At 44.3% G+C, this 144,179-nt stretch overlaps 3 protein-coding genes across 5 annotated transcripts; 1 reads left to right on the top strand and 2 right to left on the bottom strand.

The window, feature by feature from the left end:
- Positions 1-24,269: 24,269 nt before the first annotated feature.
- LOC137413146 (inhibin alpha chain-like) lies at positions 24,270-25,438 on the bottom strand. The gene is made up of 2 exons (XM_068098538.2): positions 25,060-25,438; positions 24,270-24,958 (listed from the first exon to the last, which is right to left on the bottom strand). Exons 1-2 carry the CDS (start codon positions 25,436-25,438, stop codon positions 24,270-24,272), a joined length of 1,068 nt encoding a protein of 355 aa, XP_067954639.2.
- Positions 25,439-35,625: 10,187 nt separating this feature from the next.
- LOC144893028 (obscurin-like protein 1) lies at positions 35,626-117,856 on the top strand. The gene is made up of 8 exons (XM_078782525.1): positions 35,626-35,676; positions 76,060-77,174; positions 87,974-88,243; positions 102,535-102,795; positions 105,387-105,680; positions 110,438-110,707; positions 114,433-115,080; positions 116,804-117,856. The coding sequence occupies exons 2-7, from the start codon at positions 76,073-76,075 to the stop codon at positions 114,441-114,443; spliced, it is 2,208 nt and encodes a 735-aa protein (XP_078638651.1). The 5' UTR covers positions 35,626-35,676; positions 76,060-76,072; the 3' UTR covers positions 114,444-115,080; positions 116,804-117,856.
- Positions 117,857-124,319: 6,463 nt separating this feature from the next.
- LOC144893029 (uncharacterized) lies at positions 124,320-132,377 on the bottom strand. 3 transcript variants are annotated; one of them, XM_078782528.1, is made up of 4 exons: positions 131,835-132,377; positions 131,088-131,520; positions 126,279-126,419; positions 124,320-124,513 (listed from the first exon to the last, which is right to left on the bottom strand). In XM_078782528.1, exons 1-4 carry the CDS (start codon positions 131,847-131,849, stop codon positions 124,455-124,457), a joined length of 648 nt encoding a protein of 215 aa, XP_078638654.1. In that variant the 5' UTR covers positions 131,850-132,377; the 3' UTR covers positions 124,320-124,454. The 3 variants fall into 3 exon arrangements, with proteins under 3 accessions (XP_078638654.1, XP_078638653.1, XP_078638652.1); XM_078782527.1 differs by having other exon boundaries at positions 124,320-126,159; positions 132,316-132,361; XM_078782526.1 differs by having other exon boundaries at positions 124,320-126,159; positions 131,835-132,319.
- Between the last annotated feature and the right edge of the window lie 11,802 nt (positions 132,378-144,179).

Here is a 144,179-nt window from a genome sequence, read left to right as displayed (position 1 = left end):
AAAAAAAGGTTAAAGTCCCCAGCGAGAAGAACCGAGTTAGTGTAAACACACACACAGCACATGCTTAAAAGGCCTCATTTGACATTAATACGTCATTTCGAAAGTCTCTTATTAACGCTAACAACAACGACATGTGGACTCTGTTTGAACACATATGGCCTGTTTTGAACTGCCCCACATCAAAAACTAAAGGAATGTCTTTGCACTCTCTCAGCAGTATCTCTATACAACACCATCGAAGTTGAGTGCTGTTATTTAAACTTTGATCCCCTTTATGTTTTGTGTTTAAATGCTTTGTATTTATTCATCAATTCTGCTTGATATACAAAGAGCCGACTGGCTCTGAGGACACCATTAAAAACAAATGATAAAAAAGGAAATATATAAATAAATGACTTGTCGACAATCATGATTCGTACACATGACATCCCTCGAACCCTCTCCCTCTCTACTGCAAGCACATAACATACTCAGCAGTCACAAACGTCACTCACCCTCACCATTTGCTTCCTCCATGAGTATGTGTAATATGCTAATTGATTTGCCAAAAAGACAAAAAGACAAGAAATTACAAGAGCAATTCGTAGTACGAAGAACAGATGGGATCACTGGAACAGACTGTTGATGGAAAAGATGGGAACAGGTCACTAATGATTTGGTGGAGAAGAGTTGGTAAAGATTACTCTGTGGGACGACATTTGCACTTCATCATTCAGTGTTTTTCCTGGAATGTGCAGAGATCGGTACTGGTATGGATTCACTAATCAAACAAAAATGAAAAATCACTCATAGAACGACACTTGGCAAAACAGAACAAAGTAGAATGGCACTCAAGAGAGCATCCTTTTGACCCCAAAAATTAATTAGTGATTGAATTCAGTGACCTGATATGCAAATCGTCTTAAAAGGTTAAGTTAATCTGATGAAAATTGACAATTTTAGAAATCTGGCTTATGTTGGCCTTTTGGTCTAGGTTTAGCTCAAAAATAGTTGGTGGTTGAATTCAGTTCGCTGATATGAAAATCCCATTCAAATTCCAAGTCAATCAGATGAAAATTGAGGATTTTAGAAATTACCAAAAAGTTGACCTTTGGCCTATGTTGACCTTTTGGCCTACGCTGATCTCAAAAATAGTTGGTGGTTGAATTCAGTTCTGTGATTTGAAAATATCATTTAAATTTCAAGTCAATCGGATGAAAATTGAGGATTTTAGAAATTCAAAATTGTTGTTGACCTTTGGCCTATGTTGACCTTTTGGCCTATGGTGATCTCAAAAATAGTTGGTGATTGAATTCAGTTTGCTGATATGTAAATCCCATTCAAATTTCAAGTGAATCGGATGAAAATTGAAGATTCTAGAAATTCAAAAAAAAAGTGGTTGACCTTTGGCCTATGTTGACCTTTTGGCCTGCGCTGATCTAAAAAATAGTTGGTGGTTGAATTCATTTCGCTGATTTGAAAATATTTAAATTTCAAGACAATCGGATGAAAATTGAGGATTTTAGAAATTCGATAAAAATGGTTGACCTTCGGCCTATGTTGACCTTTTGCCCTATGCTGATCTCAAAAATAGTTGGTGGTTAAATTCAGTTAGCCGATATGTAAATCCTATTCAAATTTCAAGTCAGATGAAAATTGAGGATTTTAGAAATTTGGAAAAAAGTGGTTGGCCTTTGGCCTATGTTGACCTTTTGACCTCAAAAATATATAGGATTTGGTCAGACCACGAACTCTACCATTTAGTGAAGTTTCGTGAAGTTGGGTTTCAAATTGTGACCTGTAGGCAAGTATAAGTGAGCGGACAGACAAACACACACACACAACCAAACACCCACAAACCGGAGTGATCAACATACTTGCAAAAAAACAAAACAAATTCCCATGTAACAAACACACAAACACACAAACCGGAGTGATCAACATACTTGTCAAAAAAATTTTTTTGGGCCAAGTCATGAAAAAACAAACATGAACACACAAACCAAAGTGATCAACATACTTGCAAAAAATAGATATAAATTTTGCCAAATAATGATATTTTGTCTGGAGTTGAAGAGGTCACCATATAAATGATGGCAGTAGCACATGTTCCATGCGAGCGAGCTATCTATTGGAGTGATTAAAATGTTTTAAAATCTTTTTTTAATTTCATCTAGGCTCATGGTAGAAGCTAGGGGACAGAGAATAAAAACACACCAGTGAGTGCTTTCTTTCTCCACTGGCAGGCAAAACCAGGAAGGGAACACACGGGATGGACACCACTGTGACTCCAGAGGAGATGGAATTCGAGGGCCCACTAGATGGTGCAGTAGAGTTGCCTCCCCCACCCGGTAGCCCAGAACCCACTAGAAGCGACAGCAGGCTAGCATCTGCACACCAGACTTTAAACAACAATTCGCAGCCATGATGGCCATGCTCCAGAAATTGAAGGCCAATAAGACTGAGCTGGCAGGAAAAATTGAAGCTGGCCAGGTCGAGCAATAAAATATATGACGGTGTAGCGGCTACCGCTGGGTTTTCACAATCGCCTTGCACCTATCAAGGACGCGGAGCGATCACCATGCCGGGCTCGTCCAGGACGCCCGGGCAGGCCCGCGCTCAACTTGCCAGGCCTCGGTCGGGATGCCCGGGCATGCCCGGGCATGCCCGGGCAGGCTCGCCCTCAACTTGCCAGGCCGCAGCCAGGACGCTGGGCCACGCCCCCTCTCGCCTTTCCTGGGCAAACGCTCCGGGATAATATGTATATATATTGCTGCCCGATAAACGGGCTTTTCAGAGTGCCTGAGTGTTTGGTTTGAATAAAGCAACTCGGATGAATTCCAGCTTTTTGTCGCGTCCATTCTTCCGATCGACGTGGGAGCCCCAGCTCCTTCATTGGTGATCTACCGACATGGACACGGCAGTCGCCCTTAAACTGCCTACCTTCTGGGAGGCTCACGCGGCGGTTTGGTTCGCACAGGCGGATTCCCTGTTCGCCCTGCGAGGCATCACGGCCGACGACACCCACTTCCACCATGTGGTAGCAGCGCTCGGTTCGGCCACCGCGGCCCGCGCCCTGAGCCTCCTCGAGAGCCCGCCAGCCGCTGACAAATACGGCGCGATTAAGAAGCTTCTCCTCGACGCTTTCGCCCTCCCATCGGCGGAACGCGCACGGCGCCTGCTCGACCTGCCCAAGCTCGGCGACACGCGCCCTTCCGAGCGAATGGACTACATGCTTTCACTGCTCGGCGAGCACTCTCCGGCATTCCTGTTCCGGGAGCTGTTCCTCCGTCAGCTGCCTAACCCGGTACGCCTCGCCCTGGCAAGCACGACGATCACAGATCCCCGGGCTCTTGCCAGAGAAGCCGACAAGATCTCCGCCGCAGGTCAGCGCATCGCAGCGGCGACATGGGACCCACCGCCGTCCGACGCAACACCCATGGCGCCCGAGCACCCGGCACGGTCGACGACCGAACTGCCGACGCAATTGGCGGCCGCTACACCGAGCCGACCACCTCCAGCATGACGACCGGGGCCTCCACCTGACCAAGCGTGGTGTTACTATCATGCCAGGTTCGGACAGAAGGCCCGGACATGCCGACCCCCGTGCACCTTCGGCAGGCCGGGAAACGGCCGGGCCGGCGTTCATTACCAGCCATGAGCGCCGGCCACACGGGCAACTTACTGTTCATCACGGATAAAGCGTCCGGACGGCGCTTCCTGTGCGACACCGGCGCCTAACTGAGCGTCATACCCGCCTCTGACCAGGACAGGCAATCCGCGGTTTGCGGCCCCTCCTTGGTTGCGGCCAACGGATCGACCATCCGCACCTTCGGCCCGCGCAACGTCACCCTCTGCTTCGGCGGCCAACGCTTTGCTTGGACGTTTGTAACCGCAAACGTGCCCATGGCTCTGCTAGGCGCCGACTTCCTCTGCGCACACGGACTGCTGGTGGATGTCCAACGGCGTCGTTTAATCAACGCCGAAACCTTCAGCTCCCTGGTATGCACATTGAGCAGCTCCGCGCCGACCGAGCTGGCATGCGCCGTCCCGGCGGCGAACGAGTTTGCTCGCCTGCTCACGGAGTTCCCGGCCCTCACGCGGCCGACGTTTTCGGCCGTCGCAGTACGGCATGGGATCGAGCACCACATACCAACCACGGGCCCGCCGATCTACGCCAGGGCCCGCCGCCTCGACCCAGCCAAGCTCGCCGTGGCGAAGGCCGAATTCGACGCGTTGGAGCACCTCGGCATCGTGTGGCGCTCCGATAGCGCGTGGGCCTCGCCACTGCACATCGTGCCAAAGCCGGGGGGTGGATGGCGCCCGTGTGGCGACTACCGCCGTCTCAATGACGCTACCACCCCCGACAGGTACCCGATCCCGCATATCCAAGACTTCTCCGCCCGTCTGGCGGGACGGGTCATTTTTTCGAAAATTGATCTCATACCGGGATATCACCAGGTACCTGTCAGGGCGGCCGACGTCCCTAAAACGGCAGTCATCACGCCGTTCGGCTTATTCGAATTCTTGCGGATGCCGTTTGGTCTCAAGAACGCGGCTCAGGCGTTCCAGCGCTTGATGGACGGCGTGCTGCGTGACCTGCCGTTCCTTTTCCTTTACCTGGACGACATCCTCGTCGCCAGCACGTCCCGGGCCGAGCACCTCCTCCACCTCCGAACACTGTTCGGGCGCCTCAACGAGCACGGCCTCATCGTCAACCCGGCCAAATGCCACTTCGGCACGACGGCCGTTGATTTTTTGGGCCATCACATCACCAAGAACGGGGCCGTGCCACTGCCAACCAAGGTCGAGGCCATCACCACGTTCCCGCGTCCCCGCACCATAAAGGCCCTGCAGGAATTCCTGGGAATGGTGAATTTTTATCACCGCTTCGTGCCCCGCGCTGCTCAACTCATGCGGCCCCTCTACGAAGCCCTCCGGGGCAAGCCGGCCAAGCACGACATCGCCTGGTCTGCAGCAATGGATGCGGCCTTCCAAAGCTCAAAGCGGGCCCTCGCCGACGCAACACTGCTCGCTCACCCGGTGCTCAACGCTCCCATCGCCCTCACCACGGATGCCTCCGACTACGCGGTGGGCGCCGTACATGAGCAATGGGTGAACGGGGTTTGGCAGCCACTCGCTTTTTTCAGCCGGCAGCTCCGGCCGAACGAGCTCAAATACAGCACGTTTGACCGGGAGCTCCTCGGTCTACACCTGGCCGTCCGCCATTTCCACCACCTCCTGGAGGGCCGACCTTTCACGGCGTTCATCGACCACAAGCCCTTGGTTTACGCCATGGCCAAGGTCATGGAGCCGTGGTCGGCCCGCCAACAGCGCCACCTCTCCGCCGTGTCGGAGTTTACCACGGACATCCGGCACGTCGCCGGCAAAAACAACGCTGTGGCCGACTGTCTTTCCCGGGCCAGCGCGAACGCGGTCCACCTGGGCGTGGACTTTGCGCTTATGGCGGCGGACCAAACCACCGACACCATGGTGCAAGCCCTCCGGGCGGCGGACACGGGCCTCCGCCTGGCCGACATCCCCTTCGCGGACACTGTCCTGCTCTGCGACGCCTCCCAAGGCCAGCCTCGCCCCATCGTGCCCGTCACCTGGCAAGTGGCAACGCCGCATCTTCGCCTCCCTCCACGGCCTTTCCCACCCGGGCCGGAAAGCTTCCCAGAAGCTGGTGTCGGCGCGATTCGTCTGGCACGGCCTTCGTCGGGACGTCCGCGATTGGACCAGCACCTGCACGGCCTGCCAACGGGCCAAGGTCCACCGACACACCCAGGCCCCGAACGACGTTTCGACCACGTCAACGTGGATCTGGTGGGCCCCCTTCCCCCGTCACGGGGGTTCACACACCTGCTCACCATGGTGGACAGGACCACCAGGTGGCCGGAGGCCGTTCCCCTCGTCTCCACCACCACCGCCGACGTGGCGCAGGCTTTCATCGCCACCTGGGTCGCCCGCTTCGGCGCACCGGCGGACATCTCGTCAGACCGCGGACCACAGTTCACCTCCGAGCTGTGGGGCGCGGTCGCCCGCAACCTGGGGGTCAAGCTCAACCGTACTACGGCCTACCACCCCCAAGCAAACGGGTTGTGCGAGCGATTCCACCGCTCCATGAAGGCCGCGCTCATGGCCGGCCTTCAAGACGGCGGTTGGGACGACCGGCTGCCGTGGGTCCTTTTGGGCCTCCGCACGGCCCCCAAGGAGGACCTCCAGGCATCCACCGCCGAGCTTGTCTATGGCCAGGCGCTACGCGTCCCGGGCGAATTCGTGCCCGACGCTACCAGTCCCTGGTCCGCAGCTCACCAGCGCTCGGACCTCCAGGAGGCCGCCCGACGGTTTGCCCCCGTGCCAACATCCCACCACGGTGACCCCCAGTCCTACGTCCCCCCAGCACTTCGCACAGCGGAGTATGTTTTTGTGCGTCACGACGCACATCGGGGGCCACTCCGGCCGCCGTACGACGGGCCCTTCCGGTTGCTGCGACGGGACGACAAGTCGTTCGTCATCGACATCGGCGGCAGGTCGGACCGGATTGCGGTGGACCGCCTCAAGCCGGCGCACGTGGACGTCGACCACCCACCACGGGTGGCCCTTCCGCCGCGGCGAGGCCGCCCCCCGTCCACGGTGCCCCCCACTCGACCGCCCACCACCACACCGGACCCCCTCCCACGACCCGCCAGGGGTCGCTTCGGCCGGGTCATCAGGACCCCCCTCAAATTGACCCTGCCGGTGCAAGTCGATTCTGGGGGGACGTGTGTAGCGGCTACCACTGGGTTTTCACAATCGCCTTGCACCTATCAAGGACGCGGAGCGATCACCATGCCGGGCTCGTCCAGGACGCCCGGGCAGGCCCGCGCTCAACTTGCCAGGCCTCGGTCGGGACGCCCGGGCATGCCCGGGCATGCCCGGGCAGGCTCGCCCTCAACTTGCCAGGCCGCAGCCAGGACGCTGGGCCACGCCCCCTCTCGCCTTTCCTGGGCAAACGCTCCGGGATAATATGTATATATATTGCTGCCCGATAAACGGGCTTTTCAGAGTGCCTGAGTGTTTGGTTTGAATAAAGCAACTCGGATGAATTCCAGCTTTTTGTCGCGTCCATTCTTCCGATCGACGTGGGAGCCCCAGCTCCTTCAACGGCAAATTTAACGAAGGTGCTGAACATACAGAGGGAAATGGTGGCTGGTCAGGCCAGAATATGAGGGGATCTGGGCCACAGTGTTGTTGTTGTTGTTGTTGTTGTTGTTGTTGTTGTTGTTGTTGTTGTTGTATAGCTCCGGACAGTTCTCTCAAACAAGCCCGTGGCATGGACACAGCCGATCGATCTCCCAGGAGCGACCCAGATTTACTGAAACCTTGTTCCAGATTGAGACCAGATTTACTAACCTTGGAAATCTTGTTCAAAATTCCACCAGCAAAGATTTCCAATCCATGCTTGTTGTACCTCCGAAGTACTGCTCAGAGTAAGTATGACATTATGAAAGTTCGGCCGGGAAACGGGTTTAGACATGTTTTGGGCCTACTGCCTGACGGAAGATCACCAAAGTTCTTTCCATGCCAACTGACCACTTCCAGACACCTATCCCTCTTCACATCGCTTCATCAGCGCCTGACCATCCTCCTCTCTCTATACTCCCTGTAGCTTTGCTTTCGGCAATTTCCATTCAGTATTTCCCACAGCATTTCATTCTGGTTTCCCATTTGATGATCCATAGATCAGAAGTTTCAGTTTCACTTTTCAACATCAGTTTCGCTTTGACATATCAGTTTAGATTTGTCATTGCAACTTGTGATGCGACGCGTATAGTGCACGGAAAGGTCATCAAAACCGACTTTCTGTTTTCTTTTTCTTAGATTTTCTAAAGGATCTTAAACGTTAGGCTTAACATTAGGGTCTAAAAAGGGTAGAAGGATCTAAAGGGCATAAAGGTCTTACAGGTTGGTCTAAATTATCCTAAAGTGATCTAAGGGTGAAAGATCAAAAGGGGTTTAAAGTGTCTGAAGGGTCTTAAAAGGTCTGTATGTCTGAAAAGTGTCAAAAGAGTTGGTTAATTTTAAAACGTTAATTGTGTTGCACTCTGTTTCACTCAGAGCCGAAGCTGTGAGCCTCTTAAACTGCCCACCGCAAAATGGTGGTGCGATGTCGGGCAGCAGAGGTGTGATTTGTTCAAAAAGAGGGCAAAATGGGGTGTAAATGGTCTAACATAGAAAGGAGTATAAAGGGGTTAACACTGCAAGGAGTATAAAGGGTCTCACACTGTAAGGATTATAAAGGATCTAACACTGTAAGGAGTATAAAGGGTCTAACACTATGGGGTATAAAGGGTCTAACACTGTAAGGGGTATAAAGGGTCCAACACTGTAAGGAGTATAAAGGGTCTAACACTGTAAGGAATATAAAGGGTCTCACACTGTAAGGATTATAAAGGATCTAACACTGTAAGGAGTATAAAGGGTCTAACACTATGGGGTATAAAGGGTCTAACACTGTAAGGGGTATAAAGGGTCCAACACTGTAAGGAGTATAAAGGGTCTAACACTGTAAGGAATATAAAGGGTCTCACACTGTAAGGATTATAAAGGATCTAACACTGTAAGGGGTATAAAGGGTCCAACACTGTAAGGAGTATAAAGGGTATAACACTAAGGAGTATAAAGGGTATAACACTAAGGAGTTTAAAGGGTCTAACACTGTAAGGAGTATAAAGGGTCTAACACTGTAAGGAGTATAAAGGGTCTAACACTGTAAGGAGTATAAAGGGTCTAACACTGTAAGGTGTGTATAAAGGGTGTAACACTGTATGGAGTAAAAAGGGTCTAACACTGTAAGGAGTATAAAAGGTCTAACACTGTAAGGTGTGTATAAAGGGTGTAACACTGTAAGGAGTGTATAATCGGTCTAACACTGTAAAGAATATATAAAGGGTCTAACACAGTAAGGGGGTGTTTAGTGTGTAAGGGGTCTAAGGGTTTTAAGTGGTCCAAAGGAGTGTAAGGAGTCTAAACTCCACACGGTCTCTGGTGTCTAAATGTTTAGAAGTTAAGTTTCAATATTATTTAACGAAATTAATAGACGTCGGTCCCACACACGTTGGAACATGACGCGACTGGAACAGCACTCGGTAAAATACATACCTCCGCCAGGTTGAACAGTTTACGTTTTGTACCCCACTGATAGGTCGGATCCCACTGATAGGCCGGATCCCACTGATAGGCCGGATCCCACTGATCGGCCAAATCTGGATTCGGACCTGAACCAAAATCTAATCGGCTTGTTCTTGTCGCATACCCATCTCATCCACGTACCTTTGGCATAATTCGTCCACAACTTTTTGAGGTATTGAGCTTCATATCGTTTTGTCCCTGTCACTCAATGGTGAAAAATCACTTGGGAAATTAATTAAAAATTTCAGTCCAGATCTTCACCAAAATCTAATTGATTCGTCCTTGTCATATACCCAACTTGTCCATCAAGTTTCGTCCGAATCCGTCCATAACTTTTTAAGATATAGTGTTCACAGACAAACAAACAGACGAGTTATATTCAAAACTATGTGGTGTGTGTTGACTTTAAATAGACTTTAAATATGGTGTGTGTTGCTTCCTTGCTTGACGCCCAATGTTTAGAAAGGATTGAGCAAGGAAGTTTAGGGAGAGGGGGAGAGGAAGAAGGGTAGAGGAAGGGGAAGAGGGAGGGGAAGAGGGGGAGAGAGAGGGGAAAAGGAGAGGGGAATGGGGGAGAAGGAGGTGGAAGTGGGGAAGAGAGAGGAAGAGAGGGGGGGTCAGATGGAGTGAGAGAGAGGGGAAAAAAGAGAGAGGGAAGGGAGAAGGGAGTGTGGGAGAGAGGAAAGGAGAGGAGAGGGGAGGGAAAGAAGGGAGGGAAGGAGAGGAAAGGAGAGTGAGAAGAGGGGAGGGAAGGAGAGGAAAGGAGAGTGAGGAGATGGGGGGGGAGGAGAGGGGAGGGAAGGAGAGGGCAGGGATGGAGAGGGGAGGGAAGGAGAGGGGAGGACAGGAGAGGAGAGGGGAGGGAAGGAGAGGGGAGGGAAGGAGAGGAAAGGTTAGTGAGGAGAGGGGAGGGAAGGAGAGGGGATGGAAGGAGAGGAAAGGAGAGTGAGGAGAGGGGAGGAGAGGTGAGGGGAGGGAAGGAGAGGGGAGGGAAGGAGAGGAAAGGAGAGTGAGGAGAGGGGAGGAGAGGGGAGGGAAGGAAAGGAGAGTGAGGAGAGGGGAGGAAAGGAGAGGGGAGGGAAAGAGAGGAAAGGAGAGTGAGGAGATGGGAGGGAAGGAGAGGGGAGGAAAGGAGAGGGGATGGAAGGACAGGGAAGGAGAGTGAGGAGAGGGGAGGGAAGATGAGGGGAGGAAAGGAGAGGGGATGGAAGGAGAGGAACGAATGGGGGATGTGAGGGGGGACAGGGGGCAGAGGGGAGTGGGGAGGGAGATAGAGAGAGAGAGGAGGGGGAGGTAGAGAGGATGGGGATAGGGAGGAAGAGGGGGGGGGGGAGTTTCCTTCTGTATCCATCCTGTCAACCAAATTCCTCCCCACTCAATTGTTTGTCCAAGTATCCCTCCATTTTGTCCTTCAATCCGCTGTCAGTGCCCCCCTACTGTTCCTGATGTTGTGTTGCATCCTGATCCATTCAGTGTTCTCGCTCTTCCACGAGCCTTGACTGCAGACAAAAAACCGTCACAAGTTGGCAACCATTGTACTGGTTTGTTGGGCAGAGTGGTATCTTTCTGTGCTGAAATTCATTGGAAGGGAAGTCATCTATTACATATTGCGAACCGTGATGTCGGTACGTGCGTTTGTCTGTCTCCCGTTCATGGTGGCCGCTGCCAAAAAAAAAAAATCACTTTTGAAATGATGCGAGAACAGGTATGAATGACGTTGATACCAAATTTTATTTCTCAACCAGGATATTTTGCCCTATTTTTGTACAAATCCAACCTCTGCTACCCTATGTCGCACCACCATTTTGCGGTGGCTGGTGTAAGATGCTCACAACTTTGGCTCGGAGTGAAACAGAGTGCAACACACTCTATGCAAAACAGAGTGGAAAGTGCAAAACAGAGTGCAAAACAGAGTGCAAAACAGAGTGCAAAATGCAAAACAGAGTGCAAAACAGAGTGCAAAACAGAGTGCAAAACAGAGTGCAAAGTGCAAAACAGAGTGCAAAGTGCAAAACAGAGTGCAACACAATTAACCGTTTTGAATTCCATGAAATGATTTAAATTGAAAGATTAACTGAAACTTTTCCCATCACTGGGGACGGATTACTGTATATAAGTGCGCATGGTTTCGAAGTAATGTCCTTAAAATCAGTAGAACAAACTTTCCTGGTATCTGAGTACCAATTAACGTGTGAAGGAAACACTTTGAGTGGCCTTGACGGTATAAACGATTGTAGTTTTCCTGGTTCCATGTCCGTCGTACACGGACACTCGGACGAAACCTTGTTATGGCTAAACGGAGTGATATGTAAGCGCCCGGACAAGGACCAAGGGTCACCGCTTCTCATGGACGATCCAGTTCCAATCGGACAATTTCAAAGCAAGAGAATCTGTTGAGAAACATTGAATTTTTTCAGCCCTTGATTCAAATCCCTTTCTCTCATTTAATAGCACAGCCGGTTGAGACTACATAGATATAAAATATATGCAACATTTTGATGCCTTAAAAAGTACAAGTCTTGTAAAAAGTACACACAAGTAAAAAGTTAAAAAGTACACACACCCAACCTCTCCACAAAAACAAGTCTTCCTTTTGTGAAAACATCACATGAAAAACTCCGCCAGGCTGAACAGTTTGCGTTTTGTATCTCACTGATCGGCCGGATCTGGATTCGGACCTGAACCAAACTTTTACTCTGCTTGTTATTGTCGCCGAACCAACTCATCCACCAAGTTCCGTCCAAATCCGTCCATAACTTTTTGAGATATCGTGCTCTATATGGGTTTTAGCCCGATATCTCAATGGTGAAGAATCACGTAAACAATTAATTTCTGGATTCGGATCTTCACCAAAATCGAATCAAATCTTCCTTGTCACACACCCAACTTCTCTACCAAGTTTCGTCCAAATCCGTCCATAGCTTTTTGAGATATCGTGCTATATATGGGTTTTAGCCCTATATCTCAATGATGAAGAATCACGTAAACAATTTCTCTGATCCGGATCGGGATCTTCACCAAAATCGAATCAAATCTTCCTTGTCACACACCAAACTTCTCTACCAAGTTTCCTCCGAATCTGTCCATAGCTTTTTGAGATATCGTGCTATATATGGGTTTTAGCCCTATATCTCAATGGTGAAGAATCACTTAAAAAATTTCTCTGATCCGGATCTTCACCAAAATCTAATCAATTCTTCCTTGTCACACACCTAACCTCTCCACCAAGTTTCGTCCGAATCCGTCCATAACCTTTTGAAATATCATGCTGTATAGTATCATATTTGGCCCTATCACTCAATGGTGAAGAATCATAAATAAATAAAAATTAAATAATCATCGTATCCGGATCAGTATTCGGATCTTCACCAAAATAGAATCAATTTGTCCTTGTCACACACACATGTCCTTCAAGTTCCGTCCAGATCCGTCCATAACCTTTTGAAATATCGTGCTATATATGGGTTTTAGCCCTATATCTCAATGGTGAAGAATCGCTTAAAACATTTCTCTGATCCGGATCTGGATCTTCACCAAAATCCAATCATTTTGTCCTTGTCCCATAGCCAACTTCTCCATCACGTTTTGTCCACAACTTTTTGGATATCCTGATCACAAACAAACAAACAGGCATATGGCTGAAAATATGAACTCCATCCACCTTCGGTAGTGGAGGTAACAATGGAATGTGTCATTTGCCAATGTTGAAACATGACTGCATCAAGTACACCTTTAATGGCCCCGATTCTTGTATCTGGCAACAGCAGGTGGCACCCGGCCCCCCAACCCGATACAGGCTACACTTTCTTGTGGGGTCTGCTGTCGAAGGTTTTTGGTTCAAGTCTTTCACGAACTGGCTGGCCAGGCCTGACTTTACATTGAAGGTTACAGGAAGTTGTACTGTAATTTGTATTCTGAAAAGATGGCGTACTTTTACAATGCAAAGTCATGGCAGTGAATCATCAGGACAACAACTTATATTTAGATCCTCTTCTGTCATCAGTTGAACTCAAACTGGAATCTCAAAAAGGAAATTTTTACCTGTGAGCAATGTTGTCAGTTTAAAGAAACCCGTTGTGTTATTACACATTAGCAGTTGCCATGACGACATCAGCCAGTTACATGTCATGTTGGCATCATCGAGTCTCATCCTAACTTGAAAATATGGAATTGAATTCCTCCAGTATTCTATTTTGATACCTGTCAGAGTCAGCCTCTGAAAGCTACACACGTGGTTTACCTGTTTGTTGCTACACTCAACTCTGGAAACTTGTTTCACGAAATTATACGAAAACATCTCAATATGCGACTTTCAAATTGACATATTCTGCCCCAGAATGCTTGGCGTGAATGCGTAGAAACCATGGGAAACGTCGGCCCCCGTTCAGAAACCCACACTCAGGGAATCATAAAGTATATTGAATGTCGGAGATGAGGATTGCTACTTAAAATGGTTCAGAAAGTTTCTGAAATAACAAGAAAATACTTGGAAAATTCCCTTGGAGAAAGGGTTGTCCCTCTGTCCCAAAAAAGAGTTGGACAACTTTCGCAGTTTACCCAATGGGCAGCTGCTCGTACTGCAAACCCCCAACCATGTGGGCTGGTGCAAGGCCCGAGTGGACGGGCGTGCGCTCCACAAACCTCTGACGCTACGAGTGAAGGGACTGTGTATCTGGATTGGGTGCTTCTGAACACCGATTGGAAAGGCTTATTTTTGTTTGATTCCAGGGCCACAACACAAAGTAAACTAGATTTTGCATCTCTTGGTGAAAGGAGAAGTGTCCGTTGTGTGTGTGTGTGTGTGTGTGTGTGTGTGTACGTGTACCCACTGTGGCTGATAATTGTATTAACAGGAAATGTTAGGAAATCAACACTTCTCAGTCTCACCCACAGACATTAGTTATATTTCCTATATTTCCGTGAGGCCGATTTTCATTCAGGAACAGAATAATTATGGATAACCATTTTGGAATTGCTACTCTTTCGTGTCAATGCTGAAAATTATGTTTAAAAGGCTGAATTACAGATTTCAAGGTAACAACAAAGTGCCCGATGAGCCGAACCGAATCAGTGTTAACACACAATCAGCGCGTGCGCAAAAAGCCTCGTTTAGCATTTATACGCCATTTTGAAAGTCTTGTATTGCTGGTAATGGTTCTACATTATCATCAATAGCTGGGGATCGTGTGTTGTAGAGATCATTGAATATAATGTTGGTTTAGGCCATTGAATACAGGCAATCCCAGGGAAGAACCCATGTAAGTAATTTCACCCTTATTTACCAGGAAGGAGGCAAAACATCCTTCAATCTATTCATCTATTGCAGTGAATATTAAGGGCTGGCCGGATGACATGGAGGTATGCACACTGTCCTCCAAGTTGTCTAGCCTGGGTTTGAATCTCAGCGCAGCTCTAAACTGCCATCCAGGTGTGTCACGGGCAGGGTGAATCAACAATGTGTGTGCCGACTCTTCGATTGACATTAAATTGGTGTCCCGTCTGCTGGCATTATTTGGTGGACGTTAAAGATGTCTCTGATTCCTCAATTTCCTTCAAGATGTCTCTGATTCCTTAATATCTCTTCCTGGTTACTCCCTCCTCCGGTATGATAGACCTGAGCCTCGTCCTGGTGGTGGGGTTGCTTTCTTTATCAAAAACTCTCTTCCTCACTCTCCTTGCACTGTCCTCTCTCCACCCCACCCCCCGGAGTACCTCTGGCTACGGCTTCCTCTTCCCTCCCACCTTTTGTTCATATGTGTTCTGTACCGTCCTCCAAACAGTGATGACTCCATTTACATCTCACTGTCTGACAACATGGACCAACTTCTATAAACTCATCCAAACTCTCTCTTCCTCATATGTGGCGACTTCAACTGTCATCATGCCAGCTGGCTGGGTGTGGGTTCCTCTCTCACCAGCCATGAAACCTCAGCAAAGGACTTCGGCGACCAACTGGAACTGACACAATCCATCAATTTCCCAACCCGGATCTCAGTCAACGGAGCATCTTCTCTTCCAGACTTGGTTATGACAAACTTTCCTACAAATGTCTGCTGTTCTTCTTCTGCTCCAATCGGTTCATCTGATAATTTCCTCGTTAAAATGGACATCTCTCTGGCCATTCCCAGAGAGCTTCCTCAGTATCGACGAGTCTGTCATTTCACTTAGGCTGACTGGCATGGTCTGCAAGCAGCCATCAATCATCTGGACTGGTCTCCCATCTCTACCGCCTCTGGCATCAACTCTTCCTGGGAATTCTTCCAAAGCAAACTGCTCTCTCTCATACATAGATTTATCACATCTCGTCTTCAGTTGTCTTACCCTTTCTCCCATCAATGGTACACTGAAGCTTGTGGTGAGGCAGTTGCCCAGAAACAACTTGCCTTCGCCTCCTGGAAGGCTAATCCAACTGAAGGCAATCTCAGTTCCTTCCACCAAGCTCGGAACAAGTGTGAGTCTACCCTCAGGAGTGCCAGGAAACAATTTCTCTCTACTCTCAAGACTGAACTCTCAGACCTGTCTCCCTCCTCCAAATCCTGGTGGCATCTGGTCAAATATGTTTCTGGTGTTTGTTCCCCCTCCATCCCCTCCCTTACCTCAAATGGCTACACAGCTGACTCCACACATGACAAAGCCAAATGCCTGAACTCGGGTTTGGGACACACGATTTTAACGCAAACACAATCTCTCTGTACCCAGTCGAACCCAGCTGCTCCTGGACTGTGTGTCCTTCTCTCCTGACAAGGTGGAGAAATTTCTGTCAAACCTCGAATCTGATTCTGCAACTGGACCAGACCGCATCAGCCCAAGGGTCTGAAAATCCTGCTCTGCCACTCTTTCACACCCTCTCTCTGTTCTCTTCACCCTCTCTTTTGCTCAAGATCATCTGCCATCAGTTTGCAAATCAGCCAACATCACCGCTTTACATAAAAAAGGTGCAAAAACAGATCCTTGCAACTACCGACCAATCAACCTGCTCGCATTAATCAGCAAGGTCATGGAATCCATCATCGCTTCTGACATCAAATGCTTCCTCTACTCCAATGGCTTAATCTCTGATCATCAATTTTGATTTAGACGAGGTCATTCTACTCTGGACATGCTATGTCTGCTGTCTCAACTGCCTTCAATACGGTCGGGTACCCCACCCTGCTTACCAAACTCTCCATGGGAATCTCCACGCATGGCTTGCAGACTTCCTCTCTAGTCGTATTCAACGTGTGGCCCTGAATGGATTTCTCTCATCTCCCTTTCCTGTTCAGGCTTGAGTTGCTCAAGGCAGTGTTCTGGGCCCTGTGCTTTTTCTGGTCTTCATTAATGATCTCTCCGACTCTCTGGAAAATCTTCTCTATCTCCTTGCTGATGACTCCACTCTCTGCCGTTCTATATCTCAACCCTCAGATCGGTGGGCAGCAGCCTCTTCACTCTCTGCACACCTGGACAATATCTCAAACTGGTCAAACAAGTGGAACATGTCTTTCAATCCTGACAAATTTCACACTCTCACTATGTCTCTCCAAAAAGACAGACTGGACAACCCTCCCATCTACTTTCTGAACAATCCTCTTGAAGAAGTTCTGTCACTCAAGCTTTTGGGTCTCACTATCTGCCCTGATCTTTCCTGGGAAAACCACATTTCCAAGATGGCCTCCAAAGTCAGTCTCTGTCTTGGCATCCTCCGACGTGCGGAGTCCTTCCTTGGCACACCTGAGCTCCTCACCACATACAAGGCTTTCATCCGCAGCTCAATGGAATACTGCTCTCCCCTCTGGGCTGGTGCTCCTGCCTCACACCTAGCTCGTCTTCACGCGATTGAAACCAAAGATTTCAGAATCATTGGAATCTCCTATGATGAAGCTGATTCTGAGGACCTTTCACTCTCTCACCACAGGTAGGTAGGTGGTCTTTCTCTCTTCTACCGACTCCTCTCCGGCCTTGCTCCCCCTGCTCTGTATGTGCTTTGTCCCCCAAATATTCCTGCAGGATGCACAAGATCTGCCAGCAACCCTCTTCTGGTGAAACCAGAAGAGGGTTGCTGGCAGACTCTCTGCTCACCTTCACTCTTTCGTTCCTCTTTTCTACCGCCTCTGGAACAAACTCCCACACTCTCTTCAATCCCTCTCCTCCCTCCAGGTCTTTAAAACAGCTGTTCACCACCATCTCTTATCTTCCCCCATCCAAGTCCTTGATCTTTTCTACCCCCATTATAACACCCCAAATCCACCTCTTTGAATCCCCAACTTATTTCCTAAAATTCCTAGTTGTGTTCATTTGATTTATACCGTGTAGCCCTCCCACCTCCCCAGCCCTCCCTCCTCCCCCAGCCCTCCCTCCTCCCCCAGCCCTCCCCCTTCCACAGATCTACCGACGTCCCTGTTCTCTTCTGTTGTTGTGCTTGTGTGCTTCCCTCTCTCCCCCCTCTTGTCTCCCGCTCCCTTCATTGCATGTTTTATGTGTCTGTGCATATTTTCATGTTCAATGTGTTAGCTCTTACACCAGCCTCGATTTTGTATACAAAAAAAAAAAATAACAAAAAAAAAAAAAGGGCCCACAGTGTCCTTCGACAAGAGTAGGCGAGTTATCGCACCCTGAACAAATTACTAACTCCTGCTCTACCGTCCTGTATCTGAGTGGCACCCTGTCCAGGATTGTAACTCCAGCCAAGAAACTCCATTGGCAGAACCGACACTCTATGTGGAACATGCTTCATCAAATTGCATCATTAGTTATTTTTCCTTGATCTATCTCATCAAAAGTTATCATTGTTAAGTTTTTTTTGGACAATCATAAATTTGCTGTAATCCTTAGTATATACTGTATTCACCATCTTGACTCCCTCCGCCCCACGTTACCAATGACTATGTCATCTGCATTGCTGTTAGATTATCAATAATATAGAACATGTTCATCTACCGGTATACTTTTTCTCTCCAGGTATGTCTTCAAACAAGTCATTTTTTAAAGAAAAAAAATTTGAACCATGTCCTGATTTTGTTTCTATCAAGTATAGGGCTGATAATGTTCACAAGAGACCAAGGATGATGGAAGAGATGGATTGCTGAGCTGGTATAAGATCAACAATGTAAAAACAAGGTGAAAGGGAACAGGCAGAAAAACAACACAAGAGCGAGCCAATGAAAACATTTTCCAGATGCAATTGCGCACACCATTGTTTTCCATATTATGGGCAGCTTTTCCTTAAAGAAGGAAGCTACTACATCCACTTGTAACCACAAATGATCCTTCTGCATTAACTATAAAACCACAAAAAAGTGATTCTTACACCTCGGTGCAGGTAAATGAATTATTGGTATACTGTACACAATCAGAACCCGGCCCTGGATGCTCTAAGTGGTATGTGGGAAGTTGTTCTTGGTGGGATTAACAGGATAACATGGCTGCAGTGCTTTCTTCTTTGTGGACATGTCATCTATAGTATGTAAGATAATTGTCTGTATATTTAAGCTGCATAACCTATATATATATATATACATATTTTCAAGTAGCACTTAGAGGCCCCAAATTTTGGGTGTAGGTACTTCAGAATCTGGGCAAGGCTTTAGGCTACCATGTGTTGGCCTTGACATCCGTTCTGAGGCCACGATAAAGTGTATATTTGGATGCGGGGTCAGGCAGTGCTGTCACTGGCCCACGGACAAAAGGTACCACAAACCACCATGAGGCCAATAACTCCATAGCTTTTCAATGTCCAACATATCCTGAAACTCCGCTGGGAAATGCCCACCCAGCGGGGCAGTGCCAGGTAGCTCCGACTAGTATATAATAGGCCTATGTATAACTTGGCATATTGCAATGGCAGATATTTTTTATCTGTACGTACTTGGCACAGTATTCCGTATCATCAGAGTGATTAGCTAAGGCTGCAGACATAAAGATTCAACAAAGTTAGTGAGAATACAAATGTTCATGGGTAGATAGAGATAAGATGAGATTGCGATGGGCTGCCATTTTGAAGAGCAGGATAAGAAAGACTAATGAAGGCGAGATTTTTGTAAGTTGCAGCAGTTATTATCGCAGCCTGGTGTTCACTTAGCGGTTAGGGTGCCGGCTTGGGATACCTAGGATCCTGGGTTCGAATCCTGGTCGATCGCTGAATTAACGACCAAGGGGGTTGGCTCAGCCTGTCATCCTTCCGAGGTTGGCAAATTGAGTACCAGGTCACTGGTAATTCCCTGTGTGTTGCAAAATGCGACTAATAGGGTTGGTGGCTGGAAGGGCATCCGGCTGTAAAATCATTGCTTCAAAAAGGGACCACGGTGCCTGAAAAAGGTTTAAAAAATGGGACGATGGTGCCCGAAAAAGGCCAACCCCAGCTCTGTGGGGGGAAATGGTCTCTAAAGGTGGTTCTACAGCATTTATTATCAGCTATAGCTGGTCTTATGAAGACCATATCTCCAAGCTGACTTCTATAGCAAGACAATCTGTTTGGCATTCATCAATAACCCAAGTTGTTTTTTTTTTTCAGGCAGCTTCTCACAAAGCGATCGCCAAAGGGAAGCTGGAGGAGACTTACATGCATGGCAATCGCCCGCGAAGTACCCTTGGCCCATAGCCCAACGGTCATGAAAATTGGAGGAAAATTATTCAAGTTAAGATCAAAAAGGTTTTTGTTAATTAGGTCACAATCCGAAAAATGTAGGTCAAGGACACGGATCAAATATCAGGTGCACAACTTCAATGGATGTGCACTATTACGATGCAAGAACATCTTGGAAGGCCAAACGATATTTGAGAATTAGCAAAATTGAGCGATTTAAAAAAATGCGTTATTTTTTCAGACTGCTATTTAACCTTGACCTTTAACCCGGAAGGTATGATGTAACTTACGTGTAAAATGCACCTTCTTATTCGCTATCTACAGAGGGTAATTTTGTTCTGATTGGACAACAAGCTTGTTCTTGTCACCTACCCATCTCATGCACCAAGTTCCATCTGAATATGTCCGCAACATTTTAAAATATCGCGCTATATATCCTTTTGGACCTATCTCTCGATGGGGAAGAATCACATAGAAAATGTTTAAATAAATCTCGTTTTTGTATTCATTTAAAAAAATTATATTTAAATTTTTTTTTTTAATTCTCTCGGATCCGGATTCAGATCTTCACCAAAATCGAATGAATTCTTCCTTGTCACACCCCCCAAAAAATTCTTGTTTTTTTTAATTAAAAAAAGTATATATTTTAAAGAAATTGGAAAATTAAAAATAATTCTCTCGGATCCGTTTTCAGATCTTCACCAAAATCTAATTAATTCTTCCTTGTCACACACCCAAAAAATTCTTGTTTTTTAAATTAAAAAAGTGTATATATTTTAAAGAAATTGGAAGATTAAAAACAATTATCTTGGATCCGTATTCAGATCTTCACCAAAATCGAATGAATTCTTCCTTGCCACACACCCAAAAAATTCTTGTTTTTTTAAATTAAAAAAGTATATATTTTAAATAAATTGGAAAATTAAAAATAATTCTCTCGGATCCGGATTCAGATCTTCACCAAAATCTAATGAATTCTTCCTTGTCACACACCCAAAAAATTCTTGTTTTTTTAATTTAAAAAAGTATATATATTTTAAAGAAACTGGAAAATTAAAAACAATTATCTCGGATCCGTATTCAGATCTTCACCAAAATCTAATGAATTCTTCCTTGTCACACACCCAAAAAATTCTTGTTTTTTAAATAAAAAAACATATTTTAAATAAATTGGAAACTTAAAAATAATTCTCGCGGATCCAGATTCAGATCTTCACCAAAGTCTAATGAATTCTTCCTTGTCACACATCCAAAAAATTCTTGTTTTTTTAATTTAAAAAAGTATATATATTTTAAAGAAATTGGAAAATTAAAAATAATTCTCTCGGATCCGTATTCAGATCTTCACCAAAATCTAATGAATTCTTCCTTGTCACACATCCAACCTGCCCACCAAGTTTTGTCCAGATCTGTCGCATAACTTTTGAATTATCTTTCTCACAGACAGACAGACAGACAGGGGTGAAAACATAACCACCGTCCAACTTCGGTGGCGGAGGTAAAAGTTAAACTTCAATTTTGTATATTTTCTCTCCAATTCCAAAGATAATTTTTTGCATTTTTGTTCAACAAAAATTTTAACCTTTGAAATGGACAACCATCTTTGAATATTTTTATACTTCCATGTGAGACCACAGACTTTTATTTATCAAAACTTGTGGAAGAAGGCTTTCACAACATGCAGTGCAAGTCTTGCGGTGACATAGTGGGTAAAATGTACTATCACTATTTATTACTACGCGCACACAAAGCAAAAAAATTGGTTAACCAACACGTTGAAGTCTGTCTGATGTCAGTTTATCTAAAAACATCAGTTTATGATCGAGAAACAACGTAATTTCAATTGAAGGTAATATTTTGAACACAAATCGGATCGTGAATCGGTAAACAAACCTGCAGTTCAGCAGCACTTCATCTCTGAATTCATCCCGATCGCTCATACGCATAGAGGAGCGAGATAAAAAAAATTTACTCTGTCTGTCTTTGGAAGTCAAAAAATTGAAAACAATTCCAGACAGGAATTACTGTTTTTAATGACGTCATAAAGCACACAGACTTTAATTATATGGCTTTTGCAATCTATATTTTCGTTTCAATTTGATTATACTTGAACAATGTAGAACACAAATCGTGTTGTTCTGGCTTCCAACAACCTTCAGTTTTGCAGCACAGTACTTGGACATGTTAAATAAGGTGGAGGTAGGAATTATAAGGAAGGGTGAAGGTATAAGACTGTATCAATGGCAGTAAACTTTACCGGAATTATTTTATGCGACTTTTAACATCATTAATTTTTTTCAATTGAATTACACACCTTAACACTTCAGGGGTAAGGTGTTCTATGAACTCTCGAGTTATTTAATGGCTAGCATTTTCCAATGGGATTTTATATATATATATATATATATATATATATATATATATATATATATATATATATATATATATATATTGTTGCGGTTTTTAGAACCCTCCACTTTGTAAATATCTGTAATATTCCCTTATAAATAATCCCCTGTAAATATTCCCATTTTTGGTGTAAAAGGTCAAAGGTCGCACCCTAGTTAGGTCATATTGCAACACGTAGGACACCATAGGCTTCTTCTTTAGTTATCTCATTAGTATGTGTTCTAGTTAAGGATCTGTTTCCAATAGTTGAATCTGCGTTGCATTAATCAAATAACCTAGGCCCCTTCAATTACCCCCAATCTCTCTCTCTCTCTCTCCAAGTGCCAGTAGCACCTACAGCCGGGGCTTGTCCTTCCCAATGCTGTCACATAATCTTATTAGCAGCGTTCGCTGCATTGTGCCGTCGTCGCTGCCTTAGCGCTCGCTCCAAACGCCATTGAACACGAGGTCGGCTCGAGGAAATAAGGGGCGGAGCCACGGGAAGAGGTGTGGCCTCGCCCACAGGCCGTCGAGGGTGGAGCCAGTGAGCCCTCGCTGACAAACCAGGGCTGAGGTGAGCTCGTTAGTAGGCGTAGCCCTATGAAGGCGGCTTGATTTCCAACGCGCGGTCATATAAGCGCGAGCACCAAGCCCTTTGACGGAACTGCGCCGGGGGATGCTGATCGTAACGAACTGCGCCGGGGGATGCTGATCGTAAAGGACTGCGCTGGGGAGCGCTCGATTGATTGTCACGTTGTTGGAGCGACCTGCGCGAGGCTACCCTCTGAGACGAACGTTGGGCGAGAGAGAGTTGGCATGAAGATTACGTACGCAGCATCCCAGTCCCCCGCATAATTATAAGGTCCGGTCGTGCGCCAACGACACCAGCTGCCTGCCATTCTTCGTGGCGGACCCGGAGCCTGGAACCATCTGCTTGGACCCTTCTCTTCCTTCCCACCACCACCACCCCATTCATGTAAGTGAGTTTGTACTGTCCTGGGCATGTGATAATATAAGACTGTATAAGGTTGCCCTTTGTCCTTTTATTTCCTTCTTTTGTATATTCTTGCCTTTCGTTTCCTCTTTTAGTGTAGTCAATAAATCATATTTGTTCTTTCCTTACCTTTTGGTTTCCTCTCGTCCGATCGTCTTTGTCTTTTCCCCATTGAGTACCTGTGGCACGATTAGAACCGCTCAGAATCGGGTTAGTTTTATTGCTAACGGCTCGAGCTTCGGATTGCTAAACCGCTCGGCAATCTTCCATCTTGTCCGTGGCTCGAGCAGAAGTATCGTCCTGCTTTGCGGAGAGGTTGGCAAAGGTATCTGGGAACCCGTTGACCAGTCACCCTGGTCAATCTCAACCCCGCAAAGGAACGCGATATCTTCTAGGACTCGGACGGCCAGCTTAATCGACGAGGGGATTAAACCCCCCTCGGTAAGGGGAGCGCCGTAATTCGAGATCCGCAACAATATATATATATATATATATATATATATATATATATATAGAGCTTGCACTGGATCAGCACGTTGCTGCGTCCTTGGACGATTCCTCAGCACCATCCCGACACACACCACTGTGTGTGCTATAGAGTGAGGTGTTTTTATGGCAGCTGGAGTGCAAATCCTGCCACCAACCTCCTTGAGAGAGCACCCAGTACCCTGGTACTCATTTCGCCGACCTCGGAAGGATGACAGGCTGAGATGACAGGCTGAGTCAACCCCACCTGGTATTAATTCAACAGCAGAACAGGATTAGAACTCAGGAACTTAGGATCCCAAGCCCACCACCCTAACCATTAGGCCAACACCAGGTATAAAGGGTTAATACTGGAGAAGCAATTTCATAAAATAAATTGTCCTAAACCAACCTGCACCATAACCATATTAACCACGACTTCAGCCATTTTGTGATTAAAAAGGTAATTTCCATGAGACCAAACTGTATTAAATAGACGAATCTGATGCTTTATTGAATGATGTCACAGATACTTATAACATTCCTCTTGAATTGTTTTACTCGTTCAAAAAAGTACATCTTTTTGTTTTTCATCATCACAATTCACAGATCTGTGTTACAACAAACCATTGTTGCTTTGCTTCTGCAGAGCAAGAAATATATCGACAGACACGCAATGAAAGTTTCAGTGAATGTTGGCGTGTCTCGTACTCAATGTTCAAAGTTAAAAAAGCAGACACATTCTTGCGGAATGAGGCGTGGCACGTTCTCATAGCGGTACGTGTAGCCACCGTCCGAGGTGGTGCGGACGTGAAGCGGGGCCAAAGAGCCTGGCACGGGTGCACAGCACGACTGCTTATTTTGTGTGCTGGTGCAGACACCGCGGCAGAAGTAAAAAGTAAAGTTTTTGGGATGGATTATCCAGTGCGCCCACTCCAGTTCCTCGAAAGAGATGCTCACGGGTAGGCGCTTGCAGTCTTTCTGGGGCACGGGCTTCTGGATGTGACCGAGGATAATGGGTACATCTCTGGTGTGTCTGCGGACTGGAGGCAGGGCGCTGGTGATCAGAAGGAAGGGTAGATTTACAGATGTACATTTGGATAAATCTTCCCCTGTTAATTGCAGGCAGAACGTGTGTTCTTTCATGAAACGCAGGCTTGATAATGAGATTTCAAAGACTACCCAGTGATCCTCCATAGCAGTGCACCTGGTCGAAACGGTGCTGGTCGGTTTACCCAGAATAATGAGGTTCAAAGTGACGGCATCACAATCATCCCACGGGTCGTTGCCACTCGTATGATACCAAAACTTGGCCGACGTAATCCTCCTGCCGTGCTGACTTTTAGAGGCTTTGAAGCAGAAAGTGCAACCGTTTGGGTCAGTCGCGTTAGCTGGTGGATCTGTTGGGAATTAAAAAGCGGATTGATCCTGTTCATTTTGCACTCATCGATATCTTTCACAACCGGGCGATCTCTTTGCAATATGTATTGGGTGTTCTTACCCGAAAGAGGCAGCAACGCAATGTGGATAGCGTCTTCTTGGGGCTGATAATCCTCCGGCGGTTCCAAAAGCTTTAATGCCATCTCGTGATGGTCCAAAATGGAGCTGTCCAACGCTTGTCCATCCAACACCGGCCCGCTCCGACCTAGACTATCCAAAATTCGCATTTTCACGTACTCTAGCAACGTCGTACGGTTCATGACTTCGGCCTGCGGATCATCGACCGTGTCGTCGTCTCGCCCTAGTAATATTGCATGGTCGGTGGCTGCTCCAGACAGAAGCCAGAAGCAAAAGCAATCCCATGCCAAATTGCGCATTTTGCGTTCTGGGCGACCTGGTGGCTTCCTTTCTCTAGCCTTGGGCGATGTCTCTCCTAGCATTATATGCAGCTCACAAGGTGCTATCAGCCCACTTCATGTTGAAATTTTGTTGCAATGTTTATTCATATTGCCCTGACTTGGCATGGCTGATGCCAACCGATGCAGTTCGAGCATTCACATTTTCAGAATTCTTTGCATGTGATATTGGTAACTGAGGCAAAAAGCAGAGGCAACGACTAGTTTGTGTAAACACAACAAGGAAATAGAGTTATATGCGATTTGAACATTTGGTGGTGTTTTCGGTCGTTTTTATAAGTAAATTGAATTTTTTTTAACTAAAAGACTCTGCATTTAGACAGTTAGCCGCAATGCTGTGCTCACCACGACATGTACATGTCTTAGAACAAAGTTTCAGCCACAAAGTGACCTTCAGTGTCACTTGTGTCATATAAGAAGCAAAAGCTTTGTGAGACATGAAAGGAGAAATAGGGAGGGAGAAGTTAGGAAAGGGATTGATGTGTCTGTGGAAGAAAGAAAGGGCCAGAGAGAGAGAGAGAGAGAGAGAGAGAGGGAGAGAGATCGGACGAACATGATTTTGAAAAGTCATTTGTTATAATGAGTCTTGAACAACAAAGTCCATGGTATATAACATATATTAAGACTAGAATGGCACTCAGTAAAGAGCATACCTCCGCCAGGCTGAACCGTTTACGCTTTGTCTCCCAATGAAAGGCTGGATCTGGTTTCGGACCTGAACCAAAAGCTAATCAGCTTGTTCTTGTCACTTGCCCAACTCGTCCACCAAGTTTTGGCAGAAGCTGCCCACAACTTTTTGAGATATCCTGCTATGTATAGTTATGGCCCTATCTCCCAATGGTGAAGAATCACTTACAAAATTAAATAATTCTCATATCCGAATCCATATTCAGATCTTCACCAAAATCGAATCTGTTTGTCCTTGTCAGACACTCAACTGGAACACCAAGTTTCGTCCAAATCCGTCGATAACCTTTTGACATATCCTGCTAGGTATCGTTTTTGGCCCGATCTCCCAATGGTAAAGAATCACTTAGAAAATTAAATAATTCTCATATCCGAATCCATATTCAGATCTTCACCAAAATCGAGTCGGTTTGTCCTTGTCAGACACTCAACTGGTACATCAAGTTTCGTCCAAATCCGTCCATAACTTTTTGACATATCCTACTATGTATCGTTTTTGGCCTTATCTCCCAATGGTGAAGAATCACTTTAAAAATTAAATAATTCTCATTTACTGATCCGGATTCAGATCTTCACCAAAATCGAATTGATTCGTCCTCGTCACACACCCAACCTGTCCACCAAGTTAGAGCACTACTTCATCACCTGCTCGTTATTCACCAAACCTGACAAACGTTTCTCCCACCCAGGGTTATTTTTTTTCTTCTGCCACTTTAGATCACTTTTTGCTGGTGAAATATCCATTTTGTTTAACCACAGCTCTGGTCTTGCCAAATCATTGGTATTTTCATCTCCTTAAAAAGCAACATTTCATGACTGGTTTACCTGCCGAGACCTCCAACCAGCTTGTGGGGAGCATTGGCTGCATCTCGCTGAAATATCCACCTTTACTCCCGTTTGGTCGAGCGTAATTGTTTCGTGATTACCTGCAAGCATCTAACCACCGTATGACCACACGTGAGTTGAAATGCACACATATAATTTCTACAGGGCTGAGTCTATTGGCCTATCACTTTGCCATCGCCAACAGGTGGGTGGTTCCTCTGTCGTCTACCGCCTCCTTTCTGGTCTTGCACCCTCTGATATTTCCGTGGTTTGTCCCCTCCAGGTATCTGCAGGGCTCACACGGTGCACCATCAACCCTCTTCTGGTAAAACTACCAATATCCTGTATCACTGCTCACCTCCACTTATTTATTTCTCTCTTTTTCCACCTGCGGAATCTCCCACCATTTTTCCACCCTCCCACCATTTTGCTTCCATATCCATGTTGTCCACATATCCCCCTAATCGTTACCTGCATCCCTGGTTTATCCCTCTCCGTCTACCTTCTCGCACCGCTCTGCTATTAGCATTCCCCCTTTCTCCTGCTGTTCCCTTTGCTATGTTGTGTCCTGCTCTGTTCTTTGTCCTAGATTTCACCTCTAAAATTTCATACTCTATAAACAATCCATAAAAGGTAATAAACAATCCATGTAGGCTACAGCCACATATTAACTGATAGACAACAAATCGCACAGGTAATAATTAAGGTACATCATTCATGGTGACGACTCATTTAATCACCTTCATTATCTAAAGATCATTGTGACTTAGCTAGCGGCATAACTATAGAGGCCTAGCAAGTCGAGGTGGCTTGGGTCTGTCACTCTGTGGGGGACGCGGTAACCATAAAATGCCTCAAGACCGTTGGCGATCCTCCAAATTAATTTTAGTCACGTGTTAAAATCAGCACACCTATTGTTTAAAAAGAGAATTGTACATTGGACATAAATGATGAAATAGTTTGTAATAATAATTGATGAAATTACATAATTGAGGTGCAGCATGGTTCGGCGCATCGGGCGGGCTTTCATCATTGTGCCTGTGGGCACTGCTCTACACGTGGTGAGGTGCAGTGGTCCATCGGGGCGGGTTGTGTTTGGCCCTTGGGCCTGTGGGCACAGATCTACACGTGCTGAGGTGCAGTGGTCCATCGGGGCGGGTTGTGTTTGGCCCTTGGGCCTTTGGGCACAGATCTACACACGGTGAGGTGCAGTGGTCCATCGGGGCGGGTTGTGTTTGGCCCTTGGGCCTTTGGGCACAGATCTACACGTGGTGAGGTGCAGTGGTCCATCGGGGCGGGTTGTGCTTGGGCCTGTGGGCACAGATCTACACACGGTGAGGTGCAGTGGTCCATCGGGGTGGGGTGTGTTTTATCATTGTGCCTGTGGGCACGGCTCTACATGCGGTGAGGTGCAGTGGTCCATCGGGGCGGGTTGTATTTGGCCCTTGGGCCTTTGGGCACAGATCTACACGTGGTGAGGTGCAGTGGTCCATCGGGGCGGGTTGTGTTTGGTCCTTGGGCCTGTGGGCACAGATCTACACACGGTGAGGTGCAGTGGTCCATCGGGGCAGGTTGTGTTTGGGCCTGTGGGCACGGCTCTACATGCGGTGAGGTGCAGTGGTCCATCGGGACGGGTTGTGTTTCGCCCTTGGGCCTATGGACTCGGCTCGATTTTACTTTGTGGGTCGGCAGCACTGCTGATTGATGACCTGAGTGTCCCAAACTAATCAAGATGGTACTAGCTCTGCCAGGCGGGGAGAGGTTCAGAAGCAAGGTTCTGCTAGGTAGTTTGAATGTGGGATCAATTGGGGGTGGGGGAGGGGGGGAGGGTTGAGATGGTGGAGATGATACAGAGAAGGAGGTTGGAAGTGTTGTGTGTGCAGAACACCAGATGGAAAGGGGACAGGGCCAGGAGGTTGGTAGGAGGATACAAGATGTTGGACGCAGGTGGGGATGGAAGGGATAATGGCGTGAGAATAATAGTTATGGACAAGATCAGCAAGCAGGTGGTCAGAGTAAAAAGATAGGAGAGACACAGTTGTGGCATGGGTGGTGGTACAAAGGCAAATGGTGTGTGTTATGTCAGTATATGGGTCAGAAATGGGAAGGTCTAAGACGGAGAAGCAGTAATTCAAAGACGCACTGAAGAAGATCTTGGGAATGGTCGAGATGCAGGTGATGCCGTGTATTGCGGGGGACATTAACGCACATGTTGCATTAGCGGAGCCGGGTGAAGACGAATGTGTTGGTAAATTTGGTTGGGGGGAAAGGAATAGAGAGGGCCAAGACCTGTTGGAGCTAATGGCAAGAAATGGCATGGCCATAGCTGATTCATTCTTTCAAAAGTGGGAAACCCACAAGATTACCTTCGGTGTGGACAGCATAGAATATAATTTGATTTAGTGGTGGAAAGGAAGCTACAGCTGTGGAGGGTTAAGGATTGCAAGGCAGTGGCAGGAGAGCATGTTACTACCCAGCGCAGGCCTGTGGTGCTTGTGGTGAGGATGAAGAAAAGGCGGAAGCTTAAGAGCAGGGAAGGTTATTAGGTGGGGGAAATGTAGGGGAAACGTCACCAAAGAGTTCAAGGAAAGGGTGAGGGTCAGGTATGAGGAACTTTTGGGGGAGTCGAAGAAGTACGGAGAGGCATTTAGGGGAATTGCAGAAGTGTTGTGTGGAAGTGCGTTGGGAAAGGGTGTATCGTCAAGGGATTGAAACTTGAAACCAGGTATGGTGGACGGAGGAAGTAGCGAATGCAGTTGGTGAATAGAAGGAGGTTGGGAAGAAGATAACAGAGAGGTGCAGCATTGAAGGTGTGGGAAGGATATTTCAAACAGCTATTGAACCAGGAAGGATGCAACAGTGAGATGGAGCTACCGAGTTATGTGGAGGGAAAAGTGGAGTTGATGGAGATCACGGAAGAGTAAGTACGGACAGCATTGAAGAGGATGAAAAAGGGAATGAAGTATGTACAGATGCACATGTACAACAGGTGCCAGGCTTGAGGAATGTACAGAAAAGATCATTGCAGAGGGAGAAGTCTGAGTCAGGTGGACAGAGGCTGTTGAATGTCTGTATGAGAGATGGGTCAATTCCAAAGGGGGTGAAGGACAGGGTTAATTGTGCCGATATGGAAGGGGAAGGAAAATGTTGAAGATCCGGGGAGTACAGGGGAATCTGGACGGGAGGATAAGGAAGAGTGTAGAGAAGGAGATCGGTGAAGAGCAGCAGGGGTTTAGTAAGTTTAGGAGAATGGCAGATGGGATGTTCACGCTGAGACAGCTGGTGGAGTAGAAGTTGGAGGTGCAATGTGAAATAGCATTGGGATTTGTGGATCTCAAGAAGGCCTATGACTGTCCTGAGAGAGATGGTGATGGCAACACTGAGATGGATGGGAGTAATGGAAGCAAAAGTTAGGTTGGTGGAAGGAATGTACAAGGGAAAGAAGGGAAATGTTTCAGTTGGAGTTCAATGTGAGCGTTAGTTTGAGGCAGGGAAGCGCTCTCAACCCACTGCTGTTTAACATGGTGATGGCGCTGGTAAGTAGGAAGGTAAACATGAAATATATTCTTGAGAAGGATATTGTGTGCAGACGATCTGGCTGTTGTGGTTGAAAGTGGGCGGGAGATGCAGGAAGTACTGGGGGAGTGCAAGGAGGCATTTGAGAAACATGGGCTGAAAATGAGCATGGAGAAGATGGAGGTGATGTGCGTTGGGCAGCAGAGAAAATAAATGAATATCAGGTGAGGGGAAGGAGATAAGACATGGAAATAAGTTTGAGTATCTGGGGGGGGGGGGGGGGGGTGGGGTGGACAGTGACCGGGGATGGTAAGTCAGAGGCAGAGGTGTGGAGGAGGATCCAGGTGGGTGCGACTGCATGGAGGGGTGGAGGGTGTAATGGCAGACAGAAAGATTTCAAGGAGATTGAAAGGAAAGTTTCTGATGTCTTGTGTAATGCCGGCCTACCTGTATGGTCTGGAATCTGTGGCACTGATAGGGAGACAACAACAAAGGCTGCAGGTTTGCAAGAACAACTGGGTCAGGAGGATTGTGGGAGTGAAGAGGGTGGATAGGAGGAGAATGGATGAACTGAGAGAGGTGATTGATGTGCACATGGGCTTGACGAGGAGATTGGCGAAATGCTGGCTGAGATGGGCTGGACACTTGGTGCGGATGGGGGAAGAGAGAATGGCAAAGAGAGCGGCTAGGTTGAGGGAACAAGGTAGGAGGAAAAGAGGGAGACCACGGTTGAGATGGGAGGATTGTGTGAAGAGGGATATCAGTAAGGAGTGGTTGGTTGGAGAGTGGAGAAAGATGGCTGAGGACACAGGGGAGTGGAGGAGTATTGTGGGCAAGGCAGGGAAGAAGTTTGGTGCCATCAGACCTCATCCCTCATAAAGGGAAGAGAAGGAGAAGAACATTTGTGTTTATAATATTTTTTACTTTCGGTAGAGTGCCCCACCAAACATCATGATAAGCTATTTATACGCCTTCGTCTAAGGTGGAAACCCCCCCTGGAGGAGGGGGGAATTAAGTCGCTACAACCTCTGTCATTGTGTGACCCCCGAGTCTCCCTGGCAAGTTTGGTTAATAATGGACAAGTGACGATTGAATGTGTCGACGTCAGACATACAGACACAAAATTGGGTATTTTAGTCTGATATGATTGATACAATTGATGGTCAACAGCATTTTAGGGGAAACAGGACTTAGTTGTTTTTTGCTCCTATCCGCAGTTTATACCCAACTAGTAGGCGTAGCCATCATTACCCGGTGCTGTTCTTATCCTGCTGGCATTTTGAAGAAATCAATTTTTTTTTAATGAGGGCCGAAAACACACCTATTTTTTGTGAGGGGATCATTTGATATGACCTTTCACGTAGCTAAAAAGGCTTAGGCCCGATAGAGCGATTAAAATAAAATCCCCAAAAATAAAACTTTTTTTTATGCACTTTAATTTTTTTCTGTCTTAAACACTCCACGGGACTCACTGATGAACCTCTGAAAGTTTACCGAAGATCTGTTTGGCCATCTCTGAAAGAAAAATGGCGATACTTCAATCCTGACAAATCTCACACACTTACTATGTCTCTCCGAAAAGACCGACTGGACAACCCTCCCATCTACTTTCTCAACAATCCTCTCCAAGAAGTTCGGCCACTCAATCTCTTGGGTCTCACTATCTGCCATGATCTTTCCTGGGAAAACCACATTTCCAAGCTGGCCTCCAAAGCCAGTCGCCGACTGGGCATCCTCTGTCGTGCGAAGTCCTTCCTTGGCACACCTGAGCTCCTCACCACATACAAGGCTTTCATCCGCAGCTCAATGGAATACTGCTCTCCCTTCTGGGCCGGTGCTCCTGCCTCACACCTAGCTCGTCTTCACGCTGTTCAAACCAAAGCGTTCAGAATCATTGGAATCTCCCACGGTGAAGCTGACTCTGAGGGCCTTCACTCACTCACCGCAGGCAGGTTGGTGGTCTTTCTGTCTTATACCGACTCCTCTCTGGCCTAGCCCCCCCCCCCCACAGCCCTGTCTGTGCTCTGTCCCCCAAGTACTCCTTCAGGTCTCACAAGATCTGCCAGCAACCCTCTTATGGTAAAACTGCCAAAATCAAGACTCTCTGCTCACCTTCACTCCTTCATTCCTCTTTTCTCCCGCCTCTGGAACAAACTCCCTCACTCTCTTCAATCCCACTCATCCCTCCAGGTCTTTAAAACAGCTGTTCACCACCATCTCTTATTGGTTCACCCCCATCCAAAATCTTGATCTTTTCTACCCCTGTGGTTTTTACCTCTACCACCCCCCCCCCCCCCCCCACCTTCCCATGCCTCCTCCCTCCAAGCCCTCTCCCTCCCACAGATCTCCCAATGTCCCCGTTCTCTGCTGTTGTACTTGTGTGCTTCCACCTCTCTCCCCATCTTGTCTCCCACTCCCTTTATTTCGTCTTATGTGCCCGTTTGTTTTTTTGTTTTTGTTTTTCATTAATGTTAGTTTTTACACGAGCCTCGATCTTGTATACCAAAAAACCCACACAGACAAACCTCTCTCTTATGGTGTAGATACAATGGATACAGAAAACTCCAGGTAAGGATCCCAGTGTTCTAACGAGGAAGATTATTTTCATATTTTTTTTTACCAATAAGTTATTTTTCATGCGGAATGTGTTGCAATAACAGGAGACACTTTCGGAATGAAGAAAAAGATGTATTTGAAGGACACTCAAGCCTACGGACATAAAGAAACAGCAATCTACACCGTTTGCTCAGTATGCCCCACACGGACCAGCACCCAAAACAACATAAACCACCGGTGCCACCTGCTGGTTGTGGAAACAATACTGTAACTTGTTAACCTGTCTGATTCCCCACTTTTGTGTTTATTCTGAACTCAGCACCCTATAGTTTTTGATTCAATCAGTTTAGGTAAAGTTGCTAAATCTTTATATTCCTGTCTTCTGCTCTGGGACATTTCTCAGTTCGTCCATTCTCTCATATGACTTCACAGAGATAATTATTTTTTATGATAAAGAAGAACAACATATATTGTTTTTTTCACCACTGACAAAAAGTCAGAGTATGGTTCTAAAAAAAACAAACAACAGAAAAAAAAAGATATCTACATCTACAGTATATATGAGGCTTTTATAAGGTCACCATTTAATATTCCGATGTGCTAGTTGTGCTTTTTATGGTGAAGAATATTCATTTGTTATCTGTTAAAGGTGCTCTTCATCCCAGGGATCACCGAGAAAAGAAAACGAAACAAGTACAGATACATTCAAAGTTTGCCGTCTCGATGCCAAATAAATAAATATCACATCCTCCAGCACGCGACATTGTTGAGGCGCCTTTGGCACCCGGCAATGCCTCCGTGCAGCACATGGAGACGGAATTGGGAGGGAGAGGTGTACAATAATTGATTGATTAATTGCGTAAGTAAAATAAATAAATAATGATCTCAAAATAATTAATTACTTAATCAATTGGCTAATGGCATGCCGAAACCACCACTGTTTCATCCAAATCTGCAACTTTTTGAAAATGAATTGATTGAAAAATTAAATAATTAATCGATCAATTGATTAATCAATAAATTAAAAATCTTCTTTCTAGCCACATCACTTGGTCACTTTCCAAATGTCAGCTTACTAGTTCAATAAATAGCACCGCAAAGTGGGCGTAACGCCTCAGCCCGTGCATGGTGGAAACCAATTTCAACATGGCTGCCGTGGCGGCCATATTGAAAATCGCAGCGTGCCCATTTTCGAAAGGAACCTTCCTCTACTCAACCCCAACACACACTGCAAAAATGAATTTAATCGGACAAGCCGTTCTGCTCGAAATTGACGGAAACCAATTTCAAGATGGCTGCCGTGGCGGCCATATTGAAAATCGCAGCGCGCCCATTTTCGAAAGAAACCTACCTCTACTCAACCCCATCAGTCACTGCAAAAATGGATTTAATCGGACAAGCCGTTCTGCTTGAATTTGACGGAAACCAATTTCAAGATGGCTGCCATGGCGGCCATATTGAAAATCGCAGCGTGCCCAGGAACCTTCCTCTACTCAACCCCAACACACACTGCAAAAATGGATTTAATCGGACAAGCCGTTCTGCTCGAAATTGACGGAAACCAATTTCAAGATGGCTGCCGTGGCGGCCATATTGAAAATCGCAGCGTGCCCATACACCTTCCTCTACTCAACCCCAACACACACTGAAAAAATGGATTTAATCGGACAAGCCGTTCTCCTTGAAATTGACGGAAACCAAAAGTTGACGGACGCTCGGACGACAATACCCCTTAGCCCAATTTGGGCTGAGGGGTGAAAAGTGCCTGAGATATTGCCCAGATGAGAAAGAAAATAAATAACTAATAATTAAATAAATAAATAGTAACTATAAAATAGTTAATTTCTTATTCAATTGGCTAATAGCATACCTAAAGCACCAACATTTCATCCAAATCTGTAACTTTATGAAAATTAATCAATTACTTAATCGAAAAATTAAATAATTAATTGATTAATCAATAAATCAAAAATACCCATTATAGCCAAATCACGTGGTCATTGTCATCTCTAAATATTAGCTTCCTAACTCAAAAGGTGCCTGAAATATTGACCAGATGAGAAAGGAAATAAATAAGGACTTAATAAATCGATAATAATTAAGTGATTAATCAATTGATCGGTTAATTTAAAAATATAATATACCGTTTTTGCCAAAGCACGTACTCACTATTGGGCCCAAATTTGAGGTTCATATCTCAAAGGATGGCTGATATATCGCCCGGGTAAACAAGAAAACAAACAAACAAACGGAGTGAAAACTGAGTACTCCCTTTCGGCGTGCGTCATCACTGGGTCCTCCTGGGTGCCAGGCGATGACGTCATGCAGCGCCTGGAGATGGAATAGGAAAGGAATGGTGTACAATGAAGACTGGGAAAGTTCACAGCACAGAAAGCAGTCATACACACTACATATACATTGTGTACACGTTACTTAATCATCGATTAGCAAGTGTGATCAGGACATTTGGGCAGATGTGGAGGAGAAAGAAGTTCAAATTTCACTTGTAACACATGAAATACAGACGGAAGTCTAATAATAGATTGGAGCCTGAACATACATCATTGCCCAGGAACGTGTCCTCAATGGGCATAAAGAGGTTAGCCTATTTTAAACACCTTACACATATCACAGCTCTTTGGACAGAGAGCGCTTGGTGGACTTTCCATCACATTCGGGTGAGCGACAACACGTGTTTGACTAATGTGATTTTGACTAATAATACGCAGAGTAAAAACATTAACCCTTCATTCATGTTGTGCTTCACTCATGTTGAGCTTCATTTCGTTCTCTGTTAAATGTCTTCATAAAAATTACAGTAGCATGGGAGTTTTAGGTAAACAGTCCAACATATAGGCCCCATTGTTTTTACTCAGTGATGTTGATTTTTTTTTTAAGTTACCAAGATATTCCACAGGTATTTATATCAATTCTTTGGGAGGGAAGGAATGTCAGGTTCAAGTTGGTTTCTTACAACATAACGTAGCCTTACACTGAGGTTGTGTTGCAGGTTTCGCCTTCTAATCGAGTAGCCATTGCCATCTCGACTGCAGCTTTTAAAGTGATTTACTTTATATTTATTTTAATTTTTATTTATTTGGTCAAATAGACCAGTCTCAGAATTCGAAGAGTGACTGAGATTTGAGTTCGCACTGCCAGCTTGAAAAGAGAAGGTGATTCTAATGTACCATACTCAGTTACAGAGCATCGGTGGTGCTGAAGGAGATATTGGCTAAAGTTATGCTGGGTGGTTTGCCAGCGCCATCCCAGGTTTAGTTAGGGCAGGAATTTGTTCATGGTGCCGCCAATAGATCATCTAATCTTCACCAAGGACATCGTGGGGTATTTAACGTCCATCAACTAATGATGGCAGATAGGACCCCCCAGTTTAACATCCTCTAACTAATGAAGGACCCACAGTTTAACATCCTCTAACTAATGAAGGACCCCCAGTTTAACATCCTCTAACTAATGACAGCAGACAGGACCCCCCAGTTTAACAGCCTCTAATTAATGAAGGACCCCCAGTTTAACATCCTCCAACTAATGACAGCAGACAGGACCCCCCATTTTAACATCCTCTAACTAATGACAGCAGACAGGACCCCCCAGTTTAACAACCTCTAATTAATGAAGGACCCCCAGTTTAACATCCTCTAACTAATGAAGGACCCCGAGTTTAACATCCTCTAACTAATGACAGCAGACAAGACGCCCAGTTTAACATCCTCTAACTAATGACAGCAGACAGGACACCCAGTTTAGCCATACTCTAACTAATGACAGCAGACAGGACCCCCAGTTTAACATACTCTAACGAATGATAGCAGACAGGACCCCCAGTTTAACATCCTTTAACTAATGACAGGAGACAGGAAGCCCAGTTTAACATCCTCCAACTAATGACAGCAGACAGGACACCCAGTTTAACATCCTCTAACTAATGACAGCAGACAAGACGCCCAGTTTAACATCCTCAAACTAATGATAGCTAACAGGACGCCCAGTTTAACATCCTCTAACTAATGACGGCAGAAACGACGTCCGCTTTAACGTCCTCGAACTAATGACAGCAGACAAGACGCCCAGTTTAACATCCTCAAACTAATGATAGCTAACAGGACGCCCAGTTTAACAGCCTCTAACTAATGACGGCAGAAACGACGTCCGGTTTAACGTCCTCGAACTAATGACAGCAGACAAGACGCCCAGTTTAACATCCTCTAACTAATGATAGCTAGCAGGACGCCCAGTTTAACATCCTCAAACTAATGATAGCTAGCAGGACGCCCAGTTTAACATCCTCAAACTAATGATAGCTAGCAGGACGCCCAGTTTAACATCCTCAAACTAATGATAGCTAGCAGGGCGCCCAGTTTAACATCCTCAAACTAATGATAGCTAGCAGGACGCCCAGTTTAACATCCTCTAACTAATGACAGCAGACAGGACCTCCAGTTTAACATCCTCTAACTAAGGAAGGAAGGACAGTTTAACAGCCTCAAACTAATGACAGCAGACAGGACCTCCAGATTAACATCCTCTAACTAAGGAAGGAAGGACAGTTTAACAGCCTCAAACTAATGACAGCAGACAGGACACCCAGTTTAACATCCTCTAACTAATGACGGCAGAAACGACGTCCGGTTTAATGTCCTCGAACTAATGACAGCAGACAGGACCCCCGGTTTAACATCCTCAAACTAATGATAGCTAGCAGGACGCCCAGTTTAACATCCTCTAACTAATGACGGCAGAAACGACATCCGGTTTAACGTCCTCGAACTAATGACAGCAGACAGGACCTCCAGTTTAACATCCTCTAACTAAGGAAGGAAGGACAGTTTAACAGCCTCAAACTAATGACAGCAGACAGGACCCCCCAGTTTAACATGCTCTACCTAATGAAGGACCCCCAGTTTAACATCCTCTAACGAATGAAGGACCCCCAGTTTAACATCCTCTAACTAATGACAGCAGACAAGACGCCCAGTTTAACATCCTCGATCTAATGAAGGACACCCATTTTAACATCCTCAAACTAATGAAGGACCCCCAGTTTAACATCCTCGATCTAATGAAGGACCCCCATTTTAACATCCTCAAACTAATGAAGGACCCCCAGTTTAACATCCTCTCACTAATGACAGCAGACAAGATGCCCAGTTTAACATCCTCTAACTAATGACAGCAGACAAGACGCCCAGTTTAACATCCTCCAACTAATGACAGCAGACAAGACGCCCAGTTTAACATCCTCTAACTAATGACAGCAGACAAGATGCCCAGTTTAACATCCTCTAACTAATGACAGCAGACAAGACGCCCAGTTTAACATCCTCCAACTAATGACAGCAGACAAGACGCCCAGTTTAACATCCTCTAACTAATGACAGCACACAGGACGCCCAGTTTAACATCCTCTAACTAATGACAGCAGACACGACGCCCAGATTAACATCCTCTAACTAATGACAGCAGACAGGACACCCAGTTTAACACCCTCTAACTAATGACAGCAGATAAGACGCCCAGTTTAACATCCTCTCACTAATGATAGCAAACAGGACGCCCAGTTTAACATCCTCTAACTAATGACGGCAGAAACGACGTCCTGTTTAACATCCTTTAACTAATGACAGCAGAAAGGACCCCCAGTTTAACATCCTCTAACAAATAATAGCAGACAGGACCACCAGTTTAACATCCTCTAACTAATGAAGTACCCCCAGTTTAACCTCCTCTAACTAATGACAGCAGACAGGACCCCCAGTTTATCATCCTCTAACTAATGACAGCAGACAGGACCCCCGGTTTAACACCCTCTAACTAATGACAGCAGAAAGGACCCCCAGTTTAACATCCTCTAACTAATGATAGCAGACAGGACCCCCAGTTTAACATCCTCTAACTAATGACAGCAGACAGGACCCCCAGTTTAACATCCTCGATCTAATGAAGGACCCCCAGTTTAACATCCTCTAACTAATGACAGCAGACAGGACCCCCAGTTTAACATCCTCTAACTAATGACAGCAGACAGGACCCCCGGTTTAACACCTTCTAACTAATGACAGAAGAAAGGACCCCCAGTTTAACATGCTCTAACTAATGATAGCAGACAGGACCTCCAGTTTCACATCCTCTAACTAATGAAGGACCCCCAGTTTAACATCCTCTAACTAATGACAGCAGACAGGACCCCCAGTTTAACATCCTCGATCTAATGAAGGACCCCCAGTTTAACATCCTCTAACTAATGACAGCAGACAGGACCCCCAGTTTAACACCCTCTAACTAATGAAGGACCCCCAGTTTAACACCCTCTAACTAATGACAGCAGACAGGACCCCCAGTTTAACATCCTCTAACTAATGATAGCAGACAGGACCCCTAGTTTAACATCCTCCAACTAATGACAGCAGACAGGAAGCCCAGTTTAACATCCTCCAGCTAATGATAGCAGACAGGAAGCCCAGTTTAACATCCTTTAACTAATGATAGCAGACAGGAAGCCCAGTTTAACATCCTCTAACTAATGATAGCAGAGAGGAAGCCCAGTTTAACATCCTCCAACAAATGACAGCAGAAAGAACCCCCAGTTTAACATCCTCCAGCTAAAGACAGCAGACAGGACCCCCCAGTTTAACATCCTCCAACTAATGACGGCAGAAACGACGCACCGGTTTCACATCCTCTAACTAATGGCAGCAGACAGGACCCCCAGTTTAACATCCTCTAACTAATGAAGGACCCCCAGTTTAACATCCTCTAACTAATGATAGCAGACAGGACCTCCAGTTTAACATCCTCTAACTAATGACAGCAGACAGGACCTCCAGTTTAACATCCTCTAACTAAGGAAGGAAGGACAGTTTAACATCCTCAAACTAATGACAGCAGCCAGGAAGCCAAGTTTAACATCCTCTAACTAATGACAGCAGACAGGACCCCCCAGTTTAACATCCTCTAACTAATGAAGGACCCACAGTTTAACATCCTCTAACTAATGAAGGACCCCCAGTTTAACATCCTCTAACTAATGACAGCAGACAGGACCCCCCAGTTTAACATCCTCTAATTAATGAAGGACCCCCAGTTTAACATCCTCCAACTAATGACAGCAGACAGGACCCCCCATTTTAACATCCTCTAACTAATGACAGCAGACAGGACCCCCCAGTTTAACAACCTCTAATTAATGAAGGACCCCCAGTTTAACATCCTCTAACTAATGAAGGACCCCGAGTTTAACATCCTCTAACTAATGACAGCAGACAAGACGCCCAGTTTAACATCCTCTAACTAATGACAGCAGACAGGACCCCCAGTTTAACATACTCTAACGAATGATAGCAGACAGGACCCCCAGTTTAACATCCTCTAACTAATGACAGGAGACAGGAAGCCCAGTTTAACAGCCTCCAACTAATGACAGCAGACAGGACACCCAGTTTAACATCCTCTAACTAATGACAGCAGACAAGACGCCCAGTTTAACATCCTCAAACTAATGATAGCTAACAGGACGCCCAGTTTAACATCCTCTAACTAATGACGGCAGAAACGACGTCCGGTTTAACGTCCTCGAACTAATGACAGCAGACAAGACGCCCAGTTTAACATCCTCTAACTAATGATAGCTAGCAGGACGCCCAGTTTAACATCCTCAAACTAATGATAGCTAGCAGGACGCCCAGTTTAACATCCTCAAACTAATGATAGCTAGCAGGACGCCAAGTTTAACATCCTCAAACTAATGATAGCTAGCAGGGCGCCCAGTTTAACATCCTCAAACTAATGATAGCTAGCAGGACGCCCAGTTTAACATCCTCTAACTAATGACAGCAGACAGGACCTCCAGTTTAACATCCTCTAACTAAGGAAGGAAGGACAGTTTAACAGCCTCAAACTAATGACAGCAGACAGGACCTCCAGATTAACATCCTCTAACTAATGATAGCTAGCAGGACGCCCAGTTTAACATCCTCAAACTAATGATAGCTAGCAGGACGCCCAGTTTAACATCCTCAAACTAATGATAGCTAGCAGGACGCCCAGTTTAACATCCTCAAACTAATGACAGCAGACAAGACGCCCAGTTTAACATCCTCTAACTAATGATAGCTAGCAGGACGCCCAGTTTAACATCCTCAAACTAATGATAGCTAGCAGGACGCCCAGTTTAACATCCTCAAACTAATGATAGCTAGCAGGACGCCCAGTTTAACATCCTCTAACTAATGACAGCAGACAGGACCTCCAGTTTAACATCCTCTAACTAAGGAAGGAAGGACAGTTTAACAGCCTCAAACTAATGACAGCAGACAGGACCTCCAGATTAACATCCTCTAACTAAGGAAGGAAGGACAGTTTAACAGCCTCAAACTAATGACAGCAGACAGGACACCCAGTTTAACATCCTCTAACTAATGACGGCAGAAACGACGTCCGGTTTAATGTCCTCGAACTAATGACAGCAGACAGGACCCCCGGTTTAACATCCTCAAACTAATGATAGCTAGCAGGACGCCCAGTTTAACATCCTCTAACTAATGACGGCAGAAACGACATCCGGGATAACGTCCTCGAACTAATGACAGCAGACAGGACCTCCAGTTTAACATCCTCTAACTAAGGAAGGAAGGACAGTTTAACAGCCTCAAACTAATGACAGCAGACAGGACCCCCCAGTTTAACATCCTCTACCTAATGAAGGACCCCCAGTTTAACATCCTCTAACGAATGAAGGACCCCCAGTTTAACATCCTCTAACTAATGACAGCAGACAAGACGCCCAGTTTAACATCCTCGATCTAATGAAGGACACCCATTTTAACATCCTCAAACTAATGAAGGACCCCCAGTTTAACATCCTCGATCTAATGAAGGACCCCCATTTTAACATCCTCAAACTAATGAAGGACCCCCAGTTTAACATCCTCTCACTAATGACAGCAGACAAGATGCCCAGTTTAACATCCTCTAACTAATGACAGCAGACAAGACGCCCAGTTTAACATCCTCCAACTAATGACAGCAGACAAGACGCCCAGTTTAACATCCTCTAACTAATGACAGCACACAGGACGCCCAGTTTAACATCCTCTAACTAATGACAGCAGACACGACGCCCAGATTAACATCCTCTAACTAATGACAGCAGACAGGACACCCAGTTTAACACCCTCTAACTAATGACAGCAGATAAGACGCCCAGTTTAACATCCTCTCACTAATGATAGCAAACAGGACGCCCAGTTTAACATCCTCTAACTAATGACGGCAGAAACGACGTCCTGTTTAACATCCTTTAACTAATGACAGCAGAAAGGACCCCCAGTTTAACATCCTTTAACAAATAATAGCAGACAGGACCTCCAGTTTAACATCCTCTAACTAATGAAGTACCCCCAGTTTAACCTCCTCTAACTAATGACAGCAGACAGGACCCCCAGTTTATCATCCTCTAACTAATGACAGCAGACAGGACCCCCGGTTTAACACCCTCTAACTAATGAGAGCAGAAAGGACCCCCAGTTTAACATCCTCTAACTAATGATAGCAGACAGGACCCCCAGTTTAACATCCTCTAACTAATGACAGCAGACAGGACCCCCAGTTTAACATCCTCGATCTAATGAAGGACCCCCAGTTTAACATCCTCTAACTAATGACAGCAGACAGGACCCCCAGTTTAACATCCTCTAACTAATGACAGCAGACAGGACCCCCGGTTTAACACCCTCTAACTAATGACAGCAGAAAGGACCCCCAGTTTAACATGCTCTAACTAATGATAGCAGACAGGACCTCCAGTTTCACATCCTCTAACTAATGAAGGACCCCCAGTTTAATATCCTCTAACTAATGACAGCAGACAGGACCCCCAGTTTAACATCCTCGATCTAATGAAGGACCCCCAGTTTAACATCCTCTAACTAATGACAGCAGACAGGACCCCCAGTTTAACACCCTCTAACTAATGAAGGACCCCCAGTTTAACACCCTCTAACTAATGACAGCAGACAGGACCCCCAGTTTAACACCCTCTAACTAATGACAGCAGACAGGACCCCCCAGTTTAACATCCTCTAACTAATGACGGCAGAAACGACGTCCGGTTTAACGTCCTCGAACTAATGACAGCAGACAGGACCCCCGGTTTAACATCCTCTAACTAATGACAGCAGACAGGACCCCCCAGTTTAACATCCTCTAACTAATGACGGCAGAAATGACGTCCGGTTTAACGTCCTCGAACTAATGACGGCAGAAACGACGTCCGGTTTAACATCCTCTAACTAAGGAAGGAAGGACAGTTTAAGAGCCTCAAACTAATGACAGCAGACAGGACCCCCCAGTTTGACATCCTCTACCTAATGAAGGACCCCCAGTTTAACATCCTCTAACGAATGAAGGACCCCCAGTTTAACATCCTCTAACTAATGACAGCAGACAAGACGCCCAGTTTCACATCCTCGCTCTAATGAAGGACACCCATTTTAACATCCTCAAACTAATGAAGGACCCCCAGTTTAACATCCTCGATCTAATGAAGGACCCCCATTTTAACATCCTCAAACTAATGAAGGACCCCCAATTTAACATCCTCTCACTAATGACAGCAGACAGGACCCCCAGTTTAACATCCTCGATCTAATGAAGGACCCCATTTTAACATCCTCAAACTAATGAAGGACCCCCAGTTTAACATCCTCTCACTAATGACAGCAGACAGGACCCCCAGTTTAACATCCTCGATCTAATGAAGGACCCCCATTTTGACATCCTCAAACTAATGAAGGACCCCCAGTTTAACATCCTCTAACTAATAACAGCAGACAGGACCCCCAGTTTATCATCCTCTAACTAATGACAGCAGACAGGACCCCCGGTTTAACACCCTCTAACTAATGACAGCAGAAAGGACCCCCAGTTTAACATCCTCTAACTAATGATAGCAGACAGGACCTCCAGTTTAACATTCTCTAACTAATGAAGGACCCCCAGTTTAACATCCTCTAACTAATGACAGCAGACAGGACCCCCAGTTTAACATCCTCGATCTAATGAAGGACCCCCAGTTTAACATCCTCTAACTAATGACAGCAGACAGGACCCCCAGTTTAACATCCTCTAACTAATGACAGCAGACAGGACCCCCAGTTTAACATGCTCTAACTAATGATAGCAGACAGGGCCTCCAGTTTAACATCCTCTAACTAATGAAGGACCCCCAGTTTAACATCCTCTAACTAATGACAGCAGACAGGACCCCCAGTTTTACATCCTCGATCTAATGAAGGACCCCCAATTTAACATCCTCTCACTAATGACAGCAGACAGGACCCCCAGTTTAACATCCTCGATCTAATGAAGGACCCCATTTTAACATCCTCAAACTAATGAAGGACCCCCAGTTTAACATCCTCTCACTAATGACAGCAGACAGGACCCCCAGTTTAACATCCTCTAACTAATGACAGCAGACAGGACCCCCGGTTTAACACCCTCTAACTAATGACAGCAGAAAGGTCCCCCAGTTTAACATCCTCTAACTAATGATAGCAGACAGGACCTCCAGTTTAACATTCTCTAACTAATGAAGGACCCCCAGTTTAACAGCCTCAAACTAATGACAGCAGACAGGACCTCCAGATTAACATCCTCTAACTAAGGAAGGAAGGACAGTTTAACAGCCTCAAACTAATGACAGCAGACAGGACACCCAGTTTAACATCCTCTAACTAATGACGGCAGAAACGACGTCCGGTTTAATGTCCTCGAACTAATGACAGCAGACAGGACCCCCGGTTTAACATCCTCAAACTAATGATAGCTAGCAGGACGCCCAGTTTAACATCCTCTAACTAATGACGGCAGAAACGACATCCGGGATAACGTCCTCGAACTAATGACAGCAGACAGGACCTCCAGTTTAACATCCTCTAACTAAGGAAGGAAGGACAGTTTAACAGCCTCAAACTAATGACAGCAGACAGGACCCCCCAGTTTAACATCCTCTACCTAATGAAGGACCCCCAGTTTAACATCCTCTAACGAATGAAGGACCCCCAGTTTAACATCCTCTAACTAATGACAGCAGACAAGACGCCCAGTTTAACATCCTCGATCTAATGAAGGACACCCATTTTAACATCCTCAAACTAATGAAGGACCCCCAGTTTAACATCCTCGATCTAATGAAGGACCCCCATTTTAACATCCTCAAACTAATGAAGGACCCCCAGTTTAACATCCTCTCACTAATGACAGCAGACAAGATGCCCAGTTTAACATCCTCTAACTAATGACAGCAGACAAGACGCCCAGTTTAACATCCTCCAACTAATGACAGCAGACAAGACGCCCAGTTTAACATCCTCTAACTAATGACAGCACACAGGACGCCCAGTTTAACATCCTCTAACTAATGACAGCAGACACGACGCCCAGATTAACATCCTCTAACTAATGACAGCAGACAGGACACCCAGTTTAACACCCTCTAACTAATGACAGCAGATAAGACGCCCAGTTTAACATCCTCTCACTAATGATAGCAAACAGGACGCCCAGTTTAACATCCTCTAACTAATGACGGCAGAAACGACGTCCTGTTTAACATCCTTTAACTAATGACAGCAGAAAGGACCCCCAGTTTAACTTCCTCTAACAAATAATAGCAGACAGGACCTCCAGTTTAACATCCTCTAACTAATGAAGTACCCCCAGTTTAACCTCCTCTAACTAATGACAGCAGACAGGACCCCCAGTTTATCATCCTCTAACTAATGACAGCAGACAGGACCCCCGGTTTAACACCCTCTAACTAATGAGAGCAGAAAGGACCCCCAGTTTAACATCCTCTAACTAATGATAGCAGACAGGACCCCCAGTTTAACATCCTCTAACTAATGACAGCAGACAGGACCCCCAGTTTAACATCCTCGATCTAATGAAGGACCCCCAGTTTAACATCCTCTAACTAATGACAGCAGACAGGACCCCCAGTTTAACATCCTCTAACTAATGACAGCAGACAGGACCCCCGGTTTAACACCCTCTAACTAATGACAGCAGAAAGGACCCCCAGTTTAACATGCTCTAACTAATGATAGCAGACAGGACCTCCAGATTCACATCCTCTAACTAATGAAGGACCCCCAGTTTAATATCCTCTAACTAATGACAGCAGACAGGACCCCCAGTTTAACATCCTCGATCTAATGAAGGACCCCCAGTTTAACATGCTCTAACTAATGACAGCAGACAGGACCCCCAGTTTAACACCCTCTAACTAATGAAGGACCCCCAGTTTAACACCCTCTAACTAATGACAGCAGACAGGACCCCCAGTTTAACATCCTCTAACTAATGACGGCAGAAACGACGTCCGGTTTAACATCCTCGAACTAATGACAGCAGACAGGACCCCCGGTTTAACATCCTCTAACTCATGACAGCAGACAGGACCCCCCAGTTTAACATCCTCTAACTAATGACGGCAGAAACGACGTCCGGTTTAACATCCTCAAACTAATGACAGCAGACAGGACCCCCGGTTTAACATCCTCAAACTAATGATAGCTAGCAGGACGCCCAGTTTAACATCCTCTTACTAATGACGGCAGAAATGACGTCCGGTTTAACGTCCTCGAACTAATGACGGCAGAAACGACGTCCGGTTTAACATCCTCTAACTAAGGAAGGAAGGACAGTTTAACAGCCTCAAACTAATGACAGCAGACAGGACCCCCCAGTTTAACATCCTCTACCTAATGAAGGACCCCCAGTTTAACATCCTCTAACGAATGAAGGACCCCCAGTTTAACATCCTCTAACTAATGACAGCAGACAAGACGCCCAGTTTCACATCCTCGATCTAATGAAGGACACCCATTTTAACATCCTCAAACTAATGAAGGACCCCCAGTTTAACATCCTCGATCTAATGAAGGTCCCCCATTTTAACATCCTCAAACTAATGAAGGACCCCCAATTTAACATCCTCTCACTAATGACAGCAGACAGGACCCCCAGTTTAACATCCTCGATCTAATGAAGGACCTCATTTTAACATCCTCAAACTAATGAAGGACCCCCAGTTTAACATCCTCTCACTAATGACAGCAGACAGGACCCCCAGTTTAACATCCTCGATCTAATGAAGGACCCCCATTTTGACATCCTCAAACTAATGAAGGACCCCCAGTTTAACATCCTCTAACTAATAACAGCAGACAGGACCCCCAGTTTATCATCCTCTAACTAATGACAGCAGACAGGACCCCCGGTTTAACACCCTCTAACTAATGACAGCAGAAAGGACCCCCAGTTTAACATCCTCTAACTAATGATAGCAGACAGGACCTCCAGTTTAACATTCTCTAACTAATGAAGGACCCCCAGTTTAACATCCTCTAACTAATGACAGCAGACAGGACCCCCAGTTTAACATCCTCGATCTAATGAAGGACCCCCAGTTTAACATCCTCTAACTAATGACAGCAGACAGGACCCCCAGTTTAACATCCTCTAACTAATGACAGCAGACAGGACCCCCAGTTTAACATGCTCTAACTAATGATAGCAGACAGGACCTCCAGTTTAACATCCTCTAACTAATGAAGGACCCCCAGTTTAACATCCTCTAACTAATGACAGCAGACAGGACCCCCAGTTTTACATCCTCGATCTAATGAAGGACCCCCAGTTTAACATCCTCTAACTAATGACAGCAGACAGGACCCCCAGTTTAACACCCTCTAACTAATGAAGGACCTCCAGTTTAACATCCTCTAACTAATGACAGCAGACAGGACCCCCAGTTTAACATCCTCTAACTAATGATAGCAGACAGGACCCCTAGTTTAACATCCTCCAACTAATGACAGCAGACAGGAAGCCCAGTTTAACATCCTCTAGCTAATGATAGCAGACAGGAAGCCCAGTTTAACTTCCTCTAACTAATGATAGCAGACAGGAAGCCCAGTTTAACATCCTCTAACTAATGATAGCAGACAGGAAGCCCAGTTTAACATCCTCCAACAAATGACAGCAGAAAGAACCCCCAGTTTAACATCCTCTAGCTAAAGACAGCATACAGGACCCCCCAGTTTAACATCCTCTAACTAATGACGGCAGAAACGACGCAGCGGTTTCACACACTCCAACTAATGGCAGCAGACAGGACCCCCAGTTTAACATCCTCTAACTAATGAAGGACCCCCAGTTTAACATCCTCTAACTAATGATAGCAGACAGGACCTCCAGTTTAACATCCTCTAACTAATGACAGCAGACAGGACCTCCAGTTTAACATCCTCTAACTAAGGAAGGAAGGACAGTTTAACATCCTCAAACTAATGACAGCAGCCAGGAAGCCAAGTTTAACATCCTCTAACTAATGACAGCAGACAGGACCCCCAGTTTAACATCCTCCAACAAATGAGAGCAGAAAGAACCCCCAGTTTAACATCCTCTAGCTAAAGACAGCAGACAGGACCCCCCAGTTTAACATCCTCTAACTAATGACGGCAGAAACGACGCGCTGGTTTCACATCCTCTAACTAATGGCAGCAGACAGGACCCCCAGTTCAACATCCTCAAACTAATGAAGGACCCCCAGTTTAACATCCTCCAACTAATGATAGCAGACAGGAAGCCCAGTTTACCATCCTCTAACTAACGATAGCAGACAGGAAGCCTAGTTTAACATCCTCTAACTAATGGTAGCAGACAGGACCCCCAGTTTAACATCCTCTAACTAATGGCAGCAGACAGGACCCCCAGTTTAACATCCTCTAACTAATGAAGGACCCCCAGTTTAACATCCTCAAACTAATGACAGCAGACAAGAAGCCCAGTGTAACATCCTCTAACTAATGACAGCAGACAGGAAGCCCAGTTTAACATCCTCTAACTAATGATAGCAGACAGGACCTCCAGTTTAACATCCTCTAACTAATGACAGCAGACAAGAAGCCTAGTGTAACATCCTCTAACTAATGACAGCAGACAGGAAGCCCAGTTTAACATCCTCTAACTAATGATAGCAGACAGGACCCCCAGTTTAACATCCTCTAACTAATGATAGCAGACAGGACCTCCAGTTTAACATCCTCTAACTAATGATAGCAGACAGGACCCCCAGTTTAACATCCTCTAACTAATGATAGCAGACAGGAAGCCCAGTTTAACATCCTCTAACTAATAATAGCAGACAGGGAGCCCAGTTTAACATCCTCCAACTAATAATAGCAGACAGGAAGCCCAGTTTAACATCCTCCAACTAATGATAGCAGACAGGAAGCCCAGTTTAACATCCTCTAACTAATGATAGCAGACAGGAAGCCCAGTTTAACATCCTCTAACTAATAATAGCAGACAGGAAGCCCAGTTTAACATCCTCCAACTAATGATAGCAGACAGGAAGCCCAGTTTAACATCCTCCAACTAATGATAGCAGACACGAAGCCCAGTTTAACATCCTCTAACTAATAATAGCAGACAGGAAGCCCAGTTTAACATCCTCTAACTAATGATAGCAGACAGGACCCCCAGTTTAACATCCTCTAACTAATGATAGCAGACAGGAAGCCCAGTTTAACATCCTCCAACTAATAATAGCAGACAGGAAGCCCAGTTTAACATCCTCCAACTAATGATAGCAGACAGGAAGCTCAGTTTAACATCCTCTAACTAATGATAGCAGACAGGAAGCCCAGTTTAACATCCTCTAACTAATAATAGCAGACAGGGAGCCCAGTTTAACATCCTCCAACTAATAATAGCAGACAGGAAGCCCAGTTTAACATCCTCCAACTAATAATAGCAGACAGGGAGCCCAGTTTAACATCCTCCAACTAATGATAGCAGACAGGAAGCCCAGTTTAACATCCTCTAACTAATAATAGCAGACAGGGAGCCCAGTTTAACATCCTCCAACTAATGATAGCAGACAGGAAGCCCAGTTTAACATCCTCTAACTAATAATAGCAGACAGGAAGCCCAGTTTAACATCCTCCAACTAATGATAGCAGACAGGAAGCCCAGTTTAACATCCTCCAACTAATGATAGCAGACACGAAGCCCAGTTTAACATCCTCTAACTAATAATAGCAGACAGGAAGCCCAGTTTAACATCCTCCAACTAATGATAGCAGACAGGAAGGTCAGTTTAACATCCTCTAACTAATGATAGCAGACAGGAAGCCCAGTTTAACATCCTCTAACTAATGATAGCAGACAGGAAGCCCAGTTTAACATCCTCTAACTAATGATAGCAGACAGGACCCCCAGTTTAACATCCTCTAACTAATGATAGCAGACAGGAAGCCCAGTTTAACATCCTCTAACTAATAATAGCAGACAGGGAGCCCAGTTTAACATCCTCCAACTAATAATAGCAGACAGGAAGCCCAGTTTAACATCCTCCAACTAATGATAGCCGACAGGAAGCCCAGTTTAACATCCTCTAACTAATAATAGCAGACAGGGAGCCCAGTTTAACATCCTCCAACTAATAATAGCAGACAGGAAGCCCAGTTTAACATCCTCCAACTAATAATAGCAGACAGGAAGCCCAGTTTAACATCCTCCAACTAATGATAGCAGACAGGAAGCCCAGTTTAACATCCTCTAACTAATGATAGCAGACAGGAAGCCCAGTTTAACTTCCTCTAACTAATAATAGCAGACAGGAAGCCCAGTTTAACATCCTCCAACTAATGATAGCAGACAGGAAGCCCAGTTTAACATCCTCCAACTAATGATAGCAGACAGGAAGCCCAGTTTAACATCCTCTAACTAATAATAGCAGACAGGAAGCCCAGTTTAACATCCTCCAACTAATAATAGCAGACAGGAAGCCCAGTTTAACATCCTCCAACTAATGATAGCAGACAGGAAGCTCAGTTTAACATCCTCTAACTAATGATAGCAGACAGGAAGCCCAGTTTAACATCCTCTAACTAATGATAGCAGACAGGAAGCCCAGTTTAACATCCTCTAACTAATGATAGCAGACAGGAAGCCCAGTTTAACATCCTCTAACTAATGATAGCAGACAGGAAGCCCAGTTTAACATCCTCTAACTAATGATAGCAGACAGGAAGCCCAGTTTAACATCCTCTAACTAATAATAGCAGACAGGAAGCCCAGTTTAACATCCTCCAACTAATGGTAGCAGACAGGAAGCCTAGTTTAACATCCTCTAACTAATGATAGCAGACAGGAAGCGTAGTTTAACATCCTCTAACTAATGATAGCAGACAGGAAGCCCAGTTTAACATCCTCTAACTAATGATAGCAGACAGGGAGCCCAGTTTAACATCCTCTAACTAATGATAGCAGACAGGACCCCCAGTTTAACTTCCTCTAACTAATGACAGCAGACAGGACCCCCAGTTTAACATCCTCTAACTAATGATAGCAGACAGGACCTCCAGTTTAACATCCTCTAACTAATGATAGCAGACAGGACCCCCAGTTTAACATCCTCTAACTAATGACAGCAGACAGGACCCCCAGTTTAACATCCTCTAACTAATGATAGCAGACAGGAAGCCCAGTTTAACATCCTCCAACTAATGAAGGACCCCCAGTTTAACATCCTCAAACTAATGACAGCAGACAAGAAGCCCAGTGTAACATCCTCTAACTAATGGCAGCAGACAGGACCCCCAGTTTAACATCCTCTAACTAATGAAGGACCCCCAGTTTAACATCCTCAAACTAATGACAGCAGACAAGAAGCCCAGTGTAACATCCTCTAACTAATGGCAGCAGACAGGACCCCCAGTTTAACATCCTCTAACTAATGAAGGACCCCAGTTTAACATCCTCAAACTAATGACAGCAGACAAGAAGCCCAGTGTAACATCCTCTAACTAATGACAGCAGACAGGAAGCCCAGTTTAACATCCTCTAACTAATGATAGCAGACAGGACCTCCAGTTTAACATCCTCTAACTAATGACAGCAGACAAGAAGCATAGTGTAACATCCTCTAACAAATGATAGCAGACAGGAAGCCCAGTTTAACATCCTCTAACTAATGATAGCAGACAGGACCTCCAGTTTAACATCCTCTAACTAATGACAGCAGACAAGAAGCATAGTGTAACATCCTCTAACTAATGACAGCAGACAGGAAGCCCAGTTTAACATCCTCTAACTAATGATAGCAGACAGGACCTCCAGTTTAACATCCTCTAACAAATGACAGCAGACAGGAAGCCCAGTTTAACATCCTCTAACTAATGATAGCAGACAGGACCTCCAGTTTAACCTCCTCTAACTAATGATAGCAGACAGGAACCCCAGTTTAACATCCTCTAACTAATGACAGCAGACAGGACCCCCAGTTTAACATCCTCTAACTAATGATAGCAGACAGGAAGCCCAGTTTAACATCCTCTAACTAATAATAGCAGACAGGAAGCCCAGTTCAACATCCTCCAACTAATGATAGCAGACAGGAAGCCCAGTTTAACATCCTCCAACTAATGATAGCAGACAGGAAGCCCAGTTTAACATCCTCCAACTAATAATAGCAGACAGGAAGCCCAGTTTAACATCCTCCAACTAATAATAGCAGACAGGAAGCCCAGTTTAACATCCTCCAACTAATGATAGCAGACAGGAAGCCCAGTTTAACTTCCTCTAACTAATGATAGCAGACAGGAAGCCCAGTTTAACATCCTCTAAATAATGATAGCAGACAGGAAGCGCAGTTTAACATCCTCTAACTAATGATAGCAGACAGGAAGCCCAGTTTAACATCCTCTAACTAATGATAGCAGACAGGAAGCCCAGTTTAACATCCTCTAACTAATAATAGCAGACAGGAAGCCCAGTTTAACATCCTCCAACTAATGATAGCAGACAGGAAGCCCAGTTTAACATCCTCTAACTAATGATAGCAGACAGGAAGCCCAGTTTAACATCCTCTAACTAATGATAGCAGACAGGAAGCCCAGTTTAACATTCTCTAACTAATAATAGCAGACAGGAAGCCCAGTTTAACATCCTCCAACTAATGATAGCAGACAGGAAGCCTAGTTTAACATCCTCTAACTAATGATAGCAGACAGGAAGCGTAGTTTAACATCCTCTAACTAATGATAGCAGACAGGAAGCCCAGTTTAACATCCTCTAACTAATGATAGCAGACAGGAAGCCCAGTTTAACATCCTCTAACTAATGATAGCAGACAGGACCCCCAGTTTAACATCCTCTAACTAATGACAGCAGACAGGACCCCCAGTTTAACATCCTCTAACTAATGATAGCAGACAGGAAGCCCAGTTTAACATCCTCTAACTAATGATAGGAGACAGGAAGCCCAGTTTAACATCCTCTAACTCATGATAGCAGACAGGAAGCCCAGTTTAACATCCTCGAAGTAATAATAGCAGACAGGAAGCCCAGTTTAACATCCTCTAACTAATGATAGCAGTTTGGACCCCCAGTTTAACATCCTCTAACTAATGATAGCAGACAGGAAGCCCAGTTTAACATCCTCTAACTAATGATAGCAGACAAGACACCCAGTTTAACATCCTCTAACTAATGATAGCAGACAGGAAGCCCAGTTTAACATCCTCTAAGTAATAATAGCAGACAAGACACCCAGTTTAACATCCTCGAAGTAATGATAGCAGACAGGACACCCAGTTTAACATCCTCTAACTAATGATAGCAGACAAGACACCCAGTTTAACATCCTCTAACTAATGACGGCAGAAACGACGTCCGGTTTAACGTCCTCAAACTAATGACAGCAGACAGGACCCCCGGTTTAACATCCTCTAACTAATGACAGCAGACAGGACCCCCCAGTTTAACATCCTCTAACTAATGACGGCAGAAACGACGTCCGGTTTAACATCCTCTAACTAATGACAGCAGACAGGACCCCCCAGTTTAACATCCTCTAACTAATGACAGCAGAAAGGACCCCCAGTTTAACATCCTCTAACTAATGATAGCAGACAGGACCCCCAGTTTAACATCCTCTAACTAATGATAGCAGACAGGACCCCCAGTTTAACATCCTCTAACTAATGATAGCAGACAGGAAGCCCAGTTTAACATCCTCCAACTAATAATAGCAGACAGGAAGCCCAGTTTAACATCCTCCAACTAATGATAGCAGACAGGAAGCTCAGTTTAACATCCTCTAACTAATGATAGCAGACAGGAAGCACAGTTTAACATCCTCTAACTAATGATAGCAGACAGGAAGCCCAGTTTAACATCCTCTAACTAATGATAGCAGACAGGACCCCCAGTTTAACATCCTCTAACTAATGATAGCAGACAGGAAGCCCAGTTTAACATCCTCTAACTAATAATAGCAGACAGGGAGCCCAGTTTAACATCCTCCAACTAATAATAGCAGACAGGAAGCCCAGTTTAATATCCTCCAACTAATAATAGCAGACAGGGAGCCCAGTTTAACATCCTCCAACTAATGATAGCAGACAGGAAGCCCAGTTTAACATCCTCTAACTAATAATAGCAGACAGGGAGCCCAGTTTAACATCCTCCAACTAATGATAGCAGACAGGAAGCACAGTTTAACATCCTCTAACTAATGATAGCAGACAGGAAGCCCAGTTTAACATCCTCTAACTAATGATAGCAGACAGGACCCCCAGTTTAACATCCTCTAACTAATGATAGCAGACAGGAAGCCCAGTTTAACATCCTCTAACTAATAATAGCAGACAGGGAGCCCAGTTTAACATCCTCCAACTAATAATAGCAGACAGGAAGCCCAGTTTAACATCCTCCAACTAATAATAGCAGACAGGGAGCCCAGTTTAACATCCTCCAACTAATGATAGCAGACAGGAAGCCCAGTTTAACATCCTCTAACTAATAATAGCAGACAGGGAGCCCAGTTTAACATCCTCCAACTAATGATAGCAGACAGGAAGCCCAGTTTAACATCCTCTAACTAATAATAGCAGACAGGAAGCCCAGTTTAACATCCTCCAACTAATGATAGCAGACAGGAAGCCCAGTTTAACATCCTCCAACTAATGATAGCAGACAGGAAGCCCAGTTTAACATCCTCCAACTAATGATAGCAGACACGAAGCCCAGTTTAACATCCTCCAACTAATAATAGCAGACAGGAAGCCCAGTTTAACATCCTCCAACTAATAATAGCAGACAGGAAGCCCAGTTTAACATCCTCTAACTAATGATAGCAGACAGGAAGCCTAGTTTAACATCCTCTAACTAATGGTAGCAGACAGGACCCCCAGTTTAACATCCTCTAACTAATGGCAGCAGACAGGACCCCCAGTTTAACATCCTCTAACTAATGATAGCAGACAGGAAGCCCAGTTTAACATCCTCTAACTAATGATAGCAGACAGGAAGCCCAGTTTAACATCCTCTAACTAATGATAGCAGACAGGAAGCCCAGTTTAACATCCTCTAACTAATGATAGCAGACAGGAAGCCCAGTTTAACATCCTCTAACTAATGATAGCAGACAGGAAGCCCAGTTTAACATCCTCTAACTAATGATAGCAGACAGGACCCCCAGTTTAACATCCTCTAACTAATGATAGCAGACAGGAAGCCCAGTTTAACATCCTCTAACTAATAATAGCAGACAGGGAGCCCAGTTTAACATCCTCCAACTAATAATAGCAGACAGGAAGCCCAGTTTAACATCCTCCAACTAATGATAGCAGACAGGAAGCCCAGTTTAACATCCTCTAACTAATAATAGCAGACAGGGAGCCCAGTTTAACATCCTCCAACTAATAATAGCAGACAGGAAGCCCAGTTTAACATCCTCCAACTAATAATAGCAGACAGGAAGCCCAGTTTAACATCCTCCAACTAATGATAGCAGACAGGAAGCCCAGTTTAACATCCTCTAACTAATGATAGCAGACAGGAAGCCCAGTTTAACTTCCTCTAACTAATAATAGCAGACAGGAAGCCCAGTTTAACATCCTCCAACTAATGATAGCAGACAGGAAGCCCAGTTTAACATCCTCCAACTAATGATAGCAGACAGGAAGCCCAGTTTAACATCCTCCAACTAATGATAGCAGACAGGAAGCCCAGTTTAACATCCTCCAACTAATGATAGCAGACAGGACCCCCAGTTTAACATCCTCTAACTAATAATAGCAGACAGGAAGCCCAGTTTAACATCCTCCAACTAATAATAGCAGACAGGAAGCCCAGTTTAACATCCTCCAACTAATGATAGCAGACAGGAAGCTCAGTTTAACATCCTCTAACTAATGATAGCAGACAGGAAGCCCAGTTTAACATCCTCTAACTAATGATAGCAGACAGGAAGCCCAGTTTAACATCCTCTAACTAATGATAGCAGACAGGAAGCCCAGTTTAACATCCTCTAACTAATGATAGCAGACAGGAAGCCCAGTTTAACATCCTCTAACTAATGATAGCAGACAGGAAGCCCAGTTTAACATCCTCTAACTAATAATAGCAGACAGGAAGCCCAGTTTAACATCCTCCAACTAATGGTAGCAGACAGGAAGCCTAGTTTAACATCCTCTAACTAATGATAGCAGACAGGAAGCGTAGTTTAACATCCTCTAACTAATGATAGCAGACAGGAAGCCCAGTTTAACATCCTCTAACTAATGATAGCAGACAGGGAGCCCAGTTTAACATCCTCTAACTAATGATAGCAGACAGGACCCCCAGTTTAACTTCCTCTAACTAATGACAGCAGACAGGACCCCCAGTTTAACATCCTCTAACTAATGATAGCAGACAGGACCTCCAGTTTAACATCCTCTAACTAATGATAGCAGACAGGACCCCCAGTTTAACATCCTCTAACTAATGACAGCAGACAGGACCCCCAGTTTAACATCCTCTAACTAATGATAGCAGACAGGAAGCCCAGTTTAACATCCTCCAACTAATGAAGGACCCCCAGTTTAACATCCTCAAACTAATGACAGCAGACAAGAAGCCCAGTGTAACATCCTCTAACTAATGGCAGCAGACAGGACCCCCAGTTTAACATCCTCTAACTAATGAAGGACCCCCAGTTTAACATCCTCAAACTAATGACAGCAGACAAGAAGCCCAGTGTAACATCCTCTAACTAATGGCAGCAGACAGGACCCCCAGTTTAACATCCTCTAACTAATGAAGGACCCCAGTTTAACATCCTCAAACTAATGACAGCAGACAAGAAGCCCAGTGTAACATCCTCTAACTAATGACAGCAGACAGGAAGGCCAGTTTAACATCCTCTAACTAATGATAGCAGACAGGACCTCCAGTTTAACATCCTCTAACTAATGACAGCAGACAAGAAGCATAGTGTAACATCCTCTAACAAATGAGAGCAGACAGGAAGCCCAGTTTAACATCCTCTAACTAATGATAGCAGACAGGACCTCCAGTTTAACCTCCTCTAACTAATGATAGCAGACAGGAACCCCAGTTTAACATCCTCTAACTAATGACAGCAGACAGGACCCCCAGTTTAACATCCTCTAACTAATGATAGCAGACAGGAAGCCCAGTTTAACATCCTCTAACTAATAATAGCAGACAGGAAGCCCAGTTCAACATCCTCCAACTAATGATAGCAGACAGGAAGCCCAGTTTAACATCCTCCAACTAATGATAGCAGACAGGAAGCCCAGTTTAACATCCTCCAACTAATAATAGCAGACAGGAAGCCCAGTTTAACATCCTCCAACTAATAATAGCAGACAGGAAGCCCAGTTTAACATCCTCCAACTAATGATAGCAGACAGGAAGCCCAGTTTAACTTCCTCTAACTAATGATAGCAGACAGGAAGCCCAGTTTAACATCCTCTAAATAATGATAGCAGACAGGAAGCGCAGTTTAACATCCTCTAACTAATGATAGCAGACAGGAAGCCCAGTTTAACATTCTCTAACTAATAATAGCAGACAGGAAGCCCAGTTTAACATCCTCCAACTAATGATAGCAGACAGGAAGCCTAGTTTAACATCCTCTAACTAATGATAGCAGACAGGAAGCGTAGTTTAACATCCTCTAACTAATGATAGCAGACAGGAAGCCCAGTTTAACATCCTCTAACTAATGATAGCAGACAGGAAGCCCAGTTTAACATCCTCTAACTAATGATAGCAGACAGGACCCCCAGTTTAACATCCTCTAACTAATGACAGCAGACAGGACCCCCAGTTTAACATCCTCTAACTAATGATAGCAGACAGGAAGCCCAGTTTAACATCCTCTAACTAATGATAGGAGACAGGAAGCCCAGTTTAACATCCTCTAACTCATGATAGCAGACAGGAAGCCCAGTTTAACATCCTCGAAGTAATAATAGCAGACAGGAAGCCCAGTTTAACATCCTCTAACTAATGATAGCAGTTTGGACCCCCAGTTTAACATCCTCTAACTAATGATAGCAGACAGGAAGCCCAGTTTAACATCCTCTAACTAATGATAGCAGACAAGACACCCAGTTTAACATCCTCTAACTAATGATAGCAGACAGGAAGCCCAGTTTAACATCCTCTAAGTAATAATAGCAGACAAGACACCCAGTTTAACATCCTCGAAGTAATGATAGCAGACAGGACACCCAGTTTAACATCCTCTAACTAATGATAGCAGACAAGACACCCAGTTTAACATCCTCTAACTAATGACGGCAGAAACGACGTCCGGTTTAACGTCCTCAAACTAATGACAGCAGACAGGACCCCCGGTTTAACATCCTCTAACTAATGACAGCAGACAGGACCCCCCAGTTTAACATCCTCTAACTAATGACGGCAGAAACGACGTCCGGTTTAACATCCTCTAACTAATGACAGCAGACAGGACCCCCCAGTTTAACATCCTCTAACTAATGACAGCAGAAAGGACCCCCAGTTTAACATCCTCTAACTAATGATAGCAGACAGGACCCCCAGTTTAACATCCTCTAACTAATGATAGCAGACAGGACCCCCAGTTTAACATCCTCTAACTAATGATAGCAGACAGGAAGCCCAGTTTAACATCCTCCAACTAATAATAGCAGACAGGAAGCCCAGTTTAACATCCTCCAACTAATGATAGCAGACAGGAAGCTCAGTTTAACATCCTCTAACTAATGATAGCAGACAGGAAGCACAGTTTAACATCCTCTAACTAATGATAGCAGACAGGAAGCCCAGTTTAACATCCTCTAACTAATGATAGCAGACAGGACCCCCAGTTTAACATCCTCTAACTAATGATAGCAGACAGGAAGCCCAGTTTAACATCCTCTAACTAATAATAGCAGACAGGGAGCCCAGTTTAACATCCTCCAACTAATAATAGCAGACAGGAAGCCCAGTTTAATATCCTCCAACTAATAATAGCAGACAGGGAGCCCAGTTTAACATCCTCCAACTAATGATAGCAGACAGGAAGCCCAGTTTAACATCCTCTAACTAATAATAGCAGACAGGGAGCCCAGTTTAACATCCTCCAACTAATGATAGCAGACAGGAAGCACAGTTTAACATCCTCTAACTAATGATAGCAGACAGGAAGCCCAGTTTAACATCCTCTAACTAATGATAGCAGACAGGACCCCCAGTTTAACATCCTCTAACTAATGATAGCAGACAGGAAGCCCAGTTTAACATCCTCTAACTAATAATAGCAGACAGGGAGCCCAGTTTAACATCCTCCAACTAATAATAGCAGACAGGAAGCCCAGTTTAACATCCTCCAACTAATAATAGCAGACAGGGAGCCCAGTTTAACATCCTCCAACTAATGATAGCAGACAGGAAGCCCAGTTTAACATCCTCTAACTAATAATAGCAGACAGGGAGCCCAGTTTAACATCCTCCAACTAATGATAGCAGACAGGAAGCCCAGTTTAACATCCTCTAACTAATAATAGCAGACAGGAAGCCCAGTTTAACATCCTCCAACTAATGATAGCAGACAGGAAGCCCAGTTTAACATCCTCCAACTAATGATAGCAGACAGGAAGCCCAGTTTAACATCCTCCAACTAATGATAGCAGACACGAAGCCCAGTTTAACATCCTCCAACTAATAATAGCAGACAGGAAGCCCAGTTTAACATCCTCCAACTAATAATAGCAGACAGGAAGCCCAGTTTAACATCCTCTAACTAATGATAGCAGACAGGAAGCCTAGTTTAACATCCTCTAACTAATGGTAGCAGACAGGACCCCCAGTTTAACATCCTCTAACTAATGGCAGCAGACAGGACCCCCAGTTTAACATCCTCTAACTAATGATAGCAGACAGGAAGCCCAGTTTAACATCCTCTAACTAATGATAGCAGACAGGAAGCCCAGTTTAACATCCTCTAACTAATGATAGCAGACAGGAAGCCCAGTTTAACATCCTCTAACTAATGATAGCAGACAGGAAGCCCAGTTTAACATCCTCTAACTAATGATAGCAGACAGGAAGCCCAGTTTAACATCCTCTAACTAATGATAGCAGACAGGACCCCCAGTTTAACATCCTCTAACTAATGATAGCAGACAGGAAGCCCAGTTTAACATCCTCTAACTAATAATAGCAGACAGGGAGCCCAGTTTAACATCCTCCAACTAATAATAGCAGACAGGAAGCCCAGTTTAACATCCTCCAACTAATGATAGCAGACAGGAAGCCCAGTTTAACATCCTCTAACTAATAATAGCAGACAGGGAGCCCAGTTTAACATCCTCCAACTAATAATAGCAGACAGGAAGCCCAGTTTAACATCCTCCAACTAATAATAGCAGACAGGAAGCCCAGTTTAACATCCTCCAACTAATGATAGCAGACAGGAAGCCCAGTTTAACATCCTCTAACTAATGATAGCAGACAGGAAGCCCAGTTTAACTTCCTCTAACTAATAATAGCAGACAGGAAGCCCAGTTTAACATCCTCCAACTAATGATAGCAGACAGGAAGCCCAGTTTAACATCCTCCAACTAATGATAGCAGACAGGAAGCCCAGTTTAACATCCTCCAACTAATGATAGCAGACAGGAAGCCCAGTTTAACATCCTCCAACTAATGATAGCAGACAGGACCCCCAGTTTAACATCCTCTAACTAATAATAGCAGACAGGAAGCCCAGTTTAACATCCTCCAACTAATAATAGCAGACAGGAAGCCCAGTTTAACATCCTCCAACTAATGATAGCAGACAGGAAGCTCAGTTTAACATCCTCTAACTAATGATAGCAGACAGGAAGCCCAGTTTAACATCCTCTAACTAATGATAGCAGACAGGAAGCCCAGTTTAACATCCTCTAACTAATGATAGCAGACAGGAAGCCCAGTTTAACATCCTCTAACTAATGATAGCAGACAGGAAGCCCAGTTTAACATCCTCTAACTAATGATAGCAGACAGGAAGCCCAGTTTAACATCCTCTAACTAATAATAGCAGACAGGAAGCCCAGTTTAACATCCTCCAACTAATGGTAGCAGACAGGAAGCCTAGTTTAACATCCTCTAACTAATGATAGCAGACAGGAAGCGTAGTTTAACATCCTCTAACTAATGATAGCAGACAGGAAGCCCAGTTTAACATCCTCTAACTAATGATAGCAGACAGGGAGCCCAGTTTAACATCCTCTAACTAATGATAGCAGACAGGACCCCCAGTTTAACTTCCTCTAACTAATGACAGCAGACAGGACCCCCAGTTTAACATCCTCTAACTAATGATAGCAGACAGGACCTCCAGTTTAACATCCTCTAACTAATGATAGCAGACAGGACCCCCAGTTTAACATCCTCTAACTAATGACAGCAGACAGGACCCCCAGTTTAACATCCTCTAACTAATGATAGCAGACAGGAAGCCCAGTTTAACATCCTCCAACTAATGAAGGACCCCCAGTTTAACATCCTCAAACTAATGACAGCAGACAAGAAGCCCAGTGTAACATCCTCTAACTAATGGCAGCAGACAGGACCCCCAGTTTAACATCCTCTAACTAATGAAGGACCCCCAGTTTAACATCCTCAAACTAATGACAGCAGACAAGAAGCCCAGTGTAACATCCTCTAACTAATGGCAGCAGACAGGACCCCCAGTTTAACATCCTCTAACTAATGAAGGACCCCAGTTTAACATCCTCAAACTAATGACAGCAGACAAGAAGCCCAGTGTAACATCCTCTAACTAATGACAGCAGACAGGAAGGCCAGTTTAACATCCTCTAACTAATGATAGCAGACAGGACCTCCAGTTTAACATCCTCTAACTAATGACAGCAGACAAGAAGCATAGTGTAACATCCTCTAACAAATGAGAGCAGACAGGAAGCCCAGTTTAACATCCTCTAACTAATGATAGCAGACAGGACCTCCAGTTTAACCTCCTCTAACTAATGATAGCAGACAGGAACCCCAGTTTAACATCCTCTAACTAATGACAGCAGACAGGACCCCCAGTTTAACATCCTCTAACTAATGATAGCAGACAGGAAGCCCAGTTTAACATCCTCTAACTAATAATAGCAGACAGGAAGCCCAGTTCAACATCCTCCAACTAATGATAGCAGACAGGAAGCCCAGTTTAACATCCTCCAACTAATGATAGCAGACAGGAAGCCCAGTTTAACATCCTCCAACTAATAATAGCAGACAGGAAGCCCAGTTTAACATCCTCCAACTAATGATAGCAGACAGGAAGCCCAGTTTAACTTCCTCTAACTAATGATAGCAGACAGGAAGCCCAGTTTAACATCCTCTAAATAATGATAGCAGACAGGAAGCGCAGTTTAACATCCTCTAACTAATGATAGCAGACAGGAAGCCCAGTTTAACATCCTCTAACTAATGATAGCAGACAGGAAGCCCAGTTTAACATCCTCTAACTAATAATAGCAGACAGGAAGCCCAGTTTAACATCCTCCAACTAATGATAGCAGACAGGAAGCCCAGTTTAACATCCTCTAACTAATGATAGCAGACAGGAAGCCCAGTTTAACATCCTCTAACTAATGATAGCAGACAGGAAGCCCAGTTTAACATTCTCTAACTAATAATAGCAGACAGGAAGCCCAGTTTAACATCCTCCAACTAATGATAGCAGACAGGAAGCCTAGTTTAACATCCTCTAACTAATGATAGCAGACAGGAAGCATAGTTTAACATCCTCTAACTAATGATAGCAGACAGGAAGCCCAGTTTAACATCCTCTAACTAATGATAGCAGACAGGAAGCCCAGTTTAACATCCTCTAACTAATGATAGCAGACAGGACCCCCAGTTTAACATCCTCTAACTAATGACAGCAGACAGGACCCCCAGTTTAACATCCTCTAACTAATGATAGCAGACAGGAAGCCCAGTTTAACATCCTCTAACTAATGATAGGAGACAGGAAGCCCAGTTTAACATCCTCTAACTCATGATAGCAGACAGGAAGCCCAGTTTAACATCCTCGAAGTAATAATAGCAGACAGGAAGCCCAGTTTAACATCCTCTAACTAATGATAGCAGTTTGGACCCCCAGTTTAACATCCTCTAACTAATGATAGCAGACAGGAAGCCCAGTTTAACATCCTCTAACTAATGATAGCAGACAAGACACCCAGTTTAACATCCTCTAACTAATGATAGCAGACAGGAAGCCCAGTTTAACATCCTCTAAGTAATAATAGCAGACAAGACACCCAGTTTAACATCCTCTAAGTAATGATAGCAGACAGGACACCCAGTTTAACATCCTCTAACTAATGATAGCAGACAAGACACCCAGTTTAACATCCTCTAACTAATGACGGCAGAAACGACGTCCGGTTTAACGTCCTCGAACTAATGACAGCAGACAGGACCCCCGGTTTAACATCCTCTAACTAATGACAGCAGACAGGACCCCCCAGTTTAACATCCTCTAACTAATGACGGCAGAAACGACGTCCGGTTTAACATCCTCTAACTAATGACAGCAGACAGGACCCCCCAGTTTAACATCCTCTAACTAATGACAGCAGAAAGGACCCCCAGTTTAACATCCTCTAACTAATGATAGCAGACAGGACCCCCAGTTTAACATCCTCTAACTAATGACAGCAGACAGGACCCCCAGTTTAACATCCTCGATCTAATGAAGGACCCCCAGTTTAACATCCTCTAACTAATGACAGCAGACAGGACCCCCAGTTTAACACCCTCTAACTAATGACAGCAGACAGGACCCCCGGTTTAACACCCTCTAACTAATGACAGCAGAAAGGACCCCCAGTTTAACATGCTCTAACTAATGATAGCAGACAGGACCTCCAGTTTCACATCCTCTAACTAATGAAGGATCCCCAGTTTAACATCCTCTAACTAATGACAGCAGACAGGACCCCCAGTTTAACATCCTCGATCTAATGAAGGACCGCCAGTTTAACATCCTCTAACTAATGACAGCAGACAGGACCCCCAGTTTAACACCCTCTAACTAATGAAGGACCCCCAGTTTAACACCCTCTAACTAATGACAGCAGACAGGACCCCCAGTTTAACACCCTCTAACTAATGACAGCAGACAGGACCCCCCAGTTTAACATCCTCTAACTAATGACGGCAGAAACGACGTCCGGTTTAACGTCCTCGAACTAATGACAGCAGACAGGACCCCCGGTTTAACATCCTCAAACTAATGATAGCTAGCAGGACGCCCAGTTTAACATCCTCTTACTAATGACGGCAGAAACGACTTCCGGTTTAACGTCCTCGAACTAATGACGGCAGAAACGACGTCCGGTTTAACATCCTCTAACTAAGGAAGGAAGGACAGTTTAACAGCCTCAAACTAATGACAGCAGACAGGACCCCCCAGTTTAACATCCTCTACCTAATGAAGGACCCCCAGTTTAACATCCTCTAACGAATGAAGGACCCCCAGTTTAACATCCTCTAACTAATGACAGCAGACAAGACGCCCAGTTTCACATCCTCGATCTAATGAAGGACACCCATTTTAACATCCTCAAACTAATGAAGGACCCCCAGTTTAACATCCTCGATCTAATGAAGGACCCCCATTTTAACATCCTCAAACTAATGAAGGACCCCCAGTTTAACATCCTCTCACTAATGACAGCAGACAGGACCCCCAATTTAACATCCTCTCACTAATGACAGCAGACAGGACCCCTAGTTTAACATCCTCAAACTAATGATAGCTAGCAGGACGCCCAGTTTAACATCCTCTTACTAATGACGGCAGAAATGACGTCCGGTTTAACGTCCTCGAACTAATGACGGCAGAAACGACGTCCGGTTTAACATCCTCTAACTAAGGAAGGAAGGACAGTTTAACAGCCTCAAACTAATGACAGCAGACAGGACCCCCCAGTTTAACATCCTCTACCTAATGAAGGACCCCCAGTTTAACATCCTCTAACGAATGAAGGACCCCCAGTTTAACATCCTCTAACTAATGACAGCAGACAAGACGCCCAGTTTCACATCCTCGATCTAATGAAGGACACCCATTTTAACATCCTCAAACTAATGAAGGACCCCCAGTTTAACATCCTCGATCTAATGAAGGACCCCCATTTTAACATCCTCAAACTAATGAAGGACCCCCAATTTAACATCCTCTCACTAATGACAGCAGACAGGACCCCCAGTTTAACATCCTCGATCTAATGAAGGACCCCATTTTAACATCCTCAAACTAATGAAGGACCCCCAGTTTAACATCCTCTCACTAATGACAGCAGACAGGACCCCCAGTTTAACATCCTCGATCTAATGAAGGACCCCCATTTTGACATCCTCAAACTAATGAAGGACCCCCAGTTTAACATCCTCTAACTAATAACAGCAGACAGGACCCCCAGTTTATCATCCTCTAACTAATGACAGCAGACAGGACCCCCGGTTTAACACCCTCTAACTAATGACAGCAGAAAGGACCCCCAGTTTAACATCCTCTTACTAATGATAGCAGACAGGACCTCCAGTTTAACATTCTCTAACTAATGAAGGACCCCCAGTTTAACATCCTCTAACTAATGACAGCAGACAGGACCCCCAGTTTAACATCCTCGATCTAATGAAGGACCCCCAGTTTAACATCCTCTAACTAATGACAGCAGACAGGACCCCCAGTTTAACATCCTCTAACTAATGACAGCAGACAGGACCCCCAGTTTAACATGCTCTAACTAATGATAGCAGACAGGACCTCCAGTTTAACATCCTCTAACTAATGAAGGACCCCCAGTTTAACATCCTCTAACTAATGACAGCAGACAGGACCCCCAGTTTTACATCCTCGATCTAATGAAGGACCCCCAGTTTAACATCCTCTAACTAATGACATCAGACAGGACCCCCAGTTTAACACCCTCTAACTAATGAAGGACCTCCAGTTTAACATCCTCTAACTAATGACAGCAGACAGGACCCCCAGTTTAACATCCTCTAACTAATGATAGCAGACAGGACCCCTAGTTTAACATCCTCCAACTAATGACAGCAGACAGGAAGCCCAGTTTAACATCCTCTAGCTAATGATAGCAGACAGGAAGCCCAGTTTAACATCCTCTAACTAATGATAGCAGACAGGAAGCCCAGTTTAACATCCTCTAACTAATGATAGCAGACAGGAATCCCAGTTTAACATCCTCCAACAAATGACAGCAGAAAGAACCCCCAGTTTAACATCCTCTAGCTAAAGACAGCATACAGGACCCCCCAGTTTAACATCCTCTAACTAATGATGGCAGAAACGACGCAGCGGTTTCACATACTCCAACTAATGGCAGCAGACAGGACCCCCAGTTTAACATCCTCTAACTTATGAAGGACCCCCAGTTTAACATCCTCTAACTAATGATAGCAGACAGGACCTCCAGTTTAACATCCTCTAACTAATGACAGCAGACAGGACCTCCAGTTTAACATCCTCTAACTAAGGAAGGAAGGACAGTTTAACATCCTCAAACTAATGACAGCAGCCAGGAAGCCAAGTTTAACATCCTCTAACTAATGACAGCAGACAGGACCCCCAGTTTAACATCCTCCAACAAATGAGAGCAGAAAGAACCCCCAGTTTAACATCCTCTAGCTAAAGACAGCAGACAGGACCCCCCAGTTTAACATCCTCTAACTAATGACGGCAGAAACGACGCGCTGGTTTCACATCCTCTAACTAATGGCAGCAGACAGGACCCCCAGTTCAACATCCTCAAACTAATGAAGGACCCCCAGTTTAACATCCTCCAACTAATGATAGCAGACAGGAAGCCCAGTTTAACATCCTCTAACTAACGATAGCAGACAGGAAGCCTAGTTTAACATCCTCTAACTAATGGTAGCAGACAGGACCCCCAGTTTAACATCCTCTAACTAATGGCAGCAGACAGGACCCCCAGTTTAACATCCTCTAACTAATGAAGGACCCCCAGTTTAACATCCTCAAACTAATGACAGCAGACAAGAAGCCCAGTGTAACATCCTCTAACTAATGACAGCAGACAGGAAGCCCAGTTTAACATCCTCTAACTAATGATAGCAGACAGGACCTCCAGTTTAACATCCTCTAACTAATGACAGCAGACAAGAAGCCTAGTGTAACATCCTCTAACTAAAGACAGCAGACAGGAAGCCCAGTTTAACATCCTCTAACTAATGATAGCAGACAGGACCCCCAGTTTAACATCCTCTAACTAATGATAGCAGACAGGACCTCCAGTTTAACATCCTCTAACTAATGATAGCAGACAGGACCCCCAGTTTAACATCCTCTAACTAATGATAGCAGACAGGAAGCCCAGTTTAACATCCTCTAACTAATAATAGCAGACAGGGAGCCCAGTTTAACATCCTCCAACTAATAATAGCAGACAGGAAGCCCAGTTTAACATCCTCCAACTAATGATAGCAGACAGGAAGCCCAGTTTAACATCCTCTAACTAATGATAGCAGACAGGAAGCCCAGTTTAACATCCTCTAACTAATAATAGCAGACAGGAAGCCCAGTTTAACATCCTCCAACTAATGATAGCAGACAGGAAGCCCAGTTTAACATCCTCCAACTAATGATAGCAGACACGAAGCCCAGTTTAACATCCTCTAACTAATAATAGCAGACAGGAAGCCCAGTTTAACATCCTCTAACTAATGATAGCAGACAGGACCCCCAGTTTAACATCCTCTAACTAATGATAGCAGACAGGAAGCCCAGTTTAACATCCTCCAACTAATAATAGCAGACAGGAAGCCCAGTTTAACGTCCTCCAACTAATGATAGCAGACAGGAAGCTCAGTTTAACATCCTCTAACTAATGATAGCAGACAGGAAGCCCAGTTTAACATCCTCTAACTAATGATAGCAGACAGGAAGCCCAGTTTAACATCCTCTAACTAATGATAGCAGACAGGACCCCCAGTTTAACATCCTCTAACTAATGATAGCAGACAGGAAGCCCAGTTTAACATCCTCTAACTAATAATAGCAGACAGGGAGCCCAGTTTAACATCCTCCAACTAATAATAGCAGACAGGAAGCCCAGTTTAACATCCTCTAACTAATAATAGCAGACAGGGAGCCCAGTTTAACATCCTCCAACTAATAATAGCAGACAGGGAGCCCAGTTTAACATCCTCCAACTAATGATAGCAGACAGGAAGCCCAGTTTAACATCCTCTAACTAATAATAGCAGACAGGGAGCCCAGTTTAACATCCTCCAACTAATGATAGCAGACAGGAAGCCCAGTTTAACATCCTCTAACTAATAATAGCAGACAGGGAGCCCAGTTTAACATCCTCCAACTAATAATAGCAGACAGGAAGCCCAGTTTAACATCCTCCAACTAATGATAGCAGACAGGAAGCCCAGTTTAACATCCTCTAACTAATGATAGCAGACAGGAAGCCCAGTTTAACATCCTCTAACTAATAATAGCAGACAGGAAGCCCAGTTTAACATCCTCCAACTAATGATAGCAGACAGGAAGCCCAGTTTAACATCCTCCAACTAATGATAGCAGACACGAAGCCCAGTTTAACATCCTCTAACTAATAATAGCAGACAGGAAGCCCAGTTTAACATCCTCCAACTAATAATAGCAGACAGGAAGCCCAGTTTAACATCCTCCAACTAATGATAGCAGACAGGAAGGTCAGTTTAACATCCTCTAACTAATGATAGCAGACAGGAAGCCCAGTTTAACATCCTCTAACTAATGATAGCAGACAGGAAGCCCAGTTTAACATCCTCTAACTAATAATAGCAGACAGGGAGCCCAGTTTAACATCCTCCAACTAATAATAGCAGACAGGAAGCCCAGTTTAACATCCTCCAACTAATGATAGCAGACAGGAAGCCCAGTTTAACATCCTCCAACTAATAATAGCAGACAGGGAGCCCAGTTTAACATCCTCCAACTAATAATAGCAGACAGGAAGCCCAGTTTAACATCCTCCAACTAATAATAGCAGACAGGAAGCCCAGTTTAACATCCTCCAACTAATGATAGCAGACAGGAAGCCCAGTTTAACATCCTCTAACTAATGATAGCAGACAGGAAGCCCAGTTTAACTTCCTCTAACTAATAATAGCAGACAGGAAGCCCAGTTTAACATCCTCCAACTAATGATAGCAGACAGGAAGCCCAGTTTAACATCCTCCAACTAATGATAGCAGACAGGAAGCCCAGTTTAACATCCTCTAACTAATAATAGCAGACAGGAAGCCCAGTTTAACATCCTCCAACTAATAATAGCAGACAGGAAGCCCAGTTTAACATCCTCCAACTAATGATAGCAGACAGGAAGCTCAGTTTAACATCCTCTAACTAATGATAGCAGACAGGAAGCCCAGTTTAACATCCTCTAACTAATGATAGCAGACAGGAAGCCCAGTTTAACATCCTCTAACTAATGATAGCAGACAGGAAGCCCAGTTTAACATCCTCTAACTAATGATAGCAGACAGGAAGCCCAGTTTAACATCCTCTAACTAATGATAGCAGACAGGAAGCCCAGTTTAACATCCTCTAACTAATAATAGCAGACAGGAAGCCCAGTTTAACATCCTCCAACTAATGGTAGCAGACAGGAAGCCTAGTTTAACATCCTCTAACTAATGATAGCAGACAGGAAGCATAGTTTAACATCCTCTAACTAATGATAGCAGACAGGAAGCCCAGTTTAACATCCTCTAACTAATGATAGCAGACAGGGAGCCCAGTTTAACATCCTCTAACTAATGATAGCAGACAGGACCCCCAGTTTAACTTTCTCTAACTAATGACAGCAGACAGGACCCCCAGTTTAACATCCTCTAACTAATGATAGCAGACAGGACCTCCAGTTTAACATCCTCTAACTAATGATAGCAGACAGGACCCCCAGTTTAACATCCTCTAACTAATGACAGCAGACAGGACCCCCAGTTTAACATCCTCTAACTAATGATAGCAGACAGGAAGCCCAGTTTAACATCCTCCAACTAATGAAGGACCCCCAGTTTAACATCCTCAAACTAATGACAGCAGACAAGAAGCCCAGTGTAACTTCCTCTAACTAATGGCAGCAGACAGGACCCCCAGTTTAACATCCTCTAACTAATGAAGGACCCCCAGTTTAACATCCTCAAACTAATGACAGCAGACAAGAAGCCCAGTGTAACATCCTCTAACTAATGGCAGCAGACAGGACCCCCAGTTTAACATCCTCTAACTAATGAAGGACCCCCAGTTTAACATCCTCAAACTAATGACAGCAGACAAGAAGCCCAGTGTAACATCCTCTAACTAATGGCAGCAGACAGGAAGCCCAGTTTAACATCCTCTAACTAATGATAGCAGACAGGAAGCCCAGTTTAACATCCTCTAACTAATGACAGCAGACAAGAAGCATAGTGTAACATCCTCTAACAAATGACAGCAGACAGGAAGCCCAGTTTAACATCCTCTAACTAATGATAGCAGACAGGACCTCCAGTTTAACCTCCTCTAACTAATGATAGCAGACAGGAACCCCAGTTTAACATCCTCTAACTAATGACAGCAGACAGGACCCCCAGTTTAACATCCTCTAACTAATGATAGCAGACAGGAAGCCCAGTTTAACTTCCTCTAACTAATAATAGCAGACAGGAAGCCCAGTTTAACATCCTCCAACTAATGATAGCAGACAGGAAGCCCAGTTTAACATCCTCCAACTAATGATAGCAGACAGGAAGCCCAGTTTAACATCCTCCAACTAATAATAGCAGACAGGAAGCCCAGTTTAACATCCTCCAACTAATAATAGCAGACAGGAAGCCCAGTTTAACATCCTCCAACTAATGATAGCAGACAGGAAGCCCAGTTTAACATCCTCTAACTAATGATAGCAGACAGGAAGCCCAGTTTAACATCCTCTAAATAATGATAGCAGACAGGAAGCGCAGTTTAACATCCTCTAACTAATGATAGCAGACAGGAAGCCCAGTTTAACATCCTCTAACTAATGATAGCAGACAGGAAGCCCAGTTTAACATCCTCTAACTAATAATAGCAGACAGGAAGCCCAGTTTAACATCCTCCAACTAATGATAGCAGACAGGAAGCCCAGTTTAACATCCTCTAACTAATGATAGCAGACAGGAAGCCCAGTTTAACATCCTCTAACTAATGATAGCAGACAGGAAGCCCAGTTTAACATCCTCTAACTAATAATAGCAGACAGGAAGCCCAGTTTAACATCCTCCAACTAATGATAGCAGACAGGAAGCCTAGTTTAACATCCTCTAACTAATGATAGCAGACAGGAAGCGTAGTTTAACATCCTCTAACTAATGATAGCAGACAGGAAGCCCAGTTTAACGTCCTCTAACTAATGATAGCAGACAGGAAGCCCAGTTTAACATCCTCTAACTAATGATAGCAGACAGGACCCCCAGTTTAACATCCTCTAACTAATGACAGCAGACAGGACCCCCAGTTTAACATCCTCTAACTAATGATAGCAGACAGGAAGCCCAGTTTAACATCCTCTAACTAATGATAGGAGACAGGAAGCCCAGTTTAACATCCTCTAACTCATGATAGCAGACAGGAAGCCCAGTTTAACATCCTCTAACTAATGATAGCAGACAGGAAGCCCAGTTTAACATCCTCTAACTAATGATAGCAGTTTGGACCCCCAGTTTAACATCCTCTAACTAATGATAGCAGACAGGAAGCCCAGTTTAACATCCTCTAACTAATGATAGCAGACAAGACACCCAGTTTAACATCCTCTAACTAATGATAGCAGACAGGAAGCCCAGTTTAACATCCTCTAAGTAATAAGAGCAGACAAGACACCCAGTTTAACATCCTCTAAGTAATGATAGCAGACAGGACACCCAGTTTAACATCCTCTAACTAATGATAGCAGACAGGAAGCCCAGTTTAACATCCTCTAACTAATGATAGCAGACAAGACACCCAGTTTAACATCCTCTAACTAATGATAGCAGACAGGAAGCCCAGTTTAACATCCTCTAACTAATAATAGCAGACAGGAAGCCCAGTTTAACATCCTCTAACTAATGAAGGACCCCCAGTTTAACATCCTCTAACTAATAATAGCAGACAGGAAGCCCAGTTTAACATCCTCTAACTAATGAAGGACCCCCAGTTTAACACCCTCTAACTAATGACAGCAGACAAGACACCCAGTTTAACATCCTCTAACTAATGATAGCAGACAGGACCCCCAGTTTAACATCCTCTAACTAATGATAGCAGACAGGAAGCCCAGTTTAACATCCTCTAACTAATGATAGCAGACAAGACACCCAGTTTAACATCCTCTAACTAATGATAGCAGACAGGACACCCAGTTTAACATCCTCTAACTAATGATAGCAGACATGAAGCCCAGTTTAACATCCTCTAACTAATGATAGCAGACAAGACACCCAGTTTAACATCCCCTAACTAATGATAGCAGACAGGAAGCCCAGTTTAACATCCTCTAACTAATAATAGCAGACAGGAAGCCCAGTTTAACATCCTCTAACTAATGAAGGACCCCCAGTTTAACATCCTCCAACTAATAATAGCAGACAGGACCCCCAGTTTAACATCCTCTAACTAATGAAGGACCCCCAGTTTAACATCCTCAAACTAATGACAGCAGACAAGAAGCCCAGTGTAACATCCTCTAACTAATGACAGCAGACAGGAAGCCCAGTTTAACATCCTCTAACTAATGATAGCAGACAGGGCCTCCAGTTTAACATCCTCTAACTAATGACAGCAGACAAGAAGCATAGTGTAACATCCTCTAACAAATGACAGCAGACAGGAAGCCCAGTTTAACATCCTCTAACTAATGATAGCAGACAGGACCTCCAGTTTAACCTCCTCTAACTAATGATAGCAGACAGGAACCCCAGTTTAACATCCTCTAACTAATGACAGCAGACAGGACCCCCAGTTTAACATCCTCTAACTAATGATAGCAGACAGGAAGCCCAGTTTAACATCCTCTAACTAATGACAGCAGACAGGACCCCCAGTTTAACATCCTCTAACTAATGATAGCAGACAGGAAGCCCAGTTTAACATCCTCTAACTAATAATAGCAGACAGGAAGCCCAGTTTAACATCCTCCAACTAATGATAGCAGACAGGAAGCCCAGTTTAACATCCTCCAACTAATAATAGCAGACAGGAAGCCCAGTTTAACATCCTCCAACTAATGATAGCAGACAGGAAGCCCAGTTTAACATCCTCTAACTAATGATAGCAGACAGGAAGCCCAGTTTAACATCCTCTAAATAATGATAGCAGACAGGAAGCGCAGTTTAACATCCTCTAACTAATGATAGCAGACAGGAAGCCCAGTTTAACATCCTCTAACTAATGATAGCAGACAGGAAGCCCAGTTTAACATCCTCTAAATAATGATAGCAGACAGGAAGCGCAGTTTAACATCCTCTAACTAATGATAGCAGACAGGAAGCCCAGTTTAACATCCTCTAACTAATGATAGCAGACAGGAAGCCCAGTTTAACATCCTCTAACTAATAATAGCAGACAGGAAGCCCAGTTTAACATCCTCCAACTAATGATAGCAGACAGGAAGCCCAGTTTAACATCCTCTAACTAATGATAGCAGACAGGAAGCCCAGTTTAACATCCTCTAACTAATGATAGCAGACAGGAAGCCCAGTTTAACATCCTCTAACTAATAATAGCAGACAGGAAGCCCAGTTTAACATCCTCCAACTAATGATAGCAGACAGGAAGCCTAGTTTAACATCCTCTAACTAATGATAGCAGACAGGAAGCGTAGTTTAACATCCTCTAACTAATGATAGCAGACAGGAAGCCCAGTTTAACATCCTCTAACTAATGATAGCAGACAGGAAGCCCAGTTTAACATCCTCTAACTAATGATAGCAGACAGGACCCCCAGTTTAACATCCTCTAACTAATGACAGCAGACAGGACCCCCAGTTTAACATCCTCTAACTAATGATAGCAGACAGGAAGCCCAGTTTAACATCCTCTAACTAATGATAGGAGACAGGAAGCCCAGTTTAACATCCTCTAACTCATGATAGCAGACAGGAAGCCCAGTTTAACATCCTCTAACTAATGATAGCAGACAGGAAGCCCAGTTTAACATGCTCTAACTAATGATAGCAGTTTGGACCCCCAGTTTAACATCCTCTAACTAATGATAGCAGACAGGAAGCCCAGTTTAACATCCTCTAACTAATGATAGCAGACAAGACACCCAGTTTAACGTCCTCTAACTAATGATAGCAGACAGGAAGCCCAGTTTAACATCCTCTAAGTAATAATAGCAGACAAGACACCCAGTTTAACATCCTCTAAGTAATGATAGCAGACAGGACACCCAGTTTAACATCCTCTAACTAATGATAGCAGACAGGAAGCCCAGTTTAACATCCTCTAACTAATGATAGCAGACAAGACACCCAGTTTAACATCCTCTAACTAATGATAGCAGACAGGAAGCCCAGTTTAACATCCTCTAACTAATAATAGCAGACAGGAAGCCCAGTTTAACATCCTCTAACTAATGAAGGACCCCCAGTTTAACATCCTCTAACTAATAATAGCAGACAGGAAGCCCAGTTTAACATCCTCTAACTAATTAAGGACCCCCAGTTTAACATCCTCTAACTAATGACAGCAGACAAGACACCCAGTTTAACATCCTCTAACTAATGATAGCAGACAGGACCCCCAGTTTAACATCCTCTAACTAATGATAGCAGACAGGAAGCCCAGTTTAACATCCTCTAACTAATGATAGCAGACAAGACACCCAGTTTAACATCCTCTAACTAATGATAGCAGACAGGACACCCAGTTTAACATCCTCTAACTAATGATAGCAGACAGGAAGCCCAGTTTAACATCCTCTAACTAATGATAGCAGACAAGACACCCAGTTTAACATCCCCTAACTAATGATAGCAGACAGGAAGCCCAGTTTAACATCCTCTAACTAATAATAGCAGACAGGAAGCCCAGTTTAACATCCTCTAACTAATGAAGGACCCCCAGTTTAACATCCTCTAACTAATAATAGCAGACAGGAAGCCCAGTTTAACATCCTCTAACTAATGAAGGACCCCCAGTTTAACATCCTCTAACTAATGACAGCAGACAAGACACGCAGTTTAACATCCTCTAACTAATGATAGCAGACAGGACCCCCAGTTTAACGACCATTCGAGTGACCGCACACACACTGATCATTCCCACAGCCTGTGAAACACCTCAGTTTATATCTGGGCCAAGATTCCAACCCAGGCTCGAAGAGCTTCGAGGCGACTGTGCGCACCACTGGGCCATCCTGCCAGCTTGAAATAGGAATATCCACCAGAATAAGAAATAGCTCCGGTGTTACTTATCATTGGTCATGTGCCCTTGTGTTGCAATGTAATCTTTACGAGGGACATGCTATCCTCGTGTACGATAAGGTTGCCATGCGAGCATACAGCTGGTATTCTAAAGGGTCACCGAGTGACATCCCAATGTGTACATTCATTCTGTACTTGCTGTTTGAATTGTATTTTTGCAGTGATCAGCAAAACATGAACGGTTTCCATGGAGCTCCTCGTTTCCTGGCTCGACCCAAGCCCATGGGGAAATTAGCGGTGGGTGAGAACGTGGTCATTGCCTGCCAAATCGCAGGTGACCCAACACAAACAGTCTCGTGGAAGAAAGATGGGCGCTGGGTGAAATCGGATGAGCATTTTGAAGAAGTCTTCGAAGACGACTTGTATGGCCTGGGCATATCTGGCTTGCGGAGTTCTGATAGCGGCGAATACGTTTGCTGTGCGAAGAATGCCGTTGGTGAAGCTTACATGGGTGTTGTACTCAATGTGGAGGAGTCCCACTTCTCGTCCTATTTTGCTGCAACAGAAAAACCACGATTCATATCGGAACCAGTTTCTCAGCACGTCCAAGCAGGTAAAGATGTGGTGTTCTCTTGTGAAGTTGCCAAAGGGCAACCACCGAAGCTTTGGTGGGAGAACAACGGCCAGGTACTGCGTGGTGCCACAATGGATGACCGACACAGCATGGACTTTGTGGACAACCAGGCAACATTGAGCATCTCTGCCGTTTGTCCTGAAGATGCTGGCACTTATGTGTGCAATGCCAAAAATGACATTGGCGAAGCAAGTGCAGCGGCGTCGTTGTCTGTTGAGAACCTTCCGAACCATAAGACCATTTGCCAATCAAATTTGATTGGCCATTGGGAAAGTCCAACCGACTCGCTGCAAAAGGGTCACTCGAATCATAAATACTATACAGATGTGACAGCTTGTCGGAGGGACTGCGCAATGCAAACCTTCCAACGACCTTTCGATGATTTACATCACGGCGATGACCTTGGTGGTTACAAGTCCTCACTGTCGGAGCGCAGGTTACAGGTGAAGAACTGCAGTATTGTCGAGGGAAGGCATGCAAAATTCAGCTGCTGTGTTACAGGTAAACCCAAGCCAAGTGTAATATGGCAAAAAGATGGCCGACTTATAACTGAAGACCATCGTCATCATATTTACGAGGCACCCAAAGACATTCGGGTTCTCAAGGTGCTCTTCTGTCGACCACGTGACATCGGCCTTTACACCTGCTCGGCTTCCAGCAGTCTTGGACAGACATTCAGTGCAGTTCGGCTGGATGTAAAGGGTGAGTGCTTCCTGATTGAAAATATTGTTTTGAAGGATGTGCTAAATAAAATGCGGACAAATTTTATTCATTAGACACACACGGAATGTTGAGGTAGGGGTGGGGGGGATGTGGGCTTGGGGGATTATGTGTACATGTGAATGATCATTGTCGATCTCTGTTAAACTTTTGTTTGCAATTTTTTTGTTTTTTATCTTGTGCAGTTTTAAGGTTTGTTTCAATTACATGTTGATTCTGATACTTAAGAAGGCATCACATTTATTTTGAGCTCTACTGCATTGCCATCATCTATGAACTTGTGTAGTAATCCCCTTCTTACCATTAACCTAATCTAAATTACCATGTATTGTTTTGTTTTTTTGTATACAACATCGAGGCTCGTGTAAGAGCTTGCATTAATCACAAAAAGACAAACTGACACATAAAACATAAGATATGGGGAGAGAGAGGGAAGCACATAAGTAACACACATGTGCAACTTAAGACACAAGTAACACATAACAAGGGAAACACACAACATTAGAGAGCAGGGACATCGGGAGATCTGTGGGAGGGAGAGGGCTTGGGGGGAGGAGGCGTGGGAATGGGGAGGGGGGGGGGGGGGGAGGTATAAAACACATGGACCCTGCAAGGACTTCCAGGAAAGAAGTTGGTATTTCAAAAAAGTGGATCTGGGGTGAATTAGCGGGGGTAGAAAAGATCAAGGTTTTGGATGGGGGAGGATAAGAGATGGTGGTGAACAGCTGTTTTAAAGACCTGGAGGGTGGAGTGGGATTGAAGAGAGTGAGGGAGTTTGTTCCAGAGGTGGGATAAATGAGGAATGAAGGAGTGAAGGTGAGCAGAGAGTCTTGATTTTGGCAGTTTAACCACAAGAGGGTTGCAGGTAGATCTTGTGCGACCTGTAGGAATATTTGGGGGACAGAGCCCAGAGAGAGCTGGGGGAGCAAGGCCGGAGAGGAGTCGGTAGAAGACGGAAAGACCACCAACCTGCCTGCAGTGAGTGAGTGAAAGGCCCTCGGAGTTAGCTTCACCGCGGGAGGTCATATATCACGCTTCATCATATATCACTATTTTACGAAATTCCACATTTCAAACACAAGCAAAACATTGAGCTTTTTCTATCTATCTCCCTTAATCTCTCCGCACATGACTAGCCAATGTTCTCCGTCAGCAACGTATCTTGTACAATCTTGTTTTGTTGTCGACTGCCGCGCAGTCGTATTAACAACTACGTAAGTTGTTAACAAGTTGTAAGTATTAACAACTGTCGATGACACTATTGTCCGAAAACAAAATGGCAACAAAAAATAAATAGAGGGAGACGATGAGAAGCTGAAATCGCTGAGTGTTGCTGCTTTGGTACTAGTGGGTAAAGTTTTGGTACTAGTGGGTAAAGTTTTGGTACTAGTGGGTAAAGTTTTGGTACTAGTGGGTAAAGTTTTGGTACTAGTGGGTAAAGTTTTGGTACTAGTGGGTAAAGTTTTGGTACTAGTGGGCAAAGTGTTGGTACTAGTGGGTAAAGTTTTGGTACTAGTGGGTAAAGTTTTGGTACTAGTGGGTAAAGTTTTGGTACTAGTGGGTAAAGTTTTGGTACTAGTGGGTAAAGTTTTGGTACTAGTGGGTAAAGTTTTGGTACTAGTGGGTAAAGTTTTGGTACTAGTGGGTAAAGTTTTGGTACTAGTGGGTAAAGTTTTGGTACTAGTGGGTAAAGTTTTGGTACTTGTGGGTAAAGTTTTGGTACTAGTGGGTAAAGTTTTGGTACTAGTGGGTAAAGTTTTGGTACTTGTGGGTAAAGTTTTGGTACTAGTGGGTAAAGTTTTGGTACTAGTGGGTAAAGTTTTGGTACTAGTGGGTAAAGTTTTGGTACTAATGGTAACTTTTGCAGCAGCTGTGGGTAAAGCTCTGGGTGCAGAGAAGGCCGGCTTAGGGAGTGTTCAACAACTTGCTCATGGAACTTGTTGAAGAAGATAAGGTAGAAGATAGAGTCATTTATACAGTATTTACGAGTAAAATACTCTTTCCCTCCAGGAATGTGCCACTGCATTAAGCTCACATCCCTGCTTCTTCTTCTTCAATTCCTTAAAAATCTGCTTTTAAAACAGGCGAATCTGCGATTAAACGGACACAAATATTTGTTTCAAGTAAAACGATGATCAGCTTTCCAAAAGGTAGCATTTTATTTATGTACAACAGCAGCAACAAGGTATTCGGCAAACACTATTTAATGAGTGAGTGTCAGTCCGTGGATATAGTGAGGAGAAACATGACATTCAGGGACGCAATCTCAGATGCAGAGCGAGTCGCAATAACTATTAGTCTGGGATCCGAGACCTCAAAATTTGATTTTGAAGTGACACCCCTGCTATAAAATGTTTGACCCCTAGATCATGTCTGTGGGGGTGTTAGCCACCAGAAAAGTGACTTTAGCAAGGTAGTTTGGATTGCGCGAATTCTGTAGGGACGTTTTTTAACTTGGGGCATCAACTGTAAAAAAGCAAGAAATTTAGGGGTAGGGGAAATTCAATTGACCATATATATCCCATAATACAGGGGTGAGTGCAACAAATTACCACTCATTCTTTTTGTTATAAAGTTGGCTTTTATATGAAACATGATTTAACGTGATTGGACAATCCATGAGGTCAGCAGAGCTCAAAAGGTCACGGAAAGTGGGTTAAGCTAAAAGTTTAGCTCCTTTAGTAAATAAAATCACATTTTTCCTACTTCAAGCTCAATATAGCCAAACTTTTACACCCAAAATATGTTGTTTGTACCCCTCTGATGTTTTTGGGAAAGAAATGCCCCGACTGAACTTAACTTACTGGCATGTATGTCACTTTAGATTTGCATAACTTTTAAAAATCACCAAAATCGGGCATTCACACTATCTATTTGCACGGTACTCTTCAACATGTTTTAAAACGACAAGTCATACCACATACTGTCTGGAAAAGTGTCATTACCTCTATTTACTCATCATCATCACCGTCATCAGTCAGAAGCCGTCCACATTTTTCTCTGTCGCCATTGCAGGCACATGCAATGATGCATGGTACTCCAGCTTTCGCACAAGGGCAATTCCTCAGGCAGTTCGGTTTCTTCTTACATTTGCAGTACTTCAACTTCGCAGCAGAAGGCTTTGATGGCTTGCTCTTCATGACAGGAATTAACCTGTCACCATCCACACTCCTGCCATACTCTTCAGGTGGAAGAAGCACTGGATTGCTGAGTGAAGCTGGCTTGTATAAGCTGATCTGACAAAGGCTCCTGAGAACGTGGAAGTGAAAAGCATCTTCTGTTGGAGGAAGGGAGCGCAGATCTAGTTTGCTAGATGCAAACAAGTGGGCGCGGAGCTTATCCAGGGATGAATACCCTGGCTTTCCGTAGAGATCACAAAAGAAGCTTCGTGCTTCAGTTATCACCTGATCATGTGCAGAAGGTCCGGATTCATGTCGGATGAAATTGGACAACGCTGGCTGTTTGTCAACATGCTGGAGTGCGACTTTCACTGCTCTCTTCTTACCCCGTTTGAAAGGATAGCTCACCAAATCACAACCTGACAGAATGTAGGAGATGAGCAGTGTGTCTGTGAGTGCCAATACGTCCTTTCCAACTGCTTTGGCCAACTCATTCACCAAGTCATGGATGGGGAGGAACAGATCATCCTTTTCCACCCATAACTCAACAACGTTTGTCAACCGAGGGAAATGATACATTGACAAGACGATGATATCTGTATCTGTAGCCTGAATGACAACTACGCTGTTGTCACAGCTAGCAATGTGAGCAAAGATTCTGGTGTCCGCCTCCTCGTGGTTAGGGCAGTACAGCTCATCAACATTGGTATGTTCCGTTCCGTCTGTGTCACACGAGTTGCCTGGGCGTTGACCCAAAGGACCAGGCAGAAGCCATCAGGCCAGGATGACTCCTGGGACCAATGTGAAGCAAGATACAACAGCAGATTGGTCTTGTTACAAGGGTTTGACAGGAATGTGTTCCAATCAGGGATTTTCATGATGTCCGCTGGAACAAACTCTGGCAAGTTGGTATTTGACTCCCTCCCGTCTCTGGCGTTCATCCCCTTTTAGACTCTTTAACCCAAAATCATATTGATTGCCCACGAAATGCACTTCAGTGCAATGTCTGGGTTTCATGTTCAAGAGTTTGTTCCTGTACCTTTCCTGAATTTGGTCAAATGTACTCGAACCAAGTGTGTTGAACCGCTGGATGAATGCCATTGCATCGACTACATAAACTGCATCAGATGCAGAAGGAGGCAACTCTTTTAACGGTTTCCATGACTCGGCAACCTCTGCCTGTAGAGTGGATAGATAGTTGGATTTGCAACCTTTGCGCATGGAAAATCCATTCTTCTCTGGCTCAAACAACGAGGGAGGGTACTCAAGCCATTCGTAACTAAATGCCTCAGTCCGTGCCTCATCACTCAGGTCCTGTGCGAAACAAAGTGCCCTTGTCACTGCACTCTCCTCTCTGATGACTTCTTTCACAGTGTCCATCTTTTTCTTACTTTTCTTCAGATGCGTGGCGAATGTTTCTATCTTCGGTTGGACAATCTTGTCTGCATTTGTCGTCGTGGCAGCATCCATTGCCTCCAAGCCTCGACGTTTGGCATCTACCAGGGTAGTTGCTGCAAGAATCTGACCTGTGGATATGTTCATTAGTTTATCTGTCGCAAGTGAAGGATCGAATGGGTTTTGCATCTTCTCTTCCACGGTCCGTTTGATCTGCAACATGGCTTCCATGTCGTCTTTCCTCAGCTTCTCGTGGTGGTCAGATTGCGGCGAGGCCATGTGTGCCATCTGTTTTACACTTTCAGAGACAGAGGTCATGAACGGTAGAGCCTTGATGTACTTTTCTCGTGCTGATTCAGACTGTGTTATACCCTTAAAGAGGCTTGTTTTGCCTTCCCTATTGTAGGTCTGTTCAAGGGCAAGGTCTGTCCACACACCATTAAAGTCTCCTGCAGTCTGGTGAACTGTGAATTTGCCAGCTCCAAACTCCTCGTGCACTTCTGGTGCTGTTTCTGGAAGCTTTTGCATCTCACTGAGATAGATCGGAAGGCAGGACATGTACTTACTATGGCCGGAAGCAATGGTATAGGGTAGCATATTCTGTACTTCTTGTAAGTGCTGTTGCCACAGCCCAGCTCTCTCAGCATGGATGTAACGCCTTAGGATAAGCCCTATGTCTATGTACATGCTCCAAAGATGGGCTGTCACTCCTAATCCCTTCTCAAAATCTCCCCAGAGTGACTCCAGTGACTCTAGGCATTTCATGACTTCCTTCATGAAGTGCAGCAAATTCGTCCTTCTCTTTCCTGTCAAAGGCATTTCTAAGACTTTCAAGCAGAGACGAAAGCAAAGAAAGTGTCTCCTCAGTCTTCTCGAACAACAGCCATTTCTCAAATGCCTCCCACTTCAGCATGAACAATGCCTCACTCAACCATGAATGATAACGGACCATCTTATAATAATCTTTTCCTGCCATGACTTTATTGGCTGTACCTCGACCACAGATATCACTAGAAACCAGAATGTCCTCTATGCCACTCTCCATTATGAAAAATCCAATAGATCCCAAGAAGTTCTGGGCAATATGGAATCCTCCAAGTCGAACAATAACATCTTTGTACTTTTCCGATTCCTTCCTAAACAACCCCTTTACTATGTCATATATCGCCTGGTCACAATTCACCACCGTCTTAGCCTGACCCATCTTAAGACTCAAGGAGACAAAGTAGTCCAATGAGGTCTGGACTACATCTGCGTTGGTTGGGTTTTGTGGAAGCAATGGTCCATAACCAATCTTTGTTTTCTCTGTATGTATGTTTGTATGTTTGTTACGTAAATAATAATTGACAAGAAGGAAGCTTGCTCCAGCTAGGGAGGCTGAAGATCGATGGTAATCATAAAGATCAGCAAGAGTGAAGCAAGTTGCTGAAACAAATGTAGCATAATAATTAATCACTAGCACCACCCAAAAGATGAAAAGCATCAACCACCACAGTAAACCATCACTATTACGATCAATATAGGCCAGAAACAGTAGAGGGATGCAAAGAACATATTGTGACATATACATATGTGAATTATTTGATAAAGGAGCTAAATTTTCAGCTTAACCCACTTTCCGTGACCTTTTGACCTCTGCTGACCTCATGGATGGTCCAATCACGTTGAATCATATTTCATATAAAAGCCAACTTTATAACAAAAAGAATGAGTGGTAATTTGTTGCACTCACCCCTGTATTATGGGATATATGGTCAATTGAACTTCCCCTACCCCTAAATTTCTTACTTTTTTACAGTTGACGCCCCAAGTTAAAAAACGTCCTTACAGAATTCGCGCAATCCAAACTACCTTGCTAAAGTCACTTTTCTGGTGGCTAACACCCCCACAGACATGATCTATGGGTCAAACATTTTATAGCAGGGGTGTCACTTCAAAATCACTTTTTTACACATTTCCAGGCCTTGGATCCCAGACTATATGTGGTTTGTGGCCACAGGTAATACCGTCCTGCAATGTAATAAGTACACACCCAGAAGGTGTATATATATATATAACAAGGATGGCTGTCCGTTTGTCCATTTGGTGTTATGCTGTTTGGCTGTGTGAGGCTATAGGTGCACTGTGATTGGCTCCTGGCAAGACTATCGTATTGGCTTATTAAAAGCTGATATTTGAAATCTGATTCAATATTTTTACGATCAGAACTCATGGCCTAAATAATTATGTCAAAATCTAGAGTGAATTCGGAAAATAATTGGGAATTTTTTAAAAAAACCCAATATATAATTAAATAATATGCTCCACGGGATGTGAGCTAAAATTGCTCCAAACCGGCAAACATAAGTGTTATATTCACAATCGCCATGAGTTCCCTATAACTTTTCTTTTCAGTGTGAAAAAGACCAACAGCGACGATTAAAAGCATCATCAAATGACAAAAGGTTGCAGACCATCAGCATCACAGGCATTACTGGACATGACTGTTCTATATGATTAATTCATGTATGGGACACTGGAATTGGAATCAATCCAAGATATATAAACACGACGTATTAAATATTCACATAAGCAAAAACAATGTTTTAGCTTCATAACATAACCCGAGTTGTTATTTTTTCGAGGCATTTATGAATCAAGCCAGCACTCTGTGCCTATGCTCATGGTAATCTTCATCCTGGTGAAGCAGCCCTTACACGGAAGGAAGGAAGCAAGGAAGGAAGATATCCCGCCGAAAGTTTTGACCAGTTCATGTTTAGAACCCCATTTCGACCCGTTCCCGTTTCCCATTACCTTATTGAAAATAATTCATCGGACGTAATCCATAACTTTGTGTGTATAATCCCCTGTGTTGTGTTGAGTTTTGTGCACCCGTCATGATTGTATCGTATATGCTTATTAAAAGCTGATATATTTGATTTTATATTACACCATTTTTTTTTTATTGCAGGCCAGGGACAACAGTAGCGATCCTTTTGGATTCGGATTCTACTTTTTGGGTCAACTTTTATTGATCCCGTGAACGTCATAATCTATTCTGTGTTCTTGCTGTTCCGTGAGCCTTGAGGATGTATAAAGAAAAAAAAATCGAGTATTCTTTTATTATGCATCTATTAATATTAATAGTTTATTAACAAAGTAGGGCCATAAGTGGGTAAGATCGCTTTCCATGCAGCGACTGTTATTTATACGGATCCCAGCGGAGTGTTTATATGCATGTCCACACACTACGACATCTTCTTCTTTCACTGGCAATGTATTTCACTCCCAAAAACGTCTGTTTGCGGTTTTGAACTCCAACCCTGTACCTTCTCCCGGTTGTCTACTGTTGGAAAAGTAATCATTGATTTAATTGGTTGAAAAAAACGTTGGCATGGTTACGCATGCTATTCCAACGCACGTGAAGATGAGTTTGGAAGAGAGGAGAGACGGGAGACAGTGGATCGGGGGAGAGAGGGGAGTGGGGAAGAGAGGGGAGTGTGGAAGAGAGGGGAGTGTGGAAGAGAGGAGAGACAGGAGAGGGAGAGGGGAGACAGGGGAGGGAGAGGGGAGACCGGGGAGGGAGAGGGGAGACAGGGGAGGGAGAGGGGAGTGGGAAAGAGAGGAGATACAGGGGAGGGAGAGGGGAGACAGTGGATCGGGGAAGAGAGGGGAGTGGGAAAGAGAGGGGAGTGTGGAAGAGAGGGGAGTGTGGAAGAGAGGGGAGTGTGGAAGAGAGGAGAGACAGGAGAGGGAGAGGAGAGACAGGGGAGGGAGAGGGGAGACAGGGGAGGGAGAGGGGAGTGGGAAAGAGAGGAGATACAGGGGAGGGAGAGGGGAGACAGTGGATCGGGGAAGAGAGGGGAGTGGGAAAGAGAGGAGATACAGCGGAGGGAGAGGGGAGTCAGGGGAGGGAGAGGGGAGACAGGGGAGGGAGAGGGGAGACAGTGGATTGAGGAAGAGAGGGGAGTGGGGGAGGAGTAGGGAAGGAGGGAAGGGAGTGGGGGGGGGGAGAGAGAGAGAGTGTGGGGGGGGGGGATCCTATGCTGGCTTTTCCCCTCACTTGGGATGGGTACTCTTCCTCGTATCAATATAATTCCAGGGCAGAGACTTTGTCATTAAAAGTTTTTATGACAAAATGTACCTAGAATGACACTTGTTGTTTCTGTAGGTTTGCTAAATACCTAAGGAAACACAGTTTAGACTCAGTCACCTCCATTGAACTTTCATAATACCTTTTTGGGTTTCAAAGTTCACATAAGCAACAATGTCTTGTTGTATTGCGTCGGCTAGTGTGTGGCAGTGGCCTTTACACGGTCACTCATCACTCTGACTCACCTCCCACAGAAAATGTCGACATTTATGGGCAATTGCTCCAACATCTTTGGTTAAGTCACGCAGCTGTGGGAGATGGGGGAATGGGGATGGGGAATAAGGGCTCCATTTCACTTGTCACCTGATTAACTAGAACAGCACTCCGTAGAGCGCAAACGTCCTCCAAGCTGATCGGTTTACGTTTTGTATCCCACTGATAGACCAGATCTGGATTGGAACTGAACCAAAATCTAATCGGCCTGTTCTTGTCACTTACCCGAATCATCTACCAAGTTTTGTAATAATCCGCCCACAACCTTTTGAGATACCCGGTTCAAAGACGGACAGACAGACAGGAGTGAAAACATAACGTCCATCTACCTTCGGTGGTAGAGGTAACAGGTGATGTTTTCTAAAGGTGCAGCCTGAAGCAGCTAAAAACCTTTGGCAGTAAGTTGTACTGGCACATGAGTTTTGTACTGGCACATAAGTTGTACTGGCACGTGAGCATTTTCATTCAATGAAGTAAAAAAAACTTTGGCATTAAGTTGTACTGGCACATGAGTTTTGTACTGGCACATAAGTTGTACTGGCACGTGAGCATTTCCATTCAATTAAGGAAAAACCTTTGGCAGTAAGTTGTACTGGCACATGAGTTTTGTACTGGCACATAAGTTGTACTGGCACATAAGTTGTACTGGCACATGTTTTGTACTGGCACATAAGTTGTACTGGCACATAGGTTGTACTGGCACATGAGTTTTGTACTGGCACATAAGTTGTACTGGCACATGAGTTTTGTACTGGCACATGAGTTTTGTACTGGCACATAGGTTGTAGTGGCACATAAGTTGTACTGGCACATGAGTTTTGTACTGGCACATAAGTTGTACTGGCACATGAGTTTTGTACTGGCACATAAGTTGTACTGGCACGTGAGTTTTGTACTGGCACATAAGTTGTACTGGCACGTGAGCATTTCCATTCAAGTAAGTAAAAACCTTTGGCAGTAAGTTGTACTGGCACATGAGTTTATTTTTATTCACAATGTTGAGATCTTAAGAAAGATATTTGAGTTTTACACAAGATATTTGAATCATGATGAGCCATTCCTTCAGGACTCTGTAAAGGATGTTTCCCCAAATTTTTAGTTATTTTTCTTACAATTATCTGCACTCCGCAACATTCCAAGTCACTTTCCATCACAATGTCTATTGATTTTGGCAAGTGTTTTTTTTTTTTTTTTGGAAACAACATCGAGGCTTGTGTAAAAGCTAACATTGATCACAAAAAGACAAACCGACACATAAAACATAAAACATGATAAAGGGAGTGGGAGAACAAGATGGACAGCAGGGACATCGGGAGATCTGTGGGAGGGAGAGGGCTTGGGGGGAGGAGGCATGGGAAGGGGGGGTGGGGGGGGGAGAGGTAAAAACACAAGGACTTCCAGGAAAGAAGTCGGTATTTCAAAAAAGTGGATCTGGGGTGAATAACGGGGGTAGAAAAGATCAAGGTTTTGGATGGGGGAAGATAAGAGATGGTGGTGAACAGCTGTTTTAAAGACCTGGAGGGTGGAGTGGGATTGAAGAGAGTGAGGGAGTTTGTTCCAGAGGTGGGAGAAAAGAGGAATGAAGGAGTGAAGGTGAGCAGAGAGTCTTGATTTTGGCAGTTTAACCATAAGAGGGTTGCAGGCAGATCTTGTGCGACCTGCAGGAATATTTGGGGGACAGGGCCCAGAGAGAGCTGGGGAGGGGGGTGGGGGGGCAAGGCCGGAGAGGAGTCGGTAGAAGACAGAAAGACCACCAACCTGCCTGCGGTGAGTGAGTGAAAGGCCCTCGGAGTTAACTTCATCGCAGGAGATTTCAATGATTCTGAAATCATATTAAAACGTGTTAATCATATTAAAACGTTCAAGATATTACCCAATTAAGTTATCAGTAATGCAATTTGCCACGTTTCTGATGTTCCCAGAACCGGATAGCAGGTTTCCAGAGAAGCTGAGAGATGCAGAAGCACGTGAACGAGGCAAAGCCACTCTGATGTGCCAAATTCCCTTTGGTGCATTGGGCCGTGGATGGTACAGAGATGGAGAGCTGCTCCAACCTGGCAGTCGGTTCCTAATGGAGGAGCTGGGAACCCTCCGTCGACTCATCATTCGTGACGTGCAGCCAGACGATGATGGAATCTATGTGTATGAGCTAGATGATGGAAGCCGCACGGTATCTGAGCTCTCTGTGAAAGGTACAGTCCAGTTAACATTCAAAGTTTACTTCCACTGTCAAAACTACCAATAGCACATTGTATGGTCTGGAGCTCAAGAAGAGCATACTGTGTTTTATGTTGTTGTTAAGGGGTAATAGAATAAGATCGGTGTAAGATACCACCCACCATCAGCCTCCAAGAAAGAGTACGCAGCATCTGATTAATGAACCATACATTATCAAATCAACACTTAGACATTGGTCCTGAACAATAATCACAATTAAAATACACAATTTGGTATCGGTCTGTCTGTCTGTCCGAGATACATTCTTTTTTCTTTTTTTTCTTTTTTTTTGTTTTTTGTATGCAAGATCGAGGCTCGTGAAAGAGCGAACATTTATCACACAGAAAGACAAACCGACAAACCGACACATAGCCGACAAACCGACACATAGAACAAATAACATCGGGAGCAGTAGACAAGATGGGGAGAGAGGGGGAAGGACACAAACACAACATTTTAGAGCAGGAACCGAGAGACATGGAGACATCGAGAGATCTGTGGGAGGGAGAGGGCTTTGGGGAGGAGGCATGGGAAAGGGGGTGGGAGAGGCATAAAACATATGGACACTGCCAGGACTACCAGGAAAGAAGTTGGAATTACAAACAAGGTGGATCTGGGGTGAATTAGTGGGGGTAGAAAAGATCAAGGTTTTGGATGGGGGAAGATAAGAGATGGTGGTGAACAGCTGTTTTAAAGACCTGGAGGGAGGAGTGGGATTGAAGGGAGTGTGGGAGTTTGTTCCAGAGGCGGGAGAAAAGAGGAATGAAGGAGTGAAGGTGAGCAGAGAGCCGAGATTTCGGCAGTTTAACCATCAGAGGCTTGCTGGCAGATCTTGTGCGACCTGTAGGAATATTTGGGGGACAGAGCACAGAGAGAGCTGGGGGAGCAAGGCCGGAGAGGAGTCGGTAGAAGACGGAAAGACCACCAACCTGCCTGCGGTGAGTGAGTGAGAGGCCCTTGGAGTTAGCTTCATCACGGGAGATTCCAATGATTCTGAATGCTTTGCTTTCAACAGCGTGAAGACGAGCTAGGTGTGAGGCAGGAGCACCAGCCCAGAGGGGAGAGCAGTATTCCATTGAGCTGCGGATGAAAGCCTTGTACGTGGTGAGGAGCTCAGGTGTGCCAAGGAAGGACTTCGCACGACGGAGGATGCCCAGTCGGCGACTGGCTTTGCAGGCCAGCTTGGAAATGTGGTTTTCCCAAGAAAGATCATGGCAGATAGTGAGACCCAAAAGCTTCAGCGACAGAACTTCTTGGAGAGGATTGTTGAGAAAGTAGATGGGAGGGTTGTCCAGTCGATCTTTTCGGAGAGACATAGTAAGAGTGTGAGATTTGTCAGGATTGAAAGACATGTTCCACTTGTTTGACCAGTCTGTGATTTTGTCCAGGTCTTCAGAGAGTGAGGAGGCTGCAGACTGCCGATCTGAGGGAAGAGGAATGGAGCGGCAGAGAGTGGAGTCATCAGCAAAGAGATAGAGAGGATTTTCCAGAGAGTCGGAGAGATCATTGATAAAGACCAGAAAAAGCAGAGGGCCCAGCACACTGCCTTGGGGAACTCCAGCCTGAACAGGAAGGGGAGATGAGAGAAATCCATTCAGGGCCACACGTTGACTACGACCAGAGAGGAAGTCCGCAAGCCATGCATGGAGATTTCCATGGATACCATAGGAGTAGAGTTTGGTGAGCAGAGCTGGGTGCCAGACCGTATCGAAGGCACGTGATATGTCGAGGGAGACAGCTCTGATTTCCTGTTTGGCATTGAGGACCTCCATCCATTGTTGAGACAGGAGAAGCAGCATGTCCAGAGTAGAGTGACCTGGTCTGAATCCAAATTGATGATCAGAGATCAAGCCATTGGAGAAGAGGAAAGATTTCATATCCGAAGCAATGATGGATTCCATGACTTTGCTGATAATTGGGAGCAGGCTGATTGGTCTGTAGTTAAAAGGATCTGTTTTTGCACCTTTTTTGTGTAAAGCAGTAATGTTTGCTGATTTCCAGGATGCTGGCAGATGACCTTGAGCAAAAGATAGGGTGAAAAGAACAGAGAGAGGGTGAGATAGAGCGGCAGAGCAGGATTTTAGGACCCGTGGGCTGATGCCGTCTGGTCCAGTTGCAGAATCAGAGTCGAGGTTAGACAAAAACTCCTCCACCTTGTCAGGAGAGAAGGACACAGAGTCCAGGAGCAGTTGGGTTCGACTGGGAAAGGTGGGAACAGAGAGAGATGGGTTTGGGACTAAAGATTTTGAGGCAAACACAGAGTTGAGGCATTCGGCTTTGTCACGTGCGATGTCAACTGTGTGGCCATTTGAGGTAAGGGAGGGGATGGAGGGGGAACAAACACCAGAAACGGATTTGACCAGACGCCACCAGGATTTGGAGGAAGGAGACAGGTTTGAGAGTTCGTTCTTGAGTGAGGAGAGATAGTGCTTCCTGGCACTCCTGAGGGTAGACACACACTTGTTCCGAGCTTGGTGGAAGGAACTGAGATTGCCTTCAGTTGGATTAGCCTTCCAAGAGGCAAAGGCAAGTTGTTTCAGGGCAACTGCCTCACCACAAGATTCGGTGTAACATGGATGGGAGGAAGGGTAAGACAACTGAAGACGAGATGGGATAAATCTGTGCATGAGAGAGATCAGTTTGCTTTGGAAGAATTCCCAGGAAGAATTGATGTCAGAGGCAGTGGAGATGGGAGACCAATCCAGACGATTGATGGCTGCTTGAAGCCCGTCCCAGTCGGCCTGAGTGAAATGCCAGACTCTTCGACGCTGAGGAGGCTCTCTGAGAATGGCCAGAGAGATGTCCACTTTGACAAGCACATGATCAGAAGAACCGATTGGAGCAGAAGAAGAGCAGCAGACATTAGCAGGGAAGTTTGTCATAACCAAATCTAGAAGAGAAGAAACTCCATTGGCTGAGATCCGGGTCGGGAAATTGACAGATTGTGTCAATCCCAGTGAGTCACAGAAGTCCTTTGCTGAGGTTCCATGACTGGTGAGAGAGGAACCCACACCCAACCAGATGGCATGATGACAGTTGAAGTCACCACATATGAGGAAGAGAGAGTTGGGATGAATGGATAGAAGTTGGTCCATGTTGTCAGAGAGTGAAATGTAAATTGAGTCATCACTGTTTGGGGGACGGTACAGAACACATATGAACAAAAGGTGGGAGCGGAGAGGAACCCGTAGCCAGAGGTACTCCTGGGGGTGAGGAGGAGAGAGGGCAGTGCAAGGAGAATGAGGAAGAGAGTTTTTGATAAAGATAGCCACCCCACCACCAGGACGAGGCTCAGGTCTATCATACCGGAAGAGGGAGTAACCAGGAAGAGATATTGAGGAATCAGAGACATCTTGAAGGAGGAAAGTCTCTGTTAAGCAGATCAAGTCTGGATTGTCAGAAGCAACCTGTATGGAGAGATCAGTCAGGTTTGAGCGAAGGCCCCGGATGTTTGAGGTCCATACCGTTAAAGAAGAGAGAGGGGGAGCATCGGGTACAGGACAGGGGAGGGGAGGAGTAGGGTAAGATGAAGGATGAGAGGGGGAGGTAGGGAGAGCAGTTTATAGTGTGTCAGAGATTACAGAAGAGTTACAAAAAAGGGAAGGATGAGGAGGATGAAAGGTTTGGTGGTGAAGGGATGAGGCAGAGTGAGGGGTTGTTTGAGGGGGGGCATGGGACAGTAGAAGTTTGGGGGGGGGGTGGAGGCATGAGATAGAAGGGAGACGAGGTGGGGAGGAGGCAACTTTGAGGAGGGGGGAGGAGGGAGAATTTGAGAGGAATGGTATGGGGGGAGATTTGAATGGGAGGAGTTGGGGGGGAGTTTTGAAGGGGAGGAGTGAGGCGGGAGTTTAGGAGGGGAGGGGCAAGGGGGGAGTTTAAGAGGGGAGGGGCAAGGGGGGAGTCTAGTAGTGGAGGGGCAAGTGGGGAGTTTAGGAGTGTAGGGGCAAGGGGGGGGGGATTTGGAGGGGAGGGGCAAGGGAGGAGTTTATGAGGGGAAGGGCAAGGGGGGAGTTCAGGAGTGGAGGGGCAAGGGGGGGGATTTGGAGGGGAGGGGCAAGGGGGGAGTTCAGGAGTGGAGGGGCAAGGGGGGAGTTTAAGAGTGGAGGGGAAAGGGGGTAGTTTAGGAGTGTAGGTGCAAGGGGGGGGGGGGTTTGGAGGGGAGGGGCAAGAGGGGAGTTTAGAAAGTGGATGATTAATGAAAGACGAACATTGATAACAAATTGGGTTTGTTGTGATTTTCAAGTTAGCAATCCGATTCAGAACGATGGAGGAGGGATGGAATGAATGTGAATTTAGACCATGTAGTGAGGGAGACGTATAAGATATTGAATTTCTTTTTTTTGACGTGGAATGAGTTGGAGAGGAAATTGAGAAAAGCCTTTTAAATAGGAAGAAAAACAGCGTGTTGTAATATACCACTGAAAAAACCACTGAAGGGGAAAGGGTAAACATATTTAAAATAATATTTAAACAGAACCGTGAACAAACTTATATGCACAAAATACCAATGGGGGGAGGGCCGACAGGGACCACCACGAGTCACGTGAACAGGGCAAAAGGTGGATGGCAAGGAGATAATGGGGGCGGGGCGAAAAGCACCGCGATACACCTGGACAGAAAGTACAGGATGAGACAACGGCACACGTGGATTCAGTGGATGAGACAACGGCATTCAGTCGTTACTTATCCAATCTCAACCAAACGTGACAGGGAGACATGGGGGAGGGGGGGGGGGGGGGAGGGGGTGTGGTTATACGACGGATGTAGGTAGCAGTGATTAAACCCCCTCCCTCCACCTGCTCCACCATCTAAAGGGGATTTTCCCCTCCAAGGGTATTGCGTGATAAGGTGTATAGCCATATTAAAATAGCTTATCATGGCGTTTTTCCAAGGGGCCTTTAAATAACAAAAGTAATAACAACACACATGATAATACTAGAACGGCACTCAGTAGAGAGCATACCTCCACCAGGTGAACAGTTTACATTTTGTATCACAGAGTAGACCAGAAAATCACAATACAGAATCACATTTAATCAAAATCATCCATCCACAACTTTTTGAGATATCCTGCTATGTATCATTTTTGGCCCAATCTCTAAATGGTGAAGAATGAAACTTTAAAAAATTCTAGTAGCCGGATCCGGATCTTCACCAAAATCTAATCATTTCGTCCTTGTCACATATGCTACATCTCTGCCAAACTTCGTCCGCATCCGTCCACAACTTTTTGAGATATCCTGTTCACAAAGAAACAGACAGACAGGGGTGAAAACATAACCTCCATCCACCTTTCATGTCGGAGGTAATTAATGTTATTAGAAAGCAATATTAATACTAATAATATACCCCTTCCCCAAGAGGAACGTTTATAAATCGATTATCTTGCTGTGTCATGGAAAACCTTTGCCAGAAGGAAAAATATATATAAACCACAAACACGTATGATTACTATTTTAAACAGATACTAATGCTGTTCAACGATAAACTGAAAAACTACAGAGGAATCCGGACATCCTTGAGGCCATCTCTGCTTATCGCGTCGACTATCACACCTGATCATAGATCTACTGTGGTCTATATACATGATACCTCACAAGGGTTAATTACACAACCCTTCCTGCTGCTTTCATGGAATTTTTCCAAAGCTGCTTCTAATAACAAAAGTAATAATAACACTTATGATAATAGCATAATATTAATGTTATTACGAAACAATATCCCCCACACCAAAGGGTTTTGTGACCTGTGATATTGCCCTCCCTTCCCCCTCCTCCCCCCCCCCCCTGCCCCCAACACCCTTACGGAAGTACATTTTATTATAAGGAATCTAGAATGGTGAGCTACGGTCTGATTGTTTGAATGACCTGATCTAACATATTATGGTGCCATGCATGGTCTGATCACAAGTTAAAACTAGATGGTATTCATAGAACTAGGGAGATACCCATGCTATGCACAGGTAGGAGGCCAGAAGCAAACAGGCAATGCAAATACGGCGAATGTTAAAGCATGAAACCAATAAATTCCACATTCGTGTAGCACCTTCAGTCGTACGTCAGACAAGGACAGCAAGTTCGTGAAGGACTTCCATGAAAAACGTACCCGTTCACAAACAAACGGGTACGTTTACGTATAGAAACATCGATCGATCGTGGGACCGTGGCGAATCTGCATATGGCGATCCGCGAAGTTCACGTTCAGAAAGTAGAAACCATCACGGCATGTCGTCATTCACTTGAACTCGATATCACTTTTTTCATTCCAAACAACATAACTCCAATAAATCACAAAATAAACTTTTAACAGCATTCTTAATGTTTCCTTCATTGTAAAAACTACCAAATCAACAGTTAAAAGGATTTTGAGCCAATAGCTGTTACGGCCTTGGCAAGATCGATGGAGACAGCGATCGGTTAGCATATTCATCACCCAAATAGCTACAGTCACGTGAAAAAGTAAGTACACCCCATGTAAAGTTTTGACTTTTTCAACATATTTCAACATACAGCTATTTGATCTTCATTTCAACAATATTGACAGATAAAGGTGATATAATATAACAAATATCATGAAACATTTACATTATGTAGTCCATTGTATAATTTTAAAAAAACATAAATGCAAATTTTGCATGTGGAAAAAGTAAGTACACCCCTACATTTATCACTACTTCAAATACCTAAAAGTAGAATCAGATGCACCATCTCAGGTGCAAATGATTAGAACATCGTTAGAGAGGATCTTGGAGGAACCTGTCTTATTTAAACCTCAGACATTTAGTTTGGTTTGCTCTTTGTTGTTGAAGTGTGCGGCTTCACCATGCCTAGATCAAAAGAGCTCTCTGAGGCCTTCAGAAAGAAGGTTATAGATGCCCTCGAGTCTGGGAGGGGATTTGAAAATATCTCCAAACAATTTGAAATCAATCATTCGACTGTCCGGAAGATCATTTACAAGTGGAGAAGATTCCAAACAACTGCCAACTTGTTCAGCCAGGCCGCCCCAGCACGTTCAGCCCGAGGGCAAACCGCATGATGCTGAAAGAAGTCTCTAAGAACCCCAGAATATCATCATGGGACCTACAGGTAGCTCTTGCCACTGTTGATGTCAAAGTGCACGAGTCTATCATTAGAAAGAGGCTGCACAAATTTTATTTGCCTGGGGGGTGTGCCAGGAGGAAACCTTTGCTGTCCAGAAAGAACATCAGGGCAAGACTAATGTTTGCCAATGAACACCTAGGCAAAGACCAGCACTTCTGGAACAATGTGCTCTGGACAGATGAGTCAAAGGTAGAGCTATTTGGCCACAGTACCAGAAGACATGTTTGGCGAAAACCAAAGACAGCATTTGACCACAAGAACCTGATACCAACTGTAAAGCATGGTGGTGGAAATATTATGGTTTGGGGCAGCTTCACTGCATCAGGGCCTGGGCAGCTCACCATCATAGAATCCACTATGAATTCTTCATTGTACCAGAGGGTGCTTGAGGATAATGTGAGGCCATCTGTCGGAAAGTTGAAGCTCAACCGAAGGTGGACCTTGCAACATGACAATGACCCTAAACATACCAGTAAATCCACCAAGGAATGGCTGAAAAGAAAGAAATGGAGGGTTCTGGAATGGCCAAGTCAAAGCCCAGATCTAAATCCCATCGAGATGTTATGGGGTTATTTGAAACGAGCTGTGCATGCAAGAAACCCCTCAAACATTGCACAGCTGAAAGAATTCTGCATGGAGGAGTGGGAAAAAATTTCTCCCAGTCGATGTCAGAGACTGGTAGACAGTTATAAGAAACGCCTACTTTAGTTGTTTCTGCCAAAGGGGGCAATACCACCTATTAGATCCAAGGGTGTACTTACTTTTTCCACATGCGAAATTTGCATTTATGTTTATTTAAATTATACAATGGACTACAAAATGTAAATGTTTCATGATATTTGTTATATTATATCACCTTTAGCTATCAATATTGTTGAAATGAAGATCACATAGCTGTATGTTGAAATATGTTGAAAAAGTCAAAACTTTACATGGAGTGTACTTACTTTTTCACGTGACTGTATGTGGAATTATCTCATGTAGAGATTAAATGTCGTTTGAACTTTGGCCGAGGTCATTATTTACTTTTAATGTTGTTTATATACGAATGATGTTTAATGATGTTTATATTGGTTTTGGGTCGTCCTTTCCGCATATCTCGTGGGATTGTAAGTTGGAGAGATGGCCGTGATCGGGGAGCAAAGGCAAGAGAGGTGGAATTCTCTCAAGCAGGGATTCAACCCGTGTCCTTATAAAAGGTCTTTGTCTGAGGTCACCGAGTCTGATCGGTGTAGCTGTGCAGCGATCGGTGCAACCGTTTGTGCGACACCCGGGAAAACAACATCGTCACTATGAGAACATCGTCACAATGAACGTTATGCAAACACGAATGTTATGCGGGAGTCCAAACCTGAGAATGCTGGAGACAAGCTGAAATTGGGAAAACTAAATAGCCTATTTTACTCCTGGAGATCCCAGGATTATCCACACAAAATATCGTTGCAATCGATTCAGCAGTTTTTACGGTACCTTCGAACGGACGGACGGACACACAGACGGACGGACATTTGGTGAATTATTCATAGAATACTTACCCTGCGCAGTCAACTTGTTGCGAGGCAACTCTTCTGTTTTTGAACATTTTTTTTCTTTGATCCAATATGGCTGCCAGACCACGTGAGCGATGACATCATAAATTTATATTCTCTAATATAATTGTTGCATAGATCACGCTCAACACATTTCAAACTGATCAGACTAAGCGTTGTCCCTGTCGAATTATGACGTCATAATTATGGCACCAATGACGTCATCGTTAACAACACCTATTCCCCATGTGGAGTTCTTTACAATGAACCATGTTTCAATTTTTTTCCAAGCAGCGGTTTTGGAGATATAGAGGTGCAACATTTTTCGGTTTTTTGAAGATGGCACCTGTAACACATGACCTATGACGTCATGATTATCATTAAAATATTCTAAAGGAGGAGGCGCTCCTATGGTGAAAATTTCGTCTCCATCAGACCAACAGTTACTGAAAAAAATAAACAATGATCGGATGGATGTGTTCTATTTGTCGAATTATGACATCATCATTAATATATCTTATTCCCCATGGGGAGTAGTTGACAATGAGCCAGGCCTCAATTTTTTCCATGGAGTGGTTTCAGAGATATAGAGGTGCGAAGTTTTTCAAAGATGGCGCTTGCACCACGTGACCTATGACGTCATAATAATCATTCAAATATTCTACAGGAGGAGGCGCTCCTATGGTGAAAATTCCATGCCAATCGGACCAACTGTTGCCGAGAAAATGAATTTTGAAAATGCAGACATGTACGGCACACGGCACACGTACGTAGGTGAATGCTTAACCTCGCTTTTCGCTTCGCGAGCGCAGGGTAACAAGCCTGTGCCCCATTAGCGACGTGTGGTGAGGTGAGCATAGCAAGCTGATCCACAATAGTAAACCAAAAATTGTTTTGTTGTTGGCCATTTGAAGAGAACAAGGTTTTTAGAAACAGGAAAACTAAACTTTATTTAATTCATCTTTTTATAGCTCACCTGGAACGAAGTCCACGGGAGATTATGCGATGGCGCGTTGTCCGTCCATCCGTCAGTCCATCCGTAAACACTTGAAACTTCTTCTCTGAAACTGCTGATAGGATTGTGACCAAATTTGGCACAAATTATATTTGATGTGTTGTGACTAAAGTTTTTTTTTTTTTTTTTTTTTTTTTTTTTGTATACAAGATCGAGGCTCGTGAAAGAGCGAACATTAATCACACAGAAAGACAAACCGACACATAAAACATATAACATAGGGAGCGGTAGACAAGATGGGGAGAGAGGGGGAAGGACACAAACACAACATTTGAGAGCAGGGACCGAGAGACATGGAGACATCGAGAGATCTGAGAGAGGGCGAGGGCTTTGGGGGGGGGGGGGGGGGGGTGGGAAGGGGGCGGTGGGAGAGGTATAAAACATATGGACACTGCCAGGACTTCCAGGAAAGAAGTTGGAATTTCAAACAAGGTGGATCTGGGGTGAATTAGCGGGGGTAGAAAAGATCAAGGTTTTGGATGGCGGAAGATAAGAGATGGTGGTGAACAGCTGTTTTAAAGACCTGGAGGGAGGAGTGGGATTGAAGGGAGTGAGGGAGTTTGTTCCAGAGGCGGGAGAAAAGAGGAATGAAAGAGTGAAGGTGAGCAGAGAGCCGAGATTTCGGCAGTTTAACCATCAGAGGGTTGCTGGCAGATCTTGTGCGACCTGTAGGAATATTTGGGGGACAGAGCACAGAGAGAGCTGGGGGTGCAAGGCCGGAGAGGAGTCGGTAGAAGACAGAAAGACCACCTACCTGCCTGCGGTGAGTGAGTGAAAGGCCCTCAGAGATAGCTTCATCGCGGGAGATTCCAATAATTCTGAAAGCTTTGGTTTCAACAGCGTGAAGCCGAGCTAGGTGTGAGGCAGGAGCACCGGCCCATAGGGGAGAACAGTATTCCATTGAGCTGCGGATGAAAGCCTTGTATGTGGTGAGGAGCTCAGGTGTGCCGAGGAAGGACTTCGCACGACGGAGGATGCCCAGTCGGCGACTGGCTTTGGAGGCCAGCTTGGAAATGTGGTTTTCCCAAGAAAGATCATGGCAGATAGTGAGACCCAAAATCTTGAGCGACAGAACTTCTTGGAGAGGATTGTTGAGAAAGTAGATGGGAGGGTTGTCCAGTCGATCTTTTCGGAGAGACATAGTAAGAGTGTGAGATTTGTCAGGATTGAAAGACATGTTCCACTTGTTTGACCAGTCTGTGATTTTGTCCAGGTCTTCAGAGAGTGAGGAGGCAGCAGACTGCCGATCTGAGGGAAGAGGAATGGAGCGGCAGAGAGTGGAGTCATCAGCAAAGAGATAGAGAGGATTTTCGAGAGAGTCAGAGAGATCATTGATGAAGACCAGAAAAAGCACGGGGCCCAGAACACTGCCTTGGGGAACTCCAGCCTGAACAGGAAGAGGAGATGAGAGAAACCCATTCAGGGCCACACGTTGACGACGACTAGAGAGGAAGTCCGCCAGCCATGCGTGGAGATTTCCATGGATACCAAAGGAGGAGAGTTTGGTGAGCAGAGCGGGGTGCCAGACCGTGTCGAAGGCACGTGATATGTCGAGGGAGACAGCTCTAATTTCCTGTTTGGCATTGAGGACCTCCATCCATTGTTGAGACAGCAGAAGCAGCATGTCCAGAGTAGAGTGACCTGGTCTGAAACCAAATTGATGATCAGAGATCAAGCCATTGGAGAAGAGGAAAGATTTCATATCCGAAGCAATGATGGATTCCATGACTTTGCTGATAATTGGGAGAAGGCTGATTGGTCTGTAGTTGCTAGGATCTGTTTTTGCACCTTTTTTGTGCAAAGCGGTGATGTTGGCTGATTTCCAAGCAGATGGCAGTTGACCTTGAGCAAAAGAGAGGGTGAAGAGAACAGAGAGAGGGTGAGATAGAGCAGCAGAGCAGGATTTTAGGACCCGTGGGCTGATGCCGTCGGGTCCAGTTGCAGAATCAGAGTCGAGGGTTGACAGAAACTTTTCCACCTTGTCAGGAGGAAAGGACACGGAGTCCAGGAGCAGCAGGGTACGACTGGGTATGGTGGGTACAGAGAGGGATGGGTTTGGGACAAAAGATTTAGAGGCAAACACAGAGTTGAGGCATTCAGCTTTTTGACGTGCGGAGTCAGCTGTGTAGCCGTTTGAGGTAAGGGAGGGGATGGAGGGGGAACAAACACCAGAAACGGATTTGACCAGACGCCACCAGGATTTGGAAGAGGGAGACAGATAAGAGAGTTCGGTCTTGAGAACAGAGAGATATTGTTTCCTGGCTCTCCTGAGGGTGGACACACACTTGTTTCGGGCTTTGTGAAAGGAAATGAGATTTCCTTCCGTTGGATTTGCTTTCCAGGAGACGAAGGCAAGTTGTTTCTGGGCAACAGCCTCACCACAAGATTCCGTGTACCATGGACGGGAGGAAGGGTATGACAACTGAAGACGAGATGGGATAAATCTGTGCATGAGAGAGAGCAATTTACTTTTGAAGAATTCCCAGGATGAGTTGATGTCAGAGGTGGTAGAGATTTGTTTTTTTTTCACGGCATTCAAAAAATCGGGGTCTCAAGGGGTCTTTCGGGGGTTAAAGTGGATCCAGGTTTGACCCCTCAAAATAGGAATTTGCTTTTTCCTCTGAAACTACACACACCAGTTCGATGAAACTTTACCACGACCTTCACCACCCGTGATGTACCAAAGTTTGTTCACGGCATTTTAAAAAACCCTGCCTCTTTCGGGATCTATGGGGGGGCGGTTGCCCCCTAAAATAGGTATCTGCTTTCTTTTCAGAAACTACACACGCAATTCCGATGATACTTTACCACGACCTTCACCACCCGTGATGTACCAAAGTTTGTTCACGGCATTAAAAAAAAACCTGCCCCTTTGAGAGTAACAAGGGGTCAAAGTGGGTCCAGGTTTGACCCCCCCAAAATAGTAATTTGCTTTCTTCTCTGAAACTACATAAACGATTTCGATGAAACTTCACCACAACCTTCACCACCCGTGATGTACCAAAGCTTGTTCACGGCATTAAAAAAAAACCTGCTCCTTTCGGGGTCTATGGGGGGGGGGGGGGGGAGGGTTGCCCCCAAAATAGGTATCTGCTTTCTTTTCAGAAACTACACACGCAATTCCGATGAAACTTGGCCACAATCTTAATCACCCGTATTGTACCAAAGTTTGTTCCTGGAATTTAAAAAATTGGGGTCTAAGGTGGTGTATGGGGGTGGGCATGCCCCCCAAAATAGGTTTTTGCTTTTTTCTCAGAACCTACACACACAATTTTGTTGAAACTTCATCAAAACCTTCATCATCCGTGATGTACCAATGTTTGTTCAAGGCATTGGAAAAATTGGGGTCTGAGAAGGGTCACGGGGTGGGAAGGGGGGGGTTGCCCCCCAAAATATGTATTTTTTTGGTTTTTTTTTGTATAAACTCTTATGATTATGTTAGTATGATTCTACATGTTGCCCTGTCTTCTAGTAAGCATTGACATTCGTATAAAATACCCTTATTCCGTGCAGTATACTGTTTATTCTACCAGGTGAGCACTAGGGGTATTGCCCCTGTGTTTTTTCTTGTTGTCATATGAAGAATGCGTGCTCATAAAATATGTTTACACAACATGTCACAGGCAATCAGCTCTTGTGCAATCCTGTGCCACCTGTGCAACCAGGAAGAGAGAAGTTGTGATGTTGCTTACACAGTAGTGGAAAGGTTGTCGGGAGCTAATGCGTATTGGACCATAGTACTATTAAATTTCGAATTTAGCCTGGTGGTTGCTGTGGTGTGGCGAGTGCCACTGATGCAGTGCCCCTTCCACATTACACAAACATTGAGGCTCATTGCAGAGCTAAATGAAAATAGAGTGATGTTGACACAACGAAGGAGCAGAAGTTGGCATATAAGGGAGGACAGAGAAATTGGGAAGGAACGAACTCATCGAAAGCAAAAGTAGGGACAGACAGGACAACGGGACCGAGTGGGATGAATAGACAAAGATTGTGTAAGCAGCCATGAAATAACTGACAAACAGTGTAAATGTGAAAAAGTGTGGGTGGACACATTAATTATAGGGCAGGAATTTGGAATTTGTTCAGGATGTCAGTAACAACTTCATACTCTTGGTAAAAAAGACCGTGGGATTTTGAACACCCACAGCATTCATTGCTGGCAGATGGTTTCCCGGCTAATACCCATCCGAGGGACAGTACACTCAGTGATGCCATCCATTACTTACTTGCAAAACAGCTGTCCGATAGTTTATCGTCAGCTTGAGAATTTAAACCGGACTACACAGCTCAAAAGCAGGTGCGCTTCCTCTGCACTTTTCTGAGGTTTAGGTGTAGTGGAAGAGGGGAGGAGAGGTCAAAATAATTAATTGCATTTCAAAATTTTAATTAACATTAACGTTTATTCAATCAATTAAATGTTCTTTTGTTTTTAATTAACAACGAAAAACAAGCAAAACAAATTGTAGATATTGGAGGAGCGGAGTTGATTATATTGTTAATGGAATTGAGATCTAGATGTGAAATGGAAAGCAGGAATTTTGAGTTTGGCTTAGATAACTATTTCTGTTATACAAATCACAATTGACTTTCCTGGACATGTTTCCTTCTCCTCCATGCAGGGAAAATAGCTAAGCGCCTTCCAAGGAAATTAAAGGCAACAGAGGGTGATCAAGCTGTATTCCAAACACAGATGACAAGCTCACAATTGCAGAGCCACTGGCTCTGGAAGGGAGAGAAGGTTCTTCATCATCCACGTGCTGTGATCCAAGAGGATGGTCTGTTTCGCTTTCTCATCTTGCACGATCTTAGACCAGAAGATTCTGGAGAGGTCAGCTTCGTGGTTGATGGATCCCGAACCACATCTCAACTCTGCGTCAAGGGTGCAGGTTCTCTTTATTTCTCTGTATTCTGCATCATATGATTTTTTAAAACTTTCATCCACAAAAGGACTGTTTATTTAACATTTATAGAAATTTAATAAACTGTGTTTGTTCAGGATTTTATGGGATCTTTAATATGATTGGGTCATTGGATGAATCTCGTAAATGTGGTAGAAAAAAATTACTTTTAATTGTACATTGTAATATTTACATAGAAAGTTACTAATTAATTTATCTACCTATTGCTAAAACAGAACCACCTTTAGAGACCATTTTTCCCCGCAGAGCAGGGGTTGGCCTTTTTCAGGCACCGTGGTCCCCTTTTTTGAAGCAATGTTTTATGGCCGGATGCCCTTCCTGCCGCCAACCCTGTTAGTCACCTCTTGCGACACACAGGGAATTACCAGTGACCTGGTACTCAATTTTCCGACATCAGAAGGATGACAGGCCGAGTCAACGCCGCTGGCATTACTTCAGCGATTGACTGGGATTCAAACCCTGGATCCTAGGATCCCAAACCAGCACCCTAACCGCTAAGCCAACACCAGGCTTACCTATTGCTAAAACAGTTAAATCAATTTCCTTCTATCTGCGCAATATTGCCTAAATCCAATGATGGTTAAATAAGACGTTCATTACTCCGATAATGAAGCACTTGGATTACTACAAGTCCATCTGAGAAGTTTTACACGCTTCGTTTCCTCAAGCACATGTAACTTCTTGAGAATAAGGCAGCAAAATATCATAGTTCAAGCTCATAAATATAATTACATCAATCCAATCCTCAGTACACGTCACTAGGTCCAACACGGAAGATTTTAGAAGATTTTTTATTTCATAATAACAGGAATGACCACACTGTGGTCACAACCTGTGAAAAAAAATCTGGGAGACACACATTTAATGCGCTGTTAATTAATTAACTCAACACCTTTCATCCATGTCACCCTCCTCGCGGTTATATCAGAATGATCAGATTATCACACGGTCATGGATTGCTTCACCACAATTAATTAATTAACTCAACACCTTTCATCCATGTCACCCTCCCCACGGTTATATCAGAATGATCTGATTGTCACACGGTCACGGATTGCTTCACCACAATTAATTAATTAACTCAACACCTTTCATCCATGTCACCCTCCCCACGGTTATATCAGAATGATCTGATTGTCACATGGTCACGGATTGCTTCACCACAATTAATTAATTAATTAACTAAACACCTTTCATCCATGTCACCCTCCCCACGGTTATATCAGAATGATCTGATTGTCACACGGTCACGGATTACTTCACCACAATTAATTAATTAACTCAACACCTTTCATCCATGTCACCCTCCCCACGGTTATATCAGAATGATCTGATTGTCACACGGTCACAGATTGCTTCACCACAATATGGGACCATTCAAAAATTACGTAACACTATTTGTTTTAGTAATCTGCGTAATGTAAAGCTTGATTATGTAACACTTGATTACCGTGTGTTCTGATGGGCATGATTAAACCTTACTATTATTCGACATATGATTACATTTTTCAGGGTCCCTCATCGTGAATAACACTCGACCCAAACAAAGCCAATGGAAATCTGACGCAACAAGCCCCGGCAGTGTATTGTGTTATAATGCAAATGCACAATGTATAATGCAAGTATACTTGATGCACGGATACACGTCATGGGATGTGACGTGCCCACGGGGGAGGAGTCTGGCATGCTGAGCCGGGGGTGAAGAACGTGCTGTTGTGAGCTCTTGGGCACAGCCTTATTATCTGAGACCCAAGTAATGATTGGTTTGCATTATACTGTAATAAACAGTTGAGCCTTTGCTGTTGTGGAGTCTTTGAAAGCGCCCAACGTGACATGTATTATCAGCAGAGACCTACAGGCCTGATATATTCGGCCCACCAGAAAACCAAGATGGCGGCCATATAATTTAATCTCGGTGCAATGGTGGGTGGAGTCAAGCAACAGACATGGGTATGGTCTAGCAGCTGTCTGACCAATGGGTGCACATTTCCAAAATCGACCCCCAACAAGATCCCCAATAACAACAACAACAACAGCAGCAGCAACTACAAAGCTCTTTAAAACCTGCAACATCAAAAATCAATTGGTTCCTGCCGAGATTTCCAAACTGATCGCAACTTATACCTCGAAAGAAAGCCATGATTGAATAAAGGGAATCTCCCAGTAATTTCTCGCACTTGGGTGAGGACTTTTAAAATCGATCGATAATTTGTCCGATATGATCCTCAACTATGAAACTTGATGCCTTTAAAAAAATTCACGCTTATTAATTATTGTTTTAAATCTTTCCTGAAATTCTAAAACATTTCTTACCGTTTTTTGTGTTGACTTTCCCTTTTCTTACCTCTTCTTACATAAGTAAAGCATTTTACTTTTTACTTATTTCTTCTTCATTTTGACAATTTACTTCTGACCTGAAAAGTGCTACGTGAAAAAATAATTGCTTATAACTTGACAAGTGATGCAAATTTATCTGGTTTGTAACTCCAATTGGTGGTTAGTTTAGTCTATTTACACCAGGTCAAGCAACTTCATTTTTTTCTCATTTTCAGCTCACAAGATAGATATCAGCCCCCCGGAGCAACCAATGTTACAAAAATCATCAGAGACATCGGCCATGCTTTCCTGGCTCCCTCCGAATCCATCGGTGGGGGTCCATGGCTACAAGGTGGAGCATAGCAAATTGGGAAGCAATAAGTGGTTCTGCTGCCATCAAGCTGAATATCTTCAGGAAACAAATACGACTGCGGTGGTTCCTGAGGACGGCGAGTACATATTTCGTGTATTTGCTGTTTACACAAATGGCCAGAGCATCTGTAAGGACATTCCAGGCTCCATCCACTTATGTGAGTTATAGATTCCATTATTATGTGAGTTATAGATTCCATTGCCATGTGAATTTTAGATTCCATTGTTATGTGAGTTAAAGTTTCCATTGTTACGTGAGTTATAGATTCCATTGTTCTGTCGGTTATAGATTCCATTGTTATGTGGGTTATAGATGCCATTGTTATGTGAGCTATCGATTCCATTGCTATGTGAGTTATAGATTCCATTGTTCTGTCGGTTATAGATTCCATTGTTATGTGGGTTATAGATGCCATTGTTATGTGAGTTATAGATTCCATTGTTATGTGAGTTATCAATTCCATTGTTATGTGAGTTATAGATTCCATTGTTATGTATTATATAATCCATTGTTATGTGAGTTATCGATTCCATTGTTATGTGAATTATAGATTCCATTGTTATGTGAGTTATAGATTCCATTGTTATGTGAGTTATCAATTCCATTGTTATGTGAGTTATCGATTCCATTGTTATGTGAATTATAGATTCCATTGCTATGTGGGTTATAGATTCCATTGTTATGTGAGTTAAAGTTTCCATTGCTATGTGAGTTATAGATTCCATTGTTCTGTCGGTTATAGATTCCATTGTTATGTGGGTTATAGATGCCATTGTTATGTGAGCTATCGATTCCATTGCTATGTGAGTTATAGATTCCATTGTTATGTGGGTTATAGATTCCATTGCTATGTGAGTTATAGATTCCATTGTTATGTGAGTTATAGATTCCATTGTTATGTGAGTTATCAATTCCATTGTTATGTGAGTTATAGATTCCATTGTTATGTATTATATAATCCATTGTTATGTGAGTTATCGATTCCATTGCTATGTGAATTATAGATTCCATTGTTATGTGAGTTATAGATTCCATTGTTATGTGAGTTATCAATTCCATTGTTATGTGAGTTATCGATTCCATTGTTATGTGAATTATAGATTCCATTGTTATGTGGTTTATAGATTCCATTGCTATGTGAGTTATAGATTCCATTGTTATGTGAGTTATCGATTCCATTGTTATGTGAATTATAGATTCCATTGCTATGTGAATTATAGATTCCATTGTTATGTGAGTTTTCAATTCCATTGTTGTGTGAGTTATCGATTCCATTGTTATGTGAATTATAGATTCCATTGTTATGTGGTTTATAGATTCCATTGCTATGTGAGTTATAGATTCCATTGTTGTATGTGTTATAGATGCCTTTGTTATATGTGTTATAGATGCCTTTGTTATGTAAATTGTAGATTCCATTGTTATGTGGGTTATCGATTCCATTGCTATGTGAGTTATATATTCCATTGTTATGTGAGTTATCAATTCCATTGATATGTGAGTTATCGATTCCATTGTTATGTGAGTTATAGATTCCATTGTTTTATGTGTTATAGATGCCATTGTTATGTGAGTTATAGATTCCATTGATATGTGAGTTATAGATTCCATTGCTATGTGAGTTATAGATTCCATTGTTTTATGTGTTATAGATGCCATTGTTATGTGAGTTATATATTCCATTGTTATGTGAGTTATCAATTCCATTGTTATGTGGGTTATCAATTCCATTGTTATGTGAGTTATATATTCCATTGTTATGTGAGTTATCAATTCCATTCTTATGGGAATTGTAGATTCCATTGTTATGTGAGTTGTAGATTCCATTGCTATGTGAGTTATAGATTCCATTGTTATATGTGTTATAGATGCCATTGTTATGTGAGTTATAGATTCCATTGTTATGTGAGTTATCAATTCCATTGTTATGTGGGTTATCAATTCCATTGCTATGTGAGTTATATATTCCATTGTTATGTGAATTATCAATTCCATTGTTATGGGGATTGTAGATTCCATTGTTATGTGAGTTATAGATTCCATTGTTATGTGAGTTATAGTTTCCATTGTTATATGTGTTATAGATGCCATTGTTATGTGAGTTATATATTCCATTGTTATGTGAGTTATCAATTCCATTGATATGTGAGTTATCGATTCCATTGTTATGTGAGTTATAGATTCCATTGCTATGTGAGTTATAGATTCCATTGTTTTATGTGTTATAGATGCCATTGTTATGTGAGTTATAGGTTCCATTGTTATGTGAGTTATCAATTCCATTGTTATGTGGGTTATCAATTCCATTGCTATGTGAGTTATATATTCCATTGTTATGTGAGTTATCAATTCCATTGTTATGTGGGTTATCAATTCCATTGCTATGTGAGTTATATATTCCATTGTTATGTGAGTTATCAATTCCATTGTTATGGGAATTGTAGATTCCATTGTTATGTGAGTTGTAGATTCCATTGCTATGTGAGTTATAGATTCCATTGTTATATGTGTTATAGATGCCATTGTTATGTGAGTTATAGATTCCATTGTTATGTGAGTTATAGTTTCCATTGTTATATGTGTTATAGATGCCATTGTTATGTGAGTTATCAATTCCATTGTTATGTGGGTTATCAATTCCATTGCTATGTGAGTTATATATTCCATTGTTATGTGAGTTATCAATTCCATTGTTATGGGGATTGTAGATTCCATTGTTATGTGAGTTGTAGATTCCATTGTTATGTGAGTTATAGTTTCCATTGTTATATGTGTTATAGATGCCATTGTTAAGAAAATTAATCATTTTCAATTACCAATCAATAATTTGCCTTAAACCTTCTAAAACTAGATTTCATTGTCTTCAACTAGAAATTGTTAAATAAGGTAACTTAATAATGTACAGTTGCACATGGAACTTACTAGTTAGATATTTGTGAAACAATCACATAATGAACATGTGCATTTAATTGTGTAAGTGATTTTTCCTGCCTTAACTACTACTGGGAAGGCAATGGCAAACCACCCAATATAACCCTTGCTAAGAAACTGCTTCCACAGCACTGATGCTCTTATCGAGTAGGAATCGGAATCAGAATCCTCAGTTATTCAGTTGTTGGTGATTTAGATTCTGGAGTGACTATATTTGTGATGAATGTTAAGATCTAGACTTTATAAAAATCAGTCCCAAGAATGCGTACTGCTTATCGTGCGCTCGCCTCACAAGTGAAAGTATAGCATGGTTTGAATAACAGACAAGGTGAAGTCTTTGTTAATTTTCCTCACTACAAATATCTGTTTACTTCCCAGTATGTAGGATCCCAGTTGTTACTTGATTGGAAGACTTGTGTTACACTTAAGGGTGGAGGAAAGGGGGGTTAGAGATTACCTTTGAAGAGATAGAACTGTATAGAATAGTATGGACCGTGTGCAAGCAGGAAGCAAATCTCGATGTAAGGATGTCGGGACCTGGTAGCTTAAGGATTTTGTTTGAATGTGCACGATACAAAGGTCATGCTTGTAATAAGATAGAGAGGGATTAAAGTTAGGGAAATGTGTGTTAAACCTCTTGTAAACATCCACTGGGCGTGCTGGGTGACATCTCTGTAGAACAGAGTTCACACCAGCCCAGAAAAACAAAGCAGAAAGCTATGGGATTCTGGCAGACAAGGAGAGAGGGGGCGGACTGAAGAGAACTGAGAAGGATTGGTGAGATTTGAGGAGGATTGGTGAGAACTGACGATTGGTGATAACTGAGGGGGATTGGTGAGATCTGAGGAGGATTGGTGAGATCTGAGGTGGATTGGTGAGATTTGAGGTGGATTGGTGAGATCTGAGGTGGATTGGTGAGATCTGAGGTGGATTGGTGAGAATTGAGGAGGATTGGTGAGAACTGCGGATAATTGAGCAGGCACAGTTCTTAAAGAATTGCGAGAAATCTGAGAGAGGAGGGGAGGGGGGGGGGGGCGGGGAGGGAGGAGGAGCCTCGAGGTGTGTGAGGGAGTAACCAATCAGTACACAGAGAAGCACTCGATTGAGTGAGGAGAATGAACAGTGAGAGAGAGAATGAACAGTGCGCTGTGGAGCTCGCATTTTTGGAGGGGAGAAGTGTGGAGTTCCAGGGAGATTGATCTAGCAAAGAAGGAGGAGTGATTTAAGGAGGTCATCCTGCCCACCTGCTTTGGCCCTGGAGCCGTTCTCATCTTCCCTCCCTTGCCAGTTAATCGTTCTGCTTCTTCACCTAGCCTTTTCGTCCTGCTGTCTTTGCATCACCTTTCACCTCATCATGCCCACCCCCCGCTGCCACCACAGATAAGTCAGCTGGTTGTGTCCCTCACACCAGCTGTGCTTGTAACTGTGGTAGTGTGCTTGTGAGAGGCGCCTTCCATTTTATTGGATTTATTTTACCTCCTTGTTCACCTCATTGCATAGAGTTGTTATTAAATTCATTTTCTCTGGATGTGTTTTGGGAATAACCCCGTTTGGTTATAAAAGCTAGAAGGTCCTTGTGATTCTCCCCAGCCATGCGCGTGAGCTTATAGCGCAATAATTTGGAACACCTCGGAGTTATAACCCGTTTCGGTCAATCCATTCAAGGGGCGGTGTTAACCAGCCTGTGAACACGACAATATGTATGTGTATGCATGTACTGTATGTGTTGATGTATGTGTGTATGCATGCATGTATGCATGTATGTGTGTTTATATGTATGTATGTATGTATGCATGTATGTATGTATGTGTGTATGTATGTGTGTATGTATGTATGTGTATAATAGCTGCATTGCCTTTGAGTCTTCATTTGATGATGGACATTTAACCAGAGATCAAATCAGACTTTTTTTAGCCTACTTTTCAGAATATCATTGAAGTGTCAAGATTACACAAATAAATGTTTGCTGCCTTCTTTCCACAGTGTCGCAAGCCAAATTTACACGTGGCCTTGAAGATATATTGTTACCAGAGGGGGAAGAAGCCACATTTAGTGTGGAGCTTATGAACCCCATGAAAGGCCATTGGCTGCTCAATGGTCAAAAAGAAATTGCCAGTGAAGGCCGCTTTAAGATAAAGCAAGATGGTGGAACACACTACCTGTCCATTAGCAAAGTAGAGAGGGAGGATGATCAGATGAAGGTGAAGTTTGTCTGTCGAACAGAAGAAAGTGCTGCGGATCTCCATGTTCAAGGTGCCTGCCCTCCATTTTTATGAGACATCAGTTGTTCATATATATTTTTTCTATGAATACAAATGTGATTGCTGTTTTAATCTGCTAAATAATTACATATTAAATATGCTTCTGCTCAAATGCATTGATAAAATGTGGAAACTTTGGATTTCAGTCTCAATTAAATGATTGCCACTCAAGTATCACATCTCCAAACTTTATACCATTTCGTTTTTCTCTTACCTGACTCGTGTTGAACTTTACCTACTTAATCTCATCCTATATGCAATGCCCCATATATCAAAGACTTCCCACGAATATGATCTGAACTTCCAACCCATGTAGGAAAATGTTCGGAGAACGCTTGGATTGGGAAGAGGGTCAGAGAGCGGTATTCAGGATTGCAAAGCAGATAGCGAAAGAGAGGTGTGATGTGATGGGGGTGAGTTGCTTGAAGGATGAAGTGGGACAAATCGTTGTGGACCCAGATGGAATTAAAGGAAGATGGAAAAGATATATGGAAATGCTGTTGAATACAGAGAATGAATGGGATGGCAACATAGAGAGTAACCCAGTTTTAGGGCCGGCAGAGAAGATAACTGAGAAGGAAGTTGAGGAAGCGATAAAAGCAATAAAAACCACCTTTAGAGGCCATTTTCCCCGCAAAGCGGGGGTTGGCCTTTTTCGGGCACCGTGGTTGTTGTTGTTTTTTGTTGGTCCCCTTTTTGAAGCAATGTTTTACGGCCGGATGCCCTTCCTGCCGCCAACCCTGTTTGTCGCCTTTTACGACAAACGATACGAAGCGATAAAAGCAATGAAGAGTAGAAAAGCGGGAGGGCCGACGGGAGTTGTGGGAGATATGTTGAAGGCAGCAGGAAGTTGGGGTGTGAAGAGAATGACAGAGATCTGTAATCTGGTGGTGAAAGAAGGCCGCATTCCAGTGGATTTGGAACTGAGTACCCTCGTCCCTTTATACAAGGGGAAAGGTGACCCTCTGGAGTGTGGCTCGTACCGAGCGATAAAGTTATTGGAGCATGGAATTAAGGTATTGGAAAGGGTGTTGGAGAGGAGGATAAGGAAGAAGGTGAAGATCGACGAAATGCAGTTTGGATTTATGCCAGGAAGAGGAACGACAGACACGCTCTTTATTGTGAGGCAGTTGCAGGAGAAGTACATGGAGAAGAGGAAGAAGTTGTTTCTTGGGTTTGTTGATCTGGAGAAAGCATTCGATAGGGTTCCACGCGAAGTATTGACATGGGCATTGAGGAAGTTAGGAGTGGAGGAATGGTTGATCAGAGTAGTGATGGCAATGTACAAAAGAGCGCGCACAGCTGTAAGGATGAAGGACGGGAACAGTTGTGAGTTTGAGGTGAAGGTGGGAGTGCATCAGGGGTTGGTAATAAGTCCACTACTATTTGTCGCTGTGATGGAGGTGCTGGCTCAGAACGTAAAGGAGGGTTTACCGTGGGAGTTGTTGTATGCAGATGATCTGGTGTTGATTGCGGAAAGTATGGATGGACTGAAGGAAAAGATGAACAAGTGGAAGGAATGTATCGAAACAAAAGGTCTGAAGGTGAATATCGGAAAGATGAAGGTGATAGCAAGTGGTAAAGCATGTGGTGAGGTGGAAAGAACTGGGAAGTGGCCATGTGCTGTGTGCAGGAAGGGTGTCGGAGTGAAGTCCATTCCATGTACAATGTGCGCTGAGTGGGTTCATCAAAAATGTAGTGGTCTGAGAGGGTCATTAACCAGTGTGGCAGCTACATTCAAATGTAAGGTGTGCACAGAGGGAACTGCAGATGGAGGAAATGTTGAGTTGGGTCTTGGAGACGGCGTGAAGCTGGAAGGTGTGAAAACATTTTTCTACCTCGGAGACATGCTGAATGGAGAAGGTGGATCAGACTCGGCAACGGTTGCTAGAGTGAGATGTGCATGGAAGAAGTTTCGGGAACTGAGTGGTGTGCTGATGAGGAGGGGAGTGTTGTTGAAGCTGAAGGGAAAGGTGTATGCTGCATGTGTGAGAAGTGTTATGATTTATGGGAGTGAGACATGGGTAATGAACGTAGTGCAGCAACGAAGGCTGGAAAGGGTGGAAATGCAAATGGTTCGGTGGATGTGTGGAGTATCGTTGAGAGAGAGGAAGACAAATGATGAATTGCGAAAGATGATGGGAACAGAGCCTGTGATTGATGCTGTGAAGAGGAACAGGTTGAGATAGTTTGGTCATGTGTTGAGGAAGGATGAAAGTGACTGGTTGAGAAGAGTTATGGAAATGAATGTAGAAGGAAGTAGAGGACGGGGAAGACCGTGAAAGACTTGGCTAAAGATGGTGGAAGAAGAAATGCGGGCAAGGGGGTTAACAAGGAGAGATGCAGAAAATAGGGCAAAATGGAGAAGATTGTCATAGGGACCGCAAGGCTAACCCCCGCTCAAGCAGGGAAAATGGCCTTAAAATGCATGTTGTTGTTGTTGTTGTTGTTGTTGTTTCAACTATCCAAAATAGAATCACTTTAAAAATTCTACTCGCTGGATCCGGATCTGGATCTTCACAAAAATCGAACCAATTCCTCCTTGTCACACACACAACATGTCCAACAAGTTTCGTCCAAATTCATCCATAATTTTTTGCGATATCCTGCTATGTATCGTTTTTAGCCCCATCACTCAATGGTGAAGAATCACTTTAAAACTTAAATAATTATCATATCCGAATTCATATTCAGATCTTCACCAAAATCGAATCGATTAGTCCTTGTCAGACACCCAACCGGTCCACCAAGTTTCGTCCAAATCCATCCAGAACTTTTTGAGATATCCTGCTGTGTATCGTTTTTGGCCCGATCTCCCAATGGTGAAGATTTACGTAAAAAATTATTGTAGCCGGATCCGAATCCGGATCTTCACCAAAATCTAATCATTTCGTCCTTGTCACACATGCTCGCTCGCTGCCAAATTTCGTCCGAATCCGTCCACAACCCTTTGAGATATATATATAAAAAATAACCACCTTTAGAGGCCATTTTTCCCCGCAAAGCGGGGGTTGGCCTTTTTCGGGAACCGTGGTTGTTGTTGTTTTTTTGGTCCCCTTTTTGAAGCAATGTTTTACGGCCGGATGCCCTTCCTGACGCCAACCCTTTTTGACGCCTTTTAACGACAAACAGGGAATTACCAGTGAACTGGTACTCAATTAGCCGACCTCGGAAGGATGACAGGCTGAGTCAACCCCCCTGGCGTTAATTCAGCGATCGACCGAGATTCGAACCCAGGATCCTAGGATCCCAAGCCGGCACCCTAGCCGCTAGCCCAACACCAGGGTTGAGATATCTTGTTCACAATCGGACAGACAAACAGACAGAGAAACAGACAGACAGACAGACAGACAGACAGGGGTGAAAACATAACCTCCATCCACCTTTGGTGGTGGAGGTAAACAGAAATGGTCATAACCTCCGTCCATCAATGAAACCGATTCTCTGTAATATTAATTATTTATCAATAATTAATCATTGGCATCCTTACCTGTTGCTCCTCTGATGCAGAAAAGGAGTTTTGTTGTTTTATGCAGATTTTGATCATTTTGATGCAAAGTGATGTTGAAATTCCAATATTGTCAACATTTTCACAATAGTTCAGATGAGTACACCTTAACGATTATAATATTTTGATGTTTTCAACGATTACTTTGTACTGATCCTTTTTTTACATCTTCTATTCTCTTTCCTCTACATGTTTTATGGCAATCCCAGCTGTGCCCTAGACGTTACAGCTTTTAGAAGACCACAAATCAGAGTTGACAGTCACAGCAGGAGAACCCGTGATCCTGATCTGTCAGACATCCACTCGTAATTGCTTTGCGAAGTGGTTACGTGACGGACAGGATCTGATAATTCGGCGGAAAATGGATGAAGATTTAATAGAGTTTGTCGACAATAAGAAGACAACTCCCCAAGATGACATTTCATCAGGAGAAATTCCAGATAGGAAAACGAGAACTGATGGGATTGCAGAAAAGAGAGAAGATGATGAGAATCTGGAACAGATGGACCATGGAAACAACATTGATGACAAGGTACCTGGTAAGACGGAAATGTTACGAAGCAAATGCATTCCAGAGAATGAGAAGGAAGAAAATTGGAATGAACCGAGGACCAATGAAATTGTGGAAGAGGAGGTGGAAACAGATGTAACGGGAATGGACATTCCAAAGAGAAACAACACAGTGGAAGGAATCCAGAAAGGTGAGAAAGAAGTGACAATGGATGAAGACGAGTTTTTGATGGACGCCCAAGACTGCATCCGACGACTAATCATTCAGAAATCACGACTGGAACATTCTGGAATCTACCAATGCTCCACAAGAGATGATGTCATTACTTTCAAGCTGGTTGTGGAAGGTTTGTTTGCAACTGTTCTACTAACAACTAGGAAGTTTTAGGTCTTGCTCTTTGTCATTTATCCACAAATCAGAACACGTAGAAAGTTGCTTTTGTTGCTCATGAACGATGTTTTGAGCCCAGCGTTGTAGAATTGTGTAGTATCGTTATTTTCTTGAAGCTTGTGATTAGGAATGGTAGTTAATTTTCAAAGTGTCCCTGTGTTGTCCTAGTGGTATAAATTTTGTCTTTGTCTGCTCATATAAGTGTTTTTTTATTTTGTATTGATGTTGTCTTTTTATCCTCAAAACCAGTTGAATCTGTGGCATACAAACTGTTTGAGCATCTGACGCATGGAAATGCCTGAATTATTCCAGTTCATCTGGATGTTAACTGATAAAAGTACTGACATAGGAGAGAATATTTGGGGTCTTCCTGCCTGGAATGTGAATTACAGGTAAATATGCATTCTATCCAGCTTTGAGAGGAAGACTGGGAGAGAATCATGAAATAAAATAAAAACTTTCTGTGGACAAATATTGCTGATGAAGGGTGCAAAACGTGACACTGAGGTTAATCAGACATGACATGACATCAGAAACTCACCCATTGGCTGTCTGGATCAGCTTGCAAACCGATGAGCTTCCTCACAATCATCAGCAAGGTCACGGAATCCACAATCGCAGTTGATGTGAAATCCTTCCTTTTCTCCAGGTGCCTCATCTCACACCATCAGTTCGGATTCAGAAATGGTCACTCTGCCTTGAACATGCTGCTCCTTCTCTCCCAACAATGGATGGAGGTCCTCAATATCAGACATGAGATCAGGGCTGTCTCTCTGGACATATTTCAAACTGTCTCTGGAAAGTCTCTCTGGAAAGCTGGAGCTTTCAACACAGTCCATCTACTTTCTCAACAAACCAAAGTCTTCAAGATCATTGGTGATTAATCTTGCACTGAAGCTGAGTCGATCACTTCAGTAGTCTTGTATCCTTTCTGGTCTTGCACCCTCTGCCCTCTCCGCATGGTTTGTTCCCCTCTCCCAGGTATCTATGGGATGGACGGGGTCCACCAGCAGCCTTCTCCTAGTGAAACTTCCAAAATACAGAATCACTGCTCACCTCCACTCATGTGTTCCTCTTTTTTCCACCTGTGAAACCAACTTCCACATTCTCTTCCATGTCATTCTTCCCTCCAGGTCTTCAAGACAGCTGTTCACCACCATCTCAAACCACCCCCGTCCAAAACCTTGATCTTTTCTACACCAATTAGAATTAAACCATCCCTTACCACTCCCAACATTTTGCTTCTGTATCCATCTTGTCCACCTCTTGCGATCTCCAATACGTTACATCATTACCTGCATCTCCTCTTTATCCATTCCCTTCTGCTCTTGGCATTTCCCTCCCTTCTCCTTCTGTTGTTCCTTTTGTTATGTTGCGTCCTGATCGTAATTGAAAATTTCCTTCCGGGGTGGTAATTTAATTGATAATTTAATTCTCTTCCTGGTATTGGCTATTTTGCTGAAGAACAATCCCACGCAGATGTATGCAGTGGTACGGTAGCTCTGATTCGCTCATGCCTATAGCAGGTGGAGTCTAGGCCACTGTTTAGATAGCAGAGCCTTGTTAAAATCTATATATTAAATAAATATGAATATATTGATAATATGAAAGTAATATAACATACAAAGATTATATCATTACATACCTCCTCTTTAAACTAACACTTACGTGTTGTTCAGCCCCTCCAGACAAGTTTATGTATGAAGGTGATGCTGATATCCAGCGAGACCTTCATTTGATTGCCGGAGAGCACCTGGAGCTCACCTGCCAGGTGTGTCGGCCTGGGGTTCCTGTAAAGTGGTTTCATGGTGGAGAGGAACTTTTGGTTCGATTTTCGATTCATCGGTCGATAAGAACTTCTTCCAGTCTTCAGTAGTCCACTGGCAGTGCTACATGGCCCAGGCAAGCCTCTTTTTCTTATTTTGCCATCTTAGCAATGGCTTTCTTACTGCCACTTGACCTGTCAAACCTGCAGCTCGAAGTCTTCTCTTCACAGTTGAAATTGAGACTTGCTTACTTCGACCAGTGGTAAGCTGTGTTTGAAGCTGTTAGCCTGTGAGCCGCCTATCACGCAAGCTGTTGACTCTCAGAAACTTGTCTTCTGATTCTGTTGTGGCTTTGGGTCTGCCAGACCTCTTCCTGTCAGAGTTTCCTCCAGTTTCCAATATGCTACTTCCTGCAGTGCAATATTGTCCAAATAATGCTTCAGAGGGTGTAATAACAGTCTGTTCCAATACTGCTTTTATACAGACAGGTGGTTTGTAATCAAGTAATCAGCAGAGGTTGGGACACCTGTAGGAATTGTTTGCATCAACTTTCAAGGCTTAATTTACTTACATTGCTGCAGAACAGCTGTAAGTTGTTGACCCATTACTTGTTCCTTGAAGAAGGCCTTTTTTTTTTTACAATATAACTGTGCAATTTACATTATTTTCCGGTTTTTGCGAACCTAGACTTTTTTTTAAACCTCGAGCAGTTTACTGCTTACCTTTGTACCATTTCAGGTTATTCACGGACATTAAACTGCGTAAATTTCAATAAAAACTGGAAAAATTGAGGTATTCTAAAACTTTTGACCGGTTGTGTACAAAATGAAATTTTTTAACGTATTTAAAGTGTACGTGCACTTCAATTATTAAAGAGCAGGTTGGACAAACATTGGTTCTTCTCTCATCTAATGTTACCCTGATTTCCCAACAAACATGCATTTCACAATAAATTACCTTATGTTCAATGTATGTGAAGTCGTGGGACATATACAAACCCATCGATGGAATGAATGGAAGTTTAAACACGATTACCTTTATCTCCATAAAATAATGATGAATGATGATGATAACCTAAAATAAGAACGAAGAAATATCTCTCAGCAATTTCCCGTCTGTATTATTTGGGCGGTGTATGATATACAGTGCCGATCTCGGAGAGGAGAGAAGAAAATATGGGGGTCTATTTTTAATAGATATGTCTTTGTTTCAAATAAATCTTTAATATATTTATTTTTTAATAGATAAAAATATTTAACCTTTGTTAATGGCTTAGATGGGGTAGGGAGAAATAAACAAAATTTTTAAGGGTTATGGGGTGTTGGTCAAATCGTTTTTCAATTAGAAATTGAGACAATGGGCTAAAGGAAAAACAGAACTTAGGTGTAAGGGGGTGAGGGGCGGAGTAGGATGGAGGAGGGGGAGGTGGCGCAAGTAGTCGGGAAATGTTGGTTTCGAGATAAGCACAAAAATGGTGGATTGATTGACCGCATCAAAATCTGCGCTCATTGGGGCGCCTCCTGGGGGCGAGGTTTGCCCCGACCCAAAATAGGTATTTACTTTCTTCTCCGAAACTACACAAACAATTTGGATGAAACTTGACTACAACCTTCATCATCTTCATCACATGACTTCATCACCCGACAACCAGTACCAAAGTTTGCTCACGACATAAAAAAATAAAGGTCTGAGGAGGTCTGTGGGGTTTGAGCGACTGCTGCTGCTGATCCCCGAAGCTTCAGGAACAGCAGTCCCGTTTTATGCCTCTGATTGAGATGTCTGTCTGATTTATGCTGTCTGATTGAGACAAAACTTTCAGGGTAGGAGTGACACCCATGCAGAATGTTTTTATGGCAATTGTGACGTCATAAGTCACGTGGTATGGCAGCCATCTTGGATTAAAAGCAAATAATTAAAAAATTATTTCTCGGAAACCGCTGAATGGAAAAATTTGAAACTTGGCACATTGGCAAGGACTCCCAATGGGGAACAAAAGCCAAAATGTTTTAATCGAATTCCTTATCATAAAAATCTGAAATTGCATGCACATGATCTATGACCCATTTGTATTGAAATATTAAATTTATGACATCATAGGTCACATGGTTTGGCAGCCATTTTGGATTGAAGGAAAATATTAAATAATTATATCTCTGAAACCGTTCACCCTATCGATGCAAAGTTTTACAAATATCATCTAACAGCACTGTTGCATATAGTTTGAAAATGATGATGTCATAGGTCACGTGGTTTGGCAGCCATCTTGAATAGAAAAACAAACCTTATCCGATCAAAACGAAACTTCACAAACGTGATCCCCTACCCATACATATGCAGAGGCGTATCATATGCACTCTGCATATGTATGGGTAGGGGATCACGTGATGGTGGCATCTACCCATTGTGGGACTATGCGGAGGCATATTGGCGACACAGTCGCATTGTTCTGGTTATTTCGACAATTATTCACATTAATGTTGAACTGATGCATAATTTAACCACCTCGTCCATTATTTGGATTAAATAATGTCGATGTTCGTCAGTGTACTACCATGGTTAACTCATAACGCACTGTAAACTAAATGGCATCGAGGTTCAGGCCCTTTCGGATGCTGGTTCCCAAACAAGCAGAGCAAACAGAGACTGGCTACAAGATAGCTTGCCAGACACCGTTGTAAGACCAGTGGAAGAAATCCTACAGGAGGGATTGTGATTAAAGGCATGCAAATGGAAGCCCCATTCCATTTGAAGGATGGTTTGAAGCACAGTGTAAGCTTAAAAACGGTGGCAGAGAAATGCCCATTTTAGTCCGTGTTGTGGTCAGTAAGGGACCAGTGACAGACCCAATAATTGGCGTCAACGTAATTTCAAAGTTGATGTTTCAGAAAAAGGCCAAATCTGACGATATAGTCGTGCCACCGGGGTCATTCATTTCTTTGTTTCCGGAACTGAGCCAACCACAAATATGAACAGTCAACCAGACTGTGCAGAATCGAGAGGAGGGACAAGTTTCCATGCGTACAGGCCGTCACCATACTCAAATTCTTCCTGGGAGAACAACGAATATGCCTGATGTTGGTTCTCATCCATTTGCAGTCAAAACAAGCACACTGTGAGAAACTGACCAAGAACAGTGCTGGCCAGAAGGGGAGACAGTGAAACCTTTTTATAAACTTAGTCCAGGCTCCTATGAGAGATAACACATGGAACATATAATAAGGGGAGCAGGAGACAAGCGGGGGAGAGAGGGGGAAGTACAACAGTAGGGAACAGGGACATCGGGAGATCCCTGAAGGAGAGAGGGCTTGGGTGGGGTATACGGGATAAACAAGATGGACACAACAAGGACGGTATATTCAGGAAAGAAATCGGAATTTGAAGGAGGTGGATTTAAGGTGGATTAACGGGGGAAGAAAAGATCAAGGTTTTTGATGGGGGAAGATATGAGATGGTGGTGAACAGCTGTTTTAAAGACCTGGAGGGAAGAGTGGGATTGAAGAGTGTGCGGGAGTTCGTTCCAGAGGCGGAAAAAGATGAATGAAAGAGTGAAGGTGAGCAGAGAGTCTTGATTGTGGTAGTTTCACCAGAAGAGGTTTACTGGCAGACCTTGTGCATCCTACAGGAATATTTGGGAGATAGAGCACAGACAGAGCAGGGGGAGCAAGGACGGAGATGAGTCGATAAAAGATAGAACGACTGCCAATCTGCATGTGGTGAGAGAGTGAAAGGCCCTCATAATCAGCTTCATCATGCCAACAATCATCATGCCAGGAGATACCAACAATCCTAAAAGCCTTGGTTTCTGCAGCGTGAATCCGCACTCGGTATGAGGCAGGAGCACCACCCCAGAGGGGAGAGCAATACTCCATCAACACGTGGATGAAAGCTTTGTAGGTGGTGAGCAGCTCAGCAGTGCCAAGGAATGACTTTGCAGGATGGAGGATGCCCAGTTGGTGATTGGCTTTGGAGGCCAGATTGTGGCTTTCCCAAGAAAGTTCACGGCAGGTAGTGAGACGAAAAAGCTTGAGTGACAGAACTTGTTCAAAGACGATTTTTGAGAAAGTAGATGTGAGGGTTTTCCAGACGGTCTTTTCAGAGAGACAATGTGAGAGTGTGAGATTTCTCAGATTGAAAGACGTGTTCCATGTGTTTGATCAGCTTGTAATTTTATCCAAGTCTGCAGAGAGTTGAGGCTGCTTTTTGCCCGAAACTGTCGATCTGAGGGATGAGAGATGGAACGGCAGAGGGTGGAGTCATCAGCAAAAAGATAAAGATTTTATATAGAGTCAGAAAGATCACGATGAAAATTATGAAAAGCACAGGGCCCAGAAAACTGCCTTGAGGAACTCCAGCCTGGTCAGGAAGAGGAGATGGGAGAACTCCATTTAGAGCCCCACACTGAATACGACAGGAGAAAATCCGTGAGCCATGCGTGGAGATTTCCATGGATACCACACGATGAGAGTTTGGTGAGCATGGTGGAGTGCCAGATCGTATCAAAGGCACGAGATATGTCAAGGGAGACGGCTCTGATTTCCTGTCTGGAGTTGAGGACATCCGTCCATTGTTGAGACAGCAGAAGCAGCATGTCCAGAGTAGAGTGGCCGAGTCTGAATCCATATTGATGATCCGAGATCAAACCATTGGAGAAAAGGAAGGATTTAATGTCAGCAGTGATGATGGATTCCATGACCTTGCTGATGATTGGGAGCAGGTTGATTGGTCTGTAGTTGCAAGGATCTGTTTTTGGAATAATTATTGCTGCATGGTATGGCTAGTGGCCACATGGACTTAAATCTCAACCTTTTGGGAATGGAGGGGTTCGTTCCCCTTTTCTCTTTTTTGGAAGTCTGTGTTTAAAGGTATTCCCTTCATTAACAATGCTTTATCATTGATGTTGAGAAAAATGTGGTGGCAACCAGCTGTGTGGCCTTCCACATTGGGATCTGTGTAACTGAGCTCTTGGTCACAATCAGTGATGGCATGAAATGCAGTCATGCCATGATGGTAAACGCAATGCAAGGCTTTCAACTGGTTTTGTGAACAACTCTCGGTTTGATCAGAATTACTTATGGGGACATATGGACAACTCCAAACTCTCCACTGACTGATAATAATTGTTCATAATGTGCCATTACATTTTCACAACTGGATGGTATTCATAGAATACTTACCCTGCGCAATCAACTTGTTGAGAGCGAACTCTTCAGTTTTTGAACATTTTTTTCCTTTGATCCAATATGGCTGCCATACCACGTGAGCGATGACATCATAAATTTATATTCTCGAATATAATTGTTGCATAGATCACGCTCAACACATTTCAAACTGACCAGACAAAGCGTAGCCCCTGTCGAATTATGACGTCATAATTATAGCACCAATGACGTCATTGTTAACAACACCTATTCCCATTATTCCCCAAGGGCAATACTTGACAATGAGCCATGTTTCAATTTTTTCCATGCAGCGGTTTTGGAGATATAGAGGTGCAACATTTTTCGGTTTTTCCAAGATGGCGCCTGTACCACATGACATATGACGTCATGATTATCATTAAAGTATTCCACAGGAGGAGGTGCTCCTATAGTGAAAATGTCATATCCATCTGACCAACAGTTGCAGAGGAATTTTTGTTTTATTCATAACTAGCAGAAGTACCCGGCATTGCCGGGCGGGGGAGGGGAGGGGAACGGGGGGAGGGGAGGAGAGGGGGGAGGGGAAGGGGGAGGGGAAAAGGAGGGGGAGGGGAGGGGGGAGGAGAGGGGGAGGGAAGAAGGGGAAGGGGTAGGGGGGAAGGGGAAGGGGTAGGGGGGAGGGGAGAGGGGAGGGGAAGGGGGAGGGGGAAAAGGGAGGGGGAGGGGGAGGGGCAGGGGGAGGGGGTGGGGGAGTGGAGGGGGTAGCATGGAGGGGGAAGGGAGGGGGGAGGGGAAGGAGGGAAGGGGAGGACGGAGGGGGGAGGGGAGGACGGAAAGGGGAGGGGGAAGGGGGAGGGAAGGGGAGGGCCAGTCAACAATGACGTTGCAGTTCTCATGGTAGGAGAGCAGCACAACAATCGCGACATCGTCCTGCATCTTTGCAACAACAGCACGAAGCGGATTTTGGAGACTCACCAATCCTGTGACGCCCTCCAGTACCGGCGTTGCCGGGCGGGGGAAGGGAGACCCATACATTCCCAACCCGTAAATTCGCCCTCTCGACTCAAGCTCACTCGGACAAAAGCCTCGCACAAATTACACCGTGAAGGCCCAATGGCCATGTCTATGCCACAAATCAAGTACGTGAGCGAGTCGGGCGCACTGAATTGAAAATATATAGAACGCTCATACTCCGTGAAAAGTGAAGCCGCCGTGTCGCCATCTTGGTTAGCACGATTCGACCAACTCGCTTCGCGGATCTCGTTTGTTTTGAACGTGTCCCAGATTTTAAAAGCCAGACAACTGTTAAATGCCATTTTGTGCGGCAATAAACTGCTCCAATCGGTTACGGAAAGGTTGTGGAAAGACGTTTCACAGCTGTTTCAAAGACATTTAATTCATATCGCACAAAATCGACAAAAATCGACACAAAAACACGATCGCATAAAAGGTGAAAAAACGCAATCGCTTTTCGCTCTGAATTACGTGCAAACGTGTGACGGAAATCACCATCGCCCAGCATCGAGTGCAAACCAAGATGGCGCCCGGTAGCTGCATCTCCACCTATGTGGTGTGAATGGCAATGGTCATTCTATATATTTTCAGTTCAGCGGTCTGGCGGCGGGGATGGAACATCACGTCATCGCTCTGAGCGAATCAGCGAGCTGCTCTGGGACCGGCTGAGATTCCGTGTATAATGTTCCTCGCTAAAATGCGCTGAGGTAAATATGAATAAAAAATATGGATCTCGTCAAATATTTTGAGGTAGGCCATGTTCGTCCCAGGCTCAATGGCCATGTCTATGCCAAATATCAAGCACGTGAGCCTCTCCGTTTAGGAGTCTATCGGTAATATTACACACACACACACAAACTGTGTTTTATAGAAATAGATTATCAGATCAAGCGTTGTACTTGTCGAATTATGACGTCATAATTAAAGCACCAATGACATCACCATCAACATATGTTATTCCCCTTGGTGAGTGCTTGACAATGAGCCATGTTTCAATTTTTTCCAGTGAGCGGTTTGGGAGATATAGAGGTGTAACGTTTTTCCAAGATGGCGTCCATACCACGTGACCTATGACGTCATAATATGACTAAAAAATTGTCGGTGGAGGCGCTTCGATGGTAACATTTCGTGTCAATCGGATCAATGGTTGCCGAAAAAATGAATTTTTAAAATGCAGACACGGCACATGGCACACGGCACACGTACGCACCTGAATGCTTAACCTCGTTTTTCGCTTCGCGAGGGCAGGGTAATAACACAGACAGTGCATTTGTGCTTTACGGAGCTCTCTTTATTGCGAAACTCTTCACAAATTGAGGTTTCATGAAAAACATAGGCTGGAATCTTCTTCTGATAAACAATTTTACAACAAGGATGTTCTCCCCATATCACACATGGAAATGAAATATGGACTACAGCAACGAAAAAAAAAGAAAAAAAACCACCTTCAGAGGCCATTTTTCCCAGCAACCTAAGGAAGACCATGATAGAAGCATGATGAGAACCAAGATCAGATTGACAATTAAGTTCTGTTACCATTAGAGTTTTTGGCATAAAATTTTCAACAATCCTGTGGTGAGAATATGGAAAACCAAATTAATAAATTTTACATTTTTTTAAAGCTGTCATTTTCTTTAAACTCAGTTTGAGGATGTGGATGGGGTTAGCATTTTGGGATTCTTGTTGTCTTTTGGCACCAATTTGCAGTTATTGTTGTGGACATTCTGATGTTCATCTTTTTCTTTCAAGTACTCAATACTTTTTTAGTACTTAAAAAAAATACTTTTTAAGTACTCAGTTCGGGTTTTCTTCATCATCCGGATTCCGTGTTGCTCTGACTATCACTGGTACAATTTCACGTTTCTTCAATTTTCAAATCTTGTTAACCTCATTTTCCATATCCTGGTATTTCAGATTTCAGCTCTCAGGAATGGATCCTCATATGTAATTTCAAATTGCCTTTTTGAGAGAAACCTTTATCACATATCGAGCATTTGTGGGATCGCTCTCCTGTATGGATCCTCATATGTGATTTCAAATTGAAGCGATGAGAGAAACCTTTATCACATATCGAGCATTTGTGGGGTCGCTCTCCTGTATGGATCCTCATATGTGATTTCAAATTGAAGCGATGAAAGAAACCTTTATCACATATCGAGCATTTGTGGGGTCGCTCTCCTGTATGGATCCTCATATGTAATTTCAAATTGCCTTTTTGAGAGAAACCTTTATCACATATCGAGCATTTGTGGGATCGCTCTCCTGTATGGATCCTCATATGTGATTTCAAATTGCTGCTTTGAGAGAAGCCTTTATCACATATCGAGCATTTGTGGGGTCGCTCTCCTGTATGGATCCTCATATGTAATCTCAAATTGCTGCTTTGAGAGAAACCTTTATCACATATCGAGCATTTGTGAGGTCGCTCTCCTGTATGGATCCTCATATGTGATTTCAAATGGCCTTTTTGAGAGAAACCTTTATCACATATCGAGCATTTGTGGGGTCGCTCTCCTGTATGGATCCTCATATGTGATTTCAAATGGCCTTTTCGAGAGAAACCTTTATCACATATCGAGCATTTGTGGGGTCGCTCTCCTGTATGGATCCTCATATGTAATCTCAAATGGCTGCTTTGAGAGAAACCTTGACCACATACCGAGCATTTGTGAGGTCGCTCTCCTGTATGGATCCTCATATGCCTTTTCAATTTGTCTTTGTGAGAGAAACCCTTGTTACATATCAAACATTTGTAAGGTCTCTCTCCTGTATGGATTCTCATGTGTAATTTCAAATGCCTTTTTGTCAAGAAACCTTCATCACAGCCAGAGCACTTTTGAGGGCATTTTCCAGTGTGGATCCTCATGTGTATTTTGATGTTACTCGTTGAAGAAAAATCCATTCTGCACACATTACACTTGTAACGTATTCGCCTTTCTAGAACCTTTTTGTGTTTGTTTAATTTAATATTAGTCGTTGTGTTGCAAGGCCCAGACATGCACTTGTATTTTATAGGAAGTGAGTCTTGATTTTGTGATTGTTTCTTCAAAAAAGGCTTCTTCCTCACTGTTAAGCTGCGACTGGACCTTATTTGTCCCATATTACTTCTGGTTTGTTCTACAGAAACAAAGAATATAATTTTTTTTGTCAAAATCAAAATATAAAATATTTAACACATTTCTGAAAATTATATATTTTCTCAACACAAAAGATTGTATGTTAATTTTTCCACTCACCAGTTGCAAAACAGAAAGCACTTCCGTTTGTCATGTGAATATCATCTGAATCTTCCTTTGTGGAAGTACATCTTGAATCTTCTGTGACAGATGAATCGTTGTTGTGTTGTCTGCCTTCCATATTTACAGGACGCACATCACCTGTGAACATATCAACGTCAGTGTTTTGCAGGAAATGAGGTTGAGAACCATCTCGAGAGTTCATAGAACACATTACGTCATGGAATGTGTCTGAAATTTAAATACAATAATGAAGTTAAAGATTGTTAAAAAGAAAAATTCTGGATGATAAGCGCGATTGAAACAGTCTTCTACATCACCCTTATTCACCACCCTATTTAACATGTCCAAGTACTGCTAAACCGTAGGTTATTGGAAGTAACAAGCAGGCGATTTATGTTCAACACTGTTCAATTGTTAATTCAATTTAAATAAAATAAAAATTGTAAAATTCATTTCAAAAATTTCTGGAATTCACTGGCGTTAAACGTTTGTCAAACTTTCCTTTCACAAAGCTCAGAACAAGTGTGTATCTCCCCTCAGGAGAGCCAGGAAATAATATCTCTCCACTCTCAAGACTAAACTCTCAAACCTGTCACCCACCTCCAAATCTTGGTGGCATCTGGTCAAATCTGTTTCTGGGGTTTGTTCCCCCTCCATCCCCTCCCTTACCTCAAACGGCTACACAGCTGACTCCAGACGGGAAAAAGCTGAATTCCTCAACTCTGTGTTTGCCTCAAAATCTTGTGTTCCAAACCCATCTCTCTCTGTACACATGATACCCAGATGCTCCTGGACTCTGTGTCCTTTCCTCCTGACAAGGTGGAAAAGTTTCTGTCAACCCTCAACTCTGATTCTGCAACTGGACCAGACGGCATCAGCCCACGGGTCCTAAAACCCTGCTCTGCGGCTCTTTCACTCCCTCTCTCTGTTCTCTTCACTCTCTCTTTTGCTCAAGGTCTTCTGCCATCAGCTTGGAAATTAGCCAACATTTCCGCTTTACACAAAAGAGATGCAAAAATAAATACTTGCAACAACAGACCAATCAGCCTGCTCCCAATTAATCAGCAAAGTCATGGATTCCATCATCGCTTCTGATATGAATTTGGATCAATTTGGATTCCGACCAGGTCATTCTACTCTGGACATGCTGCTTCTGCTGTCTCAACAATGGATGGAGGTCCTCAATGCCAGACAGGAAATCAGAGCTGTCTTCCTTGACATATGTGGCGTCAGGAAGGGCATCCGGCCATAAAAACATTGCCTCAAACAGGGAACCATGATTGTCATGGGGCCCGCAAGGCTAACTCCCGCTCTAGCGGGGAAAATGGCCTTAAAACGATCATTCATTCATTCATTCTTCCTTGACATATGTCGTGCCTTTGATACAGTCTGGCACCCAGCTCTGCTCACCAAACTCTCCTCCTATGGTATCTATGGAAATCTCCACGCATGGCTTGCGGACTTCCTCTCTGGTCGTAGTCAACGTGTGGCCCTGAATGGATTTCTCTCATCTCCACTTCCTGTCCAGGCTGGAGTTCCTCGAGGCAGTGTTCTGGGCCCTGTGCTTTTTCTGGTCTTCAGCAATCATCTCTCTAACTCCCTGGAAAATCCTCTCTATCTCTTTGCTGATGACTCCACTCTCTGCCGCTCCATTCCTCATCCCTTAGATCAGCAGCCTGCAGCCTCCTCACTCTCTACAGACCTGGACAAAATCACAGACTGGTCAAACAAGTGGAACATGTCTTTCAATCCTGACAAATCTCACACTCTTGCTATGTCTCTCCAAAAAGACCGACTGGAAAACCCTCCCATCTACTTTCTCAACAATCCTCTCCAAGACGTTCTGTCGCTCAAGCTTTTGGGTCTCATTATCTGCCATGATCTTTCTTGGGAAAATGACATTGCCAAGCTGGCCTCCAAAGCCAGTCCCCGACTGGGCATCCTCTGTTGTGCGGTCCTTCCTTGGCACACCTGAGCTGCTCACCACATACAAGGCTTTCATCTGCAGCTCAATGGAATACTGTTCCCCCCTCTGGGCCGGTGCTCCTGCCTCACACCTAGCTCGGCTTCACGCTGTTGAAGCCAAAGCTTTCAGAATAATTGGAATCTCCTGCGATGAAGCTAACTCCGAGGGCCTATCACTCACTCACCGCAGGCAGGTTGGTGGTCTTTCTGTCTTCTACCGACTCCTCTCTGGCCTTGCTCCCCCAGCTCTCTCTGTGCTCTGTCCTCCAAATATTCCTACAGGTCGCACAAGATCTGCCAGCAACCCTCTTATGGTTAAACTGCCAAAATCTAGGCTCTCTGCTCACCTTCACTCTTTCATTCCACTTTTTTCCCACCTCTGGAACAAACTCCCCCACTCCCTTCAATCCCACTCCTCCCTCCAGGTCTTTAAAACAGCTGTTCACCACCATCTCTTATCTTCCCCCATCCAAAACCACGATCTTTTCTACCCCCACTAATTCACCCCAAATCCACTTTTTCGAAATTCCAACTTCTTTCCTGGAAGCCCTTGAATGAATATGAATGAATGATCGTTTTAAGGCCATTTTCCCCGCTAGAGCGGGGGTTAGCCTTGCGGGCCCCATGACAATCATAGTTCCCTGTTTGAGGCAGTGTTTTTATGGCCGGATGCCCTTCCTGACGCCAACCCTTGGTCGCCTCTTACGATGCGCAGGGATACGGTGTACCTATTCTAAATCGGGGTACACACCGTGATCATTCATCCCAGCAAGCTGGTACTCAATTTGCCGACCTCGGAAGAATGACAGGGTGAGTCAACCCCCTGGCGTTAATTCAGCGATCGACCGGGATTCGAACCCAGGATCCTAGGATCCCAAGCCGGCACCCTAACCGCTAAGCCAACACCAGGCTTGTGTCCATATGTTTTATACCTCTCCCACCTCCCCCCAAGCCCTCTCCCTCCCACATTTCTCTCGATGTCCCTGCTCTCAAATGTTGTGTTTGTGTCCTTCCCCCCTCTCTCCCCATCTTGTCTATCGCTCCCCTTATTTTGTGTTTTATGTGTCGGTTTGTGTCGGTTTGACTTTTTGTGTGATTAATGTTAGCTCTTTCACGAGCCTCGATCTTGTATGCAAAAAAAAAACAAAAAAAAAAACTGTAGGGAATATGCTAATTCCATTGTATGTCATTCCCTCTGTGAACATCCCGGTGTCCCTTATGGCAATACATCCCTTCGACATTAGATCGATCCATTAGTGCACACATAAATTAATTCCCCCTCTGCCACAAGACGATAAAACTGACCGGAAGAACCAACAGGAAGCGGCTGCGTACAACGGCGCCATAGCCAGCAGACATTGGCCAAGCAGGTAATAGCCACGCCCAGAAGAGCTCGTGATTGACAGAAGGGGGAGGGGCGAGCAACACCAAGAGCACTGATTGGAGAGTAAAGAAGGACTTGTGATTGGCCACCGACCAATGGCATGGGAGCAGGGCGCCAAGCGCTCGGCAAATGGGAGGGGATGGGTAGATCAGAAGATTTGGGAAGACTAGAAACGATGCACTGATTGGGAGAGATAGAGAGCTGACGTCAGAGGACGTCTGATAAAAGTGAGAAGAGATCGACATTTTCTCTCTTCGTTCTTCGACCCTCTCTTCCTTCATCTCTCTTCGCCCCTTCGCCTCTGCCTATCTTCGCCTCCGCCTTTCTCTTCCCTTCTTGCCTTCTCGTTCCCGTGTGGACCTTTGCCTGTTGAGCGCCGACGATCATCCGCCCTGGTTATTCATCGCGCGGGAACACAAGGCTTGCCGCGCACCGGCGGACGTTGGCCCGGCAGCATGCGCGCGAGAGGTGTCATCGAGGCCTGGTCGCACCGACGGCTGAACAGTTCCCGAGGATCGGATCATGCCCGGACTGCACGCTCGGGGTCTGAACGACGAGCCTGAACGGACCTGACTGTCAGACAGATAAGACGCATCACACCAAAACAACGATTTGATTTTATTCATCCTTCCATTGTTCTTGTACCAGTTCACTGGTAATTCCCTGCTCGTCGTTAAAGGCGGCAAAAAGGGTTGGCGTCAGGAAGGGCATCCGGCCGTAAAACATTGCTTCAAAAAAGGGGACCGAAAAACAACAAAAACCACGGTTCCCGAAAAAGGCCAACCCCCGCTTGCGGGGAAAAATGGCCTCTAAAGGTGGTTTTTTTTCTTCCATTGTTCTGTATTTGAAGTGAGGTGTTGGGACATCCCAATTTAGGATTTAGTGTTTACCATTGCGTTTCCTTGTCCCAATAGTTCTTGTAAATAAACCTGTTTATTATTTTCCCTTTCTATTCGAAATCCGTGTTCGGTTTGAATTATTTCCCTCAGGTTGAAGACGCGTGCGGACCGTCAAGTAAATCTCGCCGCTTCTTCCTCTTTCCTTCTACCTCCCGCGCGTGTATAGCAAATCCGCCATTGATGCCTCGTTAAGCTCGTTTCCATCCGCGATTCCCCGGTCTTAACTGAGGGGCAATCACACGACAATACACACACACACACACAATTGCAAAACCCTGTCTCCTGCTGTGCGGCGGAAGGACTAATTATTGGATCCGCATCTGGACCTTCACCAAAATCTAACCAATACTTCCTCGTCACACACGTGACCTGTCCACCAAGTTTCGTCAGAATCCATCCACAATGTTTTGAGATATCCTGCTTACAGACAAACAGACAAAGGTGAAAACACAACCTCCACCTACCTTTCGTGGCAGAGGTAAAAAAAAAAAAAAAATCACACAACATAAAGGGTACTTCTTGACATTCTATTTTGAATTTAAAAAATACGTCACGTACCAGACTTGGGTGTGAATCCATGATCCTGAAATTGGAGAATGCAGAAACCACGGAGCCCGATCCCACAGAAACCAGAAACGTCGTCCCGGTCCACGTTTTGGGATCCGAAAACCTTTTCACAGAAACTGGAAAGTTCCCGAATAACATTCTCTAAGGTGACGAAAACACTTCCCAAAAGAGAAGAACCTGCAATCTGGACATCTTGTGGCTTCGAAAAAGAATCCATAAATGTACAGAAGTCAGCATACATCGCAAATTGTAATTTCTCTTTGGAGAGAGAGAGGAGCTCGGCCCGTAATGGATCCGAGTCAGCACAAGCTCGAATAACCTTCTGGTCCTCAATTCCGAGCTTGTCCATCACTGCTCGGGCTGTTTCTGCTCTCAGCCCTTGGGACTTGAGCCATTCCAAGAAGTTCTCCATTTCACCGATTACCTGCCAAGGATACAATGTTTATGTTAATCACGGAAAAGTTATACATGTGATTTACTTTACTCACTTTGGAACGTTTTGTGAGTTATTATCTTATCCAATTTGATCACGTGTCCAGATAAACGGTAAACGTATCCACCTTGATCACCACATTCACACCGACAGTTTACCTCAGAGACACCCACACTCACCTCTGAGTTGTGAAGCATTTTATTAATTATTATCAACTTAATCAGCTATAATTACCTCAGACAACGAGAGTATCCATCGAGTTTATTAATTATTACCTCAGTTTGATCACCTATAAGTATAATTACCTCAATCTTGATCATCCGTGTAAATCATCCAGTTGTTTCACGTTCGACTCGAGTCCGTCAATGTGTAAACTTTAAAATTAAATACAATCAGTGATGGTGGTTTCCCGCTCATCAACGCGATTACCTGAGTCCATCGACCCAGCACGGATCTCAATGAGGGACTGACGGACCAAGTGTTCGAATTGAACCTTAGAAAAGGAGAATCTCTCGGAACAGATTTTCAAATGGAGAAAGATGGAAAATGAAAAGTTTGATGCTCGAGCTCACAGATCCGACATGCTATTCTTCTTCTTCAGTCACAATCTTCGACGCCATGTTTGACGAAATGAACGAACGTGTGAATCACGGTTCCTTCTTTCTCCGTCATTGTACATTTGTCATGTTCAAACATTTCCCCTCATCAAACACAATAATTCTACATTTCTCATGAATAACTTGATAATCCCTAAACCCGGTCACGAGTACAGACACGTTACCTCACCTCTGATGAAATTTGAGAAATCTGCAAGTTACGTCCGAGCTAAAAGGGAGGAGCTTAATCGTGCGACGTAAAACGCGATGACGCTTGATTCGCAGGACGAGAGCGTAATACTAATCCCCCATCCAGTCCAGGGGCGAAGCCATGGATTTGAAGGGGAGGGGTGCACCAAGCAGTCCAAGCCATAGCGCCGAAGGAGGGTGGGGAGGTGGTGAATGGGGGTCTCAGGGTCCTTCCCCAGGGAATATTTAAAAATTGATCGTCAGAAACGGTATTTCGTGCGTTCTTGGAAGTTTCTGCAGTTCCTTGTCCCTGGTCCAACAGTTCAACAGATTCGTGATGAATAATGGCGAGATCAACGAACTGGTGAAACGACGTGTGCCTGTGTGTGTTTTTACCGTCGCACTTGGGGTGTTGTATAATATTTGTAATCGACGACGGGGGGGGGGGGGGGGCACCACTGCACCCTCCGGGATCCACCAGTACAGTCAATCTCAGCACGTACGATATTGTATTTATTTAATATTCGTAAATAGCTTTTCCTCTTCTTTTGAGTTTAAATACCGTTCTTTTTCAGAGTCCCAAGGATCTATATAGACCACGCATCTAAACACTGTAGCAGAGGACGACAAGTTCCGGTAAACTTTGCAAGATTTGATCTGTTTCTTCAACGAATCTTAAACCCGAATAGTCGCGTTGAGGATTCTTATGGTTCAACCGGCGTGGTATATCCGGGATGTGTTCCGTTAGCAAGCGGCTTGCTGTCGCTTTCCAAGCCATCCGTTCCGTATTAGACCGTGGGCCAAACTGGCAAAATGTGTCTATTTTTTGACTTTTGTGACCCACATCTGGAATCTTGCTGAAATTTTGCAAATATTTAGTTAAAAAATTATGAGGAATTCATAACTCGTCAGTGCAAAAAGTTGCACATTAATTAGTTATGTTAATTAGCAAAAACTATAACGGCATATTGTGTCCATTGACCATTATTTTATAATCTGTGTATAACTGAATGGGAATTCTAAATATAAAGTATGTAGAGATGGGGAAACTGTCCAGGAGTGTGGGTGATCGAGGTCCTACACACACATACACACACACACACACACGTACACACACATACACACACACCCAAACACACACACACACCCAAACACACTCAAACATACACATACACACACACACACCCAAACACACACAAACACACACACATAAACACACACACACACACACACACGTACACACACATGCACACACACATAAACACACACACACACGCACACACACTCAAACACACACATACACACACACACCCAAACACACACAAACACAGACACATACACACACACAAACACAGACACACACACACACATACACACACACACACACACACACACACACAAACCCAAACACACACACACATAAACACACAAACATACACACACACACACACACACACCAACCACGCACCACACACCAGAGGCAGAGACACACACAGAGAGACACAGAGAGAAACACATAGACACACAGAGAGACACACAGAGAGAAACACATAGACACACATAGACAAGACATACACACACATAGACATACACACATACACTCACATACATACATACATACTGTTAAGGCTGAACAACAACTCGGGCCTGGGGCGGAAGTGCCTTTTTTTCTCTTTCTGCCGTTTTGTGTGCGAGTTCGCAAATCGTCATTTTTCTCCGTTGTATTTTATTTTGAGTATTCGCTCATTCTGCGGATGTGAACACCTGGTACGTTGTTATCCTACTGTGAAATGCCTCTTTGTAACGTTTTAAACATTGACATTCTTCGTGGTTGTTTATTTGCGATTTGTTGCTCGATTGTTCCTTTCTGTTTGTACAAATTAATATATTTTCTGTATGATTTGTTGATTCCAGAATAAAACGGCATTTTTTGACAAGGTTGTCGTCACGTTCTTGTTCATACGCCCTCCGGCGTGGTACAGTTAGGTCACCAAGCAGCTGTGCATTGTTTTATTCAAATGGTTGTACTTCCTCTGTTTCGTCGAACTGGTCACCTCCTCGACCCCTGGCGGCCGACAATGGATGAGCACTTGGAGTCGTCACTGCAACTCGCGTCTTCGTTCCCAAGGGCTTTCCTCGAGAGAGAGAGTTGTGGACACAGAGAGACAGGTTCTCCATTGTCCAGATTCCCCTGTCCGACTAAAGGGTAATTGATACTCACCATCGGCTCCGCTGGACCAATCACCCGTATAGCCAGAAGTCCAAAGCCCCCTTAGGAGTTCAACCAACACCGACGTCAGTTGCTATTGGTGATCTGGTCTACCTTCATGCCGATGGCAACAAATCTCAGGTCCCCCAACGCTACTTGGTTACCTGTGTCGAGGATGGCTGGTGCACTATTCGCAAGTTCATCGGTTCCCAGCTACGTAGCACAACTTATGGAGTCAAGAGATCTGAGTGCTTCCTTCCACGTCCCGTCCCTTCTACGCTGATCTTACAGTTTACTCTACTTCCGACCTTCATCACACCGGTCACGGTGATCGCTCTCCTCTGACTGATTCTGTTCTTATCGACCCTAACATACCAGTTGAGCTGTCTACCCCTTCCACAGCTCCAATGCTGGCGACTATGGAGCCCATGATCCAAACGCAGCGGCCTACGATGGATCCACCAGTTCTGCCCCAATCACCGGCTCTGGAACAAATCCCTGAATTGCCTCTTGGTGTAGAGATACCAATACCTGATCCAGATCCCGGGTCTTCCTCGCCTAGTCATGTGCCGCAGACCCCGGTCCAGGGCACCATAATCCCATGTGATCCCATAACACCAGCTTTTACCACACCTACCCAGCCATTTGCTTGTCCCTCTAGCCCGGTTTCATCAGCGCCCACTTTGAGGCACTCAACGTGACAGACGCCTTCCAAAACATCAAACAGATTACATACTTCAGCAATGATGTGAATAATTTGGGAGCAGAATAAACCCCATTTTCAAGAGGATAGTCTGCCCCTATAATGACCCTGTAATGACCACTGTATCTAACATCTGTTGCACCTGTCTGGTCAAATCCAGACCTGTCTCGTCAAATCTAACATCTGTCTGGTCAAATCCGTTTCTGGTGTTTGTTCCCCCTCCATCCCCTCCCTTACTTCAAATGGCTACACAGTTGACACCGCACGTGACAAAGCCGAATGCCTCAACTCTGTGTTTGCCTCAAAATCATGTGTCCCAAACCCATCTCTCTCTGTTCCCACCTTTCCCAGTCGAACCCAACTGCTCCTGGACTCTGTGTCCTTCTCTCCTGACAAGGTGGAGAAGTTTTTATCAAACCTCGACACTGATTCTGCAACTGGACCAGATGGCATCAGCCCTCGGGTCCTAAAATCCTGCTCTGCCGCTCTATCTCACCCTCTCTCTGTTCTTTTCACCCTCTCTTTTGCTCAAGGTCATCTGCCAGCATCTTTGAAATCAGCAAACATTACCGCTTTACACAAAAAAGGTGCAAAAACAGATCCTTGCAACTACAGACCAATCAGCCTGCTCCCAATTAGTAGCAAAGTCATGGAATCCATCATTGTTTAAGATATCAAATCCTTCCTCTTCTCCAATGGCTTGATCTCTGATCATCAATTTGGATTCAGACCAGGTCATTCTACTCTGGACATGTTGCTTCTGCTGTCTCAACAATGGATGGAGGTCCTCAATGCCAAACAGGAAATCAGAGCTGTCTCACTTGACATATCACTTGCCTTCGATACGGTCTGGCACCCAGCTCTGCTCACCAAACTCACCTCCTATGGTATTCGGGGAAATCTCCACTCATGGCTTGCGGATTTCCTCTCTGGTCATAGGCAACGTGTGGCCCTGAATGGATTTCTCTCATCTTCCCTTCCTGTTCTGGCTGGAGTTCCCCAAGGTAGTGTTCTGGGCCCTGTGCTATTTCTGGTCTTCATCAATGACCTCTCCGACTCTCTGGAAAATCCTCTCTATCTCTTTGCTGATGACTCCACTATCTGCCACTCCATTCCTCATCCCTCAGATCGGCAGACTGCAGCCTCCTCACTCTCTGCAGACCTGGACAAAATCACAGACTGGTCAAACAAGTGGAACATGTCTTTCAATCCTGACAAATCTCACACTCTTACAATGTCTCTCCGAAAGGACCGACTGGACAACCCTCCCATCTACTTTCTCAACAATCCTCTCCAAGAAGTTCTGTCGCTCAAGCTTTTGGGTCTCACTATCTGCCATGATTTTTCTTGGGAAAACCACATTTCCAAGCTGGCCTCCAAAGCCAGTCGCCGACTGGGCATCCTCCGTTGTGCGAAGTCCTTCCTTGGCACACCTGAGCTCCTCACCACATACAAGGCTTTCATCCGCAGCTCAATAGAATACTGTTCCCCCCTCTGGGCTGGTGCTCCTGCCTCACACCTTGCTCGGCTTCACGCTGTTGAGGCCAAAGCTTTCAGAATCATTGGAATCTCCTGCGATGTAGTCAACTCCGAGGGCCTTTCACTCACTCACCGCAGGCAGGTTGGTGGTCTTTCTGTCTTCTACCGACTCCTCTCCGGCCTTGCTCCCCCAGCTCTCTCTGTGCTCTGTCCCCCCAATATTCCTTCAGGTCGCACAAGATCTGCCTGCAACCCTCTTATGGTTAAACTGCCAAAGTCTAGGCTCTCTGCTCACCTTCACTCTTTCATTCCCCTTTTCTCCCGCCTCTGGAACAAACTCCCCCACTCCCTTCAATCCCACTCCTCCCTCCAGGTCTTTAAAACAGCTGTTCACCACCATCTCTTATCTTCCCCCATCGAAAACCTTGATCTTTTCTACCCCCGGTAATTCACCCCAGAGTCCTTGCAGTGTTCATATGTTTTATTCCTCTCCAACCTCCCCCCAAGTCCTCCCGATGTCCCTGCTCTCAAATGTTGTTTGTGTCCTTCCCCCTCTCTCCCCATCTTGTCTGCCGCTCCCCTTGTTTTTTGTGTTTTGTGTGTCGGTTTTTTTTTTGTGTGATTAATGTTAGTTCTTTCACGAGCCTCGATCTTGTATACAAAAAAAACCAAAAAAAAAACCGACAATGTATTTTCCACACGGACAATTTATACTTGTTTCTTAATCCAATGTCATCCACTCACGTGAACTGCTTTTGTGTGTCCTAACGTTAGGCCCTGTATGTACATGGTTTGGTGATGCCCATGCATGTTTGAATTGCTTTCACGCACACGTGGATATATTCTTCATATTAATGTTGTTGGTCTTTGCTCACCTGTATTTGCTTGAGACCACCTGTGTTGAGGTACCTGCTTGCATTAATTCAGCTTTGGTATCTTTCAGATGTGACAACATGACAACGAATTCCTTGTCACTTGTGAAATTCCTTGTATCACCTCCAACTAAACAACCATAAAAATCTTCCAAGTTCATTAAGGTGTCTAATAGTTGGTTCAAGTGGATGTGGGAAACCCTGTTTGCTTTTAAAGATGCTCCTTACTCCCAACTTTTTAGATTATGATAATTTAATAATTTTCACAAAGTCAAGTCTTCAACCCGAGTATCATTTACTCTCACAAGGTTTTAATGCGGGTCTTCAAAAAGAAGACATTATCGGTTTATTTAAACTTCAAAACAAACTAAATGATTATAACATTGAGGATATAATACAACTATTTTGTGATACACAGAAATCAAAACCGAAACCAAAACCCACATCAAACGGATGATATACCTTCACCCCAAGATTTAGACAAATCAAAAAAGAACCTCGTTATCTTTGATGATTGTGTTGATGAGAGAAACCAAATGGTTATGGAGAGCGACTGTACAAGAGGGAGACATTCTTCTTGTAATTGTATTTATCTCAGTCAATCATACTTTCAACTCCCTCGTCGCTCAATAAGAAACAATGCCAATACCTTTATTTTGTTCGTCAAATTCAATGGATATAAATAATTTTTGGAGAGACAATTGCTCTATGTTATGTAGTAAAAAAGAATTTGAGGAGAATATGAAACACACGATTGGAAAATAGAAATATATTGTTGTGAAGCAAGATCATATTTTAAATGATGTATTCTAATAAATAAATGAACACGCAAAAAAGAGCAAGAAGATTTAAGGCACATCAAGAGTTGGTTTCAAAAGTTGTGAAACAACAGGAAGAGATAATAAGAAACTGTGGCAGAAACTAACTGGTGAAGTAGCCTTTGAAAGAAAACAAGAGATTTCGATTGATTCGATTTTCGAAAACCAAAAATGATTTTGTCTGCAGTTCCTGCAATGGAATATACTCCAAAAAAACTCCAAATGTTAGATGATTTTAGTCAAATGACAGAGCAAGAACTTGGAGAATTAGAACATGATGACAAGTCAGGAGACGACGATGGTTCACGAGCGAGCGGTATTCAATGACAAAGGACAGACTATAACCGAAACAGGCCCGGACAGGCCAGGCCCAGAAATGTCAAAATGAAGGTTACTGACCTTGAAATGAGATAGAAAATAATGTATAAGCAGTTATGAGGTTAGTTAGCTACACAATACCGAAAATTCGGTTCGATTCCGACAACTTTGAAACTTTGACCTTTGTGACCTTCAAATGTCAAAGATTCTGAAATTTGTTGGAAAACTTGTATTTCATGTACTTACTTTCTTGTACTTACTATTTCATGAAATATTTCATGTTTCATTTTACTTACTATTTCTTACGATTTCATGTACTTACTTTTTCTTACTTACTTTCTTGTACTTACTTTTTCCACATGCGAAATTTACATTTATGTTTATTTAAATTATACAATGGACGACAAAATGTAAATGTTTCATGATATTTCTTATATTATATCACCTTTATCTATCAATATTGTTGAAATGAAGATCAAATAGCTGTATGTTGAAATATGTTGAAAAAGTCAAAACTACATGGGGTGTACTTACTTTTTCACGTGACTGTAGGTGTGAGGCAGGAACACCGTCCCAGAGGGGTGAACAGTATTCCATTGAGCTGCGGATGAAAGCCTTGTATGTGGTGAAGAGCTCAGGTGTGCCAAGGAAGGACTTCGCACGACGGAGGATGCCCAGTCGGCGACTGGCTTTGGAGGCCAGCTTGGAAATGTGGTTTTCCCAAGAAAGATCATGGCAGATAGTGAGACCCACAAGCTTGAGTGACAGAACTTCTTGGAGAGGATTATTCAGAAAGTAGATGGGAGGGTTTTTCAGTCGGTCTTTTCGGAGAGACATAGTAAGAGTGTGAGATTTGTCAGGATTGAAAGACATGTTCCACTTGTTTGACCAGTCTTTGATTTTGTCCAGGTCTACAGAGAGTGAGGAGGCTGCAGACTGCCGATCTGAGGGATGAGGAATGGAGAGGCAGAGAGTGGTGTCATCAGCAAAGAGATAGAGAGGATTTTCCAGAGAGTCGGAGAGATCATTGATGAAGACCAGAAAAAGCAAAGGGCCCAGAACACTACCTTGGGGGACTCCAGCCAGAACAGGAAGGGGAGATGAGAGAAATCCATTCAGGGCCATACGTTGACTTCGACCAGAGAGGAAGTCCGCAAGCCATGCGTGGAGATTTCCATGGATACCATCGGAGGAGAGTTTGGTGAGCAGAGCGGGGTGCCAGACCGTATCGAAGGCACGTGATATGTTAAGGGAGACAGCTCTGATTTCCTGTTTCGCATTGAGGACCTCCAACCATTGTTGAGACAGCAGAAGCAACATGTCCAGAGTAGAATGAGCTGGTCTGAATCCAAATTGATGATCGGAGATCAAGCCATAGGAGAAGAGGAAGGATTTGATATCCGAAGCAATGATTGATTCCATGACTTTGCTGATAATTGGGAGAAGGCTGATTGGTCTGTAGTTGCAAGGATCTGTTTTTGTGCATTTTTTGTGTAAAGCGGTGATGTTTGCTGAATTCGAAGATGCTGGCAGATGACCTTGAGCAAAAGAGAGGGAGAAGAGAACGGAGAGAGGGTGAGATATAGCGGCAGAGCAGGATTTTAGGACCCGTGGGCTGATGCCGTCTGGTCCAGTTGCAGAATCAGAGTCGAGGTTTGACAGAAACTTCTCCACTTTGTCAGGAGAGAAGGACACAGATTCCATGGGTTTGGGACACAAGATTTTGAGGCAAACACAGAGTTGAGGCATTCAGCTTTGTCACGTGTGGTGTCAACTGTGTAGCCATTTGAGGTAAGGGAGGGGATGGAGGGGGAACAAAATTGAAAGAAACAAGAATACCAGAAACAGATTTGACCAGACGCTACCAGGATTTGGTGGAGGGAGACAGGTTTGACCTTCTTCCATGAATTTGATGATGATGAGCAATGCCATTCATATCGTTGCTTGGGCGTTGTTTTCACTGTGCTAAAATGGCAGCAGCCGCTGTTAGTCTTAGTTTGACTAAGATCTGTTCAGCCATCTGAGAAAAATGGCGACACAGACAAACATCCCTCTCATCGTATAGATGCGAGATTCGGACCGTCACCTAAAATGGCTCAAAGCTTCTAAAGGAAGCTGAAAATACTTGGAAACATACCTTAGAGAAAGGGATGTGCCTCTGCACAAGAGTTGGAGAACTTTCTGAACTCGTCCAAAAAGTTGATAGCTTGCAGATTTTAATCCCACAAACCGCCATGGCTGCGGACCAGTGGAAGGCCGGTGAACGTTGCGGGTAAATAACCTCCATGATCATCCCTGTCAATGAGGAAAGGTGATATCTGTGGCTTGTGAAAGCTTAAAATGATGATATTTACTATTCATCATGTTGGGAGGGGGTATAGTTGTACGGCCTGTGAATGCCTCTATGTATATATTTTTGGTTTCCAGGGCCAGGAGAAATTATACTCGATTTTTGCAAATATTGGTAAAAGGAAGTGTCCCTGTGGACATGTTATAATGTTATATGCACTGCTGCCACCAGCTTATACCAAGAAAGAAAATGATACGAACCCGACACCTCTCATCCACGTATATTCCAAAGATTCAGATTTGTATTTATGAACAACAATTCAGGTGAACCATTCTGAAATTGAAACTCTTTCTTCTAAATGCTGAAAATTGTTTAAAATACGATTTCAGTTTGATTTCACGCTGGTAACGACAGGATGAAAGTGCCCTGAGAGCATTAGTCACTGAAAACCCACTGCGCATGCGTGAAAGACCTTGTTTAGTATTCATATGTCAAAAGTCCATGTTGCTTGTCATGAGGTGAGAGATATAAAATCACCCGTTCGTACAAATTCAAAGAAACAAGATTCCATTTGGTATAGCTCATCAATATTATGAGCGTGAAAGGTTGTCTGTTTGTTCTGAAACAGCGTCGCCATTTCTCAATGGATCTTCACCAAATTTGGCATGGGCGTTCCTATGAACCATAGAATCACTGATGAACCCAAAAATTCCACCGCCCAAACACCCACCCCCCCCCCCCCCCGGGGACCAAATTTGACATTTCTGCACTGCCTCCAAATCAAAGCTATGTCATCCCAGGATACCCACATTCACTCAGAAACATGAGCCACTCCCCTTCCTCTCCTGCCTCCCCCCCTTCCCTCCTCCACCGCCTTCCCCCCTCCACCGCCTTCCCCCCTCTCCCTTGCCATTGTCTTCCTCCCCTCCCGCTTCCCCTTCTCTTTCGCCTTCCCCCATTATTCCAACTTCTTTCCTGGAAGTCCTGGCAGTGTCCATATGTTTTATACCTCTCCCACCACCCCCTTCCCACGCCCCCCCCCCCTAAAGCCCTCGCCCTCTCTCAGATCTCTCGATGTCTCCATGTCTCTCGGTCCCTGCTCTCAAATGTTGTGTTTGTGTCCTTCCCCCTCTCTCCCCATCTTGTCTACCGCTCCCTATGTTATATGTTTTATGTGTCGGTTTGTCTTTCTGTGTGATTAATGTTCGCTCTTTCACGAGCCTCGACCTTGTATACAAAAAAAAAAAAAAAAAAAAAAAAAAAAAAAAAATCCCCTCCCCGCCCCTTCCCTCCTCCTCCCTTCCAACCTCACCCCTCCCCTTCTCTCCCTCCCCTCCCCCTCCCCCACCCGGCAATGCCGGGTACTTCTGCTAGTCTTATATATAACAGAGAAAATAGATCCACTCATCTTTCACCTGCCCTCCTTTTTGTCTTCACACACACACACATGGTTTATGTCCTGTTGGTCCATGAGGAGCAATTAAAGGGTGAAAGGACAGAGGTGGTGGGGATCGGGAAGCAGCCAACAGGAAAACATTTCTCTTCTTCAAAAACATATTCCACAGCATTTATTTGTGGTTACATAAAACTGTTACATCAAAATGTTGACCGTTGCCTTTTCCGACATTTCCGGAACGCTGCCCTTTCCATCCACATGTACAAACCGTGGCAGGTACACAAATCCACAGCATGTCCACAAAGAAAAAGACATTTGAAGTGAACCTACATTTGTTTATTCCAAACGAACGTGATAATCAAACAGCTTTAGCCCGTTGTCGAGCCAGAATGAGGCGTGCAGAATTGGGCCTTGTTCAGCAAAATGTGAGAAGGAAAAACAAAGATGAACGAATCAGTTCAAATGGAAGCCTTTCTCCAAGGTAGCCGCCAACAAACGTTCCCTCATAATGTCTTCAGAGGAGTAATCAGGCAGCTTGAAGTAATGACAGCACGTGGTTACAGAAGGGAAGCTTCCGTCGGAAGCATCAACCTGAACAAAAATACTAAATTATACATACATGTGCATGCACACACAAATCATGACAATAAATAAACATCGATAAACGTTTTCGCTCTGATCTGTTTTTTTGTATGCAGAATCGAGGCTCGTGGAAGAGCGAACACATTGAACATGAAAACATGCAGACACATAAAACGTACAATGAAGGGAGCAGGAGACAAGAGGGGGAGAGAGAGGGAGGCACACAAGCACAACAACAGTGGAGAACAGGGACGTCGGGAGATCTGTGGAAGGGGAAGGCTGGCGGAGGAGGGAAGGGTACACCGTATAAAGCAAATTAACACTACTAGGAATTTCAGGAAAGAAGTTGGGGATTGAAAGAGGCGGATTATCGGGTGCTTTAACGGGGGTAGAAAAGATCAAGGTTTTGGATGGGGGAAGATAAGAGATGGTGGTGAACAGCTGTTTTGAAGACCTGGAGGGTGGAGTGGGATTGAAGAGAGTGGGGGAGTTTGTTCCAGAGGTGGGAGAAAAGAGGAATGAAGGAGTGAAGGTGAGCAGAGAGCCTAGATTTTGGCAGTTTCATCAGAAGAGGGCTGCTGGCAGATCTTGTGCGGCCTGTAGGAATATTTGGGGGACAGAGCTGGGGGAGCAAGGCCGGAGAGGAGTCGGTAGAAGACAAAAAGACCAACCTGCCTGCGGTGAGTGAGTGAGAGGCCCTCGTAGTTAGCTTCATCGCGAGAGATTCCAATGATTCTGAAAGCTTTGGTTTCAACAGCGTGAAGCCGAGCTAGGTGTGATGCAGGAGCACCAGCCCATAGGGGAGAACAGTATTCCATTGAGCCTCCCTGCGATTGAGCTGTTCCCCAAATTGATACAAAACTATGGCAGGTAGATCAGCTTAGGACGTATGCACACTTACCTTTGAGCCTGGGTTTGAATCCTGATCCAACTTCAAACTGCCACAATGGTGTTGGCACAGGTACAGGGGAAAACCAATGTACCTGCCATCCTTCGAGAGGACGTTAAACCGTGGGACCTCCCACCAGCGGTGAATGCTAAATATCAAACTTTGTCTTTTGCGAAGAACACGTGAGATCTCCAGCACCTTGAACAAATTCCAAATTCCTGTACCTTCAGTTACCATGATTACACATGGTTCATGAACGTTTGTCCACGGCCTAGTTCTTACACAATGGCGAGTGCAACACCATCCAAA

Source organism: Myxine glutinosa, chromosome 7 (assembly GCF_964187855.1).
Source record: "Myxine glutinosa chromosome 7, kmMyxGlut1.1, whole genome shotgun sequence".
Taxonomy (NCBI): domain Eukaryota; kingdom Metazoa; phylum Chordata; class Myxini; order Myxiniformes; family Myxinidae; genus Myxine; species Myxine glutinosa.
The sequence above is the reverse complement of the archived record's forward strand: the minus strand, read 5'-3'. Positions and strand labels throughout refer to the sequence as shown.

Coding starts and splice junctions, on each gene's coding strand:
- LOC144893029 (XM_078782526.1), bottom strand. Junction 126,420..131,087: donor TGGATTCACACCCAAGTCTG/GTACGTGACGTA, acceptor ATATGTTCACAG/GTGATGTGCGTCCTGTAAAT. Junction 126,160..126,278: donor TGCTTTCTGTTTTGCAACTG/GTGAGTGGAAAA, acceptor TTGTTTCTGTAG/AACAAACCAGAAGTAATATG.
- LOC144893028 (XM_078782525.1), top strand. CDS start 76,073: ATGAACGGTTTCCATGGAGCTCCTCGTTTCCTGGCTCGACCCAAGCCC. Junction 88,244..102,534: donor ATCTGAGCTCTCTGTGAAAG/GTACAGTCCAGT, acceptor TCCTCCATGCAG/GGAAAATAGCTAAGCGCCTT. Junction 105,681..110,437: donor TCCAGGCTCCATCCACTTAT/GTGAGTTATAGA, acceptor TTCTTTCCACAG/TGTCGCAAGCCAAATTTACA.
- LOC137413146 (XM_068098538.2), bottom strand. CDS start 25,438: ATGCTAGGAGAGACATCGCCCAAGGCTAGAGAAAGGAAGCCACCAGGT. Junction 24,959..25,059: donor TGCGTTGCTGCCTCTTTCGG/GTAAGAACACCC, acceptor AATTCCCAACAG/ATCCACCAGCTAACGCGACT.